Genomic DNA, 125,475 nt, shown 5'->3' on the forward strand with positions numbered 1-125,475 from the left:
GTCAGGAGTGAAGCACACACACCACTCTGAAGCCAGCACTATATGGGATTACATTATATTAGAGAGTTATACTGTATGTCTTGGGGTCATGGTTTTCTTATACCAGATAACCCTATTAGATATGGTCAGCTAAAGGAACTGCTTCATGCTGCTGTGGCATATTGCACGACTTATCGGTAATGGCCGTGTAAAGGAGCCAGCAATCAGCTGATGAGCGAGCAAATGCTTTATCATTGGCTGATAGAATTTTTATTTTTTTTGCACTGAACCTGGAAGCACTACAATACCAAGTCAATACCTGGAGAGGACAGAGCGAGCTGTCCTAACATCTTCCTGTTCTAAAAATCCATTTATTCTATGGTTCCCAGATATTAGGGTCGGCTCACACTACGAAATCCGCGCCGATAATTTCCATCAGATTCCGTCGCTAGTATGTGCTCACGGCCGCACTCCTTTCCGTCGGCCCCATAGACACCATTCTTAGCAAAAAGGCAAAGAAGGGATCTGATAGAGTTTTTCCTCCTGTCTAAGCATAGGATGTGCAGCCATTAGCAATGCATTCACACGAGTGTACAATTCATCGAGCTCTAAAAACAAATGCCGGACTCACCGATTGGCACTCTTTGCCAGTTCCGTGTAAAAGGGCCCATATACACCGGACCCACTGGTGACGTGCTGTCCCTGCTCTGCTGATTACATTTTGAATAGTGATGAGTGAACTTGCCGAAGGTTAAAGGGGTTATCCAGCGCTACAAAAACATGGCCACTTTCCCCCTACTGTTATCTCCAGTTTAGGTGGGGTTTTGAAACTCAGTTCCATTAAAGTAAATGGAGCTTAATTGCAAACTGCACCTGACCTGGAGACTACAGTAGGGAGAAAAATGGCCATGTTTTTGTAGCACTGGATAACCCCTTTAAAGGGGTACTGTGGAAAGTGGGGTTTTTTTTCAATAAGTTTTTATTGAATTTACATATCAACGAAGGTGTTACAATCATATATTCTGTCAATACCTTACGGTTAAAGGGGTTATCCAGTGCTACAAAAACATGGCCACTTTCTTTCAGAGACAACACGACTCTTGTCTCCAGTTAAGATGCGATTTGGAATAAGGCTCCATTCACTTCAATGGAACTGAGCAGCAAAACCCCGCCCAAGCTGGAGACAAGAGAGTTGGCTGTCTCTGGAAGAAAGTGGTCATGTTTTAGTAGCGCTGGATAGCCCCTTTAAGCTTCTGGATTCTGCTCAGCTGCTCTAAGCTCAGCAGGGAGTGGAGCTTTCTAGAGCAGCAGCAAATCCCCACCTGCTCTGGACAGTTCCTGACAGAGGAGGCAGCAAAGAGCAGTGTCAGACTGGGAAAATGCACCACTTCCTGCAGGACATACAGCAGCTGATAAGTACTGGAATGCTTTTTTTTTTTCCATTTTTTTACAAATTATTTACAAATCGGCATAACTTTCTAATACAAGTTGATTTGGGGGAAAAAAATAAAGGGGTACTGCCAAAATTACATTTATCAGCATCTTAACTGAATATCATGTGAATATAATAATATTTTTTTAAAACGTTGAGTTTCTGAGAACCCATCCCCCTGAATAACGAAAGCCGAGGCATTGTATATCCCTGGACGCTACAGAACACATCCTCCTGCTGACAAAGCCAGCACTGCTCCTCTCTGCTTGTTTCCTATGCAATGATTCGGGTCTCCCTGTGCCCACACATGTATGTGCAGAGCAGATCACTGTGTCACCTTATGCTGCTTTTTATCCTAGTGTGTTAAAGGGGTTATCCACCACTACAAAACAGACGAATCTAACCTGCCGATATGTCCTTATAGCACAGGAGACGGCGAGGAGGAAGATATGTCTCTTACCTTCCTCCTCTGTGCTGTTCCTGTGCTGTTAGCAGTGTAATCCTCGGTCCGGAGCACTGCTTCACCCCCAGAGTGCGAGGTGGCTCCATTGAATATCATTAGAAGGAGCGGGGCGGCTCGTGCTCCAGACCAAGGATTACACTGCTAACTGCACAGGAACAGCGCAAAGGAGGAATACATGTACTTTTCTCCCCAGGGACATATCAGCAGCTTAGATTTGTGTAACCTGCTTATAGTTTCCCCTTTAAAGGGGTTATATAGCGCTACAAAAACATGGCCACTTTTCCCCCTCTCTTGTCTCCAGTTCAGGTGCGGTTTGCAATTAAGCTCCATTTACTTCAATGGAACTGAGTTTCAAACCCCACCCAATCTGGAGACAACAGTAGGGGGAATGTGGCCATGTTTTTGTAGCGTTGGATAATCCCTTTAAAGGGTACGTGCACACTACGGAATCCCAACGGAACACCCGCCACGGACTCCACAGCTCATGGACGCGCGCATCTCCACTGCTCCCATAGGCTTCATTCTATGATTTGCTAGATTGCGTTGTCCACCCGAAAAATGAACCCACGAGCTGTGGAATCTGCGGCCGGTGTTCCATTGGGATTCCGGAGTGTGCACATACCCTCACAGTGCAGAATGTTACTGGTAGCTGAAAGGAGATGGGGGGGGGGGGGGGGGGGGGGGGGGGGAGCAGCATGGACCGGAGGGAAGGAATGAAAATACAAGGAATGAAGCACCTTGTAAATTTAGTTGGTCATAGGCGAGTCTCCTTTAGATGATATGACGGCACTGGCCTTTTAGAATGAAATACTGTTGGAAAAGCGACACTTATTTTACCTTCCCAGTATAAGCCAGGACAATTTATACACTGTGGACCAGGAGTAAGTTTTAGAATATAAGGGGATGTTCACACTGAAGAATAGGTGGGGAATTTCAAGTGGAATTTACGCTTAATTTTATGCATATTCCACTTAAAATTCCGCCCATAACAAAGATACAATGTCCCATTGGGTTCAATGGGATTTCTGCTGCGTTGTTCACATGGTGGAATTTACGCGCAGAATTTTCGGCTGTAGATCTGCTGTGCGCCCCAAAGAATTGACGCGTCTGCTAGAGAAATCCCATAGAAGTCATTGGGGCTTTGACTTTTTGGATTCTGCCATAGTGGAAAATGAGAAAACGTTCCTCTTCAAATCTTTATCAATTCCTCAGTGTGAGTAAGCCTATGTGACGCCCCCACAGTTACAAGTGACCTCTGGCCCACACACAATCCCCAGTGTGAATCAGCTGGTTACACTGGGAAGCTGCGGGGAATGGAAGTGTCACTGTATGAGGCAACCAAAGCTCCTGGTAAGTGGAGGGAACAGAGCAGCAGTTTACCCTTACGCAAGAGTGTCCCTTTAAAATGGGAAGATTTTTCTACTAAGTTTTATTGCTTCATTGATATATAAGAGGCTAAAGTCCCTTTTATTGGAACCTGCAAACAGCTAGTATATTAATCAAGGGACTCTGTACACAACATTCAATACTAAGAAATGAATCAATTAATTCTGTTAGAACAATTTAGTAAAGTTGGCCTGTTAAAAGGGTACTCCAGCGAAAATCATTATTTCAGATCAACAGGTATCAGAAAGTTATATAGATTTATAATTTACTTCTATTTAAAAGTCTCTAGTCTTCCAGCTTTTCTGCAGGAAGTGGTGTATTCTCTGCAGTCTGACACAGTGCTCTCTGCTGCCACCTCTGTCCATGTCAGGAACTGTCCAGAGCAGGAGAGGTTTTCTATGGGGATTTGCTCCTGCTCTGGACAGTTCCCAACATGGACAGAGGTGGCAGCAGAGAGCACTGTGTCAGACTGAAAAGAATACACCACTTCCTGCAGGTCATACAGCAGCTGATAAGTATTAGGAAGACTAGATTTTTAAATCTATATAACTTTTTGATACCAGTTGATCTGAAAGAAAAAGAATTTCGCTGGAGTACCCCTTTAAATGGTGGACAGGCATATATGATATGGTCTGTCCACTATGCAAGTGCAATATAAGTTAACAGATACACTATCTAGAATATAGAATATTAACTTATAGCTTTAAATTACACTATACAATAAAAACAACAACGACAAGTCATGAACTGTCAAGACCCATAGAAACGGAATCCATTTTATTTTCTATAACTGTAAATGAATAACAGTTGAAGGGGCCAAACATTATTACTTCCTGTATACACAGAAATGTCCCTTGGGTAATTGTTTAACAGGATATCTGACTTATTCCACATTGCCTGTGTATATAGATGGAAGGTAAGACACAAGGTATTTAAATAGGACTCTGTATTTGAGAGGGGGGGGGGCTGTTGAGAGTCCAATACAAACCATTTAAAACCATATATAAATCTTAAAACCAGATTAATCCAGTGATGCTCACGGTCTAAATCAGGGGTAGGGAAACTTGGCTCTCCAGCTGTTGCAAAACTACAACTTCCATCATGCCTGGACAGCCAAAGCTTTAGCTTTGGCTGTCCAGGCATGGTGGGAGTTGTAGTTTTGCAACAGCTTTAGCTTTAACTGTCCAGGCATGATGGGAGTTGTTGTTTTGTTGGGTTCCCTACCCCTGGTCTATGTAGATCCACAGATGTGATACAACCACATAAATACCAGTCGCAAAGTAACCATCTGAATTTTTTTTCTTTTTAATTGGGAAGTAAAATCCAACAACAAACTTTTTGCCTGGAATGATTTTTTTTTTTTTATCTTTTGTGAAGACATTATCTGTTGATGGGAGACATTATTAATCCAGAGTGTAGATATGGTTGTGAAATTATTTAATAAGCTTTAGTAACAAAAAGAAAAAAAAAACACAACTAGTCCCGTGATCCCACAATATTCCCTCCCACCATGTTTCTCAAACACTACACATCATAATTTGGGTTCTTTCGTAGGATGACAAATCCCTCAAGAATGGGGGTCACTGGAAGGTACTCTTCTGTAGCCAGTTCTGCCCGCTCACCGTGTGCCAGCAATACGGGCGTTGTGTGCGTCTGGAATCCTGTGATTGTCTTGGGCTTGCCAGCCTGGCCAACAACATCCACAGCCTGTATAAGAAATAATAAATTTTTAAAAAGTCATTTGTATATAATAAAGAACAAAACAGATTTTTACTGTAATTTATACATTGTATGATTGGGGAAAAAGTTTAAAGGGGTACTCCGGAGGCTGTTTGCCAACATACTGCTTTAATAAAGTTCTATTACTTTGTAATATATATATATTAAAAAAAATATATAGCAAGGGGCGACTCGACCCCTCTGCTGCCACCCTTGTATGTGTTGGGAACTGCAGACCTCTAAGCTCTGCAGTTCCTGATCTCCTACTCTGTTCTAGCTTTGCACAATCATGTGCGTAATAAATACGATACAATAAGAGGTGACCCACCTCCTAATCGATGGCACGATGGAACTGGTATTCTTTTGCATTGGCAAATATGACCTGTTTCTTTTAGCGAGATGAAGAACAGAACACTTACCTGTCCAACTCTGACAGAAACTGGAAGAGGCCTGAGCTCCTCATCAAACGTGACCAACATTCGCGGCTGCATTGCAGCTACTAAACCGTACAATATATAATGCGACTTGCCCAAGACAACTATAGAAAAAGAAGAAAAACAAGGTAAACATACACCTAGCATGCAAAAAATAAATAAATAAATAAATAATAAATAATAATAATAATAATAATAATAATAATTCAATAGACAACTACTTACTGTTCCTAACATCCAGGAAGGACACAAGGACAGTTAATAATCCTGCCACCGCCACTTGACTCATGAGCTGACGATCGCTATGATAAGGGCACAGTGTGAGTGTCCCTTTCCCCAAATGAGTGAGTCCCTATGAAATACAGAAGCATTTACAGAAATGACAAAAAAAAATCACTTTCTCTGTATGTGACTAAACCAAGTTAGAGATTAACCAGTACCGAGAAAAGGGTACAACAATGGAAAGTCAAACATTAAAGGGGAACTATTAGCAGGTTAGATGAATCTAACCTGGTCATGGCCCCATACAGCAGCAGGACGCTGAGGAGGAAGGTATGTGAGTTACTATACTCCTCGGCGCCGCTCCCGTTCTGTTAGTTGGGGTAATCTTTGACTGGGAGCACTGATAGGAGCACTGCCCACCCGCACCATTGATTATCATTAGAAGAAGGAGCGGGTCAGCTTGGCGCAATGGGGGTTGGGCAGTGCTGCCAGACAAAGATTACGCTAACAGCACATGACTGGCGCTGCAGAGGAAGGTAAGAGACATACCTTCCTCCCCAGTGTCCCTGGTGCTATAAGGGGATATCAGCAGGTTAGATTCGACAGACATTATAATATTTGTATATATATATATATATATACACATACATATACACACACACACACACGTTCATCATATTTGGAAGGGCAGCAAGCAAAGCAGTGTAAAGATTTCATTTACCTGTGCCAGTCGCACCATAAATAGATTGTTGGGATCCTTTGCATGATACTGGGCTAACTGCCTCAGCATAGCAGCAAGACGAGCATTGTTGGTACCTATAGGAAGAAGAAAAAAAAAAGTCTAAACTTCTCTAGAAATTGAACAAATATATAGACAGAAAATGACATTATGCAAAAAGTCTTACCACTGCCCACCATGCCCATGGCAAAGATAGAGTTATAGGACACTTCAGGGTCTGCATCATGGGAGAACTTGCTCAATGTGTCCAAGATATTCAGCCTTGGATTAGAGACAGAGATGAGGGCCAGGGCCAGAGGTACAGCTCTTCGGAGCGTGGGCTCCCCATATCTTAGCTGCAGTAAAAACCATAATAAAAGGTGAGGGCTTTAAAATTAAAAGAGACAAATAAGAAAAGATTTCTAGATCAGGGCTCCAGACTAAAAAATTTACCTAGGAGCCATTGGCTCCTAACCTGAAAAATTTAGGCGCCAAATAGAATATTTGGTCGCCAACATTTTAAACCATGTAAAATTAATGTTATGTTAAATGGGACTTACTGTGTGCAGAGGCCACGGCAGCAGCCTCCTCCTTTAGATCCTTTCTTTTCTTAGTTTGAAAATGTTCAACATGGAAACTTGCAACTTGACAACCATATACAGTCTGACAACCATATCCAGTCTGACTCAGTACTTCAGCCTCACTTGGCTAGCCTTTTAATGAGGCTTACTCTTCTGAACTTGAACTTAAAGGGAACCTGTCGACCCCCGTGCCGGGGTGACAGGCTCCCAACCCCCCGTTAGAGCCCCCTATATTCACCTCATCGCGCCGGGTCCCGCTTCTGAAGATGGTCGGGTCACGGAGATCTCAGCCGCTGCAACCCGGCGTGCGCTGAGAGATGAGTCCAACGCTCATAGAGAATGATGGGAGAGTCCAGCGCTCCGTCATTCTCTGAGCGTTGGACTCATCTCTCAGTGTGCGCGCCGGGCTGCAGCGGCTGAGATCTCCGTGACCCGACCATCTTCAGAAGCGGGACCCGGCGCGATGAGGTGAGTATAGGGGGTTCTAATGGGGGGTTGGGAGCCTGTCACCCCGTCACGGGGGGTGACAGGTTCCCTTTAAAAGCTTGCAACAGTCTATACATACTGAGCTAGACTTATGACTGCAGCCATAGTGACCCCCACAAGATGTGTATATAGATAGATATATCTCTCACCTAGTGACTAATGCAAGTGACCCCCTACAATACAGACACCTGAGGGGCCCTGATAATAATAATAGTGCATATATCTATCTCCCAGTGTCTGCAGCCAGTCTGCCCTACACTTATAGATGGCCCCCTCCCCTTATAGATGACCCCCTCTACCCCCATTATAGATGCCCCCTCCTCCCCCCCATTATAGATGCCCCCTCTTCTCCCCCCCATTATAGATACCCCCTCTTCTCCCCCCCATTATAGATACCCCCTCTTCTCCCCCCCTTATAGATACCCCCTCTTCTCCCCCCCTTATAGATACCCCCTCTTCTCCCCCCCTTATAGATGCCCCCTCTTCTCCCCCCATTATAGATACCCCCTCTCCCCCCCCCATTATAGATGCCCCCTCCTCCCCCCCATTATAGATACCCCCTCTTCTCCCCCCCATTATAGATACCCCCTCTTCTCCCCCCATTATAGATGCCCCCTCTTCTCCCCCCATTATAGATACCCCCTCTTCTCCCCCCATTATAGATGCCCCCTCTTCTCCCCCCATTATAGATACCCCCTCTTCTCCCCCCATTATAGATGCCCCCTCTTCTCCCCCCCTTATAGATACCCCCTCACCTTATAGATGCCCCCTCTCCCCCCCCCATTATAGATGCCCCCTCTTCTCCCCCCCATTATAGATGCCCCCTCTTCTCCCCCCCTTATAGATACCCCCTCACCTTATAGATGCCCCCTCTCCCCCCCCCATTATAGATGCCCCCTCTTCTCCCCCCCTTATAGATGGCCCCCTCTCCCCCCCTTGAAGATGGCCCCTCTTCTCCCCCCATTATAGATGCCCCCCCCCCTTTCCTCTATGCTAAGCAATATTTAAAAAAAAACAAACACACAAACTCACCTGACAACCCGCTCCCCCGGCGATCCTCTTCTTCTTCGGACGCTGTCCCCGGCTGATGCGCGGCTGCCGGGGGTGTCCCGTCCTATCCCCGGCAGCGCGGCGCATCAGTGAGCTCCTGTACGCCGGGGCTGTGACTTCTGACACAGGAAGCGTCTCTGACGTGCGCTTCCTGTGCCGGAAGTCAGGGCCCCAGGCAGCTCACTGATGCGCCGCGCTGCCGGGGATAGGACGGGACACCCCCGGCAGCCGCGCATCAGCCGCGCATCTTAAAGAGACAGCGCGCCGCCGCCGGGGCCAGTCGCAAATGGCGCCCAGATTAATAAATCTGGGCGCCATTTGCAAAAAGTCAGTCGCATTGGCGACCATTTTGGTCGCCATCTGGAGCCCTGTAGATGTGCTTCTAAAGTCCATTTACACGGCATAGTATGGCCCCTATAAAATATATGTATACACACAGTTATATGTAACATCTGCGTGTGAAAAAGCAATGTTCGTTAAAAAAAAATATATACAAAATGTTTATTGTAATTACGCACTGGTACACTTAAAGGGAATCCATCAACATGAAAATACTAAACCCTATCGGCATCATGTTATAGAGCAGAAGGAGCGGAGAGGATTGATACATATCTCTAATGGTGTGTTTACACAGAGATTTATCTGACAGATTTTGGAAGCCAAAGCCAGGAACAGACTATAAACAGAGAACAGGTCATAAAGGAAAGACTGAGATTTCTTCTCTTCTCACATCCATTCCTGGCTTTGGCTTCCAAAATCTGTCAGATAAATCTCTCTGTGTAAACACACCATAAGGGAAAATATTTAATATAACTTTTTATTTATTGATTGACCTCTTTGATGTTTCCATGTTAAAGAGTCCAGTCCATTGACTGACCCCGCCCACTGGACTCCTTATCACAGAATGAGCAGTGATTTCTATCAACAAGTTACAAGTTATACTGAATATTTCAATCTGTAAAGTTATATATCAATCTGCTCAGCTCCTCCTGCTCCATAACCTGATGTCAATAGATCAGAGAGCACTATCTTTGTGACTGGTTCCCTTTAAATATTTACTGGATAGTATAAACTACTTTGGAATTAAACAGCCTTTTAAAGCAGGGATGTTGTAGCATTGAGATAGAGAGAGGATGTCAAAAATATATAAAACTGTGATATAGGAAAGGATTTTAGGCTGGGTCCACACTGCGTTTTTGCAATCTGTTTTTTTTTCATCTGTTTTATGCAAGAAACTGATGTATTTGTGTGCACCTGTTTTGATCCAATTTTCCATTTACTTTAATTATAAATAGAAAATGAGAGTATCAAAACGCATGTTTTTTTTTCGCGTACACAAAAAAGTGGTCAACTACATTTTTGTGTATGGTTAAAAAAAAAAAAAAATGCGTTTTGATCCTTTTTTTTTTTTTTAACCGTCAACGGAAACACAGATCAAAACAGATGCACACAATTCACCCCAATAAGACGGGTGAAAAAAAAAATGGATTGCAAAAACTGTGTGAACCCAGCCTTAGGCTATGTTCACACTACGTGAAGAGACCGGCCTTTCCGTGACCCCGGCCGGGTCACGGAACGTCTGGTATGTTCACACTACGTGAAGAGACCGGCCGTTCCGTGACCCCGGCCTGGTCACGGAACGTGTGGTCTCTGCACGGATCATACTGCGGTACCGGCCGGATGATCTTTTGGCTGCAGGGTTCTGATGCGGGCGCATCAGCGAGCACCCACATCAGAACCCTGCAGCCAAAAGATCATCCCACAGCTCACAATGAAGCAAGCGGCCGGAGCCGCTCACTTCATTGTGTGAACTGACAGGTCTTTCTGCGGCCTCAATTCACTGAATTGCGGCAGCAGAAAACTGACGGGATCCCGGCTGGAGCGTATATGATGTGTATACACTCCGGTCGGGATCCCATACAAGAAATAGTAGTTCCACACCGTACAAAGTACGGCCGATAGCAACAACGGCTGTACTTTTACGTAGTGTGAACATAGCCTAACAGAGCAAACGCTGTATTCACAGAGACTAGCAAGCTCAATACCAGAACAATCTATATTTCCTAATAGGAGGGAAGGGGGGGGGGGGGGGGGAAATCCAAATCTCATATTACCAAATGTCCAAAGGTGCGGAGCGCCATCTCCGATCCAATTTCTTCACCCATTGCAATGAGAGCGATGCCAAGTACTGCCACACCCTGTAAGAAAATACTGTTAGACAAGGAAAGACCAGACTGATTTCCAGTTTACATATTTGATCTGAAATAATGTAGATTTGTGCCAATGTCTATGGCTAGCTTTAAGAGTTCAGTGTACATATACAGCTAGTGATACTATAAGCTTCCATACATAGGTGAATTCATTATTATGATCAAGTAATGTAGAAAATTCGGAATAATGATTCTGTGTAAATGTTAGATTCTGAGAAAAGTCAACTTAGATGTCAAAGTAAAATGGTAGTAACAAGAGAAGTATAGGGCCCCCACCTGGTGCGAACCCATGTCTGCGGCACTCTCTTTCTTCTCTTTTTTGTCTTTCTTCTCCTCTTCCTTCTCCTTGGAGTCATAGTGTTCACTGCAGATATGAAGAAGCTGCTGGACCTTCAGTACATTTCCAGAACCTAGTAAAGAAAAGTTGATATATAGTCACTTATGCTTTTAAAGCAATTAAAGTATCAGAAGATTTTAGAGTTCCTATAGGTCCTTAAAGAGAATCTGTCACTAGTTGTATACCGCCTTAAATGAGGACAGCATAAACTAGTGACAGAAATGCTGAACAGATCGGTGTATTACTTACATTATTCTTTTCAGCCGTTCTCCTAATGTGCAGGAGAGTAGGATTCTTGCCACACCCCTCCTCCGCCCTCCAGCTGCTGATTGACAGTTAACTGCCTGTACACAGCATGGATAGATAACTGCCAATCAGCAGCTGGTGGACGGAGTTAGGATTCATTTAGGACCCAACTTTTATTATTGGACATCGGTTACTTGATAAACCTCGGAAAAAGTTAGTTTACTCTACCATACCATGTGAACCTACCTGCATATGCACAAATATCTACAAGAGTATTGGCAAAGCTGCGGAAAGGCTCAGAAACAACCTCTAAAGCGGCAAGGATTGCTTCAATAGCTTCACCTTTTCCTGAATGAGAAGAAAGAGTAGAATGGCACTCAGAAACAAGAAGTAGTCACACTGCCAGAAATATTCCTGCATTCACAAAGTAGTCTATGAACACAATGTAACACTCACCCAGATGGTTCAGTCCCAAACCAAGTGGAAGCCAACGGGCAAAGGTGTCCTTTAGTTCCTGCTCTGATTTCTCCATTATTGTCTGAAGGATTGTGGAGGTCACATCCCCATTACATGATCCCACAGCGATCATCCCACAAGCTAGGGCTGTTACTCCAACCACCTAGGACACAAAAAAATAGAATACAACAACTGTTAGGGACCGAAGTGAATCAGGAACCTTGATCGAATTGTAACCATCTCCAGATGTTCGTATTACAAGGATAATCCAAAGCTACAAAAACATGGCCACTTTCTTCCAGAGACAGCCCCACTCTAGTCTTCAGTTTGGGTGCAGGTTTTGTAACTCATTTGCCTTGAAGCGAATGGAGCTTAATTGCAAACCACACCTGAACTGGAAACAAGAGCGGTGCTGTCTCAGGAAGAAAGTGGCCATGTTTTTGTTGTGCTGGATAACCCCTTTAAGTAGTGCTGAGAAGCGGATGGGCAGTGTGAGCCATGTGGATGTTCGTAGTGTGAGCCATGTGGATGTCTGTTTTTCATCCTCCATGGAATGACGACGGTGTATATTCAGACTGTAACAAGACTGGCTGAGACTAGATTGCTGACAACTCAATGATACAATTATTTTGTAGAGACGGGGACTTTACATGACATAATATAGTCATACCTCCATGCTGGACTTTGAATCCCCCATTACTGGAAGCAGTAGTGTCAGCACATCCTCACGATTGGAACCAGCATATGCAAGTCCCAGTCTGCAAATAGGAAATAAGGAGGTTTTAGAAATAGGGGGAAAAAAAAGACACAGAAATCAAAAACTATTAAAGACAACAACTTTTCTGAAGCCCCCAGTCTCCTCTGAGAAAACCACTGGCCAACCATGTAAAATATGGAAGTGTGGCAGTGATAACCCACTAAGCCGATGGGACAGCGCCGTAGTGATTGGCTGAGTGGGCTGTCACTGCCGAGACAAGTTTGCTGTCAGCAGGGGGCGCTGGGACTCTGCAGGAGGACACCGTGGGACTGCAGAGAGGTAAGGATAGGCTATTACTTTCCCTATAACCGCAGCACAACATCCAAAGTTTTTAAGAGCCAGATAACTAGACGTGTCATGCACCAACATGGGACAAATTCTGGGAGTGGTTCTGGAGGGAGAGTACGGGTTTATTGCCAGCTGTTCAACCTATTCTACTAACACCATGCTTTGAAAAAGCAAGTAATGAGCAATTTAATATCCAGTTACCAACCACCATTGCTCTTTCCATCTTCATAACCATGATGCCTTCTGACACTACATACATTCTTACATACACACACTTACTATATTCAACTAGAACTCAACCTAAGGGGACAAACACACTTGCCGGATCCGCAGTGAGTCCTCTCGCTGCATATTTGCAGCGAGACTCGCTGCGGATCCCGGCCCTATTTTTTCAATGGCAAGACAAAATCGCAGCAGAGATGTACATCCCTGCTGCGATTTTGTCTGCAGCCCGTCCCATTAACCCCCCGGCCGCCGGAGATTATACATTACCGGGTCCCCGCTCCTGCTTGCTTCGGGGCAGGAGCGGGGACCCAGTAATGTACAGCCTCGCCACCCCGATCGCCCCCTCAGCAGCACTGATGGGCCCCCCCCCCCCCCGCACGATCGCCCCCCCGCAGCCCCCGGCCGCATGATTGCCCCCCGCAGCCCCCGGCCGCACGATCGCCCCCCCGCAGCCCCCGGCCGCACGATCGCCCCCCCGCAGCCCCCGGCCGCACGATCGCCCCCCCGCAGCCCCCGGCCGCACGATCGCCCCCCCGCAGCCCCCGGCCGCACGATCGCCCCCCCGCAGCCCCCGGCCGCACGATCGCCAACGTTTGTAGCCTTAAGGAAATATGATCTCAAAGCGATCTGTGTCACTCACCCAAAAATGGCACCAAGACGCATGGTGTTGCTATTATGCAGAACATAGTCGGAGAGAAGAGCCAAAGCCGGGTCACATTCATTTCTCACCCCAGAGTTGACGATACCACAGGCCAAGAGAGCGCCAGACTGTAGAGAAAGAAAGAGCGCCTGAGCAGATGACAGCCCCTTGTAAACCTATATGACATCTCATGGTGTTAAACCTAAAGTAGAGTAGTGGTCAGGAAGAGGAGCGTGGGACGCACTGGAACACACGTTGTTATTTTGCCCAGCCCTAACTAAAACCATCTCCTGTTTGGAGTGTTACAGGTGGAGCCCCCAACCCCATGACACATTACATGGTCCTCAGCCTTGCCACCTATTTTCTTTTGCATCATACTAAAAGCCCATCATAAAGAGGCAGAAAACAGGAGAAGAACCATTGTTATCATGAGAGCACCCACTAATATCTCTTAGCTTATTGCTGCCTTGACACTTAACTGTCTTGCACAAAGACCAATACTTTACACATTTTCAGTGTAAAATATATTTTGTGTAACTATGAAGAAATGTTTACCTTAATATAGTCCTCAGAAGAATACAAGTACTTGTCTATCTGGGTAAGACCTCCATCCACATCCCAAAGAAGGATCATGCCCAAAGAGGCAGCTGCACTTAACATTCCTATGAACACAAAGACAAGTGAGATACTACTACATAGTACAGGGGTGGGGAACCTTCCGCTCTCCAGTGGTTGCAAGACTACAATTCCCATCAGGCCTGGACAGCCGTTGCAACCACTGGAGAGCTGAAGGTTCCCCATCCCTGGCATAGTGGATTGAATGAAAAAGCACTGAACTGCCCTCCAGTTCGGTTCTTACCATGATCCTTGTTTTTATACAGCCACTTGTTCCCATCATCTGTCAGCAGTTTGTCTTGACCAAAGGCTGCGTTAACAAACCCATTCACAAAGGAGGAAGCCAAATTCATCCTTGCTGAATCCACTTGAGATCCACTACCTCCGAATCCTTATAAGAAATATACATATATTATGAAGGGATACAAATAGGACTTACACTTTCTACATTTTAAATGAACACAGTCATTACCAATAAATAATTATTAACGGGTTGTTCACCAGAAAATTCTGTAAGATTTTTACCTTTATTTAAAAAAATAAAATATAAATCTCCACTCTTCTATTACTTATCAGCTGCTGCATGTCCTGTAGGAAGTGGTGTAATCTCTGGCACCAGTTAATTTGAAAGAAATTTTTTTTTTGTGAGCAACCCCTTTAAAGGAGAAGTTCGTTGAAAATTTTTAATAAAGTATTGTATTGCCCCCCAAAAAGTTATACAAATCCCCAATATACACTTATTATGGGAAATGCTTATAAAGTGCTTTTTTCCCTGCACTTACTACTGCATCAAGGCTTCACTTCCTGGATAATATGGTGATGTCACTTCCTGGATAACATGGTGATGTCACTTCCTGGATAAAATGGTGATGTCACGACCAGACTCCCCAAGCTGTGCGGGCTGTGGCTGCTGGAGAGGATGATGGCAGAGGGATGCGCAGTGTCCCTCTAGTGCCCTGTGTCCCTCAGTGTCCCCTGCCATCATCCTCTCCAGCAGCCACAGCCCACACAGCTCTGGGAGTCGGGTCGTGACATCACCATGTTATCCAGGAAGTGACATCACCATGTTATCTGGGAAGTGAAGCCTTGATGCAGTAGTAAGTGCAGGGAAAAAAGAACTTTATAAGCATTTCCCGTAATAAGTGTATAGTGGGGATTTATATAACTTTTGGGGAGAAATAACATACTTTATTAAAAAATTTTGCCGGACTTCTCCTTTAAGGCATATGTCATTTATGAAAAAAAAAGGCATGCCAACCATCTCAAAATAAAATGCAGCACCATATAAATCAAAATGGACAGAGCAGATTAGGCAAGCATTAACTGTATATTTATATATTAACTATATAAGTACACTTTAAATCACTTAATGCAACTTACGGTTATTCTCCAAGTGGGTTTTGTAAATGTCATCTGGCACTTTAGGCTCCATGATATCAAGCTAAAGAAGAAAAGAAGAACAGGAGGGTTATATATGATAGATAGACAGACAGACAGAGAGGAGAAAACATTAGGTAAATCCCATTACTCACCTCGCGGGCCAGAGCAAGGAAGTTGCTATTAAGTTGGACATTAGACATGATCTCTGTTAAGTCCTCATACTCTTCCACATCTTCATTCAGACTGAGGTAGACGCCATGTCGGCCAAGCATGAATGCCATCTGTTTCTGAATAACCCTGAAACATTTTAAAGTATCACTAGATAAAATATATGAAGATTTAGGAACAAAATGTAATTTATTCACAGTGAGAAACCTGTTGATTTGAAAGAATTTTTTTCTCTTGCTAGAATACCCCTTTAATTTAATTTTTTCCTCAAAAATATTCTCCCAAATCATATAAACTTCTATATTGTGGATTTCTGCATCACTTGTCATTATGCTGTCAGAACAACATATTTCACCAGAAAGGATGGCTTTACGTTACATGGGGAGTCCTAATTGTGCTTTGCTTGGGCTGGTAAGACCCTTCGTCTGTGACTGGCATAGGGTAACTGGTGATCACATGATCTCATACTATCAGGTAGTAAAATAGTATCATACTAAAAGATATTCCTTTGAAAGGTTTCTAGGTATGTTGTTGTGTTAGGGCAAGTTCACACGGAGTAAAACTGGTGGAATTCCGCGGCGGAACTCTCCAGCCTCCGTGTCATACTGGCAGTCTATAGGAGACATGTCAATTCTTTTGCATCAAGAGAGGAGTCACGAGGCCTCCCAAAGACTGCCAGTATGACACGGAAATTTTCGTTTTCACACTTTTGTTTTTTCCTCCTCGTGTTAGCGCTTGCACTTTTTTCTTTACAATTTTTTTTTTTTAGCGTTTACGCCGTTTACCTGCGAGATCAGGAATGCGATTATTTAAAAATTTGGGCGATTGCGCGCGCGGCAATATGGTTATTTATAAAATGGGAAAAGGGGGGCAATTCAAACTTAATATGGGAAGGGGAATTTTATACACTAGGGGGCAACATTATACACTACACTGATTCCTCATAGCGATCAATGGACTGAATATACATTACATTGAATCCATTTTTCTGCAGATCGATTGTGAGGGACGATGCAGCCATTACCAATCGATCTGCGAGCCAGCATCAGCTTCATTCAGACAGGTAACTGTGATCAGGCTTCCCAGATTGCATACGGGGGAAGCCTGATCACCGCCACTGACCCACCAATTACTTTTTACGGACATTTAAATGCAGCTGTTTTTTTTGACAGCTGCATTTAAATGTCGCAAAGGTCCCCGGGAGTGGCAGGATACAGAATGGGGTCGTGGCGCGACCACTCTCTGAATCCCGGTAGCGGACACATGCTGTACGGGTAAGGTATGTGTCCCTTAAGGGGTTAAATACCAACAGGACTCCTTGGAGAGATAGTGAGGGTCTTGATTATACCAGCCATGCAAGCCGATTTGGTGTCTAACAAGAGACCATTGATATAAAATGTAAAATGAACCGATTAAATAAATGAAGCTTACACATCCTTGCAAGAGGTGAAGATGTCTTCCACCAGCTCCATGTCATTGAGGATAAGTGCAAGGCGCAGCGCCTCTGGGTAACGATTAAACTTTCTGAAGATGGACAGCGCACAGCGCAGGAGGGAGGAGTTCTCTGGTTCAGGGACGTAACTCACGCAACTAAAATGGAGGATAGAGAAATTGTTAACCCAAGAAAGAAGCAGAGGAAACTGCTAAAAGAAACAAAAGGGCTTATATCTCAGTGCTGGAAAGGATAGATGGTATATTGTGAATCACGATGACCCCCTCCCCCCATCTAGCCATGTGCTTCTTTACACCCCAGTTTCTTGCGGACACATCCACTTTCAGCCACTGACAGCAATGGTGGTGTTGGAAGAAATTACATGAACTTATTGGGAACTAACAAACAACATATGATTATTTTCTGGGAACTGGTGTCAGTCGCACTTCCCAAAGCAATGGTAAATGTGACAGGCACTCACCTGGTGAGGTAGAGACACACTTTAGCATATGCGTTATCATCAATGTACTTTTCCAGCATGTCCATTTGTTCGATTTCCATGAGCAGGTCACAGGCTTCATGTTCGGCATTGTGAGCCATGTTGTATGGTACAATCTCCTTCACCAACGTCAGCAGGGTATCCCGCTGGGATTTATCAGACTCCTCCACTTCTTGCCATTCTTTGGCAACCTCCCCGGCCAAGTGCCTGACAGGAACAAAGGTTGAAGCTAAGTTACCACTTACAGAACTCATTGTATTTTCACGCCAAAGCAACCAGATATGGTCTATCGGGAATCTGGGTAATGGAGAGGAAGGTGTATTTGTTCTCCATAACTAATGCCCACGTTCACAATCAAGTTTTTTTTTTTTAATTGTCGCAATAAGGGTGGTTCACGCTGTGTAAAGCCCATACGGCTTAACTAGGTATTGCTCCCACCTAGCCAGAATCCTGCTCCACACTGATGAGGGGCAACAACCTGAAACAGCTGTCTGCGGATGGATACCTGGCCTTGGTTTTTCCCTTGACATTTTTTACACCCCCATTCCCATAAGAAAATACACACCTAATACCAATGCACAATTCTATATTGTATCCATTTTTGTTCCATATTTAGTTCATTCCCACTCATAGAAGAAGTCAGTAAAGACATGTGGTATAACCCAAACCCGTTTTGTCCCTTACCTTACATACTCGTGCCCCCATGATGCCAGTTCTTCCTGTGAACCTAAGAGTCTGTACTTAAGGCATTCTCTCTCGCCACTCATGGTCATGGCAAGAACGGAAATGATATCAGCAGCAAAACGCTGAGGAAAGAACAAAGGGTCAGAATTACAATTTATCAGTCGTGTAGCCACGAATGGCCCGGCTGTGTACTGTGAGAATCCTATTCATATTATGCAGGTTTATACATGGACTCCAAATAATCTCAACCACACAGACACACCAAGGCCTTCTCCACAGTCATATAATTCACAGATATGGACAAAAAGAGGCCCATATGGTAGCATCAATAGCCCTGCCATATGTTTTAAGAAAATGGGGCTGAGGTTACAGACCGCCGTATGGGCATAACTTACGTTTAAAGGAAGCCTGTCACCCCAGCTGCCGGGGTGAAGTCCGCCCGACCCACTTATACTTACCCCTTCCTCGAAGTCCCAGTCCCCGTTGCGCCGCCAAGAAATCCCCATTGGAAGCCTTGCACGCCCCCACCAGAGACGAGTCCGGCGCCCATAGAGAATGACTGGAGCAGTCATTCTCTATGGGCGTCGGACTAGTCTCTGGTGAGCACACGCACTGCTTCCAATGGGGATTTCTTGGCGTCAGGTCAGGGACTGGGACTTCGAGAGGGGGATAAGTATAAGGGGCTCCAACAGGGGGGTCGAGCGGGCTTCACCCCGGCAGCCGGGGTGACAGGTCCCCTTTAAGGATAGAAGCTAAGCATAAAATAAATTTAAAGGGCTATTCCCCTCAGGTAAAACACATGTTGAATCTTTCCACCTCCTGAAGACTAACAATTCATCCTATACTCATTATCTAGTCAGTCTCCTTCCCCCAGTTCTGAGCTGCTGCTTTCTGCTGTAAACACAGACAACTGTGTGTGAGCTTTTCTCTCGTCTCCCCCATACTCCCTTACGAGATGGTTCATGAAAACAGGGTCTCTGGCTGGCTGCGATAAACCCTCCTGACCAGAGTGTGCAAAAACAGCCGGTCAGGGACCCCGTTTACATCAGCTGTCTCAGAAGGAAGGGGAGACGCAGAGAACAGCTCACACAGAGTTTTCTGTGTCTTCAGCATAAAGTAGCAGATGAGAACTGGGAGAGGTATGGAATGAACTGTTAGTCTGCAGGAGAGGGAATGATTCAACATGTATTTCACCTGAGCGGAATACTCCTTTGATATAATCCTCAGTACAGTGTCCAATGTGCTCATCACTAGACGGGCAACCCCTCACATTCCTAGGCAACCATCCTTACACTCACCTTATTTTCTCCAGGTGCCATATTTTCATAGATTTCTTTAAGTTTCCCATAGTGAGGTCTCAAGAACTTCAACGGTTTAGGAACAGAAGTCATAGAGGTGGTGGAGGAGCGGATCTGTCTCCGTAGCTCCTCCAGAGCTGGTTTGTAAAGTGAGCTGTCCTTCTCCTAAAGGGACAAAGACACCGATGGTAATGCCAACCCAAAGCACTGCCAGAGGTGCTCCAGTAAATACAAGACGGCAGGACACTCACCCCCAGTCTCTCCACAAGCATTTCCAGCTCATCTTGCAGTTGCTTGTCTTCCTCAGACTGTGGAGATATAAAGTACAGAGTAATAGTGAGCAGAGCCTCTCATTGTACACACACAGTAATTGTGAGCAGCACTCTCATTGCTGGTCGCGTGATCTGTGTTTTTTCTTTTTGTTTGTCTTTTTTATTTTTCTTGTATGTCACATGTGATATATTGTTCTAATTTTCATTGTTACTTATTTCTTCTTATATACAGCACACTTTCCGTACAATTCTTGCCATATTTCGCTACAGACAATGGTCCTACATTGGTCATCACAAGTGGACTCTTATATTGGACTCAATCTTATTTAGGTCTTCAGATACTGAAATTCCGTTAATTCTTTTATGATTAATTTGTATGTTTTCATTATTAACTATGGTACTGTAAGTATTTTTGTACTTTATACTCATCTTTGTCAAAATGCCAAAAATTTCAATAAAATGTTTGGAAGAAAAAAAAAAAAATAGTGAGCAGCGTTCTCATTGTACACACAGTAATAGTAAGCTGTGCCCTCATTATACACAGTATGGCCATGTACAGACGATGTAAGAGACTGTCCGTTTCATGACCAGACCGGTTGCTGAAAAGATTATCCCGGCCGGTACTGCAGATCTTTGGCTTGCAGAGTTCTTATGCGGCGCATCCATGCGCGCCCGCATCAGAACTCCCCACAGCACACTATGGAGCGAGAGGCCAGAGCTCAGACTGTGCACCGACTGAATAGCGGCCGCAGAAAACTGACATGTCAGTTGTTTGCGGCGCCACTAGGGATCCTGGCTTGGAGTGTATACTATGTGTAAACGCTCCGGCCAGGATCCCATAGACGGTAAGCTAAGGTATATTTTCATAATAATCACGGCCGTTGTACAACGGCCGTGGTTTTACAAAAATATACGTTGTGTGAACATAGCCTAATAGTGAGCAGTGCTCTCATTGCACACACACAGTAAGGCTGCATTCACACGTTCCGGGAAGTTGTCCGTGCTCACGGACAATTTTACAGCCCATTGCTTTCTATGGGGCTATTCAGATGTTCCGTGATTTCACGGATCCGTGATCCGTTCCGTTAAAAAATAGGACATGTCATTACTCGGAACGGATGCACGGAAAGGATTCCCCATAGAAATCAATGAGATCCGTGTTTTTCACGGATGTACACGGATGTGACATCCGTGTTCATCCGTGAAAAACATGGATGTGATGGAATCAATGTCATTTAAAATGCTGTATGACAGAACCGTGAAAAAAACGGACACGGATACAAAACGGACTGTTTTGCACGGATCACGGAGGTTGCTGCCGGACCACAATCACAGACCGGGAAAATCACTGAACGTGTGAATGCAGCCTAATAGTAAGCGGTGCCCTCATTGCGCGCACACACACACACATACATTAAGTGAGCAATGCCCTCATTGCACACACACACACACAGTGTAATAGTGAGCAGTGCCCTCATTACACACACAGTAATAGTGAGCAGTGCCCTCATTGCACACACACACACACACACACACACACAGTGTAATAGTGAGCAGTGCCCTCATTACACACACAGTAATAGTGAGCAGTGCCCTCATTACACACACAGTAATAGTGAGCAGTGCCCTCATTGCATACACACACAGTAATAGTGAGCAGTGCCCTCATTGCACGCACACACAGTAATAGTGAGCAGTGCCCTCATTGCACGCACACACAGTAATAGTGAGTAGTGCTCTCATTGTACACATACACACACAGTAATAGTGAGCAGTGCCCTCATTGTACACACACACAGTAATAGTGAGCAGTGCCCTCATTGCACGCACACACAGTAATAGTGAGTAGTGCTCTCATTGTACACATACACACACAGTAATAGTGAGCAGTGCCCTCATTGCACACACACACACACACACACAGTAATAGTGAGCAGTGCCCTCATTGCACACATAAATATGCAAAAGAAAAGCCTGTGGAGCCTCATCAAAGAGTCTAGAAACACAGGACTAGCCAGATATCCCTCCGGGAAGGACCCAGCCAAGCAGTGGCTCCTGTAGGGAAACCACCAAAACCACAATATTAAGTGGCCCTATAAGTCAGTGTAAGGACAAGGGAAAAGCCAAGGCCGGGTAGCCATCCACATACAGCTGTTTTGGGGTGTTGCCCCTCATCAGTGTGGAGCAGGATTCTGGCTAGGTGGGAGCAATGTATAGTAGAGCCATAAGAGAAACAGATCGCTGATCTCAGGGAGACCAGCGATCTGTTTCTCTCATTGCACACACACACAGTAATAGTGAGCAGTGCACTCATTGCGCACACACACAGTAATAGTGAGCTGCACTCTCATTGTACACACACAGTAATAATGAGCAGCGTTTTCATTGTACACACACACAGTAATAGTGAGCAGTGCCCTCATTGTACACACACAGTAATAGTGAGCAGTGCTCTCACTGTACACACACAGTAATAGTGAGCAGTGCTCTCATTGTACACACACACAGTAATAGTGAGCAGTGCTCTCATTGTACACACACACACAGTAATAGTGAGCAGTGCCCTCATTGTACACACACACAGTAATAGTGAGCAGTTCCCTCATTGTACACACACACACACAGTAATAGTGAGCAGTTCCCTCATTGTACACACACAGTAATAGTGAGCAGTGCCCTCATTGTACACACACACACAGTAATAGTGAGCAGTGCCCTCATTGTACACACACAGTAATAGTGAGCAGTGCCCTCATTGTACACACACAGTAATAGTGAGCAGTGCTCTCATTGTACACACACAGTAATAGTGAGCAGTGCCCTCATTGTACACACACACACAGTAATAGTGAGCAGTGCCCTCATTGTACACACACACACAGTAATAGTGAGCAGTGCCCTCATTGTACACACACACAGTAATAGTGAGCAGTGCCCTCATTGTACACACACACAGTAATAGTGAGCAGTGCCCTCATTGTACACACACACAGTAATAGTGAGCAGTGCTCTCATTGTACACACACACAGTAATAGTGAGCAGTGCCCTCATTGTACACACACACAGTAATAGTGAGCAGTGCCCTCATTGTACACACACAGTAATAGTGAGCAGTGCCCTCATTGTACACACACAGTAATAGTGAGCAGTGCCCTCATTGTACACACCGACACACACACAGTAATAGTGAGCAGTGCTCTCATTGTACACACACACAGTAATAGTGAGCAGTGCCCTCATTGTACACACACACAGTAATAGTGAGCAGTGCCCTCATTGTACACACACACAGTAATAGTGAGCAGTGCTCTCATTGTACACACACACAGTAATAGTGAGCAGTGCCCTCATTGTACACACACACACAGTAATAGTGAGCAGTGCCCTCATTACACACACAGTAATAGTGAGCAGTGCCCTCATTACACACACAGTAATAGTGAGCAGTGCCCTCATTGTACACACACAGTAATAGTGAGCAGTGCTCTCATTGTACACACACAGTAATAGTGAGCAGTGCCCTCATTGTACACACACACACACAGTAATAGTGAGCAGTGCCCTCATTGTACACACACACACAGTAATAGTGAGCAGTGCCCTCGTTGTACACACACACACACAGTAATAGTGAGCAGTGCCCTCATTGTACACACACACACAGTAATAGTGAGCAGTGCCCTCATTGTACACACACACAGTAATAGTGAGCAGTGCCCTCATTGTACACACACACAGTAATAGTGAGCAGTGCCCTCATTGTACACACACACAGTAATAGTGAGCAGTGCTCTCATTGTACACACACAGTAATAGTGAGCAGTGCTCTCATTGTACACACACAGTAATAGTGAGCAGTGCCCTCATTGTACACACACACAGTAATAGTGAGCAGTGCCCTCATTGTACACACACAGTAATAGTGAGCAGTGCCCTCATTGTACACACCGACACACACACAGTAATAGTGAGCAGTGCCCTCATTGTACACACACACAGTAATAGTGAGCAGTGCCCTCATTGTACACACACACAGTAATAGTGAGCAGTGCTCTCATTGTACACACACACAGTAATAGTGAGCATTGCCCTCATTGTACACACACACAGTAATAGTGAGCAGTGCCCTCATTACACACACAGTAATAGTGAGCAGTGCCCTCATTACACACACAGTAATAGTGAGCAGTGCCCTCATTACACACACAGTAATAGTGAGCAGTGCCCTCATTACACACACAGTAATAGTGAGCAGTGCCCTCATTACACACACACACAGTAATAGTGAGCAGTGCCCTCATTGTACACACACACAGTAATAGTGAGCAGTGCCCTCATTGTACACACACACACACAGTAATAGTGAGCAGTGCCCTCATTGTACACACACACAGTAATAGTGAGCAGTGCCCTCATTGTACACACACAGTAATAGTGAGCAGTGCCCTCATTGTACACACCGACACACACACAGTAATAGTGAGCAGTGCTCTCATTGTACACACACACAGTAATAGTGAGCAGTGCCCTCATTGTACACACAGTAATAGTGAGCAGTGCCCTCATTGTACACACACAGTAATAGTGAGCAGTGCTCTCATTGTACACACACACAGTGATAGTGAGCAGTGCCCTCATTGTACACACACAGTAATAGTGAGCAGTGCCCTCATTGTACACACAGTAATAGTGAGCAGTGCCCTCATTGTACACACACACACAGTAATAGTGAGCAGTGCTCTCATTGTACACACACACACACAGTAATAGTGAGCAGTGCCCTCATTGTACACACACACACACACAGTAATAGTGAGCAGTGCCCTCATTGTACACACACAGTAATAGTGAGCAGTGCCCTCATTGTACACACACACAGTAATAGTGAGCAGTGCCCTCATTGTACACACAGTAATAGTGAGCAGTGCCCTCATTGTACACACAGTAATAGTGAGCAGTGCCCTCATTGTACACACACACAGTAATAGTGAGCAGTGCCCTCATTTTACACACACACACACACAGTAATAGTGAGCAGTGCCCTCATTGTACACACACAGTAATAGTGAGCAGTGCTCTCATTGTACACACACACACACACACAGTAATAGTGAGCAGTGCCCTCATTGTACACACACACAGTAATAGTGAGCAGTGCCCTCATACACACACAGTAATAGTGAGCAGTGCCCTCATTGTACACACAGTAATAGTGAGCAGTGCTCTCATTGTACACACACACACAGTAATAGTGAGCAGTGCCCTCATTGTACACACACACACAGTAATAGTGAGCAGTGCCCTCATTGTACACACACACACACACACACAGTAATAGTGAGCAGTGCTCTCATTGTACACACACACACAGTAATAGTGAGCAGTGCCCTCATTGTACACACACACACACAGTAATAGTGAGCAGTGCCCTCATTGTACACACAGTAATAGTGAGCAGTGCCCTCAATGTACACACACACACACACACACAGTAATAGTGAGCAGTGCCCTCATTGTACACACACACACAGTAATAGTGAGCAGTGCCCTCATTGTACACACACACACAGTAATAGTGAGCAGTGCCCTCATTGTACACACACACACACACAGTAATAGTGAGCAGTGCCCTCATTATACACACACACACACAGTAATAGTGAGCAGTGCCCTCATTGTACACACAGTAATAGTGAGCAGTGCCCTCATTGTACACACACACAGTAATAGTGAGCAGTGCCCTCATTATACACACACACACACAGTAATAGTGAGCAGTGCCCTCATTGTACACACAGTAATAGTGAGCAGTGCCCTCATTGTACACACAAACACACACACAGTAATAGTGAGCAGTGCCCTCATTGTACACACACACACAGTAATAGTGAGCAGTGCCCTCATTGTACACACACACAGTAATAGTGAGCAGTGCCCTCATTGTACACACACACAGTAATAGTGAGCAGTGCCCTCATTGTACACACACACAGTAATAGTGAGCAGTGCCCTCATTGTACACACACACACAGTAATAGTGAGCAGTGCCCTCATTGTACACACACACACACAGTAATAGTGAGCAGTGCCCTCATTGTACACACACACACACACACAGTAATAGTGAGCAGTGCCCTCATTGTACACACAGTAATAGTGAGCAGTGCCCTCATTGTACACACACACAGTAATAGTGAGCAGTGCCCTCATTGTACACACACAGTAATAGTGAGCAGTGCCCTCATTGTACACACACAGTAATAGTGAGCAGTGCTCTCATTGTACACACACACAGTAATAGTGAGCAGTGCCCTCATTGTACACACACACACACAGTAATAGTGAGCAGTGCCCTCATTGTACACACACACACACAGTAATAGTGAGCAGTGCCCTCATTGTACACACACACACAGTAATAGTGAGCAGTGCCCTCATTGTACACACACACAGTAATAGTGAGCAGTGCCCTCATTGTACACACACACAGTAATAGTGAGCAGTGCCCTCATTGTACACACACACAGTAATAGTGAGCAGTGCCCTCATTGTACACACACACAGTAATAGTGAGCAATGCCCTCATTGTACACACACACAGTAATAGTGAGCAGTGCTCTCATTGTACACACACACAGTAATAGTGAGCAGTGCCCTCATTGTACACACACACAGTAATAGTGAGCAGTGCCCTCATTGTACACACACACAGTAATAGTGAGCAGTGCCCTCATTACACACACAGTAATAGTGAGCAGTGCCCTCATTACACACACAGTAATAGTGAGCAGCGCCCTCATTACACACACAGTAATAGTGAGCAGTGCCCTCATTACACACACAGTAATAGTGAGCAGTGCCCTCATTGTACACACACACACAGTAATAGTGAGCAGTGCTCTCATTGTACACACACACAGTGATAGTGAGCAGTGCTCTCATTGTACACACACACAGTGATAGTGAGCAGTGCCCTCATTGTACACACACACAGTAATAGTGAGCAGTGCCCTCATTGTACACACACACAGTAATAGTGAGCAGTGCCCTCATTGTACACACACACACAGTAATAGTGAGCAGTGCCCTCATTGTACACACACACACACAGTAATAGTGAGCAGTGCCCTCATTGTACACACACAGTAATAGTGAGCAGTGCCCTCATTGTACACACACAGTAATAGTGAGCAGTGCCCTCATTGTACACACACAGTAATAGTGAGCAGTGCCCTCATTGTACACACACAGTAATAGTGAGCAGTGCCCTCATTGTACACACACAGTAATAGTGAGCAGTGCCCTCATTGTACACACCGACACACACACAGTAATAGTGAGCAGTGCTCTCATTGTACACACACACACAGTGATAGTGAACAGTGCCCTCATTGTACACACACACAGTAATAGTGAGCAGTGCCCTCATTGTACACACAGTAATAGTGAGCAGTGCCCTCATTGTACACACACACAGTGATAGTGAGCAGTGCCCTCATTGTACACACACAGTAATAGTGAGCAGTGCCCTCATTGTACACACAGTAATAGTGAGCAGTGCCCTCATTGTACACACACACACAGTAATAGTGAGCAGTGCTCTCATTGTACACACACACAGTAATAGTGAGCAGTGCCCTCATTGTGTGTGTGTGTGTGTGTGTACACAGTAATAGTGAGCAGTGCCCTCATTGTACACACACAGTAATAGTGAGCAGTGCCCTCATTGTACACACACACAGTAATAGTGAGCAGTGCCCTCATTGTACACACACACACACACACACACAGTAATAGTGAGCAGTGCCCTCATTGTACACACACACACACACACAGTAATAGTGAGCAGTGCCCTCATTGTACACACAGTAATAGTGAGCAGTGCCCTCATTGTACACACACACACAGTAATAGTGAGCAGTGCCCTCATTGTACACACACACAGTAATAGTGAGCAGTGCCCTCATTGTACACACACAGTAATAGTGAGCAGTGCCCTCATTGTACACACACAGTAATAGTGAGCAGTGCTCTCATTGTACACACACAGTAATAGTGAGCAGTGCCCTCATTGTACACACACACACACAGTAATAGTGAGCAGTGCCCTCATTGTACACACACACAGTAATAGTGAGCAGTGCCCTCATTGTACACACACACACAGTAATAGTGAGCAGTGCTCTCATTGTACACACACACAGTAATAGTGAGCAGTGCTCTCATTGTACACACACACAGTAATAGTGAGCAGTGCCCTCATTGTACACACACACAGTAATAGTGAGCAGTGCCCTCATTACACACACAGTAATAGTGAGCAGTGCCCTCATTACACACACAGTAATAGTGAGCAGTGCCCTCATTACACACACAGTAATAGTGAGCAGTGCCCTCATTACACACACAGTAATAGTGAGCAGTGCCCTCATTGTACACACACACAGTAATAGTGAGCAGTGCCCTCATTGTACACACACACAGTAATAGTGAGCAGTGCTCTCATTGTACACACACACACACACAGTAATAGTGAGCAGTGCCCTCATTGTACACACACAGTAATAGTGAGCAGTGCCCTCATTGTACACACACACAGTAATAGTGAGCAGTGCCCTCATTGTACACACAGTAATAGTGAGCAGTGCCCTCATTGTACACACACACACAGTAATAGTGAGCAGTGCCCTCATTGTACACACACACACAGTAATAGTGAGCAGTGCCCTCATTTTACACACACACACACACACAGTAATAGTGAGCAGTGCCCTCATTGTACACACACAGTAATAGTGAGCAGTGCTCTCATTGTACACACACAGTAATAGTGAGCAGTGCTCTCATTGTACACACACAGTAATAGTGAGCAGTGCCCTCATTTTACACACACACACACACAGTAATAGTGAGCAGTGCCCTCATTGTACACACACACAGTAATAGTGAGCAGTGCCCTCATTGTACACACACACAGTAATAGTGAGCAGTGCCCTCATTGTACACACACACAGTAATAGTGAGCAGTGCCCTTATTACACACACACACACACACACACACACACACACACACACACACACACACAGTAATAGTGAGCAGTGCTCCGGGCACACCAGCTATGACCTCCCCGCCTGCACACACTCGTACATACACCCGGTGCACACTCGGTATTGGTGTAGACATGTGATGTACCGGTGTGCCCGGCAGAGCCCGCTGCCTCACGTGAAGCGGCTATGTACGGGCCCGGTGACTCAGCTCTCCCCGGCCTAGGCCGCTGCCTCCCCCGGACCGTGACACAGCTCATTCGCTCCACTCTCTCACCAGTTCCTGCTCCTCCTTCTTCTCTTTCACCGGATCGGTCTGCTCGCTCCCGGCCTCCTTGCCCTTCCCGCTCGGGGTTGTCTGCTGACTCCGGCTCTGTTCCTCCATGTCCGCCGATGAGTCTCACTATAGAAGCACTTAGACCGGCTGCTCTGCGCATGCGCATACACTACGTAACTAGACGTCAAGCGTGAAGCGATGCGCCTCGGGAGTGCCATTGTCCGGGTGCGGCGCATGCGCAGTGGGTACCACGTGATTCCCATCATTTTGCTGCCCTTTTGGCGGCTGCCATATTGGTGCTCCTAAAACGTCTGTAATTAAACCATTGTCTCTCTGTGATATTGTGCGTTTCCTGGGACCAGGCACAGAAAGTGCTGTCACTTAGGGTATGTTCCTATGGTCAAAACACAGGTCTGAGAAAAACACCTCAAATTAGCCTGGAAGCCCCTTTAAGGTTTGTGATGCTAAGGCCTCATTCACACAATCAGTGATTATTCAGGTCAGCCATTTTTACTGTGAAAAAAGTCCATAACTGCACCCGTAGTGCATCCACATCCACACTGGTAAAAAAAAAAATTAAAGGGAATCTGTCACTAGGTCACTGGAAACATGGGGAAGGGGGACCATTCACCTAAATAACACACATTACAATGTTGTATAACTTTGTAATGTGTGTTATTTAGTGAGAAAAACTTTTACACTGCACTACCAATGTTCCCTCTAAGCTTCAGCCACAGCTGAGTGGAATGGCAAGGGAGCTGGGCAATGGTCAGGCAAAGTTGGGCAAATCAAAAACTTGACACAGGAACATCGGTACCATAGGCTCCATACACCATATACATTACAGTGCAGTTATATCAAATGACTCACAGGGGACGTCTTCTCTGATTGGAGTTCTTCTCTTTTCATCTTCTTCTCCATCTGCCCTGGGCCATTATGAGAACTTCTCCGAGCCACAAATCCACAGAATCTGCCAGACAGACATATTAGGCTCCTCACTCTGTCACCATCCTCATCTCTCTACAAACTGCACATCTGTATTGGCCCCTTTACACCCTCATTTAGTGGGTAGGCTGACTCTATGTGATCCCCCTTATAGTATATACTCCCTCTGCCTCCTTATAGATGGTCCCTCTGTGTATTCCCTCTTATAGATGCCCCCTTTGTGTATTCCCTCTTATAGTTGTCTCCTGTATTGCCTCCCTTATAGATGGCCCCCTGTATTGTCCCCCTTATAGATGTCCCCCTTATAGATGGTCCCCTTTGTGTTCTCCCTTATAGATGGTCCCCTTTGTATTCTCCCTCAAAGATGTCCCCTTATGTTGTCCCCCTTATAGATGGCCCATGTATTATTCCTCTTATAGATGGCTCCTGTATTGTCCCCCTTATAAATGTCCCCCTGTATTGTCCCCCTTATAGATGTCCCCTGTATTGTCCCCCTTATAGATGCCCCCCCTGTATTGTCCCCCTTATAGATGTCCCCCTGTATTGTCCCCCTTATAGATGTCCCCTGTATTGTCCCCCTTATAGATGCCCCCCTGTATTGTCCCCCTTATAGATGTCCCCCTGTATTGTCCCCCTTATAGATGCCCCCTGTATTGCCCCCCTTATAGATGGCCTCCTTTGTATTCTCCCTTATAGATGGCCCCCTTTGTGTTCTCCCTTATAGATGTCCCCCTGTATTGTCCCCCTTATAGATGTCCCCTGTATTGTCCCCCTTATAGATGTCCCCTGTATTGTCCCCCTTATAGATGTCCCCCTGTATTGTCCCCCTTATAGATGCCCCCCTGTATTGTCCCCCTTATAGATGGCCCCCTTTGTATTCTCCCTTATAGATGGCCCCCTGTCTATTCTCCCTTATAGATGGCCCCGTTTGTAGTCTCCCTCATAGATGTCCCCTTATGTTGTCCCCCTTATAGATGGCCCATGTATTATTCCCCTTATAAATGTCCCCCTGTATTGTCCCCCTTATAGATGTCCCCTGTATTGTCCCCCTTATAGATGTCCCCCTGTATTGTCCCCCTTATAGATGTCCCCTGTATTGTCCCCCTTATAGATGCCCCCCTGTATTGTCCCCCTTATAGATGTCCCCCTGTATTGTCCCCCTTATAGATGCCCCCTGTATTGCCCCCCTTATAGATGGCCTCCTTTGTATTCTCCCTTATAGATGGCCCCCTTTGTGTTCTCCCTTATAGATGTCCCCCTGTATTGTCCCCCTTATAGATGTCCCCTGTATTGTCCCCCTTATAGATGACCCCCCCTGTATTGTCCCCCTTATAGATGTCCCCCTGTATTGTCCCCCTTATAGATGCCCCCCTGTATTGTCCCCCTTATAGATGGCCCCCTTTGTATTCTCCCTTATAGATGGCCCCCTGTCTATTCTCCCTTATAGATGGCCCCGTTTGTAGTCTCCCTCATAGATGTCCCCTTATGTTGTCCCCCTTATAGATGGCCCATGTATTATTCCCCTTATAGATGGCTCCTGTATTGTCTCCCTAATAAATGCCACCTTATGTTGTCCCATGTATAGATGCCCCCCTCCCTGTGTTGTCCCCCTTATAGGTGCCCCTTGTGTTGGCCCCCGCTTATGTCCCCCCCCCGTGTTATCCCCCATATAGATGGCCCCCCTGTTATCCCCTTATTGATTCCCCCCTAATACCACTCTCATAGATGCCCAATAATATCCCCCTTATAGATGCCCCCATAAAATCCCCCTTATAGATGCCTCCCTAATATGCCGCTTATAGATGCCCCCCTAATATCCCCCTTATAGAAGATTCCCCTAATATCCCCCTATACATGCCCCCCCTGTTATCCACCTTATAGATGGTCCCCCTAAAATTCCCCTTATACATGCCCCCCTGTTTTCCCCTTATAGATGGTCCCCCTTAAAATCCCCCTTATACATGCCCCTCTGTTATCCCCCTAATATTCCCCTAATAAATGCCCCCCTATTATCCCCCTTATACATGCCCCCCCTAATATCCCCCATATAGATGGTCCATCTAATAATCCGCCTTATACATCCCCCCCACGACCCCTGTTATCCCCCTTATAGATGGCCCCTGTGCAGATAAAAAAAAACAACTCACCTAACAAATCGTTGCCTCGTCGCTGCTCTCTTCTCCTCTTCTCCCCCTCTGCTGCTCTGCTCCCTGGGGGTGTCGCGGCGCACACATCAGGAAGCTCAGTGTGCGGCAGGACTAGTACTTCTGGTACAGGGAGCGTGTACACACTCCCTGTACCGGAAGTCTCGGCCGATGCACACTGAGCTTTCTAATGTGTGCGCCGGCTGGGACACCCCCAGGGAGAGGAGCAGCAGCTGGGGGCCGGATTGCCTCTTTTGACCGCAAGCAGAATACTGCTTGTGGTCACAAGAGGGATTGGGAGACCTCGGGCTGAGCGGGCGGCCGGAGGCAGTGAGCGAAGCCTCCCTGTCAGCTGAGCAGCACTGCGCCACCCAGTTTACAGAGAACGTTGTGCACTACGCCTTTAACCCTTTGAGGACCAGGCCCAAAATGACCCAGTGGACCGCGCAAATTTTGATCTTAGTGCTTTCGTTTTTCCCTCCTCCCCTTCTAAGAGCTCTAGCACTCTCAGTTTTCTATCTACAGGCCATGTAAGTGCTTGTTTTTTACAGGAATAGTTGTACTGTGTAATGGCGTCATTCATTTTACCATAACATGTATGATGGAATCCCAAATATATTATTTATGAAGATATAAATAGGTGAAATCGTAAGAAAGAATGCAATATGGTAACGTTTGGGGGGTTCCTGTGTCTACGTAATGCACTATATGGTAACAGTGACATGACACTATTATTCTATAGGTCAGTCCGAACACAACCATATGCAGGTTACACAGATTCTCTAATGTTATATATATTTTTTTTTATGAAATCCTTTTTTTTGGCAATTAAATATTAATAAAATGGGCCTATTGTGACGCTTATAACGGTTTTATTTTTTCACCTACGGGGCTGTATGGGGTGTCATTTTTTCCGCCATGATCTCTAGTTTTTATTAATACCATATTTGTGAAGATCGGACGTTTTGATCACTTTTTATTGATTTTTTTTAATATATAATGTAACATAAAATCGGTAATCTGCGCACTTTTTCCCCTCTTTTCGTGTACGCCGTTCACCGATCACAATGACGCTTATTATATTTTAATAGATCGGACAATTACGCACGCTACGGTATATTATATGTTTATCTATTTATTCATTTTTATATGTTTTATTTATATAATGGGAAAGGGGGGTGATTTAGACTTTTATTGGGGGAGGGGTTTTGGGGTAGTGTAATAGTGTTTTGAACTTTTTTTTTTTACACATTTGAAGTCCCTTTGGGGGACTTGTACATACACTACTTTGATTTATACACTGATGAATGCTATGCCATAGGCATAGCATTGATCAGTGTTATCGGCGCTCTGCTCATTGAGCCTGCCTGTGCAGGCTCAGTGTAGCAGATCGCCGATCGGACCGCATGGAGGCAGGTAAGAGACCTCCAGCAGTCCGTTTCAACGATCGGGACCCCCGCAGTCACACTGCGGGGGTCCCGATCGGTAAGTGACAGGGGACTCCCCCTGTCACTTACACTTAAACGCTGCGGTCGCGGCGCGATCGCGGCGTTTAAGGAGTTAATGACACGCGGCAGCGCGATCGCTGCAGCGTGTCATTGCCGGTGAGGTCCTGGCTGCTCACTGCAGCCGGCCCCCACCTCCTATGAAGCGCGCTCCGCTCCGGAGCGCGCTTCATAGCGGGAATAACACTCATGACGTAAGGTTACGTCATGGGTCGTCTGGGGACAGACTTCCATGACGTAACCCTACGTCCAGGGTCGTCTAGGGGTTAAGCTCCATTTACTTTAACTGAGCAGCAAAACCCTGCCCAAGCTGGAGACAAGAGAGGGGCTGTCTGTGGAAGAAAGTGGCCATGTTTTTGTAGCGCTGGATAACCCCTTTAATTGCAAACCGCACCTGACCTGGAGACAAGAGTGGGGCAAAAGTGGCCATGTTTTTGTAGCGCTGGATAACCCTTTTAAAGGAGAAGTCCAGCGAAAATTTTTATTAAAGTATTGTATTGTCCCCCATAAGTTATACAAATCCCCAATATACACTTATTACGGGAAATGCACATGAAGTGCTTTTTTCCCTGCACTTACTGCTGCATCAAGGCTTCACTTCCTGAATAACATGGTGATGTCACTTCCTGGATAACATGGTGATGTCACTTCCTGGATAACATGGTGATGTCACGACCCGACTCCCAGAGCTATGCGGGCTGTGGCTGGAGAGGATGATGGCAGAGGGATGCTCTAGTGCCTCGTGTCCCTCAGTGTCCCCCTGCCATCATCCTCTCCTGCAGCCACAGCCCACACAGCACGCACATCACCATTTTATCCAGGAAGTGACATCACCATGTTATCCAGGAAGTGACATCACCATGTTATCCAGGAAGTGACATCACCACGTTATCCAGGAAGTGACATCACCATGTTATCCAGGAAGTGAAGCCTTGATGCAGTAGTAAGTGCAGGGAAAAAAGCACTTTATAAGCATTTCCAGTAATAAGTGTACATTTGTGGTTTGTATAATTTTTGGGGGGCAATACAATACTTTAATAAAAATTTTTGCCAGACTTCTCCTTTAAGGCAAGAAGCCTTATGGTGGTTTTACACGGAGCGATAATTTGCCCGATCGCGCGATTAACAATTTTGAATGAACAGTGTTTTTTCTTATAACGATCAGCATTTAGACGGAACGATACATCGTACGGAAAAATCGTTATGCGATTGTATTGCAATTGCTTAAAGGGGTTGTCCGGCGATAAAAAATTATTCACAGAATAACACACATTACAAAGTTATACAACTTTGTAATGTATGTTATGTCTGTGAATGGCCCCCTTCCCCGTGTCCCACCACCCCCACCCGTGTACCCGGAAGTGTGGTGCGCTATACATTACCTCTCACGTGCCGACCACGGTCTCCGATCGTCAGCAGTGACGTCTTCTTCGTGAGTCCGGCGGATCTTCCCGAGTGCCGGCCGCCCTCTGCAGCGTCATCCGAAGCTCAGCCGCGATTGGCTGAGCATAACTGTGCTCAGCCAATCGCGGCTGAGCAGCTGATGACGCTGCAGAGGGTTGCCGGCACTCGGGAAGATCCGCCGGACTCACGAAGAAGACGTCACTGCTGACGATCGGAGACCGTGGACGACACGACATGCGGTGAGTATAATGCACCACACTTCCGGGTCTAGCGTGGGTGGGGGGAAACACGGGGAAGGGGGCCATTCACAGACATAACATACATTACAAAGTTGTATAACTTTGTAATGTGTGTTATTCTGTGAATAATTTTTTATCGCCGGACAACCCCTTTAAGCCTATCTCACACATAGGTGAAATCGTTGAAAGACTGTTTACACGGAACAATCTGTGAATTTTTTGCGAACGATCAACGACGATTTGAGAACATGTTGAAAGATCAAAGTGAATGATTTCTCGCTCGTCGCTTGATCGTTCGCAGCGTTTACACGGAATGATTATCGCTCAAATGCGATCGTTATCGTGCAAAAACGAACGATAATTGTTTCGTGTAAAAGGACCATTACATAAAGGTGTGGGCCAGAAGTACCAGCCACACAACAGTGTTCCCTTACCAGTGTCAGCCACACAAGGACCACCAAGGATGTATGTAAATGATGACAATTTATGTATGTCGCTGCAGATTATGTTGGGGCTATATAAATAACAGGAAATAAATGAACAACCCAATGTTATGACATCACAAGAAGAAAGTGAAAGGACAGATAGGGCCACTAGATGGCGATGTGAAACTAAAAATGGCTAATCTTTTAAGAAATGTCAGTGGTGCAGAACTGATTAAATTATGACTTGTGTTTATTCCAAAGAACATTATGTAACATTTACGCACACACGCGCACACACACACACACACACACACACACACACATATATACACACACTCATATATATATCTATATATATATTTATTTATAAACACACATTCACACACACACACACACACACACACATATATATATATTTATATACACACACACACAGATATATACACACACACACACACACACATATGTATATACACACACACATATGTATATACACACACACTCACTTACTATTAAACTTTCCTCTCCCTGTGCCTGCGGTGAGCGGCAGGACCGGCCCTAGGACCCCCGCCGGAAGGCATTTTCTTGTCCTGCCCCAGTCACTGACTTGCTGAGCGGCCGGGTCATGATGTCTCAGCGCCAGAGATCCTGGAGCCTGGCGGGGGTCCCGGGGCCGGTCCTGCCGCTTACTGTGGGCACAGGGAGAGGTAACTTAGTACTTGTAATCTGGATTTTATAAATCACCGTTTGCGATCGTTTGTCGTAAACGTTAAAAAACGCTCCGTCTAGCACTGTCTCAAAACACCTTCTAAATCTCTGGTTTTTATAGTTTTAGTTCTAACAAGGGCTTTTCAGGGTCCCTTCCTACCTAACTTCACCTAAAACCTTTCTCTCCCTGGTGTACAGTCTCTCCCTCTCTAGCTCCAACCAGCAAGTGACACAAAGCTGAAATCACTATTCTTTTATTCAGAAGGTCACATAGTTTAGCCAGCCAATCACAGTTAGAGGTTGTTTTTTAAAAAGTCCTGCCTATTCCTAGTGCCTGTCCCCCCCCCCTGCATGATTATTGGCTGGAAAGAAGCACCAGGGGGGTGGGAGGGCAAATCGAATCTTTGTTCGAACGAAAACGAATACCTCGAATAGCATAGTATTCGGTCAAATAGCTATTTGATCGAATAGTATTCGCTCATCACTATTCCCCACACCTGTGTTATAGGTATCCATCAGATATATACACTGGGGAATAAACCTCAACAGACTCTGCAAGGTGCATTGTGAAAAGAACTTTAAGGGTATGTTACCACAATGTAAAAAGAAGGGCAAATAACGGCCATTGTTAAGCAACGAGTGGACGCACTCATCACTTCATGACTATTCTGTGTGTGAATAAGTAGATAATATATAGTTACATTTCAGCCCCTGTATGTGTAGAACAAGTTTATGTTCAGCGTTACACAAGCAGATTACTGGCTGATGCCAGCACCAAAGTAGATTGATGCTCCTTTAAGGAGCTTATTATATGGCTCAACTATAATTTCAGCTGGGCGACTGGAACAATCACTAGATCATTTACCTGTCGCTGATTAGATTTAGATACTGTATGTTCTTTTTTCCTAATCTGTTTTTATGTTCTATTTCTAGTACATTATTAAAGGAGTTGTTCATAAAAACAAAATGAAAAAAAAAAAAAAAAAAAAATTCTTTCAGATCAACTGGTGCCAGAGATTTGTAATTTACTTCTATTAAAAATGTCAAGTCTTCCAGTACTTATCAACTGCTAAATGTCCTACAGGAAGTGGTGTAATCCCGTGTGACACAGTGCTCTTTACTGCCACCTCTGTCCATGTCAGGAACTGTCCAGATCAGTAGCAAATCCTAATAGAAGACCTCTCCTGCTCTCCAGACTGGAAAAAATACCACTCCATGCAGGACATACAGCAGCTGACAAGTACTGGAAGACTCAAGATTTTTTTTTTAATAGAAGTAAACTACAAATGTCTGTCACCGGATTTGAAAGAAATAAAAATTGGTGAACTACCCCTTTAATCTATTGCCTCTTACTGGTGCCCTCTTTTGCTGTAATGCTGTAGATCCCTTTCCAGGAGCCTCCTGCTAATCAACACAGACAGAACAGGAAGTCTAGACGATAAAGAGCAAGATTTCAGGATTAAGATATAAATATCTCTCCGGCTGACAATCACCCCCTGCAATAAGGACGTAAGTTTCCTCATCTTGGCTAAAGATCTAAGGTTATTACAGAGATTATGAAGAAAATATTAAAACTATATGCAGTAAAGCTATGTGAAATAGAAAAAAAAATATTTTTTCAGGTCAGATCCTATTATCCATAACAGTATGTTAATGGTGACATCATGCCCAGCTAACACATCATGTGACCCATAACGCCTTAAATAAGAGCAGCATAAACTAGTAATAGAATAATAGAAACAGAAATGTTAAACAGATGTATGTTAAACAGTGTATTACTTACATCATTGTTCAGCCGTTCTCCTAATATGCAGGAGAATAGGATTCTTGCCACACCCCTCCCCCCGCCCTCCAGCTGCTGATTGACAGGTGACTGCCTATATGCTGCAGTGAAATGATAGAATCAGGGATTTGATCAGATCCCGGGAAATGATTAAATGAACGCGCCGTTCCATCATTTCCCTAGGGAATCAAATCCCTGACCCCTTTCAGGTGTGCCGCTCTGCTCCCCCATCCGCCACACCGCCATATGCCTGCCGGGGAGGTGTGCCGCTCTGCTCCCCCATCCGCCTCCGCCGCAATGCCTGCTGTGAGTTCCCATCCACCGCCATACGCCTGCCGGGAGGTGTGCCACTCTGCTCCCCAGTCCGCCTCCGCCGCGTAGCGTAGAGGCGGGTGACTGCTCGATCGTTTATTCCATCATTTCCCTGAAAGGGGTCAGTGATTTGATCAAATCCCAAGGGAAATGATGGAACAGCGTGTTCATTTCATCATTTCCCGGGATTTGATCAAATCCCTGGATTCTATCATTTCACTGCAGCATAAACACAGCATGGATAGATAGCTAGCAATCAGCAGCTGGTGGGCGGAGTTTTCTGCTTCTCATGAATATCCAGGACTACTGGGCTCATGCACATAATGGAGAGGACTACTTATTGTCCATGTTATTCAGGAGGAGATCTCTGGATCAGCTGCACAGAACAATGTGAGTGATACATCATTCTGTTCAGCTTCTCTGTCACTAATTTATGCTACTCTGAGATAGGACACCATAATCCTACTGACAGAGTCTCACAGCAACATTCCCTATAAGCTGCGCAGCCGTTCAGCTGACCCCGCTCACTGCCTCCAGCCGCCCGCTCAGCTCGAGATCTCTGGGCGGCGGCTCGCAACGAACACTGTATCTTCGTCCTTTTCTGGACACAGATACAGATAGAATGGCGGTGCTTGTACCAGCCCTGCCATTCCTTCTCATAGACTGCAGGAACCTTTGACCCACAGAAGAATGAATGCTCCGTCTCTGCTGACATCTTTGGCCGAGACAGGAAATTTTCTATGGGGATTCATAGATAACCGAGACGGAGTTCCTGTCTCGGCCAGAGATGTCAGCAGAGAGCACTGTGAATATAAAACATTTCATGCATGACATACAGCAGCTAATAAGTATGGGAAGACTTGAGATTTTTTAATAGAAGTAAATTACAAATCTATATAACTTTCTGATATCAGTTGATTTGAAAGAAATAGATTTTCGCTGGACAACCCCTTTAAGGCAACGGACGTTGTTTTTGAGCGCAGTAAGATTTAAAAAACAGCGGTTCGTACATTTATAGGTTCATAATGCGGGTGGAATACATTTTCTTTATCTTGTAGAAACCAAAAGCTCCAACAAGTAGTAACCCTGGCACCACCAGCCATAGCGGCTGCTCTGATCCTTTTGTAAACTGTTTCACTCCAGGAACTATTGTTCAGGATTTTGTGTTAAGAAGCATTAATTACAGTGGAAGGAAAAGCTTACACCCTTCCTGCTGTGCTGGAGCCCTAACCCCAACCTATGCCAGCGACTAGCACTGTACAAGGACATTACAGAGCATGTAGATGTGTGTATGGCTGACAAGGTAGGTGACAAGGGTCTGGGTAACGTCATGGCGAAATAACACCATCTCAGTCTTGATGAAAAAAAAAAATCTTCTTTCTTACAGATTAAAGAACAAGAATATATACATCAGAGTGACCTGGGAAATCAGACGTGAGAACATTACAGTGCGGACTTACAAATACTCGTAGGTATCGGCTCATTCAGAATGTATGCTCTGTTCCATGCTTTGTATGCTTAGGTGCTTAATTGTGACTTAAAGGGGTTGTTCACCAAATCAATTTTTCTTTCAGATCAACTAGTGCCAAATAGTGCCAGAGATTTGTAATTTACTTCTAATAAAAAAAAATAATCCCTTACTTATCAGCTGCTGTATGTCCTACAGGAAGTGGTGTATTCTTTCCAGTCTGGAGAGCAGGAGAGGTTTTCTATGGGGATTTGCTACTGATCTGGACAGTTCCTGACATGGACAGAGGTGGCAGCAGAGAGCACTGGGTCAGACTGGAGAGAATATGCCACTTCCTGCACGATATACAGCCGCTGATAAGTATGGGACATTTTTTAATAGAAGTAAATTACAAATCTCTGGCACTTGCTGGGAAAAGTTGATTTTAAAGTATTTTTTTTAACCACCCCTTTAAAACTAATACAACATAAGAACACAAGTAAAAAATGTTGACTCAGTATTGATATTAAGCAAAAAGTATTATAGGAGTATTGTTATATCTACATAGAATTCCAGATTTAGGGTCCATTTACACAGAAAGATTATCTGACAGATTATTTGCCAAAGATTTAAGCCAAATCCAGAAACAGACTATAAACAGAGATCAGCTCATAAAGGAAAGCCTGAGATTTCTCCTCTTTTCAAATCCATTCCTGGCTTTGGCTTCAAATCTTTGGCAGATAATCTGTCAGATAATCTTTCTGTGTAAATGAACCCTAAAGTTCTACACTAGAGAGGAGCCCAGCTCCAGTATGCTCATACGGCATTTGATACAGCTATAGGCTATGTTCACACAATGTAAATTTGTCGATTGTTGCCGATTTACAACAATGGCCGTGAATAATATGAAACTTATATTGTGCTGCCGTCTATGGAATCACGTCCGGAGTGTATACACATAGGGGGAGATTTATCAAACATGGTGTAAAGTAAAACTGTCTCAGTTGCCCCTAGCAACCAATCAGATTCCACCTTTCATTTTCCAAAGAGTCTGTGAGGAATGAAAGGTGGAATCTGATTGGTTGCTAGGGGCAACTGAGCCAGTCTCACTTTACACCATGTTTGATAAATCTCCCCCATAGTATACACTCCAGTATACAATGTCAGTTTTCTGCGGCTGCTATTCATTGAACCTGTCAGTTCACACAGGTTGATCTTTATTTCTGATGTGGGTGCACCCGTATCTGAATTTCCCACTGCACACAATGGAGCGTGCGGCCAGAGCCGCACGCTCCATTGTGTGCAGTGGGAAATTCGGATGCGGTCGCACACCATCCGAATTCTTCAGAAATGAAGATCATCGGCAGAACCGGCCGGGATGACCTTCTCTGACACCGACCCTTCTCCGACCCGTTCTGCGTCAACATGGCCATAAGCTGTATCCATGTTTTCCACGGCTCCCTAGCGCTGCGTCCAACTTCTTCAGCCACCGGTAATCAAATGCCGAACGATCGGACTTGAGCTGGACTCCATTCCACACCAGCCACAGGTAGGGCCGTAAATGAGATGGACGTTCTAGCCATACGGTAGTATAGTGAGTCACAATGGTAAGTGTTTCCACTTATTATTACTATTATTCTATGTTTTTTGTTACTACGTCAGCTTTTCAGCATCTTTTTCCGCGTCATCCGCCTCTCTACCCTCTCCATCTCGCCGCTCTCTCTTTTCTTCTTTAGAGATGATGCTCGGTGTGTTTTCCTTCTGCCCCCTCCCTGTAACATCTGATGCTCTCCTGTCCTTCCTGTTGAAGGATACAATAGGGTTTTGTCATGGTAACCAGAGCGTTCCCAGTTAGCAGCCCCAGCTTCCCTCCCTCCCTCCATCGCCCTGCCTCTCCCTCCCCCTCTCTCAGGCCTTATCTCCCTGCAGTTTGCCAAGGCTAGCTGGGATCTGTGGGGCGATCCGGGGATGGGCAGCGGGCACTCTATCCCTTGGCTCCTGCGCATGGCTCGGCATTTCTTGGATTGGCTCATGTAGATGCTGCTCCATCATCACCAGGATGAACGTTGCGCTTCAGAATCTCAGCAACAGCGTGAGTGCCGGGGAGATCTATATACACCGGGTGCACGTTCATTTATTTCTCATCACCCATAGAGACTGACGGACTAAAGGAGGTGTATACAAGGCGTATACAAGGCTGCATGTAACGCGCACTGATGGAGGTGTATACAGGGCTGTATGTACTGTGCACTGATGGAGGTGTATACAAGCCTGTATGTAATGTGCACTGATGGAGGTGTATACAGGGCTGCATGTAACGTGCACTGATGGAGGTGTATACAGAGCTGTATGTACTGTGCACTGATGGAGGTGTATACAGGGCTGTATGTACTGTGCACTGATGGAGGTGTATACAGGGCTGCATGTAACGTGCACTGATGGAGGTGTATACAGAGCTGTATATAATGTGCACTGATGGAGGTGTATACAGAGCTGTATATAATGTGCACTGATGGAGGCGTATACAGAGCTGTATGTACTGTGCACTGATGGAGGTGTATACAGAGCTGTATATAATGTGCACTGATGGAGGCGTATACAAGGCTGTATGTACTGTGCACTGTTTGAGGTGTATACAGGGCTGTATGTACTGTGCACTAATGGAGGTGTATACAGGGCTGTATGTACTGTGCCCTGATGGAGGTGTATACAGGGCTGCATGTAACGTGCACTGATGGAGGTGTATACAGAGCTGTATATAATGTGCACTGATGGAGGTGTATACAAGGCTGTATGTACTGTGCACTGTTTGAGGTGTATACAAGGCTGTATGTACTGTGCACTGATGGAGGTGTATACAGGGCTGTATGTACTGTGCACTGATGGAGGTGTATACAGGGCTGTATGTACTGTGCACTGATGGAGGTGTATACAGGGCTGTATGTACTGTGCACTGATGGAGGCGTATACTAGGCTGTATGTACTGTGCACTGATGGAGGTGTATACAGGGCTGTATGTAGTGTGCACTGATGGAGGTGTATACAGGGCTGTATGTACTGTGCACTGATGGAGGTGTATACAGGGCTGTATGTACTGTGCACTGATGGAGGTGTATACAGGGCTGTATGTACTGTGCACTGATGGAGGTGTATACAGGGCTGTATGTACTGTGCACTGATGGAGGTGTATACAGGGCTGTATGTACTGTGCACTGATGGAGGTGTATACAGGGCTGTATGTACTGTGCACTGATGGAGGTGTATACAGGGCTGTATGTACTGTGCACTGATGGAGGTGTATACAAGCACTTTGCACTTTACTTCTATTTAAAAATCTCCAGTCTTCCCATACTTATCAGGAGCTGTATATCCTGCAGGAAGTTGTGTTTTCTTTCCAATCTAGGGAGAGAGGAGAGGGAGAAAACAGGGGCGCCTCCTGGTGTAGTAAATAAGGGTAAAGAGTGTCGAACACAAAGAGGGTGTTGCACTCACCTGGGAGAGTTGTGCGAAATTATAGGCACAACTCTACAGTAGACATAGGGAGTAGGACACCGCAGCTCCTGCCGGGGTACGTCCAAGGGAGGCGTACAATGGAAAGTGCAGATTGCCAGCCGATGCAGGCTTCAGGACCGTGTGAGATCCCGGCTTGTAGTAGGGCGCTGGTGTCCAGAAGTACCACAGACTGGAGTGGTTATTGCATGAAAAGAATATTTATTTAAAACGACGCGTTTCGGCCGCCAAATATAAGGTGGCCTTTCTCAAGTTCAAGTTCTTTCCAATCTGACACAGTATTCTCTGCTGCCACCTCTGTCCATGTCAGGAACTGTCCAGAGCAGCAGCAAATCCCCATAGAAAACCTCTCCTGCTTTGGACAGTTCCTGACATGGACAGAGGTGGCAGCAGAGAGCACTGTGTCAGATTGGAAAGAAAACACAACTTCCTGCAGGACATACAGCAGCTGATAAGTACTGAAAGACTTGAGATTTTTTTAAAAGAAATAAGTTATAAATCTTCAGCACTTTCTGACACCAGTTGATTTAAACGATTTTTTTTGCTGGAGGTCCCCTTTAACTTCGGAAGTGAAAGATTCAATTCTACTAATCTGGTAGCGTGTGTCACAATACATACATATATTAATCACATCTTACTGCTTCCTTATGTAAAGATATTCACGTAAACCTGATGTTATTTTGTTAAATGTTTACAGACCCCCTATAGTACATTACTGCTGTAGGTGTTTCAGCTAGGTAACATTGTATCATAAATGTGGGCTAAGTGACGTTATATCATATACTCACTATTGCCCCCGCTGTGCCCTACATTGCTCTTAGGGTCCATTTACACAGAAAGATTATCTGACAGATTATCTGCCAAAGACTTGAAGCCAAAGCCAGAAACAGACTATAAACAGAGATCAGGTCATAAAGGAAAGACTGAGATTTCTCCTCTTTTCAGATCCATTCCTGGCTTTGGCTTCAAATCTTTGGCAGATAATCTGTCAGATAATCTTTATGTGTAAATGCACCATTAGAAGTAGCCTAATGCTGCGTTTACACGGAACGATAATTCGCCCGGGTCCGGGTCTTCTCTCTGGGTCCTGCGTCAGCTCAGACAGGCTGCTCAGCCAATCACTGGCAGGGTCCACCGTGGCCAGTGATTGGCTGAGCAGCCTGTAAGCTGAAACAGGCCGCTCTGGAGCTGCAGTGTGCGGGACCCGATGAGAAGCAGAGCGCAAGATGAGCCCTGGACCATGGATAGGTAATGTATAGAGTTTAAGCAAGGGCGGCAAGGACGTCGGTAACAATGTCCATGCAGCCCTTGTTAAACGATTATCGGGCCGTGTAATAGGCCCAGTAAACGAAGGCCGAACTAGCAAATTGGCGCTGGTTTACAGTTATTATTGGGCCCCCATCGGCCGTGTAATACCACCCTTACACACAAGGTGCCTATAGCGCTCGTTGTGAGTGTCAAACAACGGTCATTGTTCCATTAAAAATTGCATCGAAACCGATACACTATGTGAGCAACGGCCATTGTTTGCATTGACTTAAATGCAAAACATTTGTCTATGACAAGAACAGACATTGTTTTAATTAAAATGCAAATATCTTGTCATAAAAAAATATGTTGTGTGAACATAGCCTATGGCGGTATCCATGTTTCCCAGGACTCCCTAGGGCTGCATCCAACTTCCCCAAGTTGGAGAAAGTTTTTGGTCGGATTTTAGAGGCACCAATGGTACTTTGCCATGACGCACTTAAAATATGCTGCAAAATTGAAATTAAATTATTTGTGCAGTGAAATAGAAAAAACAAAATAAAAATTTTTATTTGGCTTTACACCATTTGCCATGTAGTAAAACCGATGTGTTATTTATGTTACCCAGGTCAGTACAATTACAACGATATCCAATTTATATTATAGCTTTTATATTATTTTACTACTTTTAAAAATTCAAACTTTAAAACAAGTAACTGTGTTTAAAACTGCTGTATTCTGATCCCTATTATGCTTTTATTTTTTGGTTTATGGGGCTGTTTGACTGCTTATTTTTACTGCCATGATCTCTACTTTTTATCAGTACCTAACTTGTGTGTGTGCAACTTTTTGATCATTTTTCTTAACATTTTTCTGGATGTGACCAAAAATCCTGAAATTTTGTACTTTGGTGAGTTTTGTGCTTATGCCATTTACCGTGTGAGATCAGGAATATGATAATAGATATAGAGAGGGGTCACACATAGTGATATACAGGGGGTCACACATAGTGATATAGAGAGGGGTAACACATAGTGATATACAGGGGGTCACACATAGTGATATAGAGGGGTCACACATAGTGATATACAGGGGGTCACACATAGTGATATACAGGGGGTCACACATAGTGATATAGAGGGGTCACACATAGTGATATACAGGGGGTCACACATAGTGATATAGAGAGAGGTCACACATAGTGATATAGAGAGGGGTCACACATAGTGATATAGAGAGGTCACACACAGTGATATAGAGAGGTCACACATAGTGATATAGAGAGGGGTCACACATAGTGATATAGAGAGGGGTCACACATAGTGATATAGAGAGGGGTCACACATAGTGATATACAGGGGGTCACACATAGGGATATACAGGGGGTCACACATAGTGATATAGAGAGGGGTCACACATAGTGATATACAGGGGGTCACACATAGTGATATAGAGGGGGTCACACATAGTGATATAGAGAGGGGTCACACATAGTGATATAGAGGGGTCACACATAGTGATATACAGGGGGTCACACATAGTGATATAGAGGGGTCACACATAGTGATATAGAGAGGTCACACATAGTGATACAGAGAGGTCACACATAGTGATATAGAGAGGGGTCACACAGAGTGATATAGAGAGGGGTCACACAGTGATATAGAGAGGGGTCACACATAGTGATATAGAGAGGGGTCACATATAGTGATATAGAGGGGTCACAACTGGTGATATAGAGAGGGGTCACACACAGTGATATAGAGAGGGGTCACACATAGTGATATAGAGAGGGGTCACACATAGTGATATAGAGAGGGGTCACACAGTGATATAGAGAGGGGTCACACATAGTGATATAGAGGGGTCACACATAGTGATATAGAGAGGGGTCACACATAGTGATATAGAGAGGGGTCACACATAGTGATATAGAGAGGGGTCACACAGTGATATAGAGAGGGGTCACACATAGTGATATAGAGGGGTCACACATAGTGATATAGAGAGGGGTCACACATAGTGATATAGAGAGGGGTCACACATAGTGATATAGAGAGGGGGGTCACACATAGTAATATAGAGAGGGGTCACACATAGTGATATAGAGAGGGGTCACACATCGTGATATAGAGAGGGGTCACACATAGTGATATAGAGGGGTCACACATAGTGATATAGAGAGGGGTCACACATAGTGATATAGAGGGGGGTCACACATAGTGATATAGAGGGGGGTCACACATAGTGATATAGAGAGGGGTCATAGTGATATAGAGGTCACACAGTGATATAGAAGGTCACTGTGTGGGGATGCAATAGCACACACACACACAGCTTGCTGCAGCCATAGCACACATACACACACACACACTCGGCTTGCTGCGGCCATAGCACACATACACACAGCCTACTGCAGCCATAGCGCGCACACACACACACACACACACACACACACACACACACACACACACACAGCCTGCACAGACAACAGCACAGATCTCCCCCACACAATGGACTCTTCCAGCTCAGAAACAAACTGCCAAATAGTGACCGTCAACTTTTCCCCGACCCCCTTATGTAATAGGGCCAGTGTCCTATTAGAATGGTTTTTTTAATTTAAATAAAGTTTTTTATTATAAATTTCTGAGATATAACAGTGAAAAACCACACTTCCAGTATATCAACAACAAATTATTACAATATCAAAAGTAACAACACACCCAAAAGAGACCCCCTCTACTCCTACTCCAGGACCCTCCCCCAACCCCAGCGCGCAAAAACAAAAAAAAAAAAAAAAGGGGGGAAAGAAAAAGAAAGGAAAAAAAAAAAATAATAAAAAACCAACCCTTACAAGCCAAAACCTGCTTCTTATACCCTTATGTCCTATTAGAATGTTGCTCATAATATATATTCATGAGCAAAACTTGTAAAATTCATATGAAAATTCAATTCTACATTTTTTAAAGATTTTTTTAAAGCTGGAGTCTGAGTCGGTACATTTCCGACTTCACCTTTCATTTTCCAAAGAGTCTGTGAGGAATGAAAGGTGGAATCTGATTGGTTGCTAGGGGCAACTGAGCCAGTCTCACTTTACTCCGTGTTTGATTAATCTCCCCCTAGGTGTCTCCCTTCACTGTGCATGTAGACTGCTGCTATATATCCACATTCAGTAGCAGACAATCCTGAGGGTGCTCGCATTGTACGGTCAGCTCTTCTGCCACACAGCACAACAACCTCTGTAACCACACAGCGATATTATACTGACTGAATTGTTGTATAACACAGAGCATTGTCTCCTGGTAAGCACGCATGGGTGATAGTATAATTAGCAAACGTTAATAATATAATTAGACAAAGTTAATTGCCCTCAGTTGATATACAACCTGCATGATGAACAGGTGTCTTTCCTTGCGTAAGCGCACAAAGGATGGGGACTATTTTTTTGAACAGACAAAAGACCAAATATCAGCGCAGAGGCAGCATGGAGCACAGTTTGGTCGTGTCTATAACAATGATTGTAAAATACAAGTATATTGTAAAACTGCTTGCCATTTACACTTTGTACCAGCTTGATTGAAGGGGGTTATTCAGTGAACTTCTCTTTACTTCAAATCAACTGGTTTCAGAAAGTTCTATAAATTTGTAATTTACTTCTATTTAAAAATCGCCATTCTTCCCATACTTATCAGCCGCTGTATGTCCTGCAGGAAGTGGTGTATTCTTTCCAGTCTGACACAGTGCTCTCTGCTGCCACCTCTGTTCATGTCAGGGACTGTCCAGAGCAGTAGCAAATCACCATGGAAAACCTCTCCTGCTCTGGACAGTTCCTGTCTCGGACAGAGGTGGCAGCAGAGAGCACTGTGTCAGATTGAAAACAAAATGTTTTCTGCAGGACATACAGTAGCAGATAAGTATTGGAAGCCTGGAGATTTTTAAATAGAAGTAAATTACAAATCTGTATAACTTTCTGAAACCAGTTGATTTGAAAGAAAAATATTTTCGCTGGAGTACCCCTTTATTTTGTGTTCTTGTGGCTGTTTTACTAAATACCTTACAGCCAATTGTCTTGTTGTGTCACTGCCACATTGTACCACACCTTACTATCGTTGGTTCTCCTTTAACTTTTATAGCCAAGTCTGATTTGATCAAAAATATTTAAATGTCTTAATTTTGACAATCTATTTCAAACCAGCTCCTCTTTTATCCAGTTATCTATATGAGACATGTGCATAATCAGCTAGTACTGATGCTGTAATATGTAGTATATAATCATATTTTATATCTAAGGCTTCTTTATGGTGTTGAATTTGTGCTTGATATTTTTGTCATGCTTTTATGTATGCCAGGATTAGTAAAATAGTTGAATTAAAGGGGTACACCGGCGAAAATATTTTTTCTTTGAAATCAACTGGTTTCAAAAAGTTATATAGATTTGTAACTTACTTCTATTTAAAAATCTCAATTCTTCCCTTACTTATCAGCTGCTGCATGTCCTGCAGGAAGTGATGTGTTTTTTTCAGTCTGACACAGTGCTCTCTGCTGCCACAACTGTCCAGAGCAGGAGAGGTTTTCTATGGGGATTTGCTGCAGAGGTGGCAGCAGAGAGCATTGCGTCAGATTGGGATACACCACTTCCTGCAGGACATACAGCAGCTGATAAGTACTGGAAGACGGTAGATTTTTAAATAGAAATAAATTACAAGTCTATATAACTTTCTGACACCAGTTGATTTAAAAGAAAGAGATTCTTGCTGGAGTGTGCCTTTAATCTTCAAAGGAACCTATAAAATTATCTGATATGTCTGTTTTGGGAGCCACATTATTGGGTAGCTATTATTTAGATTACTCAGTTATAGAATAAGTGACATAGATAATTTCCCTGAATGGGTCACAAGAAACCGCCTGCATACTAGGACCAGATAGTCCTCACCAAGTTTGTTACAATTCCAATGTTCTATCTGACTGTGTTAGTTCTAGATATCTTGTTGTCGGTGTTGCTTTCTTTCACAATGCTTTTGCGTTTTCTTTTCTTATATTTTGTAAATTAAAGGAGAAGTCTGGCGAAAAGTTTTATTAAAGTATTGTACTGCCCCCCAAAAGTTATACAAATCACCAATATACACTTGTTTTGGGAAATGCTTATAAAGTGCTTTTTTCCCTGCACTTACTATTGCATCAAGGCTTCACTTCCTGGATACCATGGTGATGTCACTTCCTGGATACCATGGTGATGTCACTTCCTGGATAACATGGTGATGTCACTTCCTGGATAACATGGTGATGTCATTTTCTGGATAACATGGTGATGTCACTTCCTGAAAAACATGGTGATGTCACTTCCTGGATAACATGGTGATGTTACTTCCTGACTCCCAACCCGACTCCCAGAGCTGTGCGGGCTGTGGCTGCTGGATAGGATGATGGCAGAGGGATGCTCAGTGTCCCTCCAGTGCCCTGTGTCCCCCTGCCATCATCCTCTCCAGCAGCCACAGCCCGCACAGCTCTGGGAGTCGGGTTGTGACATCACCATGTTATCTTAGAAGTGACATCACCATGTTATCCAGGAAGTGACATCACCGTGTTATCCAGAAAGTGACATCACCATGTTATCCAGGAAGTGACATCACCATGTTATCCAGGAAATGACATCACCATGTTATCCAGGAAGTGACATCACCATATTATCCAGGAAGTGAAGCCTTGATGCAGTAGTAAGTGCAGGGAAAAAAGCACTTTATAAGCATTTCCCGTAATAAGTGTATATTGGTGATTTGTATAACTTTTGGGGGGCAATACAATACTTTAATAAAAATTTTCTCCGGTCTTCTCCTTTAATATTTGCCCTCCGATTATTTGCTCACACTTCACCATGTTATAGTATAGAATATATTTTCTTTTTTCACCTGCCTTTTCCAGATGTCTGACTACAAACGTGCCACATTTCATGATGAAGATGTTCCTGACCCTACACAGGAGACAGCTTCATCTCCTGATACTGTAGAGGTATGAGACAATCTGTACAACATCTGTTTTTACCTGTTTATATATATATTCCATGATATGAATCAGGAAGAAACGCAAAATCGGCACTTAGGGCCGGCCTTAGGGTAGATGGCGGCCTGTACGGAAATTGCTTTCAGCGCCCTCCCCCATCAGGCACAATGCTTTCAGAGACACAACTACATGAGATTAGAATATATACAGCTCATATACTGTGGAGAAAGTGCATCACTCATTGTTCTTATTGTCCACATAGACCCCTTTAAAGGGGTTGTCCGGCGAAAAAAATTATTCACAGAATAACACACATTAAAAAGTTATACAACTTTGTAATGTATGTTATGTCTGTGAATGGCCCCCTTCCCCGTGTTTCCCCCCACCCACGCTAGACCCGGAAGTGTGGTGCATTATACTCACCGCATGTCGTGTCGTCCACGGTCTCCGATCGTCAGCAGTGACGTCTTCTTCGTAAGTTCGGCGGATCTTCCCGAGTGCCGGCCGCCCTCTGCAGCGTCATCCGAAGCTCAGCCGCGATTGGCTGAGCATAACTGTGCTCAGCCAATCGCGGCTGAGCAGCTGATGACGTGGCCGCGTCATCAGCCGCTCAGCCGCGATTGGCTGAGCACAGTTATGCTCAGCCAATCGCGGCTGAGCTTCGGATGACGCTGCAGAGGGCGGCCAGCACTCGGGAAGATCCGCTGGCCTCCCGAAGAAGACGTCACTGCTGAGGATCGGAGACCGTGGTCGGCACGTGACAGGTAATGTATAGCGCACCACACTTCCGGGTACACGGGTGGGGGTGGTGGGACACGGGGAAGGGGGCCATTCACAGACATAACATACATTACAAAGTTGTATAACTTTGTAATGTGTGTTATTCTGTGAATAATTTTTTTCGCCGGACAACCCCTTTAAGGACACACTAATGGTGTGTTTACACAGACAGATTTTCTACAGATTATTGAAGCAAAAGCCAGGAATGGATTTGAAAAGAGGAGAACTCTTAGGGTGGTATTACACGAAGCGATTTTTTTCAATTAACGATTAACGATAAACGATCTCCAACGATCGCAATACCGGTTGCCTAATAATCGTTCGTTTTACTACACGGAAAGATTATCGGTTATATTGGAGCAACAAAATTCAAGAACACTCCCCTTTCAATTTGCGAATGAACAGGGAACGGCTAACGACATCTTATTCAAACGAACGATGTGCGAACGATGTGTAAAAGACAAACGATAAAAATAGATTCAAAACCTATTAAACGACCAGCGACCAATCGTTCGTCGTTTAATCGTTGTCTACTATTACACTTAAAGATAATCGTTCAAATACGACCGATTGAACGATTATTCGAACGATAATTGCTTCGTGTAATACCACCCTTAGTCTATTAGTCTTTCCTCTATGACCTGTTCTCTGTTTATAGTGTGTTCCTGGCTTTGGCTTTAAAAATCTGTCAGATAAATCTGTCTGTGTAAACGACCCCCTAGTCTCCCCGGACAGTATCAAGTATCAATAAATATTACCACCATACAGTGATTAAATATTTTCTCCATTCTACAGCTGCTGATATCACTACATTATACCGCCACACCATGACCACTATCACTACCACAAAATACCCTATAAGAGAGTGCAGTTACATCCAGTGACTCACAGGAGGCGTTCACTTCTCTTTTTCGCGCTGGGCATTTCTAATTCCTCTCCTGGCCATAAATCCTCTCTCCAGATTCTACCAGAGAAACAGTTTAAGCTTCTTGCTCCAGAACATATAGTATTTAGGTCCCTTGTGGTTCTTCTGTTGCTTCATATAGTTTTAAGGCTCTCTTGTGCCCCCAAATAGTAGCTAGATATGCTCTCCTATATAGTATAGACTCCTCTGAGCATTCCCCATATAATATATCCCCCCATGTGTACCATGCCCATATAGTAAAGACCCCCCATATGCAGCATAGACTTCCTCTGTGTAGCCCCCACTGTGTGGAATTTCCATATAGTATAGCCTCCCATGTGCAGCATCTTTGACATCCCCATCTAGTAAAGCCCTCCCATGTGCACCATCCCCATATTGTACAGGCCCCTATTTGCAGCATTGTTTTTGGTTTATTACGTTATTTTAATGTATATCCAATAAATTTAACTTTTTAGGCTTATCATTCATTCTTTATGTACTAGCCCATTTGCAGCATCCCAATATATTGTAGCCCTCCCATGTGCAGCATCCCAATATTGTAAAGGCCCCTTCATTGCAGTATCCCCATATAGTGAAGCCCCCTATGTACAGCATCCCCATGTAGTAAAGGCCCCTTCATGTGCATCATCCCAATATAGTAAAGGCCCCACCTGAACCATCCCTATATACAGCATCCCCATATATTATCGTCCCCCCATGTGCGTTATCCCTATATATTATAGCCGCCATGTGCAGCATCCCCATGTAGTGAAGCCCTCCATGTGCAGCATCCCTATACTTTCTAGCCCACTCCATGCGTAGCATCCCTATATAATATAGCCCCCCCCCCCCCCCCCCCCGCGTTTTTGTCACCTTTTGTCGTCCCGCAGCTAGGCCATGTAATGTCAGAGGGAAAGAAAGATCAGCAAACAAAAACGCCTCAACCACAACATAGACCATTCACACATAAAGTCAAAAAAACGCTAGGAAAAAATACCAATGCACAGAAAAAAAAGCATTGTTGTTTTTTCTGGCAGTTTTTTTTAGGTCTGAAAAATGCCAGACAAAAAGTGTATGTAAGGGCACCCTTAGGAATATACAGTATGAGTGTGCCTCTCTGTCTCTATCATATCTGTAGCTCTCTCCCTGGATTGTGATTGACAGCACAGGAGCAGAGCTTTGAATCTCCGTCCCTCACTTCCTAGTCACTGTCTAAATTACTGACAACAAAAAAAACAAAGGGCAACAGCAACCTACAGATGCAAGTGCTTACCATATTTACTCCCCCCGGTGTACACACAGCAAAAACCTGCTCTATAGATATTAAAAGGACCATGTCTCTGAGGACATCTTACCGTGGTGACATGGTACACTTTGTTTCAGGGGTGTAACTAGAAATGGCCCCTTCCCAGCTGACCAATAAGCCGTCAAGCGATCATAACTGCATCAGTAGTGCTTTCAGTTAAAGGGACATTTGCAGATCCTGCACAACCCCCTTGGCTACCTGGTGCTGCAGATGGTGACAGCTTAGGGGTCCCAGTGTATTGCAGGAGTAGGCAATGGGGCTCTCTGATGCGGTGGGCCCCATAGCAGCCTCTATGGCTGCTATAATGGTAGTTACACCCCTGCTCTGTTTGATCAAACAGTTTGCTAAGATCCTCACTTTTTAATATCTATACAGCAGGTTTTTATCCTGTGTACACCAGGGGGAGTATATATGGTAAGCACTTGCACCTGTAGGTTGCTGTTGCCCTTTGAAAATAACCTGACCATTTTACAGATGTTGGCACATGTTATGCATCACACGTCCTTGTATCTTTGATCTTGTCTCTTCAGGTCGGTTTTCGGAAGGGAAGAGGACACATCTTTAGTTCCCTTGGAGGTCGATCTCAGACTGAAATCTTTCTGGGAGCCCTGAGTGCAGTTCTAGGATTGTTGCTCATTGGAAGTCTAATTGCTTTAGGAGTTCAGCAAGTATCAGGTACCAAGGAGATTCATGGTCTTCTTACTTTCATTTCACAAATTCTCCACTTGCTGGATTGTGTATAAGGCTGGGTTCACACTACGAAAAACGGATTGCAAAAACATAGTGTGAACGCAGCCTAATGATACGAACAGATGTCATACTAAAATCTCATTAGGAATTATAAGAAATTATAGTTCATTATGAAGCATTATAATATTATAATAACAGTAGGAAGGCCACTGTAAGGAAGGAGAGGGATGAGTGGGTTATGCTACGTTTACACAAAGTGATAATTCGCCCAATCGATCGTTTAACGATTTTGAAGCAACAATTTAGACGAATAAATAGTTAGAAAAATCGCTAGAAAAAATCGTTAGAAAAATTGTTATTGCGATTGTTTTTAAGAGCGCGTAACACCATTTCACACATTGGCCCTGTTCACACTGAGCAAGAATATCGGAATTCTGCGGCAGATCTCTCCGCTGCGGAATCCCGCCGGGCTCAGTGTCCTGCTTTGAGCTAATGAGAGGGTGCGCGCGTATCAGTTTCCTCGCCTCTCCGTTCAAAGAAATGACATGTCCCTTCTTTGAACAGAGAGCAGCGGCAGCGGAGGAGCTAACGCCCTCTCATTTACTCAAAGCATCAATTTCCGATGTTCTTGCTCAGTGTGAACAGCGCCATAGGGTGAATCTTTGAAAGACTATTTACACAAAGCGATTTGCTAATTTTTTGCGAACAACCAACGATGATTTGAGAACATGTTGAAAGATCACAATGAACGATTTCTCGCTCGTCGCTCGATCGTTCGCTGTGTTTACACGAGCCGATTATCGCTGAAATGCTATTGTTATTGCGAAAATTTGAACGATAATCGTTCCGTGTAAACGCGCCATAAGGCTATGTTCACACTGCGTATGAATCCGTCCGTAGATCGTACGCCGGCGTACATGTGCGGCTCAAACTACGGGCGTGGGAAAAATCGGCATGCGACCGGATGCGTACGCACCGCGAACATACGGCCGTAGTAGAGTTATGCTTCCCTAGCTTGTTTCGAAGCGATCTGAGGCAGGTCATTTACTTGGAAATCTTCGCCCAGCCCAGTAATACACACAGAACCTTTTGGATCGAAAAATCAAGTTCAATTTGGCTGAAATAAGTACTCCGTACGGGACCGCATGGAAATCCACGGCCGTGAGTTAGAACAGTTCCGGCCTCAAACAATGGTCTTGTTCATTTTTCACGGCGCCGTATACGATCCGGCCGTAAGCTCATACGTAGTGTGCACTGTGCGGGTGTATATCGTATACTTTCAAGCGAACGCATCAACCTCAAAACTACGTGCGTATATTCGCTGTTCGCACTACGGACGGATTCATACGCAGTGTGAACATAGCCTAAGGCTGTAACGGACCAGACGGTAGAGGAAATGTTTAGGAAGCGAACCTCCAAATAAAAAAATACAAAAGGCATCCACGTCCGTTATTTCCGATATTTAATTGACTTCAATGCAATGCAATGAAGTCAATGGAATGATGGACGTCCAATGCACACAGTGTATAAAATAATAGACTTTGTCTGTGCGGACATTTAAAGGCTAGGTTCACACAGCATCTTTTTTAGGCCTTTCGATGGCCGTCTTTTTTGGGCCCCCTTCATTTTGAGCCTAAATAACATCCGTTATTTGAAACCACAGACATCATTGCAAAATTACAGTTTTTACATCACATTATTACATTAATATTTAACCTCAAAATGACAGACGTCCATGGAACGGCCAAAAAGAGTCATTGTGAGAACCTAGCCAAATAACGTCCATGACAATTATTTTCGGACGTCTTTTGCAAACATCGGACGTTATTTTTTAGTTATTCACACACACCGTTTTTCTTTTTTCACCGTCCTTTGACCGTTTTTACTATTAAATTCAATGGACTTTTCAATGAAAGACAAAGACGTTCACCCAACGTCCAAAAAAGGAAAAAGGCGCCCGCATTTTGTGTTAAAAAAAGACGTCCTTTATTGCATCATTTTGTCACAGTGTATTAAATGACGGATGTCTTTTGAGGGGGACGTCATTTAATACGCTGTGACAAAGACGTCCGTTATTCCATAGACTTCAATGCAATTTGTTGCCGTCAGTTAATATGATGCAATAACAGACGCCTTTTTCCTCTTTTGGACGTTGTGTGAACATAGCCAAAGAGCGATCAGTCCACCTGACCTAGAATAATGTAACAACAACAGTCACTGCACAAACAGTGAAAAATTTCTCTTTTAAAAAATGGAGAGGAAAAAACATTTGAACATGAATGGAACTGCATCTGGTCATGGTCACTATTTCTATAGTCTTCTAGTTCACATTTTGTTTTCTCCCCCTTCTTTGTTAGTAAACTTCTACACTTGAGGGGAATTTATATATAATTTTTTTCCGTGTACCTTCTTTTAGTTGCAGTTTTTTTTTTTACCATTATGTGCAATAAAAATTTCAAATTCAGTCAGGCACATAAAAAACAAAAAAAACTCACATGCACACTGCTGTTAGCGTACAAATATTACTCCCTAAATACAGTGGAACAGGAAAAACAAAGGCCAACTGGGATTGTTAGTGAAAGAAAATGTAGCAAAGCAATGATACATTTCCCCCATTTTGTGAACCAGTGCCGCCGCTGCTGTAATCATAGGACTAGTTAGTATCAGTTACCAAAGTCTATAGATTCTCTGTTTTGGTAGGGTGTTCAAGTTAAAGGGGTACTCTGGCAAAAATCTTTTTCTTTCAAATCAACTGGTGTCAGAAAGATTTGTAATTTACTTCTATTTAAAAAATCTAAAGTCGTCTAGTACTTATCAGCTGCTGTATGTCCTGCAGGAAGTGGTGTATTCTATCCAGTCTGACACAGTGCTCTCTGCTGCCACCTCTGTCCATGTCAGGAACTGTCCAGAGCAGGAGAGGTTTTCTATGGGGATTTGCTACTGTTTTAGACAGTTCCTGACATGGACAGTGGTGGCAGCAGAGAGCACTGTGTAAGACTGGATAGAATACACCACTTCCTGCAGGACATACAGCAGCTGATAAATATGGGAAGACTTGAGACTTAAGATCTATATAACTTTCTGACACCAGTTGATTTGAAAGAAAAATTTTGGAGTACCCCTTCAATTTAGCTGAAACATTATTCAGCTGAAAGACGGTTCCTAATTCATCATATTCATAAATTCATGAGGGGGGCTAAAATTTACTCCCAAACTTTTCGACAATGAAAAATAGTATCCCTGCCATCGTAAGAAGATCATCTCACAGAGATTTGGAGCATTGTTCTGTGTTCTCACATCTAGTTATCTTCCTCAAGCTCCTATAGGTATTACTGTATACTGTATACCTAGCCAAGCACCTGACTACATACAGTTAACTAGGTCCCAATGTGTCCTTTGATATCTGTAGTTTAGTGGGGACAGCTGCTCAGCACCCCACTGTTACCTGATTCCGTGGAAACTATTTGGTTTCAGAGCCAGAATTGAGTTTGTGTGTCAAGTTGAGGCCCCGGTGGGGCGGTAATGAGAGCAAGAATGTTCTTGACCCTGTGTATTCCAAACAAATCACTTGCTTTACACAGTATTCGCCTGATTTTTTTTTTTGATTTTTTTTTACCCAGCCGATAAGGACTAATTTAACAAACTATTCATAGCTTTGTGGATAGAATATTCTCTGAATATTCACCAAAAATTGCGCAAAAATATTTACCAGGTACTGTCCAGACATAGGCCTGCCCCTGTTTGTGCACATTTTTAAAAAGTTGCAAATGATAAATTTGGCGCAAATATCGGATTATGCAAATTTTTAGGTGAATACTTAAAGGGGTAGTGCGGCGCGGGCGGGGGTCGGGGAACACGGGGAAGGGGGCCATTCACATACATAACATACATTACAAAGTTGTATAACTTTGTAACGTGTGTTATTTTGTGAATAATTTCTTAGCGTCGCACTACCCCTTTAAAACGGGCAGATTAAAAAAAAAAAAAAAAAGTTTCATGTAAATAATTTTAATACTGTTTCATACATAGAACGTTTAGTCATACAAGACAAAAACTTGACGAAAATCCAATTATTCACCTAAAAATAGGTAAAAAGCCCTTGATAAATGTCACCCACTGTGTTAAAAATTTTGGAGATTTTTAAAAAATGTTTTTGATAACTTTTCTCGGTTCTGCCTGTATGCAAAAAATAAAGAAAGCGTACATAAGGAGCTCCATTATCAATGCATGTGATTGCTAATACAACTTTATATTTCCAAGTTTCTTTTTGGGAAAAAAAAAAGAAGAAAAGAAAAGGAAAATATGATTGAAGCTTTATTTGTGGCTCAGTGCCCAGAGTTTGTCCTGCAGTATTGCAGAGACTCGGATGCAAACCCTGCCAGGTCCGCACTTCTATGTAAAATGTATATCTTTCCTGGATGCATGTAATAGTAATGCTGCGTTTTCACGGAACGATTATCGTGCAAATTCGCACGATAACGATCGAAATCAAACGATAATCGTATGTGTAAATGCAGCGAACTCTCAAACGACGAGCGAGAAATCGTTCATTTTGATCTTTGAACATGTTCTCAAATCGTCGTTGATCGTTCGCAAAAAATTTGCAGATCGTTCCGTGTGAACAGTCGTTCGCCGATGTAACCAATGTGTGAGATAGGCTTAAGCGATCGCTGCGATATAGCGTACCGTCTAAACGCTGATCGTTATAAAAAAAAAACGTTACTCTGACATTGTTAATCGTACGATCGGGCTAATTATCGTTTCGTGTAAACGCAGATTTAGCCTTGCTAATATCTCAGCTAAAATGTTAAATCTCTGCAATTTACAATGCAGTTTGTGCAGGTGCATTGTCAATTAGTGTCTATTCCTGCCAGGTGTGTAACCAGTGTTGGACTGGGGTACCTTGGGCCCACCAGGGAATTTAATCCTGGGGGCCCATCCTACATATACTAGATATAAACAGCGTCAAACCTTTCACATTACTATTTCAAATAACTTGTCAGTCACTCTATGCAAACAGCATAGCGTGCCACTTAATTTTCTTGAAAGTAGAAGTGTCATGAAACTGCAGGGGTGCGGGAACATAATAACAAAAGTATACTTACCTGTCTCCGTGCCCTCATAACGCTTCCCTAACGCTATCCGACAGATACAGGCCTCCTTCAAGCTCCTCCAGCTGCAACGTCTTATACTCGGCTGATGGATCATCAGTGACTGGGACGGGACACAGCTGCAGTCACTGACTGGCTGAGCAGGCAATCCATCAGCCGCTTCAGTGACATTGCAGCTGGAGGAGCCAGGGCTTAGATATACACCAAACCCAGGTGAAAAATACTTCTGACAGCTGTGAGAGAGACCCAAGAGCAGCGCTATGGGGCACAGGGACTGGTAAGTATACTTTGTTATCTTCACACACCCTACTGCCTGCCTGTCATTTGTTAGTTTCACAAGACTTCTCCTTTAGGGAATCTGTAAAGCACAGATATAAAGAAATGCACATTACAAATATGCATACATAGTACACAAAAACATGCAGAATAGGTACATCAAATCCTGCAACATATATATGATATATATTTATGGTGGTCTCTATGTTGCCATGATATGCTATGATTGGTGTGACCCTGTCACTTGAAAAAACCTTTTGACAAATCTTGCAGATGTAGGTATAAACCTTGCGATGCACGTTTTTTCTTCAAGATTTGAGTGCCCCTTTAGTCCAGGGATATGCACATACATGCAGAAGTTCTACTAGCCACTGCTCCATCCTACTTGCCCTCATTGTGTAGGTGATAGATCTGTGAAGCAGGCAGATGTCCAGCTGTATGACTCTACAATATGGGATGGACCCCCAACTCCCAAGCATAATAAGTTATATCAAAAAACGCAAAATAAAGACACAACACATTGTAATCAGGTGTCAAAGGGTCCCAGTTTTATTTAAAATTGCATGACACTGAAAATGGCAGACCCTCAACTCATGAAGAGTCAACCTCCAGCACTCAGGCGAAGAAAAACCCCCTGTGGGGGAAAACCTCAAGGGAGCCATGGCTGGAGAGTTGCCCCTCCCCTGGGCTTAGAGGGTAATACCATAATATAAATATTGATGGCTAGGCGGATGTATCTCTTCTCCCTCACAGATCCAGGTCCTCAAAAAGATGGAGACTTGATGAAGGGGTAGTCTAAAGCAGACCATCCCTTTTCACCTGCTAGAACCTCCAAGGGGTAGGGGGCAGTAAAGTAGTCAAGCTCAAGGTCCTCTGGCGCATCCAAGATGGCACTGATCAGGGCGTGGTGCATTGCTTTATGGAACCTTCTTTATGACATAAGCGCTTGTCATCATAGTGCACGGTTGCCATGGTTACTGCAGGCAAACACATCTGAAGCATTAACCCATTAATGACTGGCATTGCACTTTACTGCAGAGGTCACTAAACACACTTGTGACCAAGCAAACAGCTTATGGTTAGGCCACACTAAGAGCATGGTTTGATGTGGCCCATAGCAACCAATCACAGCCCAGCTTTCCTTTCTCAAATTACTCTGGTAAAATAAAAGCTGAACTGTGATTGGTAGCCATGCACAACTTATGGTGCGTTTACACAGACAGATTCATCTGACAGATTTCTAAAGCCAAAACCAGGAATAGACTATAAACAGGGAACAGGTCATGAAGGAAAGACTGATTTCTGCTCTTTTCAGATCCATTCCTGGCTTTGGCTTCAAGAATCTGTTAGATAAATCTGTCTGTGTAAATGCACCACTAGACAGCCTAACATGCCCATAGCAACCAATCAAAGCTCAGCTTTAATTTTATTAGAGCTTGTTAACATATGAAAAGTGAGCTGTGATTGGTTGATATAGGCAAAACCGACTGTGTTTTGTCTCTGGCAGATTGATAAAGCTGCTCCATTGCTGTAAAGTTTATGTTGATGATGATGATGATGATGATGAGAGGCAATAAGTGACCAGGTGAAAGGCATGTGCAGCAGTGTTGGATGATTATATGTCATCCTGGAGCCCACCAAAGGGCCGGGCCCACCAGGGGATTCCCCTGATCCCCTGTGGGCCAGTCCGAGCCTGTGTGTAACTATCACTGTAGCCTTTTATTTTCCAAAGAGTCTGTGAGGAATGAAAGGTGGAATCTGATTGGTTGCTAGGGGCAACTGGGCCAGTCTCACTTTACACCATGTTTGATAAATCTCCCCTAATGTGTAAAGGAACATATTTGGGTATTTATACGTGTCTTATATTCAACATTTATCTATGTAATAATGTTTTATTTTTATTTTTGACCGAACAACATCTTTAAGGCTGCGTTCACACGTAACGGATCCGTAGCGGTTTTCTCGCTGCAAATTCGCAGCGAGACCCGCTGTGGATCCCTGCCCAGTACACCCTATGGGCAGAAAAACTCGCAGCAGAATGCACATCCTGCTGCGAGTTTGTCCGCAGCCCGCCCTGTTAACCCCCCGGCCGCCAGAGCGTATACTACACCTGGTCCCCGCTCCGGCTTCCTTTGGGGCTCCCGGTGTCTTCACGTCCCGCTGAGCCAATCAGTGCGCTGCGGTGTGGCAGCGCACTGATTGGCCGAGTGGGACGTGCCAGGAACCCCCGAAGCAAGCCGGTGCGGGGATCAGGTGAAGTATACGCTCCGGCGGCCAGGGGGTTAACAGGGCGGTCTGCGGACAAACTCGCAGCGGGATGTGCATCCTGGCGCGAGTTTGTCTGCCCATAGGGTGTACTGGGCAGGGATCTGCAGTGGGTCTCACTGCGAATTTGCAGCGAGGAGCCTGCTACGGATCCGCTACGTGTGAACGCAGCCTAGGGCTATGTTCACACTACGTATATTTCCGGCCATAGTGCGAACCGCGAATATACGCCCGTAGTTTAAAGGTTGATGCGTTCGCTTGAAAGTATACGATATACGCCCGCACAGTGCACACTACGTATTAGACTACGGCCGGATCATATAATGTGCCGTGAAAAATGAACAAGACCATTATTTGCGGCCGGAACTGTTCCAACTCACGGCCGTGGATTTCAATGCGGTCCCGTATGGAATACTTTTTTCAGCCAAATCGAACTTGGTTTTTATATTAAAAAGGTTCTGTGTGGTTTACGGGGCTGGGCGAAGATATCCAAGTAAATGACCTGCCTCAGATCGCTTCGAAACAAGCTAGGGAAGCATATTCACGGTTCGCCCATATGTTCACAATTCTATTCATGTCTATTTTTCATACGGCTGTAGTTTCAGCCGCACATGTCCGGCCGCGTACGAACTATGGCCGGACATATACGTAGTGTGAACATAGCCTAAATGTGCAAAATGAATCAACAAAAAATCTTTAATAAAATATCTTAAAAAAAAAAAGAAAGAAAGAAAATCTCTCCTATAGAGATGGGCAAACCTGGAGCATGCTGGAGTCCATCCAAACCCGAACTTTCAGCATTTGATTAGCGGTGGCTGCTGAACTTGGATAAAGCCCTAAGGCTATGTGGAAATCATGGATATAGTCATTGGCTGTATTCATGTTTTCCAGACAACCTTAGAGCTTTATCAAAGTTCAGCAGCCCCCGCTAATCAAATGCCGATCGTTTGGGTTCAGATGGACTCGAACCCGGTTCGCTCACCTCTACTCTCCTACTCCTACTGTAGACTGGAAATAGAGATGAGCGAACCGGGTTTGGGTTCGAGTCCATCCGAACCCGAACGATCGTCATTTGATTAGCGGTGGCTGCTGAACTTGGATAAAGCTCTAAGGTTGTCTGGAAAACATGGATACAGCCAATGACTATATCCATGTTTTCCACATAGCCTTAGGGCTTTATCCAAGTTTAGTAGCCACCGCTAATCAAATGCAGAACGTTCGGGTTCGGGTGGACTCGAACCCGAACCCGGTTCGCTCATCTCTAACTGGAAAGAGTACACCACTTCCTACAGGCCATACTGCAGCTGATACGTATTGGAAGACTTTAGATTTTTTAAAATAAGTAAATTACAAAGCTCTGACACTTTCTGGTTCAATAAGTTTTTATTAGGGTGTTTTCAAAAAGATTACAAATGCTGACATAGGCATATAAAGCAGCACAGAAGTAGCATATACAACGCTGGCAAGTCAAACAAAGGCAGGTACTATGACATAGAAAAAGCTAAATTGTGGCTGATTAGAAATATGGCTATGGATCGAAGCTACTCACACAGCTATAAGTTTGCATCCCAGTAGTCAGATAGAGACTAATAATTTAGCTGACCAGTATTGCAAAAAAAAAAAAAAATGAAGATTACGCTAAACGGTAGGCTAGCCAATGCAGGAGGGCATCTGACCTTGGGACGCAAAACACAGATTAGACAAAACAAACAAAAGAAACTCTAAAGGGTAGCAAGTATAAAGCTATAGGTAAAACAAACAAAAAGAAACTTTAAAGGGTGGCAAATAGAAAGCTACAGAGGAATGTGCCGAGACGCTAAGAGGCATCTACGGCAAAAGAAAGAACATGAGGGGTATACTGTCCAGCCTAACAAGGGACCAGAAGGTGTCCGAGCGGATGAAACTTAATCCAGGTTCCAGGTGTTGAGTAATCTCTGTCCATCTTCTACTGACGTAACATGGTGTTTGGAGTTCCCATAGTCTATCAACAGTTGGGCAGAGTTAATCCACTGATACTTGATGTTCTTGGTTCGCAGAGTCCTAGTAAGGTCAGCATATAACCTGCGTGCGCATAAAGTCTCCGAGGAGAGGTCCGTAAATATTTCAATGTCCCGGTATTGCTCAGGCAGCCTCTTACCCTCTCTAGATGTGTGCAGGAGTGCAGACTTTACATGGAGAAAGTGGAGTCGAACAATGGTGTCTCTGGCCGATGAAGCAGGAAAATGTTGAGGTTTAGGAATTCTCCTCGCCCAGTCCACAATTACTTCCCGGTTAGGTATGTTAGGTAAGGAACGCCTGATTAAGGACTGAATATAGGTGGGCAGCTCCGATGGAGTAACTGTTTCCGGAATATTAAGGAGTTTAAAGGGGTAGTCCACCCAAAAAATTTTTCTTTCAAATCAACTGCTGCCATGAAGTGCCAGAGATTTGTAATTTACTTCTATTAAAAAATCTCAAGCCTTCCAGTACTTATCAGCTGCTGTATGCCCAACAGGAAGTTGTATTATTTCCAGTCTAGAGAGCAGGAGAGGTTTTCTATGGGGATTTGCTCCTGCTCTGGACAGTTCCTGACATGGACAGAGGTGGCAGCAGACAGCACTGCGTCAGACTGGAAAGAAAACACCACTTCCTGCAGGACATACAGCAGCTGATAAGTACTGGAAGACTTAAGATTTTTTAATAGAAGTGAATTACAAATCTCTGGCACTTTATGGCACCAGTTGATTTGAAAGAAATTTTTTTTGGGTGGACTACCCCTTTAAGGTTATTCCTTCTATTAAAGTCGTCTTGTCTCGAGATTTTGGCTCTCAATACGTGAGTTTCCTCCTCCAACCGTCTACACGCTTCCGACAGAGCATTGTGAGCCTCAATAGTTTCACCCAATTTGAGTTCCGCCAACAGAGCCCTATCCTCCACCGCTCTCACCGGAGAGGACAGGGAAGAGAAAAGCCGGTCCATTCCCATCAATAATGAATCCCTGAACGAGATAAGCCAGTCCTTGAGTAGAGGGACAGGTAATGGAGGCATATAGTCAAATTGTTTATCAGTGTCCTTCTTTACCTCTAATAAGATCAAAGAGGTCGGAGTATATGCCCCTGGTTGTGATGGCAGGGAAGGACAAGGGCATAAGTTAGGAGGCGTTGAGAAGGCTGCCGGTAACGGAGGAGAATCAGAAACATTTGTAACAATGACCGGGGGGAGTGTGTGGTGAAATTCAGAAGCCAGCGGGGAAAGGTGCCCAGTCTCAATGGGGGTCCGCGGTGCGGAAAGATCCGGAGCCACAGAAGAGGATATTGTCGGGGACGGTAGATCGGGAGTCAAATCTAGAGTTCCCGGTAAAGTCACATCTTCTGAAAACAATAAGGAAAGGTCCGCGGTAGAAGAGGAGCGGGAGCTCGGGGATTCTCCAGTTGCTGATAGAGAAGCGGGCCGCGGAGACCCTGTCGGTGGACACACTGGATTGCGCTGTGCATCAGGAGCCCCGGCTTGGCCGGTATGAGAGTTCAAAAGTACCTTTCTGTTTGTCCGGGATCGTCGTTTAGCTGCACGAGATGGAACGGGATCACTCTCCCCCGTCCTCCGATGACAGGCTGATATAACAGAAGGAGAAGGAGATCGCAGTGTTTCCAGCATCTCAGTAAGCAAAGCCTCCCGCCAGCAGTCTGTCACAAGATCAGCGCCATCTTGCTTTCTCCCCGCCGTCGGTAAAGAAGATTGAGCTTTCCTCCGGGCTGCCGCCGAAGCTTTTTTCGAAGTAGAGGACATCTAGATTGGTAGAGGGATCCTTCAGGAGTCTCCAAACCGAAATTAGGTAAGGAACAGAGCCGTGAAGTCGCCGGTATAGGCCCGGGAAGCAGGAGCTCAAGCAGGACACGTCTGGTCACCTCGAGCGCAGGCCACGCCCCCCAGCTCTGACACTTTCTGGCGCTAGTTGATATGAAAGAAAAACATTTTTATTTAAGCTGTATTTCCACAAATGTGTTCAGAAGGCATTCCCAAACACAATAGAAACCACATCCTCTCACATCCACCACAATTTATACCTTAAATTGTTTGTCAAGTTGTAGCTGAAATCTGAGGGGTATGGGCAGTCACAAGAAGCAACTCATTTATTAAAGGGGTACTTCGGCGAAAAGCTTATCCTTTCAAATGAACTGGCTTCAGAAAGTTATATAGATTTGTAATTTACTTCTTTTTAAAAATGACAAGTCTTCCAGTACTTATCAGCTGCTGTATGTCCTGCAGGAAGTGATGTATTCTTTCCAGTCTTACACAGTGCGCTCTGCTGCCACCTCTGTCCATGTCAGGAACTGTCCAGAGCAGCAGCAAATCCCCATAGAAAACCTCTCCTGCTCTGGACAGTTCCTGACATGGACAGAGGTGGCAGCAGAGAGCACTGTGTCAGACTGGAAAGAAAACATCACTTCCTACAGGATACACAGCAGCTGATAAGTACTACGAAAGAGAATACCCCTCTAAGGGCAGAGTGCTGCCCCTCAGACAAACTCTGTCCCTCTCGCTTATTCCAGTACGACGCCACAACATTACCATCTACAACATTTAGTAAGTTCCTACTACCCTTTAACTATTACTTTCTGTTGTGCTGTCTAATTCCCAGACAAGTCCCGGTCGCTGTGTCTCTCGGAGGCCTGCGTCTCTGTAGCTGGACGTATACTCGATTCCCTGGACAGAGATGTGGACCCATGTCAAGACTTCTATCAATACTCCTGTGGGGGTTGGATGAAAAGGAACCCATTGCCTGATGGACGGTCCAGATGGAATACATTCAACAGTATATGGGATCAGAATCAGGCTGTGCTGAAACATATACTTGGTGAGAAGAGTGAGAACATTTGTCATTTCCTAATGTGAGGAAAATAAGTCACATGTCCGCTGCTCCCCCGTATTATAATTCTATTGTATAAGATACTGGGGAATTGCTTCATGCTGATTTTTAGTACACAGAGGCAGTGAAAAGTCTAAGGACACCCTCTTACTTCATAAATGAGAGGCAGAATGACATGTCTGAATACCCCAGCAAGTAATGACTATCATTTAGGCTATGTTCTTAAAGGGGTAGTGCGGCGGTAAACAATTATTCACAGAATAACACACATTACAAAGTTATACAACTTTGTAATGTATGTTATGTCTGTGAATCGCCCCCTTCCCCGTGTTCCCCAACCCCCGCCCGTGTACCCGGAAGTGTGGTGCATTATACATACCTGATCCGTGTTGCGCCGTCCGCCATCTTGTGCCAGGACGTCATCTTCGGACAGCCGGCCGAAGAGCTCCGACTGTCCCTAGTGCCGGCCGCCCTCTGCAGCGTCTCCAGATGCTCAGCTGCGATTGGCTGAGCCTAACTGTGCTCAGCGAATCGCGGCTGAGCAACCAATGACGCGTGCCGCATCATCAGCTGCTCAGCCGCGATTGGCTGAGCCTAACTGTGCTCAGCCAATCGCGGCTGAGCATCTGGTGACGCTGCAGAGGGCGTCCGGCACTAGGGACAGTCAGAGCTCTTCGGCCGGCTGTCCGAAGATGACGTCCTGGCACAAGATGGCGGACGGCGCAACACGGATCAGGTATGTATAATGCACCACACTTCCGGGTACACGGGCGGGGGTTGGGGAACACGGGGAAGGGGGCGATTCACAGACATAACATACATTACAAAGTTGTATAACTTTGTAATGTGTGTTATTCTGTGAATAATTGTTTACCTCCGCACTACCCCTTTAAAGGGGTACTCCGGGCAAATTACATAATTTAACACTACACTTACAAAGGAAAGTTATATAACATTGCCATTTACACTCATTAGGACAGCTGTAATGTTACCTGTTTTTTAAAGAATCAAAGTCCCACAGGAAGTTCTGTAGTTCAGGAAGAAGGAAACACATCACGTCTCAATGCTGTTCCACAGGTGCCATATTGAGACGTGATGCATTTCCCCTCTGTCACAGGGAAACCCGCACCTCAACACATCCTCTGCCCGGCCCTCAACGCATCCTCTGCCCGGCCCTCAACACATCCTCTGCCCGCCCCACTCCTCCTCAGCTCGCCAAACTCCTCCTCTGCCCACCCAGTATTACAATACATACTATATTATCTGTCGGGCTCCCTCCTCTGCAGGATCTCAGTCTCCTCTGCTTCTCAGTCATCCTGGAGATCGGCAGCTGCTTGCAGCATCAGATGTCACAGATCTAATAGGAGGCATTTGGCACCCTTTCAATGCCAGATGCCTGCTAGGAGATCACTGGTGTCTGATGCTACAGGATTCTCCTCCAGAATGACTGAGAAGCAGAGGAGACCTCGGACACCAGATTCAGCTATAACTCATAGTCCAGCAGCTGACAGCAAGCAGCAACATCTTTCTGGAGCTGAAAGGGTTTGTTTCAATGCTCCCTGGAAGATCCTGGCCGAGTTCAAGCTCCTGAAAGATGTTGCTGCTTGCTGTCAGCTGCTGGTCTATGTGTTATAGCTGAATCTGGTGTCTCCTCTGCTTCATAAGCACAGTCACCATCATCAAGTATCAGCATGGCATGATGGTGGGGGTTGTATGTGTGCAAGCTGGAGTTGCACAGCTTCCAGAACTACTACCACCATCATTGTCTCTTGGACAAGATGCTGGTAGTAATTTTTCAAGCTGTGCAACTCCAGGTTGCACAACCACAACCCTCAGCATCATGCCATATTAAAAGTAGACAATGGTGGCTGCAGTTTTTATGCACTGGACGGACACCCAAATAAGGGGGCTGGGTTGTCAGTATTTACCATTACTGCTTGTTTAGGGGACTAAGCTGTGCAGTGGGAGGGGAATAGATGGAGGGGGGCGGGGAATAGAGGAGCTAGGGATGGGGGGCGGGGTTGTGGCCATATTTGTGGGTGGGAGGAGGAGGTGGGAGGTATACAGAGGCAGGCCAGGGAAACAAGGCATTGTGGGGACTGTAGGAATATGCAGCAGACAGGCACTGGTCCAAACAGGAAGCTGGAGATGTAATCAGCAGCAACAGAGAACAGTGCAGGGGGCAGCGAGAGCAGCCAGAGTGGGAAGAAATGTGACAGAGAGGAAGCCAGTAACCATCCCCCAGTGTGTGAGGAGTTTAGATTTTACAGGGGGTGCCTGGAGTACTCCTTTAACCCTTTCACGACCTGGGGTCATTGATGCCTCAATGCCCAGGTCGTTTTAGGATATCAGTTTATGGGATCCTAATGATCCCATAAGCTGATGTCCCTGTGTCTGTCCCCTCTCTTCTGTCCCCTGCTGCTGCCTGCTGCTGCCTTCCCTCCCTACCTTACTCCCCCTGGCCTCCGTAGCCAGGAAACCAGAAGCCTCAGGCTTTCCATGGCTACCATCAGGGCTTTGCGATCACTTCCCAGAGCCCCAATGGACACCATCAGAGAATTCTCCCTCTGTAGAGGGAGAATTCTCTGTCAGAAGCCCTATAGATGCTGTGGTCGTGCTGACCACACTAACTCTAACTAAACTCTCAGCCCCGAAGCGCGGCTCCGATGCTGAGAGTTGCGGCGGGTCCCCGACTATCACTGATAGCCGGGACCCGCTGCGGATGACACAGACGCAGCTCCTGTGCCTGTGTCATCCTGGATCATTAACTAACGTTGCTGCAGAATCAGGCATAGGCTGCAGCGATGTTAATTAACTGTGGAGCGGCGGGAGGTGGTTAACATACACACCCCAAAAAAATAGCTGCACCCTCAAAATGTATCACCATTTAGGGTGTTAAGACCCCAAATCAATATATATATATATATATCCTACAAACTAATCAACACCACACTAATGTAATACAGTTATTTATATAAAATCACATTTGTCACTGGTTCCTATACAGACAAAAAAAACAACAACCAGGGGTACAGGGTACTGGTAAAAAAAAAACAGGCCACAATAGTTATGCACTAGTATGCAGTGTGATAACATAAAAGATTATTAGATTACATAGTACTCTGGCTCCATCTGCTGGTTACACACAATAATGCATATAGAGTAATATAGGTGTTTCATGCATATCTGTGACTGCCTTTAGCCTTTACACCAACATCACAGAGAGAAAAAAGCAAATGAAACACTAAAAAAAGGCAGGAAAAAAACAAAGGATAAAGAGAGACCAGAAAATGTATTTTTTGTTTCACACTTCCACCCTGATGAAGCATGGAAGTGTGAAACATGCGTCGGGCAGTCCCAGGGTTGCCAGGGATACTGGTGAAGTAAGGCAACAGTGATAATGTGTTTTCCTGTAATACTTTCTTTTTTTGCAAAAAAATTAAAAGAAATTCTGCTTTTTTTTACCTTGTTTTTTAAGTGCTTCTTTTGCATTTTTTCCCCTCATCATCTTTTCTGTGATGTTGGGGTAAAGGCTATAGGTAGTCACAGATATGCTTGAAGCACCTTTATTACTCTATATGCATTATTGTGTGCAGCCAGCAGATGGAGCCAGAGTACTATGTAATGTAATACTCTTCTCTGTTATTACACATGATGTAACTATTGTGGCCTGGCTTTTTTTTTTACCAGTACATTGTGTAATCATCTGGTTGTTGTTTCTTTGACTATATAGTAACCAGTCATGTATGTGATTTTATATAAAGAAATGTATTACATTTCTGCAATAAAGATGAATTGTTTCTACTTGATTGTGGTGTTGATCAGTTTGTAGGATATAAATGTCCAGAACATGGCTACCACCTTGAAAGCTGCCATATTGGATCAGAGGTTAGTTTTTACAATTGGAAGGTGGTCATGTAGCACATCAGAGAGGACCAGAATTGTCAAAAATTAAGCTGCAATTAGGCTATGTTCACACAGTGTGTTTTTGTAAAGACAAGAACGGCTGTCCCTACCTTAAAATATTGCACTACATTGAACACTATGGGGAACAGCGGCCGTTGTTCATGCACTGTATTGAACAACGGCCGTTGTTCTGCTATAGCCGCACAAATAATTGACATGTCAATTATTTGAGTCCGCTAATACAGGAACAACGGCTGTTGTTTCCACTCTGTCCACACCATGTATGGCCGTTCTGACGGCCATACATTCCATGGACTTCTATGGTTAATTGTACTGCAGACATGTGCCCGCAATCCAAATAAAATAAAATGATGTCCCTGCAGTCGATATGGTAATATTGGCCGCAGGAACATGTCAAGCAGTGACCATTGTTTGACACAGCAAACAATGGCCGTTGTTTATACACTGTGTGAACATAGCCTAAGAGTTGCAATATCACTTGTGGTTATCAACACAGAAAGATGCAACAACTGAGAACATTCTCTGCAATGCACAGCTATATGCTTAATGTGTTGTCCATGGTGCTGAACACAGAGCTGAAGCTGAACACAAAACAACTTTGTTGATAATTTTTGAATTACAAGATATATTGCAAATCTGATTGTGGTACTCTATTTCTGAGCCAGTTTTGGTTTTCTTAAATATGCTACATGACCACTTTCCTATTGGAAAAACTTGATCCAATATGGTGGATTTCAAGATGGCGGCCTTGTTACCGACATAGCCTAAAAGATAGACCCATCTCACCCAACACTTGCAGGGATACTCAGATATGTCATTTTCCTATTCATTTCTGTAATAATAGGGTGTCCTGAGACTTTTGACTCCCTTTCACTCCCTCCCCTTTGACCCTGTATTCTAAAAATTACCTAAAATTATCTAAAAATATGAATTAAAAAAAGTACACGCATTTGGTATCGCCACGTGCATAATGACGCTGGCACTAAAGTTATAATGTAATTTAACCTGCACAGTGTCTGCAGAAAATTCAGTTAGAAAAATCCTAATTTCCCCATTTTTTTCATGTAAGTCTGGGTCCACAATACGTTTTTTTCATCCGTTTTTTTCAACTTTTTTTGGCTAAATCGGATGCAAAAATTGGATGGATGGATTTGTGTGCATCTGTTTTGATCCGTCTTTCTGTTTACGATCGTTTTTTTAAATAATGGAAGTCAATGGAAAAACTGATTTTTCATCCGTTTTTGCAAAAAACATGGATTGCAAAAACATAGTGTGAACCCAGCCTAATGAGGGCATTTTTCTCAAGAAAATTGTAATATCGGCCAAAATTTGCCACTAACCTAAAGTACAATGGCTCAGATTTACTAATGTGTCTCTGACAGAATTTTGACTGAAAAAGTGGCGCACAGGACTTTTCATTACACTTACTATGCATTTTAGAAACATTCCCACCACTTTTTGACACTTTTCTGGCTATTATGTAAAAGAAGAGTGGTTTATGCAAAAAAGAGGTGTGATCTAATTTGCGCCAAAAAAAATTCACCTAAATCAGGCTAAAAACAGAAAAAGCTGGTGCAAACTTTGCACCAAAAATGAGATATTCTTTAATGGTGCGTTCATACCTACAGGATCTGCAGCAGATTTCATTTAAATAAGTGAACACAGCATCAAATCTGCTGCAAATCTGCAGATCCTGTAGATGTGAACGCACCCTAAGGGTGGTATTACATGGGCCGAGCAGGGCCCGATAATACCTGTAAACGAGCAGCGATCTGCTAGATCGCCGCTCGTTTACTGGGCCTATTACACGGCCCGATAATCGTTCAACAAGGGCTGCAAGGACATTGTTACCGATGTCCTTGCAGCCCTTGCATAACTATATACATTACCCATCCACGTTCCAGGGCTGCTGCTGTGGTCTTCTTCTCCCCGGGTCCCGTGCGCTGTAACGTCAGAGTGGCCTGTCAGCTGACAGGCCACTCAGCCAATCACAGGCCGGGACCGCCGCGGCCTGTGATTGGCCGGGCGGCCTGTCAGCTGACAGGCCACTCTGACGTTACAGCGTGCGGGACCCGGGGAGAAGAAGACCACAGCAGCAGCCCTGGAACATGAATGGGTAATGTATATCGTTAGTCGCCGCCCGCGCACCGCTATTACACGTAGCGGTGCGCGGTCGGCGCCCAACAAAAATAGGTCTAAACCTATATCAACGATCAGCCGATGATCGTTGTCATCGGCTGATCGTTGTATTTATTACATGGAGCGATAATCGGCTGAATCGGGCCAATTCGGCCGATTATCGTTCCGTGTAATAGTACCCTACTGGGTTCACACTACGTATATTTCAGTCAGTATTGTGGTCCTCATATTGCAACCAAAACCAGGAGTGGATTAAAAACACAGAAAGGCTCTGTTCACACAATGGTGAAATTGAGTGGATGGCCGCCATTTAATGGCAAATATTTGCTGTTATTTTAAAACAACGGCTGTTATATTGAAATAATGGCCGTTATTTACTGTTATATGGCGGCCATCCACTCAATTTTAACATTGTGTGAACAGATCCTTTCTGTGTTTTCAATCCACTCCTGGTTTTGGTTGCAATATGAGGACCACAATACTGACTGAAATATACGTAGTGTGAACCCAGCCTTATAAGTGTGACAGATTTATCAAGCAGTCTGATATATCTGGCACATTTAGAGGTACGTTCACACGTATTCGCAGTGAAACCCGCTGCGGATCCTGTACTGTGAAGGTGAATGGGCCCCATACTTGCAGCGGATCCGCTGCGTGTATGGGACCCGAACCCTTTAGCCCCCCTGACGCCGGCCGCCTGCAGCCCTGACTCCTTTAACCCCCCGGCAGCCGCCTGCAGCCCTGAGCATACATTACCTGCTCGGTGCCGTGGCTGTGTATGATGCTCCCGGCTCCCCTCGCTCCCTGATTGCCTGATGGGGAGCCAGGGGAGCCAGGAGCGTCACACACAGCCGCAGCGCCGAGCAGGTAATGTATGCTGAGGGCCGAGGCTGTGGGCGGCGGGGGGGTTAAAGGGGCCGGGTCACATACGCTGTGTGTATGGGACCCATTCACCTTCGCAGAACAGGATCCGCAGCGGGACTCTCCAGAAATCTGCTGCGGATCTGGTACATGTGAACGTACACTTAGGCTATGTTTCCACTATGTACAGATGAGCACAAACAACGGCGGTTGTTGTAAAAACCACGGTCAGAATTGATGTTCATGATCGTTAATTCTAGCCGTAGTTTTACAACAACGCCATGGTTTAGAGCTAAACAACGGCCATTCACTAAAGAACAGCTGTTGTTGGTACGTAGTGGGAACATAGGGGGAGATTTATCAAACATGGTGTAAAGTGAATCTGATTGGTTGCTAGGGGCAACTGAGCCAGTTTCACTTTACGCCATGTTTGATAAATTTCCCCCATAGCCTTTCTGTGCTTTCAATCCACTCCTGGTTTTGATTGAAAAATACTGAGCAAAAATACCATGTGGGAACATAGCCTTAAAGGGGAAGTCCAGGCAAAATAATTTTAATATTTAATTTTAATAAAGTTATGAAACTTACTAATAGACACTTATTATGGGAAATGCACCTATATTGCATTTTGCCTGCACTTACCACAACATGGCGTGTTCAGGTCTGTTTAAAGTTGGTGATGTCACGTCACATAAACTGCCGACTCCTGCTGCAGCAGTGGGACAGACTGGAACAGCAGGAGTCAGCAGTTTATGTGATGTGACATCACCAATTTTACACAGACCTGAACACGCCATGCTGTGGTAAGTGCAGGCAAAATGCAATATAGGTGCATCTCCCATAATAAGCGTCTATTAGTAAGTTTCATAACTTTATTAAAATTAAATATTAAAATTATTTTGCCTGGACTTCCCCTTTAAGGCTATGTTCCCACATGGTATTTTTGCTCAGTATTTTTCAATCAAGTTTCATAACTTTTGTTGGGCAATAACATATCTTAAAATTATTTCGCCCGGATTTCCTCTTTAAGGCCAATTTTGGGCCGGTCCTGAAAGAGTTAAGAAATAGCTGAGCCCTTTTAGATGGCTTTATTTATTCCTTCAATGTTTAAAACTTTCTCCTACTCTCCCAAAAAAGTGATTGTGTTTTACATATGAATAGATGAAATGGGGACTGTAGGGGTAGAAGCGGGTGGAAGGCTGCACAGGCTGAATTATGTGCTGTATCTTGGAGGGAAGAAATGAGCGTTCAATGGACGTTCTTCTGCTTGTGCTAATAACAGACATTGCCTAATATCTAATTACTATATTTCTTCCTAATTCAGAGAATGCTACATTTAACTCTAGCAGCGAGGCGGAGATGAAGACACAGCGGTTTTATCTCTCCTGTCTGAAGGAGCAGAAAATTGAGGAGCTGAAAGAAAAACCTCTGACTGACCTCATAAAGAAGGTGACATCCGCGCGTTCCCTCACATAATCTATGGACCTTTTTTCTTCTTACATTCTATAAAATCTAACAATACAGAAGAGGTCTTACAATAGTTGCTGTTTGTACGGTCTTCAGTCTGTGGCCTCAATTCTATTTCGAGCAAGACCTGTTTAAATAGAGATATCCTAAGGCCTAGCCATTTGTTCCCCTCCCTACCTTGTCCTCTCACCACTTACTGGTTGAGCAGTCGCTCTGTACTACAATTACCAGAATGAATTGCTTTCCCTCAGCTCTACATTACATGCATCCCACCCTGCCTACCCCCTCCGCAGCACCTGCTGCATTCAGTACCTGGCAGCTTCTCTGACTAAGGCATGCTGTAAGCACAACTCATTCTTCCCTAAATGTCCCAATAAAGATAGAGGTGTGTGCGTGTATATGTGTGTGTGTGTGTGTGTGTGTGTGTGTGTGTGTATATATATATATATATACAGTGTGTATATATATATATATATATATGTGACCACCAGGTACATCCCTATGATCTTTTTACATTGACAGACCAGCCCTGGAATGGGAATGGCGACGGTATGGTCCTCTTTTTGAACTTCTGCCCGGTTCCCATGCGCATTGTCCGTCTATTCCCGAGCACTGGCCCAGTACAAAGCATTAGGGGAGGGGCCCACTGGCCCCCAGTGTAATGATCTCCCCTCTATGAGGCAGCTCCATTGATTCTAATGGAGCCGAGTCACAGAGGGGAAGGGTTTCATCACACTGGGGGCCCGCCTCTAGTGCTTTGTGCCAGGAAGTGCTCAGGAATTTTTGTTAAATAACTACAAATATTTGCCATTAAATTTCCACTCAATTTCAGCAGTGTGTGAACATATCCTTTCTGTGGTCTCAATCCACTCCTGGTTTTGGATGAAAAATACTGAGCAAAATACTGAGCAAAAATACTGTGTGTGAACACAGCCTAAGGCTAGGTTCACACTATGTAACTGTGCGGCTGTATTTGCGGCTGTAATTGTGCAGCGGTATTTTTGGTGGTTCATGCGTACGCTGGAAAGTATACGATATACGGCTGCACAGTGCACACTATGTATGAATCTACGGCCCTATTGTAAATGGACCCGTAAAAAATGAACAAGACCATTGTTTGCGGCTGGAAATGCGGCCGTGGATTGACAGGCGGTCCGTACGGAGTACTTCAAAAATAGCCGGCAATGATGCCGAATGCCGATGCCTCTAATAGTTAATATATTAAATTAATAAAACACATTTTCTTTGTAATAAAGTCCCTTTCGTTGTTCAATAATTTAATTCTAACGAATCCATCATTGTGCAATTAAATATACTGTTAAAATAAATATATATATAAATAAATGTATATTTATATATATATTTATTTTTTGACAGTATATTTAATTGCACAATGATGGATTCGTTAGAATTAAATTATTGAACAACGAAACTGATTTTATTTAATCGAAAATGTGTTTTATTAATTAAATATTAATTAGTACAGGAAGCTCCATAAGCCGTTAATTCATATTCCCGGCAATAGAGCTTTCTGTACTAATCATCACTTTACTTTAATTAAAACATCAAATGTTTCTTCTAATTATGTTATCACAATAGCTTTATTAGAAGAAACATTTAGAATTATATGTGCGCTCAGCTGATTGGCTGATCGGCTCAGCGCACATATAATTAGCGGGTCCGCAGTACAGTGACTTCATTGTGCTGCGGACCAGCGAAGAGGACACATCGGGGTGAGTATAGAGCTCTCCCCACCCCCTCCCCGGCACTGCACCCCTCCCAGCAAGGAAGGGGGGGTCACTTAACCCCTTCCTTGCTGGGATGGGTGCAGTCTGACATCAGTCTGGCCCCCAAGGGGTTAAGGGGGATACAATACATCCTCCCTTAACCCCTTGGGGGCCAGACTGTAAGCAGCGATCTGTAAAGATGCTGCATACTGTAAGGTGCACAACACCGCTCACAATGATGGGTGTTGTGCTGTTTGTGTGTTTTTTGTGTGTTTCTCCCTTTTTGTTTTTCAGATATCGGTATCCTGGGGATTACGTCGGATTCGGTGGACTAGGTCGATGACCAGCGGTTGTTTGTTGTTTTTTTTTTAATAAAATGGTCAATGAGGGGTGTGGGGGTGTTTTTATTTGAATAAAATTTTTTTTTAACTTTATAGACTTAGTAGTGGAAGCCGTCTAATAGACGGAATCCATTACTAAGTTGGGGCCTAGTGTTAGCCGGTATTAAATGGCTAACACTAACCCCCCCTTATTACCCCAGTACCCAATGCCACCAGGGGTACTGGGAAGAGCCGGATGCCAGTGGTCCCGGAGCGTCAAAATTGGCGCTCCTGGACCGGGCAGCAGCAGGCTGGTAAGATTTAGGCTGGGGAGGGCCTAAACCAATGGCTCTTCCCACCCTGGTGTTACCAGGATGCTGTCGTTTGGTTTTTAACCCGGCTGGTTATAAAAATAGGGGGGACCCTATGCGTTTTTTTAAAATTATTTATTTATTTAAAAAACGCATAGGGTCCCCCCTATTTTTATAACCAGCCGGGTTAAAAACCAAACGACAGCAGCCTGGTAACACCAGGGTGGGAAGGGTTAGGGTTAGGCCATTGGTTTAGGCCCTCCCCAGCCTAAATCTTACCAGCCTGCTGCCGCCCGGTCCAGGAGCGCCAATTTTGACGCTTCGGGACCACTGGCACCCGGCTCTTCCCAGTACCCCTGGTGGCATTGGGTACTGGGGTAATAATAGGGGGTTAGTGTTAGCCATTTTATACCGGCTAACACTAGGCCCCGACTTAGTAATGGATTCTGTCTATTAGACGGCTTCCACTACTAAGTCTATAAAGTAAAGACAAGACACAAGTTAAAAAAATTTTTTATTCAAATAAAAACACCCCCACACCCCTCATTGACCATTTTATTAAAAAAAACAACAACAAACAACCGCTGGTCATCGACGTAGTCCACCGAATCCGACGTAATCCCCAGGATACCGATATCTGAAAAACAAAAAGGGAGAAACACACAAAAAACACACAAACAGGAGCACAACACCCATCATTGTGAGTGATGTTGTGCTCCTTACAGTATGCAGCATCTTTACAGATCGCTGCTTACAGTCTGGCCCCCAAGGGGTTAAGGGAGGATGTATTGTATCCCCCTTAACCCCTTGGGGGCCAGACTGATGTCAGACTGCACCCATCCCAGCAAGGAAGGGGTTAAGTGACCCCCCCTTCCTTGCTGGGAGGGGTGCAGTGCTGGGGAGGGGGTGGGGAGAGCTCTATACTCACCCCGATGTTGTCTCTTCGCTGGTCCGCAGCACAATGAAGTCACTGTGCTGCGGACCGGCTCATTATATGTGCGCTGAGCCGATCAGCCAATCAGCTGAGCGCACATATAATTCTAAATGTTTCTTCTAATAATGCTATTGTGATAACATAATTAGAAGAAACATTTGATGTTTTAATTAAAGTAAAGTGATGATTAGTACAGAAAGCTCTATTGCCGGCATATGAATTAACGGCTTATAGAGCTTCCTGTACTAATTAATATTTAATTAATAAAACACATTTTCGTTGAAATAAAATCATTTTCGTTGTTCAATAATTTAATTCTAACGAATCCATCATTGTGCAATTAAATATACTGTCAAAAAATAATTATATATATAAATATACATTTATTTTTATATATATATATATATATATATATATATATATATATATATATATATATATTTATTTTAACAGTATATTTAATTGCAAAATGATGGATTCGTTAGAATTAAATTATTGAACAATGAAAGGGACTTTATTACAAAGAAAATGTGTTTTATTAATTCAATATATTAACCATGAGAGGCATCGGCATCGGCATACTGCAGAGGATAGCAAACCCCGGTAATAGCAATTCATGTAAACTGTTTCCCTGCTTTCCCAGATGCATCCAGAGGTGTTTGCATCACTTTCTTAAGATTTTATTTGTTATTTTTAGTTGAACCAGATTTCCAAGTAAATTACCGTAATGAGCCGCATGTCTATTTTTTCCCACGGCCGGAGTTTCATCCGCACATTTACAGCCGCATAAAAAATACAGCCGCACAGTTACATAGTGTGAACCTAGCCTAAGGCTATGTTCACACTACGTAAGTTTCCGACCGTAGCGCGTTCCGTGAATAAGCGGCCGGAGACTTACGTAGTTTGCGTATAATGGAAAGTATACGAAGTACGGCCGCACAGTTCACACTACGTACGAACTTACGCCCGGATCATACGCGGCGTAAAAAATTAACCAGACCATTGTTTGCGTACGAAAATGCCGGAACGTAGTGGTGATTTCTTCATTTTTGCAGCTTTTTGTGCCGATCCAAAAGGTTCTGTGGGGTGTCCGGGGCTAGGCGAAGATTTCCAAGTAAAAGACCGCTGTCAGATCGCTACGTAGGGCACTCGGGAAGAGTAAGTAGACTTCGTGCGTAAGTTCGCGGTCCGTACGTAGCCGGCCGCAAGTAGCGTAAATCTCCGGCTGGAATTTAGCGCGTATATGTCCGGGCGCGAAAATATGCGGCCGGACATATACGCAGTGTGAACATAGCCTAATGGTGCGTTTACACAGACAGATTTATCTGACAGATCTTTGAAGCCAAAACCAGGAACAGCCTATAAACAGGGATCAGGTCATAAAGGAAAGACTGGGATCTATCCTCTTTTTAAATCCATTCCTGGCTTTGGCTTCCAAAATCTGTCAGATAAATCTTTTTGTGTAAACGCACCCTAATGCTACGTTTACACGAAACGATTATCGGGCGAACCATAATCGTACGTGTAAACGCGGCGAACAATCGAAAAATCGTTCATTTTGATCTTTTAACATGTTTATAAGTCGTCGTTCGTCGATCGCAAAAAAATCGCAGATCGTTCCGTGTAAACAGTCGTCGCGCGATAGTCCGACCGCCCGCAGCCCAGCCCGCCGCCCGCCCCCCCGCTTGCAGCCCGGCCCCCGGCTCATCCACAGCCCCCTGCATCGTTTCGATCGCCACCCCCGCCGCCGCTCTGATCGCCACCCCCGCCACTCCGATCGCCACCCACGCCGCCACTCCGGGGCGGGGGGCAATCGGAGCGGCGGCGGGGGGGGGGGGGGCGAGCTGAGCGGCGGCCGGGGTGGGGGCGATCGGAGCAGCGGCCGGGGGGCGATCGGAGCGGCGGCCGGGGGGCGATCGGAGCGGCGGCCGGGGGGCGATCGGAGCGGCGGGGGTGGCGATCGGAGCGGCGGAGGTGGCGATCGGGGCGGTGCAGGGGGCTGCTGTTGAGCGGGGGGGGCGGGCTGTGGGTGGGCCGGGTTGTGGGCGCGCGATCGCAAAACTATCGCAAAACGATTTTTCCGTACGATATATCGTACCATCTAAACGCTGATCGTTATAAAAAAAAAATTGTTACTTCGAAATCGTTAATCGTACGATCGGGCCAATAATCGCCTCGTGTAAACTTAGCATAAGGGTCTATTTACACAGAAAGATTATCTGGCAGATTATCTGCCAAAGATTTGAAGCCAAAGCCAGGAATGGATTTGAAAAGAGGAGAAATCTCAGGCTTTCCTTTATGGCCTTATCTCTGTTTATAATCTGTTTCTGGCTTTGGCTTCAAATCTTTGGCATATAATCTGTCAGGTGATCTTTCTGTGTAAATGGAGCCTAAGGGCCCTATTACACAGAACAATTATTGTGCAAAAAATCGTTAAATCGTTCAAATTTAAACAATAATCGTTCTGTGTATTCCGCATTTTTTCACTAATTGGTCAGTGTAATTGCACATTGTCCATTGTTTTGCTGGGATCAGAAGGAATAAACGATCACAGTAACAATTGTAGTAATGATCGTAACTAACGACCATCGTTCTGTGTAATATGGTGAACGATTTAAGGTTAACGATAAATAATCTCGTTTGTGATCGTTTATCGTTAATCGTTAAAAATTGCTCCGTGTAATAGGACCCTTAGGCTATGCTCACACTATGTATATGTCTGGCCGCATATTTTTCGCGGCCGGACATATACGTGTAAAACTCCGGCCGGGATTTACGCAAGTTGCGGCCGGCTACGTGTGGTCCGCGAACTTACGCCCGTAAGCTATGTACGCTTCCCGAGCGGCGTACGTAGCGATCTGACAGTGGTCTTTTACTGGGATATCTTCGGCTAGCCCCGGACACCCCACAGAACCTTTTGGATCGGCGAATCAAAGTGTAAAAATGAAGATATCACCACTCCGTACGGGACCGCATGTTACGCTACGGGCGTAAGTTACAGCATTTCCGTCCCGAAACAATGGTCTGGTTCATTTTTTACGGCGCCACATACGATCCGGGCGTAAGTTCGTACGTAGTGTGAACTGTGCAGCCGTAGATCGTATACTTTCCATTGTACGCAAACTACGTAAATCTCCGGCCGCTTATTCACGGAGCGCGCTACGGCCGGAAACTTATGTAGTGTGAACATAGCCTAAGGCTGTACTTCCAGCCAAAAGCTGGTCACAGCACTGAAATCCCAAGATAGAATTTTCCCTGCCACTCTCTAATAGACCTGGGAAGAGTAATGTAACCATCCAACCTAGGCCGAACCTTTACCTGTGTATTGTTGTATAATAAGTCATACACAGATGTTCACAACTTTTTGCCCCGAGTCCCGGCATCCATGAGACTCAGGCAGACTAAACTAAGATGTAATGAAGGTCCATGAGGAATATTATTTATTGGTAAAATGTGGCAAAGCAAAACCTTTTTACTGCTCTATATGTTATGTTAAAGGGGTATCCCTTGAAAAAGTAATTTTTCCCGTATACACAGGATAGAGGAAAACAAGGAGATCGCAGGGGAACCGACCTCTGAACCCCCAGCAATCTTCGTATCGGACCCCGCTGGCTCTGTTATTCCTATGGAGAGATGGGAAAAGCCGAGTCCACCGGAAGAGCGCTGTTCAGCTCTTTCCGTCTCTCCATAGGAATAACAGAGCTGGCAGGGTCTGATACAGGATCGCCAGGGGTTTTAGAGGTCGGACCCCCCGCGATCTCCTACTTTTTCATAGGGGAAAAGTTACTTTTTCCTGGAATACCCCTTTAAGTGTTATAACATCTTGTATATGTAATTAAAGTGTATGTGATCTCTCTTGTGCATTAGGTTGGTGGATGGAACGTCTCAGGTAACTGGCGGGGCGATAATTTTATGGCTGTGCTGAAGACCGTCTCAGGGACGTATCGGGCGACCCCATTTTTTAGCGTCTTTGTAAGCGCAGATTCAAAGAGCTCAAACAGCAACATAATCCAGGTAAACACAATGGGAGATTTAACACATGGGGGGGATTTATCAAACATGGTGTAAAGTGAACCTGGCTCAGTTGCCCCTAGCAACCAATCAGATTCCACCTTTCATTTTCCAAAGAGTCTGTGAGGAATGAAAGGTGGAATCTGATTGGTTGCTAGGGGCAACTGAGACTGTTTCACTTTACACCATGTTTGATAAATCTCCCCCACTGTCTTAGGCTCCACTCACACAATGAATGAACAAGGGCCGTTGCTTGGCACTCCAAAACAACGGCCACTGTAGTGAGTGTCAAACAACAGACGTTGTTGCACTGACAATTGCATTGACATCACTGCAGAATGGCCGGAAATAATTGACACATCAATTATTTCCACAACCGCAGCGAACAATGCCCATTGTTCAATACTTTGTGTGAACAATGGCCGTTATTTGAATTGACTTTAATGCAACACTTTTTATGACAAGAACGGCCATTGTTTTAATTGAAAACAACGTCCCTTCCTGTCATAAAAAGTATGTTCTGCTAACATAGCCTTATAGTGAGGTTCTCTTTGTTTCCCATAGCAACCAGTCAGAGCACAGCTTCCATTACTTATTTTTCTCAGGTATAAATATCTACTAAAATAAAGCTGCACTCTGATTGGTTGTTACGGGCCATACACCGAATCTTCCTAGCTGTTCAGATAATTTTTGTCACAGAGACATGTTAAGGCCATGTTCACACAACTTAATTTCCGTACTAATGATGGCCGTTGTTGCAACGTCCGTGATTGGTACGGAACCTACTTTGTGCTGAAGGCCGAGGGAATCCCGGCCGGAGTGTATACACAGGGTAAACACTCCGGCCGGGATCCCTAGCGGCATTGTAGAAAACTGACATTTTTAATAGCAGCCGCAGAAAACGCAGTCAGTGCACACAATGGAGCGAGCGGCTCCAGCCGCTCGCTCCATAGTGAGAAGTGGGGAGTTCTGATGCGGGTGCGCACGGATGCACCCGCATCAGAACTCAGCGGCACTAGAGATCATCCGGGCGCGATGATCTTTTCTGAGACCGGACGTTCCGTGAAGACATAGCTTCCTCCTCTGCCTCTCCTGTGCAATAGGGACACATCAGCAGGTTAGAGTCATCTAACCTGCTAAGAGTTCCCCTTTAATGCATGTTTTTTTTTTTGTACATCAGTTTCCTCCATCCACGCAATATGCCGCCCTATTCACCTAAATATCCAAGTACATCAGATAGATGAGAGTGCTGCTGTGCAGGAGGAAAGCCTTTGTTACCTTTGTTCTTAGGAGGGCAGGGTTCCCAAACTTCATACTCCCACCGATTCTAATGTTATCCTAGTAATTCTTGATAGATAGGAATACACCTTTAAGCGCAGACAATCCAGTATTATCTATAGAAGGGAATGTGTTATACATGTAGAGAAGAGGAGAAAAGAATAGATGGATGATATATAGCAGGAGCTGTAGGGTAGTCTGTGATCAGTGTAGAACAGGATAATTGTCACACTAAGATAATTACTGAGTTTATCTCTGCAGATGACTGGAAGTGAAGGTGGGTTCTCAGGAAGGAGAAGAAAGGAAAGGGGGTGGGAGGAGGAATGGAAATGTTGGAAATGTGACAAAGGTTATAAAATCACCTGCTCGATAGGTTGGAGAGGGTGTGTCAAAGCAGAGAATAGGACCAGAAACTGCTCTATAACTTGAGACTCCTGGGCCCAATGCAAAATATGTTAGGTTCTTTAAAGGGGCACTCCGGCAAAAAACTTTTTAATTCAAATCACATGGTTTCAGAAAGTTATATAGATTTGTAATTTGCTTCTATTTAAAAATCTTTTTCCATACTTATCAGCTGCTGTGTGTCCTGCACTCAGCACTGTCAGCAGAGAGCACACTGTGTCTGATTGAAAAGAAAACACCATTTCCTGCAGGACATACAGCAGCTGATAAGTATGGGAAGACTGGATATTTTTAAATAGAAGTAACTTTCTGAAACCAGTTGATTTGAAAGAAAAATATTTTCGCCGGAGTACCCCTTTAAACACCATATCAGTGGTGTCCTTTTTCTTTATGCAAACAGCAAATGCATCCAAAGACCAAAGAAAATATTTGGGGGTAAATACTGGTACACATGGGTATTTTACCTCAAACTTCTCTTTTTCTCCAGGTAGATCAGTCTGGACTTTTTCTTCCATCAAGAGATTATTATCTAAATAAGACGGCTAATGGGAAGGTCAGTCGCCATGGCTTGTATGATTTGTATGTAGTTTTTATATTCTTCACTGATATTACAACTAGTTTTAGCATGTATATTTTCTTTTCTAGCATAGATATATATATATATATATATATATATATATATATATATATATATATATATGTATGGGTATTTCATGTTACACAGGCTTTATTACTTTGTGCTCACTAAGAAGATCATTAATCTAAGTTATCAAAATCTCAAGAAAATTACAAACTGCAGCATGCTGAGGGAGTGGTGTTTTCTCCCATTGACTTCAATGGGATTGTTCTGCTTGTCTCAAAAACCCCATTGGTGTGCGTATATAGCTTTTTTTCCTAGTCTTTTTATCACCTTTTGTGGTCCAGCATCTATATCATGCGATGGCAGAGGGGAAAGAGTTTAGCACACAAAATACCTAAACCTAAACCACAAAACAGACCAGAAAAAACACCAGAGAAACCGCAAACGCATGAAAATAAACACACCTTGTGCCGCAGTGGCGTTTTGTTTTCTGTTTTTTTTTATTTTAATTTTTTTTATTTGTTTTTTACCATTTCTGTGTAAGTCCTGCAATGGGCACAGGTTCCGCCGGCTTTATGGAAAAATGGAGACGGGGGCTTCATTTAAGACTTAGTAAATGTCCCCCTATGTGTTTAATGGAGGAACTAGAAAGTGTAAGCACTATGCACTATGTACTGATTTAGCTGGCACTTTTTTGTTTTTGTGTCCAGGTGCTTGCTGCGTATCAGCAATACATGGTAGATGTGGGGACACTGCTTGGGGGCTATCCTGGCTCTGTGGAAATACAGATGACCCAGATTCTGGAGCTTGAGACCTTGCTAGCCAATCTCACTGTTCCACAAGATGAGCGTCGGGATGAGGAAAAGATTTATAATCGCATGACGGTGGCTGAACTGCAGGTGAGATGATAAAATCTTCACAATGCTTATTACAATATTTACAGTCACAGCAATGATATCTAAAGCCTAAATCCATAGTACAGTAATACCTTGGTGCTCGAACACTTCAGAATTACAACTGTTCAGTATTGAAATGAAAATTTACTCAGAAGTACCATTTGAAATTCAAACTTTGCTCGGTATCCAAACGTTATTGCAAGCATGGATCATGGGTTGTATGTGATGAGTTTAGCACTGGTGAGGCTTCACATACAGCACTGTACTGTGTAAGATTGCTGGAGTGCATATACAGTACAGTAGTAGTACAGTCAGTGCACAACCATCTCCCCTCCTGTACAGTGCTGTATAAGATTGCTGGAGTGCATATACAGTACAGTAGTAGTACAGTCAGTGCACAACCATCTCCCCTCCTGTACAGTGCTGTATAAGATTGCTGGAGTGTATATACAGTACAGTAGTAGTACAGTCAGTGCACCACCATCTCCCATTCTGTACTGTATAAGATTGCTGGAATGCATATACAGTACAGTAGTAGTACAGTCAGTGCACCACCATCTCCCATCCTGTACAGCACTGTATAAGATTGCTGGAGTGCATATACAGTACAGTAGTAGTACAGTCAGTGCACCAGCATCTCCCATCTGTTACAGTACTGTATAAGACTGCTGGAGTGCATATACAGTACAGTAGTAGTACAGTCAGTGCACCACCATCTCCCATACTGTACAGTACTGTATAAGATTGCTGGAGTGCATATACAGTACAGTAGTAGTACAGTCAGTGCACCACCATCTCCCATCCTGTACAGTACTGTATAAGACTGCTGGAGTGCATATACAGTACAGTAGTAGTACAGTCAGTGCACCACCATCTCCCATCCTGTACTGTATAAGACTGCTGGAGTGCATATACAGTACAGTAGTAGTACAGTCAGTGCACCACCATCTCCCATTCTGTACAGCACTGTATAAAATTGCTGAAGTGCATACACAGTACAGTAGTAGTACAGTCAGAGTCCCCCATCTGTTACAATGCTGGGGTGGGGGACTCTATACAGTAAAGGATGAGTGAGGAGTTGGTGACTACTGTACTATAATTGCTGGTTCTGTTGAATGTTTCTTGTGTATAATGTCCTGTACAATATAGTATAGTAGTGTTATGTGCTGTATAGTGCTGTCCTGTACTGCAGGGATTAGACTGGGCCCTATACAATGTAATAAATCATACTGTAGGTAATTATTGGTGGCTGCTGGAAGAAATTATGCATATTCACATTATTCTCTCTGGAAAGACGCTGCTCGGTTCTCAAACTGCCCTTCTGAACCAATTAAGTTCAAGAACAGAGGTATTACTATATATATTTTCTCAGTTTTCTGTGATTTTTCACAAACAGCATTTCCACTTATGTCACATTTCCGCCTAAATACAAACTGCCTCCTTGTAAAACACAATTTCTATGGCTCTAAAAGTTGTATTAAGACTTGTGTAATATTTTCACAGAACCTTTCTCCTGCATTTGACTGGATAGATTATTTGTCCTTTGCGCTGTCACCTTTGGAGATCAATGACACAGAGCCTGTGGTGGTGTACGGCAAGGAATATCTACAGCAAGTGTCCGAACTAGTAAACAACACAGACCCAGTGTAAGAGACGGTTTATTATGTCATATCAAAGCCACTTTTGATTCAGGTTGAAATTGTCCTTAACCCTTTAAGGACAGAGCAAATTTCGATTTTTGCGTTTTCGGTTTTTCCTCCTTGTGCATCAAAGGCCATAGCACTTGCATTTTTCCACCTAGAAACCCACATGAGCCCTTATTTTTTGCGTCACTAATTGTACTTTGCAATGACAGGCTGAATTTTTGCATAAAGTACACTGCGAAACCAGAAAAAAATTCAAAGTGTGGTGAAATTGAAAAAAAAAAAGCATTTTGTTTATTTGGGGGAAATGTGTTTTTACGCCATTCGCCCTGGGGTAAAACTGACATGTTATATATGTTCCTCAAGTCGTTACGATTAAAACGATATATAACATGTATAACTTATATTGTATCGGATGGCCTGTAAAAAATTTAAACCATTGTCAACAAATATACGTCACTTAAAATCGCTCCATTCCCAGGCTTATAGCGCTTTTATCCTTTGGTCTATGGGGCTGTGTGAGGTGTCATTTTTTGCGCCATGATGTGATCTTTCTATCGGTACCTTGATTGCCCATATACGTCTTTTTGATCGCTTTTTATTACAATTTTTCTGGATTTGATGCGACCAAAAATGCGCAATTTTGCACTTTGGGATTTTTTTGCGCTCACGTCGTTTACCGTACGAGATCAGGAATGTGATTAATTAATAGTTTGGGCGATTACGCACGCGGCGATAGCAAACATGTTTGTTTATTTATTTATTTATTTACTTTTATTTATAACCTGGGAAAAGGGGGGTGATTCAGACTTTTATTAGGGGAGGGGCCTTTTTACTATTAACAACTCTTTTTTTTTTACTTTAACACTTATACTAGAAGCCCCCCTAGGGGACTTCTAGTATAAGTGCTTTGATCTCTCATTGAGATCTCTGTAGCATAGATATGCTGCAGAGATCCATGAGATAGGCACTCGTTTACTTCCGGCTGCTGCAGCCGGAAGTAAACGAGTGCCGAGCCGGGGACGGCGCCATCTTGGAGCGGTCCCCGGCCGGCTTCAGAAACGGAGATCGCTCCTCCGGGATAACATCCCGGAGGAGCGATCTCCTCCACTAGACACCAGGGAGACGCTGGATCCGGTAATCGGATGCAGCTGTCATGTTTGACAGCTGCATCTGATTACTGTATTAGCGGGCACGGCGATCGGACCGTGCCCGCTAATACCTACGGTCCCGGGCTACACGCGGCACCCGGGACCGCCGCGGTTCAGAGCGGGGCCGCCGCGCGGCCCCGCTCTGAACTCCCTTACCGGCATCAGGGCGTAAATTTACGCCCGATGTCGTTAAGGGGTTAAAGGGAATCTGTCACCAAGACAATGCTATCTAATCTATCGCCATCATGTTATAGAGCAGGAAGAGCTGAGCAGATTGATATATATCTTTGTGGGAAAAGATTCAGTATAACATGTAACATGTTGATTGAAATTCCTGATCATTCTGTGATAAGGAGTCCAGTGGGCGGGGTCACTCAATGGACTTGGCTCGTTAGCCTGGAAATATCAGAGATTTCAATCAATAAATTACAAATTATACAGATTTTTCCCCATAAAGATATATATCAATCTGCTCAGCTCCTTCTGCTCTGTAACATGATGCCCATAGCTTAGGTAGTATTTTCATGGTGTCGGGTTTCCTTTAAATTTATTACCATTATTTAATCTACTACATCTATTTATTATTTAATAATTATTTATTATCAATTATTATTATTATTATTATTATTATTATTATTATCTATTCAATCATTATTAAATCTATTACATCTATTTATTATTATTACTATTATTATTTTTTACTATTCTCTATTCAATCATTAATAAATCTATTTTGTATTATTAATAACTTGCTAAAAGTATAATAATAATAATAAAAGTTTTATATATCAAATTATTGGCAACTGTGGTTCAAAAGTGGTTATTTTAATAATATAAAAAAGGCTTTTCAAATCTCATGAAGTGATGTCGTCCGCAAGATATGCCCTCAATTATTTATTGGTGGAATTAAATGGCTGGAAATCCCACCGATCCTGAGAATGAATGGTACACTGCTCCAGCATATCGCAGCCATTCCATCAGTATTTACTGTTTCATAGTAGAGCAGCATCCCAGGCACCCACTGTACAGGGGGCTACAGCACAGATCTATTCAAGAGCTGCACGTCCCAGGGGCAGGGCTGCAGTTTTCTACACGGCACCTTAGTTCCCATGAACAGTGAGAAAAAATCAGACCATTACAGATTAGAAAGTGATGGTGTATAACAGGGGTGGGGAACCTTTTCCATGTCGAGGGCCGGTCGGGCATTTATAAAATCATTCGAGGGCCGCATACCGTGCGCGGCAGTTAGTAGCGGGGGTTTGCAGCACCCAGGGCAAGGCAAAGTATTGTTCGCCTAGTGCCCCTGCTATTGTAGTTAACCCCCAGCCATGTCCCTGGTAGCCTAGTTAACCCCCCCAGCCATGTCCCTGGTAGCCTAGTTAACCCCCATCAGTCATGTCCCTGGTGGACTAGTTAACCCCCATCAGTCATGTCCCTGGTAGCCTAGTTAACCCCCATCAGGCATGTCCCTGGTAGCCTAATTAACCCCCATTAGTCATGTCCCTGGTGGCCTAGTTAACCCCCAACAGTCATGTCCCTGGTGGCCTAGTTATCCCCCCCCATCAGTCATGTCCCTGGTAGCCTAGTTATCCCCCCCCCCCATCAGTCATGTCCCTGGTAGCCTAGTTATCCCCCCCCCCCCCATCAGTCATGTCCCTGGTAGCCTAGTTATCCCCCCCCCATCAGTCATGTCCCTGGTAGCCTAGTTATCCCCCCCCCCATCAGTCATGTCCCTGGTAGCCTAGTTATCCCCCCCCCCATCAGTCATGTCCCTGGTAGCCTAGTTATCCCCCCCCCCCCCATCAGTCATGTCCCTGGTAGCCTAGTTATCCCCCCCCCATCAGTCATGTCCCTGGTAGCCTAGTTATCCCCCCCCCATCAGTCATGTCCCTGGTAGCCTAGTTATCCCCCCCCATCAGTCATGTCCCTGGTAGCCTAGTTATCCCCCCCCCCATCAGGCATGTCCCTGGTAGCCTAGTTATCCCCCCCCCCCCCCATCAGGCATGTCCCTGGTAGCCTAGTTATCCCCCCCCCCCCCCCCATCAGGCATGTCCCTGGTAGCCTAGTTATCCCCCCCCCCCCCCATCAGGCATGTCCCTGGTAGCCTAGTTAACCCCCCCCCCCATCAGGCATGTCCCTGGTAGCCTAGTTATCCCCCCCCCCCCAATCAGGCATGTCCCTGGTAGCCTATTTAACCCCCAAATAAAAAAAAAATAAACATCCCTCTCACCTTACCTCCGTTCCCACGCTGTCCAGGTCCTCTTCTCTCCCAGGTCCTCTGTGCCGGTCTTCTCCTGCAGGCGGCGCGCGATGAAATGACGTCATCGCGCGCGGCCCGCAGGAGACTGAAGACACGCGCCGCTTTGGAGGAGGAAGGAGCCGACACAGACAGCACGGCAGCTGTCACAGAGGATGCTGTGTGCGCCGGCTCCTTCCTCCTCCAAAGCAGCGCGTGTCACAGGGGAGCCGCGGGCCGCGGGCCGCATCGGGAGGTCTCAGGGGCCGGATGCGGCCCGCGGGCCGGAGGTTCCCCACCCCTGGTGTATAATAATAGAAAATTGATGGAATACAATAAACACTTGTATTTCCTTAGAATAGAAAACATAAGATTTTAATGCTATTTTTAAAGGGAATCTGTCACTAGGTTTATGGTGCATTAAATGAGGGCAGCATAAACTAGTGACAGAAATGCTGAATTACTGACATCATTTTGTTCAGCCGCTCTCCTAATATGCAGGAGAATAGGATTCTTGCCACACCCCTCCCCCCGCCCTCCAGTTGCTGATTGACAGTTGGCTGCCTATACACAGCATGGATAGATAACTGCCAATCAGCAGCTGGAGTTTTCTGCTTCTCATGAATATCCAGGACTACTGGGCTCATGCACATAATGGAGAGGACTACTTATTGTCCATGTTATTCCGGAGGAGATCTCTGGATCAGCTGCACAGAACAATGTAAGTGATACATCTGTCACTAGTTTCTACTACACTGAGATAGAGTCTCTTAAATTTTAAACCATTGTTGCTATATAATATATATATATATATATATATATATATATATATATATATATCTTGACTGTCCACTGGTCTCAGTATCTAGGTAAAACAAAGGATCGACATGTTAGATTTCAGAATATCTCTTTATTTTGAGGCTTGTTACTTCTTCCCATAGGGAGGTTGGAGAACTCAGCTGACAGATCCTCTGCTATCTGTTTTTGCACTGTACAATGGGCGATGATGAATTTTATTACCGTCATATTATTATTTGTTGAGTACTTTTTTCTCTTTCACTTTCTTTTCATAAATCTTCCTTCTTAGCATTAAGACTACTTCTCTTTGTCTTCCAGTATACTAAACAATTACTTGATTTGGAACCTTGTTCAAAAGATGTCCCCCAGCCTTGATTCTCGTTTTGAAAAAGCCCAGGACAAACTCCTTGAGTCACTCTATGGGGCAAAAAAGGTGCAAGTCCTGCTTTCCTTATCTTTTCGTGTAGTCTATTACTTTGTACATATCTGATTTACCATATCCATGAAACAATATTGCCGATACTACCGGTTTACAATCGGCACAATATCCAGCCATACCATGACCACAAACCTTACCACAAGATAGTGGCTGAATAATATCACTATACTGTTATTAAAGAGAATACAACATATAAAGACCAGAAGTTTCCCCATACAGTAACTATACACAGGTAGATAAGACCTGAAATTAGGTTCTCCAGCACATACAGTATAAGTGATTAAAGTACAGTTACATCCAGTGACTTATGGGTGACATCTTGATGGTGTCTCCTATCCATAAGTTTCACAGAATCTTTCGGAGACACATGTTAGTCTCTGCAATTTTCCATATCCATAAGTCCTCAAATCATAATAATACCCCTACTGTTGGATAGGTGCCTCCAAGTAGGCAGTTACCTCCAGTAGGTAGATAAGTGCCCATAGTGGGCAGTTGCCACTAAGTAGGTAGGGAGGTTCTTTCAATAGGTTGATAGTTTCCGAACTGTATAAAATAAAGATGTTCCTTATGATATTGATAGTTGCCCCCCAGTACTGATAGGTGCCCCCAAGAAGATAGATAAATGCCATCAGTATGTAGACTGGTGTCCCCCAGTAGGCAGATGAGTGCCCCCATAAGGTAGGTAGGTGCTCCCGAATATACATGACAAATATGTTGTGTGAACATAGTCTGAAAGTGATTAACGTTTTCCTGTGTTTTTATTATCATTGTTGGACAGTGTTAGTAAGGTGGGGCTTAGCATCTGGCGAGCCCCCTCCCCCTGCCTCAATCCATTGCTTTTATCCTTGCTATCCCTGTGATAAGAAAGGGAGAGGAGGCTTTAACGGACGCTCCCTAAGCCCCGCCTTAGTGGCACTGTCCAACAATGTTAAAAGCACAAAGGAAAATTAGGGTGACAGTACCACTTTAAGGCTATGTTTATGTTCATATAACACACTTTTTTTTTTTAAGAACGGTCGTTGTTCAATGCATTGTGTGAAAACAACGTCCGTTGTTCCATCGACTTCAATGCATATCATTGCAGTATGAAATGAACCGCCTTTGTTTTAATGGAAAACAACAGTCGTTCTTTTAAAAAATAGTAGGTGGTGTGAACATAGCCTAAAGTAGTTAGTAGTAGTTAGGATGAGCCTGACAATGGGCAATTAATATGTGGAACCAGAGATGCTAAAATGATTATGTTAATTTGTTTTCCCTTAGACCCATTGGCATCACAAGACGCATATGTTGTGATGCTAATGGGATGTAAGGGAAACCCTGTAACATATGAATACAGTCTAAAATAAAAAATGTAATCTTAAATTTAAAATTGTAATTTAAAATTTATTCAGCTTTTTCCTAAACGTAGTGGCTGCTCTTTATTTGTCATCTTAATTTACATTTTTTGGTTCCCCCATGCCCCACTGCATGGGATAGTACCTTCCCTCCTTTTAACCATTCATTCCCTTTGTATTCCAGTCCTGCACTCCCCGATGGCAGACCTGTCTATCCAATACAGATGATACACTCGGTTTTGCCCTGGGATCTCTGTTTGTTAAATCTACTTTTGATAAGAACAGTAAAACCATTGTGAGTAACATATAATCAACTAGAAAGGCCAAAGTCAAGTTTTAAAAATTGTAAAAAAGCTGATCCTAAATTTTACCCATTTCAGGCAGAACAGATGATCACTGAGATACGAGCTGCATTTGAGTTTACATTGAGAAGTCTCACATGGATGGATGAAAAGACAAGGAGAGCAGCAAAGGAGAAGGTGATTTAAAAATAAAAATTACATATAAAGAACTTTATTTTATATTGTACAACAAAGGAACATTTAAAGGGATAGTTTGTTGATTTTTTTTCTTTCAAATCAACTGGTATCAGAAAGTGCCAGATATTTGTAATTTACTTCTATTAAAAAAAATATCCAGTCTTCCAGTACGTATCAGCCGCTGTATGTCCTGCAGGAAGTGGTGAATTTTCTCCAGTCTGACACAGTGCTCTCTGCTGCCACCTCTGTCCATGTCAGGAACTGTCCAGAGCTGATGAAATCCCCAAAGAAAACCTCTCCTGCTTTCCAGACTGGAAATAAAACAACACTTCCTGCAGGACAAACAGCAGCTGATAAGTACTGGAAGACTGGAGATTTTTTTTAATAGCAGTAAATTACATTACAATTACATTACATTATTCAAAATTATTCCAAGGTCAAGAGTGTAAAATTAGAGGTATCATATTTTCCGGCATATAAAAAACTTTTTAACCCCGAAAAATCTTCACGAGGTTGGTGATTGTCTTAAACGCCGGGTATAGTTAATACGGTGGGGGAACTCCCTACCTTATGCGGAGACCCCTTTAAAAAAACCAAACAATTGAACTCGTGACCCGTTCCCAGCAGCCGTGCTGCACACTGCCTGCACCAGAGGTCCTTGAAGCTCCGCCAGCAGCTGAGCGTCTCATTAGAGAAGCTCAGGCTGCCAGAAGAGCTTCGAGAAAATGACAGAGGCTTCAGGGACTTCCGGCGCAGGCAGTGTGCATCAAACTGCCTGCGCCGGGAATGTGACGGGAGACGCGCAGCTGCCGGGAATGGGTGACAGGTGGGTTGAATTGTTTGTTTTTTTTATTGTTCAACTTCAGTTAACCCCTGCCTGACCGCAGCAGGGCTCCAGCTAGTAAACCAGCATCGGGCTTACCAGGGCAAGTGCAAGGGCCCACATCACCTCTAGTGGCCCTGAGAGGGAGAGGGGCCCAGTGTTCTAATGTTCAGCCCACTCACTGTAGTGCAGGGTGACCGGGCTGAACATCAGAAGACAAAGGAGACAAAGCAGGAACTGCACAGAGAGAAAAGGGTGAAAGACCTGATCACGTGACCTGCAGGTCCTCTACCTTCCAGTGTGGAGATAGGCCCAGCAGAAAGGAAGAAGGAGAAGACTGAGCTGTAACTGCTGTGTGTGTTAGTCAGTCAGTGTGTGTGTCACTGTGTCTGTGTAAGGGTATGTTCACACTGAGTAAAACAGGCGGAATCCCACCTGTCTAAGTGTGTCATAGCCGGTCTATGGGAGAGCATGCGCTCCTCCGCTGCAGCGACATGTCACTTCTTTAAGCGGAGAGTGGCGGCAGTGGAGGAGCGTGCGCTCTCCCGTAGAGAAGCAGTGTCACACTGAGGCAGGCGGGATTCCAAGACGGAGAGTTCCGCAGCAGAGATGTACCTGTATGTGTGAACATACCCTTAGTGTTTATGTCATTAGGGGTGTGTAAGTCAGTGTGTGTGTCAGTCAGTGTCTGTGTCAGCAATGTGTGTTTGTGTATGTTAGTGGTGTTTCAAGTAATTGTGCATAGTGTATGGTTGATGGCTGTTTGCAGAGTGTTTGCCTAATGGGTGTACAGTGGATGGATGGATGAGGGGCCCGCCGAGGCTCTGCCGCCCAAGGGCCCGCAAAAACCTGGAGAAACTGAACACATACTTATATTTGCAAGAATATATATAAAAAAACATTGGATGGAGAAGTTCATCCAGGAGTCACAAGTATTAGGATATATGACGTTTGTTTTCACAAGGTAACTGGTTGCTGTACTAAACTTACTTACTCCGACACTTGTGATAGAACAACATGTCCTATTATGATATCATTAGCAGGCCTTATATATTCTCTACAAATTAGAGCCGTGTAGGATGAAAGATTTTGCTTAAATTCCCCTGGATAGTTATGTCCCTAGAGTAAAACATGTGAGGCGAGGGAATGAGGCCGGGAGCATCTGTGCAGATGATTATGGATATAACCACAGGGATTTTATTTTCTTTTTTTCAGGCAGATGCTATATATGACATGATAGGATTTCCTGACTTTATCCTGGACACAAAGGAACTGGATGAAGTGTATGATGGGGTGAGTGACCACGTAATATATATTGGGTGTCATAATGAATGAAGTTGACATCTGCAGGGGAAATCTAGTGTAAGGGTGGTATTACACGGGCCGATGGGGGCCCGATAATACCTGTAAACGAGCGCCGCACGCTCTAGCTTCAGAGCGGCCTATCAGCTGACAGGCCACTCAGCCAATCACAGGCTGGGACCGCTGCGGCCTGTGATTGGCTGAGCGGCCTGTCAGCTGACCCGGGGAGAAGCGAACCGCAGGAGCCTGAATAGGTAATGGTATATCGTCAGTCGCCGGCCGCGCAACGCTATTACAGGTAGCGATGCGCGGTCTGCGCCCGACAAATATAGGTTCTAACCTATATCATTGATCAGCAGATGATCGTTGTCATCAGCTGATCGTTGTATTTATTACACAGAGCGATAATCGTCCGAATCAGGCCGATTCGGCCAATTATCGTTCCGTGCAATAGTACCCTAAGGCTGAGTTCACACTAAGTTTTTGCAATTCATTTTGTTGCAAGAAAAACAAAAAACGGATGCATTTGTGTGCATCCGTTTTCATCCATTTTTCCATTGACTTCCATTTTTAAAAAATGGATCAAAACATATCCATTTTTATTTTACATACTCAAAAATAAGGTCAATTACGTTTTTGAGTATGTTAAAAAAAAAAACCTTTTTTTTTTTTTATAAGGGAAAAGGGGCAGATTGTTGCGCAAACTGGGTGGTTTGCACAAAAATCTGTGCTTTTTACCTGGTGTAAACCAGGCGTATTATTGGTAAAAATCCCCCACAGTGTTAGGGTTTTATTACACAGAGCGATTTTTAACGATAAACGACTAACAATAAATGATCGCAAACTAAATTGTTTATCGGTAACCTGAAATCGTTCCCCATATTACACAGAACGATGGTGGTTAGTTACGATCGTTACTATGATCGTTACTGCGATCGTTACTATGATGGTTTATTCCTTCTGATTCCAGCAAAACAATGGGCAATGTGCAATTACACTGAACAATTAGCGAACAAATGCGGAACTTGAGCAAATGAATGTGGGATTACAGCGAATGATTAACGATAATTTTAGATTCAGATCTAAATCAACGATCAACGACATATGAACGGTTCTTTGATTGTTGCCTGAAATTATACAGAACGATTAACGTTTAAATTTAAACGAGATAACGATTTTTCGCACAATAATCGTCCCGTGTAATAGGGCCCTTGCAGCTTAGGCCACTCCCCTTTTAGACCCCACCGGATGAGTGTATCTGAAATATCTAGAACACAACACAAACTCTGTGTGCCAGATTTTAAACAGAATTCATATGCAAACTCATTATTATATCTGGGCCATTGTAACTTCTTCTCTGTTCATCAATAAAGGCTTTAATATGTTGTATTTCCTTTAGTTTGAGGTTTCCGAGGATTCCTTCTTTCAGAATATGTTGAATTTCTACAATTTTTCTGCTAAACTTATGGCCGAGCAACTAAGAAAACCTCCAAACAGAGAGCAGTAAGTCTATCAACGTCCCATCCAACAGCAACATGTATAAGTCTCAGTACAGTATATACTGTGTGACAATATGTTGTTATATACCTAGTGATCAGGGGTTTAACCAAAGCCAGACAGGCATATATCCTTATAGCTGTAATCAGCTATGGCTTTGTCAGCATTAGGAGAGCAATTTTGCCACGCTTGTCAATTATAATTTGGTTAGGCTAGGTTCACACTACGTTTTTTCCATCCGTTTTTGTCATCTGATTTAAAAAAAAAAACTGGATGAAAAAAAGATGCATTTGTGTGCATCCGCTTTTCCATTGACTTCCATTATAATTAAAAATCAAAATCCATCCGTTTTTTTTAACGTACACAAACGTGGTTGACCGTGTTTTTATGTGCGTTTAAAAAAAATAAATGTGTGTTTTAAACCTGGAAGTCAATAGAAAAACGGATGCACACAAATGCATCCGTTTTTCCATCCATTTTTTTAATCCATTTTTTGCAAAAGGATGAAAAAAAAACTTAGTGTAAACCCAACCTTATGGAGAAATAATCTTTTATGCGCCAAGCAGTGGAACTGGCCTCGGGACCCCCGCCGGAAGTCATTTTCCCCCCCAGTTGTATTGATGTCACGACTCGGAGGGGAAAATGCCTGTCCTGGCTAATGGACTGACTGCTCAGCCAATCAGTGACTGTAGCAGCGGATTTTACGCTGCGCGTTTGCAGCGAAATCCGCTGCAGATCCTGGTAGTGTGAAGGTCAATGGGGTTACACATCCGCAGCGGATTTTCATTCCACTGCGGATATGTAAGCCAGCCCCTTTAACCCCCTGCAGCCCTGGCCCGGAGCATACATTACCTGCTCGGCAACGCGGCTGTGTGTGAGGCTCCCGCCTCCCATCTGTCCCCATCAGCCAATTAGTGCACGGCAGCACTAATTGGCTGATGGGAAGCGAGGGGAGCCGGGAGCCTCCCACACAGCCACGTCGCCGAGCAGGTAATGTATGCTTCGGGCCGGGGGCTACGGGCTGCGGGGGGGTTAAAAGGGCCGGGTCACATACTGGCAGCCTAATGAAAATTCTGCTGCGGGTATGTGACCTATTCGACTTCACACTACCAGGATCCGCACAAACTCGCAGCGGAAATCCGCTGTGGATCCAGTACGTGTGAAGCTACCCTTAGGATGAAACATTGATTCATTGATAGAAATTAAAGGACATCTTCTGTGTTCCTAAAAAAAAAAACAACAACTATCACATGAATACATTTCATACTCACCATCCCTCCGTTGAGGATCACCGCTTTAATTTCCCGACGGCCTCAGTCCCCTTCAACTCAGGTCGCCGTCTTTGGATCTTCCTCACTTCCGGGTTCCAGTGAAGTGAATGGGAGAGAAAAGGCTACTGGTGCACATGTGGGGCCAGATAGCTAATTAACATACATTATAAAGATATATAACTTTGTAATGTGTGTTAATTAAGCATAAAATGTAAAACACTAGAGTTCTCCTTTAAAAGCATTAGCAGTTGTCTGGTACATCAGTGACCTGTATGAAGCCATCATTATGAGATACATAAAGAGCTAAGGAGAATTTTCCGTAAGTCTAATTTTCTCTGCAGATGGAGTATGACACCACAGACAGTCAACGCTTATTATTTGCCAAACAAGAATGAAATTGTCTTCCCAGCAGGAATCCTCCAGGCTCCGTTCTATGCTCCCACACACCCAAAGTATGTATGCTCAGCTTTCATACTCATCCTAGCCAGAATACAGAAACGGTCCACAAATGTTTGCTTGCAAGCAGTTCAAATATGTGAAAAGAAACAAAGATATATAAAACAAAGGCAGCGCATGTAGTACATTGAGTAGGCTAAGTACATACTTTGAAGGATTGTTCAGTTTCACTACTTAAAGGGGTTATCCAGCGCTACAAAAACATGGCTACTTTTCCCCCTCTCTTCTCTCCAGTTCAGGTGTGGTTTGCAATTAAGCTCCATTTACTTCAATGGAACTGAGTTCCAAACCCCACCCAATCTGGAGACAAGAGAGGGGGAAAAGTGTTTTTGTAGCGCTGGATAACCACTTTAAAGGGAATCTGTCAGCTCCCGGGCCCTACCTAAGGTGCTGACAGTGTACTGTAGCTGGCAGTCTCTAGTGAGCATGGTGCCTTTCGGTAATTTGTCCGTGCAGTGGATTATGCACAGCCTCAGGTCTCCTACTGTGATGAAGAGTCAAAGAGGATTTGTTTGTGCCGCACTCTGGCACACCTCACTACTCATTCTCCTCCCTTTTCTTCATGAATAATCTATGCTGCCCAGCCTCCTGCTCGCTCAGTTGTCAGCCAGTGTCTCTGATTGCAGATCAGTCCTTTGTAGGCTGTTTATGTCTGAAAGAAACACTCAGATATAGTTGAATCTCTGACCTTAAATTGGAGCTGGGGTCTAGTGGTAACTCACCTGTCTAGAGACCTGCCAGCACACATAGCACAGCTCCAATACATTTGATTCAGCTATATCTGAGTGTTTTTTTTTCAGACATAATACAGAGGACTCATCTGCAATCAGAGACACTGGCTGACAGCTGAGCGAGCAGGAGGCCTGGCAGCAGTGATTATTCATGAAGAGGAGGAACGAGTGGTGAGGCGGCCAGAGTGGTGCACAAACAATACTTTGACACCTCATTACAGTAGGATTGTGCATAATCCACTGCATGGACAAATTACTTAAATGTACCATGCTTTCTATTGACTTTGCTGTGTGGCGGGTATACTGGACGATAAGTGCATTAGCAACAGCTAACATCTAACATTTTGGGATCAATAATGCAATATCTTGTACCTCAGATAATGCTTTGACTTCTCTACACAGCAAAAGGCAACATCCACGGGTTGTGGGTAAATGTGGTAACTTAAAGAGGTAGTCCGGGAAAAATTAACTTAAAGTAAGATACCTTCAAACCCCCCGCTGATCTCCGTATCGGCTCCGTCTTCTTTGTTCTGAATAGAGCCATGAGGCTATTCATTCCTATGGAGTCAGCCGGAAGAGTGCTGCGCTCAGCTCTCTCCGGCACCTCCATAGGAATGTATAGAGCCACGGGCTATACCCACAGCTCTATTCATAACAAAGTGTCACTGTTGTTTCATTTTTTCCAGAAATTAAAGTACAGGCAATTATAAGAAACTTTGTAAATGGGTTTATTAGGCAAATATGCCATTATCTGCATTCAAAAAGACTTTCCCCAGGCCTCCCCCCCTCCTCTCTCTCATTCACTGCTCATTATCAGGAAATCTCGACTCTTTTACATCAGTCGGGCCCTGTGTAACCTATGAAGAGGGGAGGTGGAGGAGGGAGATTAGTCGCCAGCAGAGAACAAAGGATTACACAGCAGGACCTGTGTGAAAGCCGTATTCAGAGGTCAGAGAGGTCAGTGCTGACTTCAGAGGAGATAGCCCGGTGATGTAGCTGTAAATTAACTCTTTGTTGTCCTGTTTTGGTGCCTCATCTCCCTCCACCCCTCCTCTCTCCATAAAGAACAATGAAGACGTCAAACTGCTTTTTCATGCTAAAAATGCATTTTTCGGCTAATAAACCCAATTACAATGTTTCTTACAATCGCCTGTACTATTGATTCCTGCAAAAAAAAAATGAGTGACACTTTAAGTGACTTTTCAGGCAAATTGTTGGGGCTTGTAGGTGTAATGCCAGTATTTATGAAACAGTCGCACTGCTCCAAGAGTGTACCAAGACTTAACCCTTTGAGGACCAGGCCCAAAATGACCCAGTGGACCGCGCAAATTTTGATCTTAGTGTTTTCGTTTTTCCCTCCTCCCCTTCTAAGAGCTCTAGCACTCTCAGTTTTCTATCTACAAGCCATGTAAGTGCTTATTTTTTACAGGAATAGTTGTACTTTGTAATGGCGTCTTTCATTTTACCATAACATGTATGATGGAATTCCAAATATATTATTTATGAAGATATAAATAGGTGAAATCGTAAATAAGAATGCAATATGGTAACGTTTGGGGGGTTCCTGTGTCTACGTAATGCACTATATGGTAACAGCAACATGATACTATTACTCTATAGGTCAGTCTGAACACAACCATATGCAGGTTACACAGATTCTCTAATGTTATATATGTATTTTTTTATGAAATCCTTTTTATTGGCAATTAAATATTAATAAAATGGGCCTATTGTGACGCTTATAACGGTTTTATTTTTACACCTACGGGGCTGTATGGGGTGTCATTTTTTCCGCCATGATCTCTAGTTTTTATTAATACCATATTTGTGAAGATCGGACGCTTTGATCACTTTTTATTGATTTTTTTTAATGTATAATGTAACATAAAATCGGTAATCTGCGCACTTTTTCCCCTCTTTTCGTCTACGCCGTTCACCGATCACAATGACGCTTGTTATATTTTAATAGATCGGACAATTACGCATGCTACGGTATATTATATGTTTATCCATTTATTTATTTTTATATGTTTTATTTATATAATGGGAAAGGGGGGTGATTTAGACTTTTATTGGGGGAGGGGTTTTGGGGTAGTGTAATAGTGTTTTGAACTTTTTTTTTTCTACACTTTTGAAGTCCCTTTGGGGGACTTCTACATACATTACTTTGATTTATACACTGATCATTGCTATGCCATAGGCATAGCATTGATCAGTGTTATCGGCGATCTGCTCATTGAGCCTGCCTGTGCAGGCTCAGTGTAGCAGATCGCCGATCGGACCGCACGGAGGCAGGTGAGAGACCTCCGGCGGTCCGTTTCATTGATCGGGACCCGATCGGTAAGTGACAGGGGACTCCCCCTGTCACTTACACTTAAACGCCGCGGTCGCGCCGCGGTCGCGGCGTTTAAGGGGTTAATGACACGCGTGTCATTACCGGTGAGGTCCCGGCTGCTGTTTGCAGCCGGCCCCCACCTGCTATGAAGCACGCTCCGCTCCGGAGCGCGCTTCATAGCGGGAGAAACACCCAGGACGTAAGGTTACGTCATGGGTCGTCTGGGGGTTAAAGGGGTTATCCAGCACTACAAAAACATGGCCACTTTCCCCCTACTGTTGTCTCCAGTTTGGGTGGAGTTTTAAAACTCAGTTCCATTGAAGTAAATGGAGCTTAATTGCAAACTCCACCTGAACTGGAGACAACAGTAGGGAGAAAAGTGGCCATGTTTTTGTAGCACTGGATAACCCCTTTAATGAACCATAGAGAGACATAAGTCATGGACCTGATATAGACCTGCTGGAAGCTCCATAGGCTGCACTGTAATACACTTTTCATACTGCAATGATATGCATTGAAGTCAAAGCAACAACGGCCGTTGTTTTCACACACCTGCATATCTTATTGGCAATTGAACCCAGATTGCGGATCCATTGATTCCTCTAGCCCCATACACACACCTGTAGTTGTTACAGAAGTCTATCATGGTTGTGATGTCATGGCCTGTCATTGTATTTGTGGCATGGATACACACCTGTCCGTAGTCGCGGATCCGCAGTTACGGACGTGTGAATGGCCTATAGAGTCAGACTTTGATGTATATGAAGGCATATACATATATGAAGAGTTCTTCCCTCTGTTAGGGCGTTTTGCATATTTTCGCTAAGAATATATCATGTAGGAAGTAAATTATAAGAAAATGTGGGAAGATGAAATAACACGGCCAATGATATTCTCTGCATTTTGTTTTGTTCTGTTACCGAGCTCCATATCCCCTACATAGCCGTAGCCTACAGGTTTAAAATAGAAACTTTTGTCATCACTAGTGGGAGTGGGAGAAGCTCACTACATAGTTTATACATTACACTCAATAATAACACAGTGTGCAGCAAACTCTTAAGCTTTTCCTAGTACCAAGAGCTGTGTGGCTACGCAGGGGATTAAAGGGGGTTTTCTTTCAGATTAACTGGTGCAGGAAATTTGTAATTTAATTCTATTAAAAAAAATCTCCAGTCTTCCAGTACTTATCAACTGTTGTATGCACTGCAGGAAGTGTATTCCTTCCAGTCTGACACAGTGCTCTCTGCTGCCACCACTGTTCATGTCAGGAACTGTCCAGAGCAGCAGCAATTCCCCATAAAAAAGCATCCCCTTCTTTCCAGACTGATAAGAATACAACATCCTGCAGGACGTACAGCAGCTGATAAGTAATGAAAGACTGGAGATTTTTTTTTAAAGAGAAGTAATTTACAAATCTCTCACACTTTCTAGCAGCAGATAATTTAAAAGAAAACATTTTTTGGTGAACTACCCGTTTAAGAGCTCTGTATCAGAAAAAAGGGGCACTTGACCAGTTTTGAACCTAAAATGACATGGATTAAAGGGGTGATCATTTCTGTAGGGTCATATATGCAAAGCATGACTTCTGCCCAGTTACTGTCTGCATTTTTAGTTAATACCAGGGTTGGATAACAAAACAAGAAAACATCATATCCTTTATATTATACACTCACCGGCCACTTTATTAGGTACACCTGTCCAACTGCACGTTACCACTTAATTTCTAATCAGCCAATCACATGGCGGCTACTCAGTGCATTTAGGCATGTAGACATGGTCAAGACAATCTCCTGCAGTTCAAACCGAGCATCAGTATGGGGAAGAAAGGTGATTTGAGGGCCTTTGAACGTGGCATGGTTGTTGGTGCCAGAAGGGCTGGTCTGAGTATTTCAGAAACTGCTGATCTACTGGGATTTTCACGCACAACCATCTCTAGGGTTTACAGAGAATGGTCCAAAAAAGAAAAAACATCCAGTGAGCGGCAGTTCTGTGGGTGGAAATGCCTTGTTGATGCCAGAGGTCAGAGGAGAATGGGCAGACTGGTTCGAGCTGATAGAAAAGCAACAGTGACTCAAATAGCCAACCGTTACACCCAAGGTAGGCAGAAGAGCATCTCTGAACGCACAGTACGTCCAACTTTGAGGCAGATGGGCTACAGCAGCAGAAGACCACTTGTTACTAGCATGGTGTACCTAATAAAGTGGCCGGTGAGTGTACATATTCTGTGTATACTACAACCACACTGTGTGAACCTGGCCTTTTAACTATTAAAGTGATAGTTTGCAAAAAAAAAAAAAAATCTTTCGAATCAACTGGCGCCAGAGATTGGTAATTTACTTCTATTAAAAAAAATCTCACGTCTTCCAGTACTTATCAGCTACTATATATCCTGCAGAAAGTGGTGTATTCTCTCCAGTCTGACACAGTGCTCTCTGCTGCCACCTCTGTCCATGTGAGGAACTGTCCAGAGCAGTAGAAAATCCCCATAGGAAACCTCTCCTGCTCTCCAGAATGGAAAGAATACACCACTTCCATTAGGACATACAGCAGCTGATAAGTACTGGAGGACTTTTTTTTTTTTTTTTTTATAGAAGTGAATTACAAATCTCTGGCACTTTCTGACACCAGTTGATTTAAAAGAAATTTGTTTTTTGGTGAAGAACCTCTTTATTCTTTCAGAACCCATTGCAATGTATAACGCTCAGTCCTTTAATAAAACATATACAGTATATGACAAAAAGCCTTATTTTTACAGGTCCTAGTTCAAGTTGTACGCACATATAAACTGGTATAGCAGCAATCTTCATGGCTGTCTCTTGCAATCATTATTTGTGGGTTCCTAATTCATCATAGTTATTCTTCGGATAACTTCTCCATTCTCTTCCCTCTGTAGCATGTCTACTCTCACTAATACTTTTCTTGTCCTCTTTCTTCTTCAGGGCTCTAAATTTCGGGGGTATTGGGGTAGTGATGGGACATGAACTGACACATGCATTTGATGATCAAGGTTTGTTACTCGGTTACTTGGTCAGAAGCTTTATTTCTCTTGAGTAGAGTTTAGGTTACATGGTATAAAATGTTAATGTTAATTTATCAAAGTTTTCTAATAACTTACATATTTTTATTAAAAAGATATAAAATTGCATTTTTCATTGTAAGCTGAAGTGCTACAGAAGTGCAGCTGAGCTCATGCACGCCTCTTCTCTCCAACACTTTTTTTTGTTTTGCCTGATTGACGTACAGGGCTGAGGGAAAGGTAAGGGAGGAGGCGTGCATGCTGTGGCTCAGCATCACTTTAGTTGTACTCTGCAAATGGCCATCAGCAAAGACAAAGGCATCATTTGTTGTATCTCCCTATCACCTATCTGCCTGTGTCTGAAGTTCTCTACCTTATACAGGACTGAAGGATTAATCCCTTTCGGTTGCTGAATGACAGCACAACCCCACATACATGTATATGAATGAGTTAAACTGTCACTGTGCGAAACTTTAAGTGTCAGCGCGTAGTGAGCGGTCCTCTGCTGCTGTACTCAATAGTCATCCCTGCCCTCTGTTGCTGTACCTAATAGTCATCTCTGTCCTCTGTTGCTGTACCTAATAGTCATCTCTGTCCTCTGTTGCTGTACCTAATAGTCATCCCTGTCGTCTGTTGCTGTACCTAATAGTCATCCTTGTCCTCTGTTTCTGTACCTTAGTCATCCCTGTCCCTTGTTGCTGTACTTAATAGCCATCCCTGTCTCCTGATGCTGTACCTAATAGTCATCCCTGTCCCCTGTTGTTGTATTTAATAGCCATCCCTGTCTTCTGTTACTGTACGTAATAGCCATCCCTGTCTCTTGTTGTATCTGATAGTCTACCCTGCACCTGTTGCTGTACCTGATAGTTTCCTGTCTCTCATTACTGTACCTATAGTCACCCCTGTTACTGTACATGTCCCCTGTTGCTGTACCTGATCTCAGTTCATGTTATTGTACCTAATCATCCCTCCTGTTTGTGTACTGCTGGGGTATTGAACTATGAAACAGAGCTCGCTCCATAGTGGGTGAGGACTGAATGCGATCACTCAGTTGGGTCTTCACCGTCATTGACGGTCTACCGTGATCACATGGCTGCCTGTCATTAACCCCAGCATTTAAGTATACAGTAAGTGACAGGAGCCGCTTGAAAGGCTAAAAGTGTCACAAGAAAAGTTACTTTGACTGATGAAAATGATTTGTTAGTCATTATTATATGGTCACCTTGTCCTCTCAACCTAGTTCATTCTAGATTTATGTAGATCAAAAGATCACAGTGGCTATTGTTGTGTGCTTAAAATGTAGCCGTCATTTAAATGTCACTTTTAAGAAAACAATAACTATCAATAGTACAAGCAATTTTAAGAAACTCTATAATACGTTTTATTAATCAAAAAATTATCCTTCTGTACTCAAAAAGCTGTTTTCCTACCTCTCCCCTCACTTCAGAAGAAGCAGCTTTTCTGTGCCCAATATGCTCTATGGAGAGGGGAGGGGCCGAGGGGGATGAGTGAGCACGGAGAGGAGAAAAGGCAGCCCTGCAAAACACTACATCCTGCAATCTTATCTCACCAAGATCCCTGATAAACAGTGACCTTTCTGACCTGTGAATCCAGCGTTTTATGTGCCCAAACAGTCTGAAAACTGTACAGCTGCTGGTCTACTAACTCATCCCCCTCAGCCCCTCCCCCCTCCATAAGTTACAATGGACACATCAAATCCGTCTTCACTTTGCTCCTCTCTAATGAAAATAGCTTTGCCTGATAATGCACAGATAAGAACCCAAAAAGATAGAGATAGGTGAAGTGCTGCGGAATCTGTGTGCGCTATACAAATAGATAAATAAAAATAAAGTCAAGGCGGGGGGGGCTGCAAAACACCTTTTGGAGTACAGAAAGTCTTTTTTGCCTAATAAAACCTATTATAGAGTTTCTTACAATCGCTTGTACTATTGTTTTCTGCAAAAATATTTTAAATGACAATTACCCTTTAAATATGCTATTCACATATCATTTCTATTACAGGCCGGGAGTACGATGAGGATGGTAACTTACGTCCTTGGTGGCAAAATGCATCATTGGAGGCATTTAAAAATCGTACTGAGTGCATGGTTAGTCAGTATAACGCGTATAGTGTGAATGGAGAGAAGGTCAATGGACGTCAGACACTTGGGGAAAATATAGCCGACAATGGTGGCTTAAAGGCAGCATATCATGTAAGTGCCAAAATCTGTATAATGTGTGTGATCTGCAGAGCACAGGGATAAGTTTACCGATTTTGTTGCTTGATTTTGAAAGCGAAAAGCTCTGTCCATCTTCCCATTGACAATGAATGCTGACCTACAATGAGCAAAAATACCGCCATACAGTCATTAGAAAATCCTGCCAGTGACTGAAAATACTCACATACCATAGAGTAACCAATTAATTCCAAGATGCTGTGACTTTAAAATGTCACTGTCGTATTATTTTTTTTTTTCTTTTCAGAAATCAATAGTACAGGCAATTTTTAAGAAACTTTGTAATTGGGTTTATTAGGCAAATATGCCATTATCTGCATTCAAAAAGACTTTCCCCAGGTCCCCCCCTCCTCTCTCTAATTCACTGCTCATTATCAGGAAACCGTGTATTGTTGCATCAGATGTGCCTCTGTCTGTTTTATGGAGGGCGGAGGAGGGAGATTCTTCGACAGCAGAGAGCAGAGAACAAAGCATTACACAGCAGGAGCTGTGTGAAAGCCGCTATTCAGAGGTCAGAGAGGTCAGTGCTGACTTCAGAGTAGATAGCCTGGTGATGTAGCTGTAAATTAACTCTTTGTTGTCCTGTTTTGCTGCCTCATCTCCCTCCACCCCTCCCCTCTCCATAGAAAACAATGAAGACGGGGGGGGAGAGCTTTAACTGCTTTTTCATGATAAAAATGCATTTTTTGGCTAATAAACCCAAGTACAAAGTTTCTTAAAATCGCCTGTACTATTGATTTCTGAAAAAAAAAAAAAAATAAATAAAATTAAACAACAAGTACACTTTACACGACTTAATGATCATTTAGCAAGGGCTGTATATACAGTATATATATATATATATATATATATATATATACATACATACTGTATATTGTTAGTGATGTCCGTGCAGCCCTTGCCCTAAGCTGTTATACATTACTTCTCCACACTCCCGGTCTTCTCCTTCCCTCTGCTTTCAATCCCGGTGGTCTTGGCCAGTGATTGGATGAGCGGCCTGTCAGCTCAGACAAACCACTCTAAAACTGAAGCCACGGCACCGGGAAGCAAGCAGAGGGCAGGAGAAGACCGGGAGCATGGAGAGGTAATGTATAACAGTATAATTGTATACTGTATAACTGTATAATCAGTCAATAATTGTTGTCTCTATTACATGGAGCAATAATCGGCCGACGGCTAACGATTGAAAAAACGGTTTACACTGTGTTTCACAATGTCTGTCAGATATCTGTTGGCACCCTGCCAAAAAGGAATGCCAATGTATGTAGTGTACAGCATCTGGTGCCATTCATTTCAATGGCTCAGTTTGAGCCATATATATTAATTCAATGGAACTAAATCGTGCAGCAGATCACTCTCTTGAGTCCCATTAAAGTTTGGGTCATTGAAATGAATGGCACCCATTGACATTTATTTGATGTTTTCTTATATAAGCTTTTTACATGTGCTCATTGTGTTTGGCTTCTCTCTCGTACCCATTATGGATCATACAGATTCCTGCCGAAAGGAAAAGGGAGGAGTGTTTGGCTGTTTCACTTTTTGTGCGTTCTGTCCGATCTGTTTAGGCATACAAATCCTGGTTACAGAAACATGGTGAAGAAAAGCGACTACCTGGAGTGGGACTGACCAACCATCAGCTTTTCTTTGTAGGATTTGCACAGGTGACATCCTCATAAACTAAATCTTTTTTTATAACACTGACAATGTCTTGTCACCCTACTGCCCAGGGGCGTAACTACCACCATAGCAGCCATAGTGACTGATACATAGCGACTGATACAGAGCCTGCTGCATCAGGGGGCCAGTGGCCCACTCCTGCAGTACACCAGTCCCTCTGAGCCATTACCTGCAGCACCCAGTAGCCTAGTGGGCCTTCAGGGTGCTGCATATATTCTTTTAACTGCAAGCGCCCCTGATGAGCACTTGTAGTTAAAGGTTAAAGGGGTATTCCACTTCAACATAACTTTTGATATGTTGCTGCCCATGGTGAGACTAACAATTCCTTCCATACTTATTATTATCTATTCAGTCTCCTTCCCCCAGTTTTCAGCTGCTGCTTTCTGCTGAAGACACAAAAATCTCTGTGTTAGCTTTTCTCTTTGTCTCCCCCTCCCTTCTGAGACGGCTGATGTAAACAAGTCCTTGACTGGCTTCATCTGCAACATTGTAGCTTCTTTGTAATGCTGGGAGGGTTAATCTGAGGTCAAGTTGCTGATGAACTCACTGTGAATAACCCTCCCAGGATTACGAAGAAGCTACAATGTTGCAGATAAAGCCTGCCAGGGGCTTGCTTACATAATCTGTCTCAAAAGGGAGGGGGAAGGAAGGGGAGACAGAGAGAAAGGCTAACACACAGATTTTTGTGTCTTGGGGAAGGAGACTGAATAAATAATAACAAGTATGAAAGGAATTGTTAGTCTCACCATGGGCAGCAACATTTCAAAAGTTATGTTTGAGTGGAAGACCCCTTTAAAGGATATGACTACATTTTATCGGTTTGAGGTCAGACAGGAAGGGGGGGGGTGCACACATTTTAATTACGCCCCTGCTACTGCCCATAGGCTGATATTTTTCTGTAACTAAGCTACTGTACTCTTTCTTTTAGGTTTGGTGTTCGGTGCGGACCCCCGAGAGCAGTCATGAAGGGCTAGTTACAGATCCTCATAGTCCTGCCAAATTTAGAGTTATCGGGACCCTATCAAATTCAAGGGACTTTGCTGAACATTTTAACTGTCCCAAAGGGACCCTGATGAACCCAGGAAAATACTGTGATGTGTGGTGAAAGGGTGTGTGTGCATACTGCTTTGGCGACCTGTTATGGGTGTGAGGAATGATGGGTGCGTGTATGAGTGAACATGAAGGAGAACACTATGTATGTGCTGTATGATTGACAGTCCGTCAATGTATGTGTAAGGCTAGGTTCACACTGTGTTTTTGCAATCCGTTTTTTTCATCCGCTTTTTGCAAAAAACGGATGAACAAAAACGGATTGCAAAAACGCAGTGTGAACCTAGCCTTAGATACATGTTCCTAGCTTATTGTAATAAGGTAGCACAGAATAAATGACACAGCACTGCCAAAGATAGAAGCAGCACTAGGCGGCCAGGAAGAAAACATTTTTTAGCTTTCCATAGTATTAACAGGAAAGAGAATTAACCTTTTATTCCGTTAGATTGTGCCCAAAATTGTAGTAATATGGAATTACAGGGATGTATTGTTAGCCCTACAAACCATCCAGCTTACTGATATATAGGGGCTGATTTACTAACGTCTTCCTGTCAGAACATTCACAGGTTTTTGTCCATTTTCTATGTCAATTTAGTGTTCAAACATATTTACTAAAAGTGTGCAAAATTTTTTTCCAAAACTTCACAAACCCATCATTTTTGTTCAAAAAACGGCCAAGTGGGTGCGTCCTCTAAAACCCGCCAAGTGGGTGTGTCCTCTAAAACCCGCCAAGTGGGTGTGTCCTCTAAAACCCGCTAAGTGGGTGTGTCCTCTTAAACCTGCCACAGCTGACAGATTTACTAAGCAAAGTGTCATATTTTATTGATTGGTTTTCTATTTTAAAAACAGACAACAAAGAGGATAACAGCTTAAAGTGATATTGTCCCCCCCCCTTTTCTTATCAGAACTTCTCAGCACCATTCTTAAAGCGTAACTATAATTTCAGTAGCCAAAAAATGAAATTCCTCAAATAAAAAGCCCTCGTTTTACCCTTTAAAAAGAGCCCTAAACTGCGTTGATAGCGTGTACGCTCGCTGAGATATCCTCAGTTGTTTGGCTCAGAAGAATAAATGAATTTTTCTCCTGGCTGAGAGAAAGTGGGCGTGGCCTATCCCCCATCTCCCTGGCTGCGTCCCTCTATCCACTGAGCAGCACCTTAGCAGATGTAACACGCATAGCAGGATTAGATACAGCCCCAGCATACAGTATCACAATGTAAGATTAAATACAGAGCTCCAGCAGATGGTATCACACACAGTGGGATTAGATACAGTCATCTGCTCTCATTACACTGTAGGATAATGTCAGCCATGGAGGTGGGGGCACCTGCTGCAGACATCTGATAGTGAATGGACTACAGCTGTGTTGTGCTAGGACTTGTAGTCCTCCCCTCAGTGACTCACCCACTCTCCCTCATGCAGTACAGTGGAGTCATGGTGGCATGTGCCTCCTGGGTGAAGCACTGGAAACACTTGTCCCTCCATCCAGCTCTTCCCCTGCGCTGCTCCTCACACACAACACCCTCAGCTCTGCTTAGTCACCTCTGTGAGGGGAGGGGGGAGAACATGCTGCTAGGAGGTGGGGAGGAGGGTTTGTTTATGTCTGTGTCAGGGCTGTTATCTGATCCTCCTGTCACAGTCTGTACACTCAGGAGGGATCTGCAGGGAGGGGGTGTGTCCAGCAGGAATGCAGAAATAAGTCAGAGCCAGAGAGGGCTATAAGGGGATAATCAGCCTTATGTATTTAAAAAACTGTTCATTTTAGGTTATTAATGTATATTGCAAAAATTCTTATCATGACCTAAGCTAACTAAAACTGAAAGGTCAAACAGACAGACTCAGCTATACTCAATGAATGGACTTGGTATCATACATTGATGGCTGCGTGGGGTGCTTAACCGTAGAAGCAGGTATATATAATATGTACGTAGAAACAGACGGAGCACTCACCATTGATAGCAGTCTTTATTTTCTCATATGCGGTACATAGCCTGGGGAGGGAGGACGAGGGTGTGGACTGGAGCGGGTACTATCCGGGACAGCTGTTTCCTGTCTCAATCGACACTTCTTCAGCCGCAATACACGTAACTTCCAGGGGGAGTGTTAAAATAATCAAGAGTGACGTAAAACAAACAATATAGTGAACGTAACAAATTATAAAAACAAGTTACAAGTAGGCATTAAAGTCATTACGCTCGTTTAACCCAGCTGGTCCGGTGGCATTCAGTTTAGAAATCCATGACACTTCACGTCTCAATAACAATCTATGTCTGTCCCCTCCTGACTGCGGTGTATCCACTTTCTCCAGTCCTAGGAACCGCATACATGATGTGTCTCCATGATGCACTGTCTGAATGTGCTCTATAAGGCGGGGAACTCCCTTCCCCGACCTCACAGAGTACATATGCTCTTTGAACCTTATACACATGCTGCGCTTTGTTTTGCCGATGTAAAACCTGGCACAGGGGCAAACAATAGCATAAATAATAAAGGTTCTTTTGTAAGTTATGAAATCTGTAACAAAACAATCCTCCCCATTCAGTTTAATAAATGCTTTATCAAGGAGTTGGTTACAGTAACCGCATTGTTTGCACTTTCTGTTACCTTGTGGCAGCGTTTTTTGCAGCCAGTTAGTTTGGGATTTCTTTCTATTATTCTCTCCTATTCTTAGTTCATCTTGAATGGTTTTATTTTTCCTAAAAGTGATCAGTGGAGGGAGGGCGACGTGTTCTTTTAGATCTGAGTCATTCTGTAATATGTGCCGATTTCTTGTGATGGCTTTGGAGACAACTGAATTAAGGGGTGAATTTTGGAAAGCAAATGTATAACGTTTATTATTGAATTCACTAGTTCTAGATTTGGTGTTGAACAGAAGTTCGCACCTGTTTTTGCTCTGGATCCTACTCCTACCATCTGCGATGACCTGTTCAGGATAGCCCCTTTCACGTAGACGGGATTCTAACTCCTGCATCTGCTTCTCACATAATTTGCTAGATGAGTTAACCCTTTTTGTGCGGACCATCTGTCCGTAGGGGACTGAATTCTAAACCTGTACTGGATGTGAGCTGTGGTAATGGAGCAGAGCATTGCAGGCGGTGGGTTTTCTATATATAGATGTAACGAGTGAGTTGTCAACGGCTTCGACCCACACGTCGAGGAACTCAAGTTGAGTCCCCCCAAATTTATGGGTAAAAGTCATGTTGACATGATTATTGCAGTTCAGGTAGTTAACAAACTCAGCAAACATATTCTCCGGGCCATCCCACACTACGAACATGTCATCTATATAACGGTGAAATGTTTTAATGTATTTACTGAAGGGGTTAGTGATAGAGAAAATCATATTGTATTCCATTTGGGCCAAAAATAAATTAGCGTACGTGCAGGAGACCGGCGTACCCATCACTGTACCGATCTCCTGCACGTACCAATGATCCCCAAACATAAACGTATTATTTGTGAGAATAAACCACAACGCCTCCTTGACAAAGGCGATTAGCTCTGGTGGGTTGTGAGCCCTCTCCAAGATGGAAGCGACAGCCTCCACACCCGCATCATGAGGGATGTGGGTGTAGAGGCTCTCGACATCTATGGAGGCTAAAGCGAAACCCTCCTGCCAATGAAGGAATTCAGTAACCTTAAGAAATTCTGCAGTGTCCTTAAGATATGACGGCGTAGTGTTCAGCAAAGGGCGAAGGAGCCAGTCAAGGTATTGTGACAGTCCTTCGGTCACTGAACCGACCGCCGAGACGATAGGATGCCCCGGCGGCCGGTCCAGAGACTTGTGGACCTTCGGAAGAAAATACCATTTCGGCTTGCGGGGGAAGTCAGGCAGTAATTTCTCTGCAGTCTTGACACTAATAGCCCCGGCCGTGGTATGTTTTCTGAGCAGCGAACGAAGCTGCTCTTTATAGGAAATTAAAAAGCGACCCAACAAGTCACATTAAAGAGCAGCTTCGTTAGCTGCTCAGAAAACATACCACGGCCGGGGCTATTAGTGTCAAGACTGCAGAGAAATTACTGCCTGACTTCCCCCGCAAGCCGAAATGGTATTTTCTTCCGAAGGTCCACAAGTCTCTGGACCGGCCGCCGGGGCATCCTATCGTCTCGGCGGTCGGTTCAGTGACCGAAGGACTGTCACAATACCTTGACTGGCTCCTTCGCCCTTTGCTGAACACTACGCCGTCATATCTTAAGGACACTGCAGAATTTCTTAAGGTTACTGAATTCCTTCATTGGCAGGAGGGTTTCGCTTTAGCCTCCATAGATGTCGAGAGCCTCTACACCCACATCCCTCATGATGCGGGTGTGGAGGCTGTCGCTTCCATCTTGGAGAGGGCTCACAACCCACCAGAGCTAATCGCCTTTGTCAAGGAGGCGTTGTGGTTTATTCTCACAAATAATACGTTTATGTTTGGGGATCATTGGTACGTGCAGGAGATCGGTACAGTGATGGGTACGCCGGTCTCCTGCACGTACGCTAATTTATTTTTGGCCCAAATGGAATACAATATGATTTTCTCTATCACTAACCCCTTCAGTAAATATATTAAAACATTTCACCGTTATATAGATGACATGTTCGTAGTGTGGGATGGCCCGGAGAATATGTTTGCTGAGTTTGTTAACTACCTGAACTGCAATAATCATGTCAACATGACTTTTACCCATAAATTTGGGGGGACTCAACTTGAGTTCCTCGACGTGTGGGTCGAAGCCGTTGACAACTCACTCGTTACATCTATATATAGAAAACCCACCGCCTGCAATGCTCTGCTCCATTACCACAGCTCACATCCAGTACAGGTTTAGAATTCAGTCCCCTACGGACAGATGGTCCGCACAAAAAGGGTTAACTCATCTAGCAAATTATGTGAGAAGCAGATGCAGGAGTTAGAATCCCGTCTACGTGAAAGGGGCTATCCTGAACAGGTCATCGCAGATGGTAGGAGTAGGATCCAGAGCAAAAACAGGTGCGAGCTTCTGTTCAACACCAAATCTAGAACTAGTGAATTCAATAATAAACGTTATACATTTGCTTTCCAAAATTCACCCCTTAATTCAGTTGTCTCCAAAGCCATCACAAGAAATCGGCACATATTACAGAATGACTCAGATCTAAAAGAACACGTCGCCCTCCCTCCACTGATCACTTTTAGGAAAAATAAAACCATTCAAGATGAACTAAGAATAGGAGAGAATAATAGAAAGAAATCCCAAACTAACTGGCTGCAAAAAACGCTGCCACAAGGTAACAGAAAGTGCAAACAATGCGGTTACTCTAACCAACTCCTTGATAAAGCATTTATTAAACTGAATGGGGAGGATTGTTTTGTTACAGATTTCATAACTTGCAAAAGAACCTTTATTATTTATGCTATTGTTTGCCCCTGTGCCAGGTTTTACATCGGCAAAACAAAGCGCAGCATGTGTATAAGGTTCAAAGAGCATATGTACTCTGTGAGGTCGGGGAAGGGAGTTCCCCGCCTCATAGAGCACATTCAGACAGTGCATCATGGAGACACATCATGTATGCGGTTCCTAGGACTGGAGAAAGTGGATACACCGCAGTCAGGAGGGGACAGACATAGATTGTTATTGAGACGTGAAGTGTCATGGATTTCTAAACTGAATGCCACCGGACCAGCTGGGTTAAACGAGCGTAATGACTTTAATGCCTACTTGTAACTTGTTTTTATAATTTGTTACGTTCACTATATTGTTTGTTTTACGTCACTCTTGATTATTTTAACACTCCCCCTGGAAGTTACGTGTATTGCGGCTGAAGAAGTGTCGATTGAGACAGGAAACAGCTGTCCCGGATAGTACCCGCTCCAGTCCACACCCTCGTCCTCCCTCCCCAGGCTATGTACCGCATATGAGAAAATAAAGACTGCTATCAATGGTGAGTGCTCCGTCTGTTTCTACGTACATATTTTATATTTACGCTTTAAGCTTCTGGACATTTCATATCTTACCGTATAAAGGATTTCTTGGTGGTCTCTCCCCTCAAAAATGTATGGTATTGTTGGTGGACAGTGCCGTATAGGCGGGGCTTCACAGCTGTTGTGTCCTAAATCCCCGCCTACATCGGCCCCATCCCTCCATGATAGCATCAGCAGCGTAGGCCCCATTCCCCATGTTGCATTATCAGTGGACTGACCTAGAGGCCTAGGCCTCACCCCCACTAATATGGAACGGGTTCTATGTCCGACCATTCCTATGACACCACGGAGGGGGGTGGGGCCTACGTTACTTATGTGGGCGAAGGTATGGGACACAATGGTCGTAGAGCCCCGCCCTTACAGTACTGTCCACCAACAATAAAATTCATTTTTGAGGGGAGAAATCCTTTATATGGTAAGATATGAAATGTCCACAATATAAGCTTAAGAATGGTGCTGAGAACTCCTGATATGAAAACAGGGGGGACAATAAATATCACTTTAAAATTGAGGACTTGTTAGGAAATGAGGCCCATAATGTAGACATGAAACTCTTTTTAGCAGGTGCCAACAATTTAGGTAAAGGGGTTGGCCACTTTATAGTAAAATAGTTCAGTATATAGTATTAGTAAGTGTGCTCACTGTATATACTGACAGCAGCTCCCTGTATACCTCATACAGCTAAAACCAGACTCCCCTCCTCCAGACTGTGCTGCCCTGATCTGTGGTGTTCCTGACCATAAAATGGATGACATGGAGGAGCATGTGACAGTGCCCCCCCCAGTGTCCACCCCTTAGTCTGTCTATGGAGGATACAGGGGGCGGGGCATGGTCACATGCTCCTCCATGTCGGCCATCTTATGGACAGACTCACCATAGAGCAGGACAGCACAGCCTGGAGGAGAGGAGACTGCGCTTAGCGCTATGAGGTACACAGGGAGCTGCTGTCAGTATATACAGTGAGTACACTTACTTATACTGTACACTGAACTATTTTACTATAAAGTGGCCAACCCCTTTAAGTCTGACATTAATCTAATGTGTATCTAAACTGCCAGACAATCTCTCAAAAAATGCTGTCAGGGAAAGCCTGGGTCAGACAGGGTAGCTTTTACAGCTATTTAATGTGTATGGCCCCCATTAGGCTGCCGTCACACACATCAGTTGTTGTTGTTGTTTTTATGTGCCACTGTGTGATGGTAGCCTTAAAGGGGTTGTTCACCAAAAAAAATGTTATTTCAAATCAACTGGTGCCAGAAAGTGCCAGAGATTTGTAATTTACTTATATTAAAAAATCTCCAGTCTTCCGGTACTCATTAGCTGCTGTATGTCCTGCAGGATGTGGTGGATTCTCTCCAGTCTGACAGAGTGCTCTCTGCTGCCACTTGTGACAGGAACTGTCCAGAGCAGTATCAAACCCCTATACACCACTTCCTGCAGGACATACAGCAGCTGATAAGTACTGGAAGACAAGATATTTTTTTTTTTTTTATAGAAGTAAACTACAAATCTGTGGCATTTACTGGCCCCAGTTGATTTGAAAGAAATTTTTTGGGGGTATACTACCCCTTTAAGTGTGCCAAATTTAAATACTGTCTAGACTAGACCATATCACACCTTAGCCACAAGTAAACGTTCAGTGTTCTATATTTTCAATATAATAAATCAGCAGATCATTTGTACTTTATAATTAGATAATGAACTCCCTACTCTAAGTTATATAAAAATAATAGCCATCCGCTGTGAGCGTCTATTACCAACAAATTATGTGACTGAAATGCTGTATAGTTTAAGGTAATAGTAGGAAACTCCAGCAGCTTGTATAGAGAGCGATCAGCCCGCTGCCCCTGGAGATAATTGCTGGATACTGTAGCACTGGGGCCCGGACTTCCTGATGGCGGCTTTGCAGGCTTGTAATAGAAAGCAATGATTTTTCCAGCCCAAGGAATAAATAAAAAAAAATTCCTTTAAGCCATTATTTTAAAAATGTGGAGGTACAAGAAACGCATATTAAAAACATTGGTTCAAACGCATGCTTAAACCATGGCCATTAAATGTTTTTAAATCAACTGGTGTCAAAAAGTTATGCAGATTTGTAAATTACTTCCAGTACCTATTAGCTGCTGTATGCCCCGCAGGAGGATTCTTTCCAGTCTGACACAGTGATCTCTGCTGCCACCTCTGTCTGTGTCAGGAATTGGTTTTCTGTGTGTGGGTTTGCTACTGCTCTGGACAGTTCCTGACATGGACAGAGGTGGCAGCAGAGAGCACTGTGTCAGACTGGAGAAAATACACCACTTCCTGCAGGACATACAGCAGGTGATAAGTACTGAAAGTATTGAGATTTTTCAATAGAAGTAATTTACAAATCTGTTTAACTTTCTGACACCAGTCTAAAAAAAACATTTTCTTCACTACAATACCCCTGTAGTTATACTCCGGAACACTGCTGTACATAGCATAGTGGAGAACCCCCCTAAGTGCCCTGTATGTGTGACATGTAGTATGCAGTGTGGAAAGTAGTAAGAATATTATTTTCTTGATGAGCGTATGCTGCCTTACTGAAGGTCTAGAAATCATCCATATAATGTAATTAGTATACTAAGACTATGTTCTCACAGTGAACAAACAACGGCCGCTGTTTGACATGTTCCCGCGGCTATTATTATCATATCAGCCGCAGGAACTTCGTTTTATTTTATTTGGAATGCGGGCACATTTGGGTGTGCCTTCAAACCAGTTAACCATTGAAGTCTATACAATGTCAGAACGGCCATACATTGTGTGAACGAAGCGGGGACAACGGCAGTTGTTCCCGTAGATTGCAAAGCAGTGTATTATAAAGAACGGCCATTCTTGCCTTAAAAAAAAAATACACTGTGTGAACATGGCCTAAAGATGGTATGAACCAAAGGGAAAGAAATGAGAAGAAAAAAAATAAAGAATACTTTAACATTTGCATTGAATGTCGGTAAAAAAAAAACAAAAAAAACACAAGCATACATGTAAGCTATTAGCAAAATGGTAAATATATAATAAATAATGTACAAATATTTTAACTGGAAATCGTAACTATGTTAATAACTTTATAAAATATATTTTACAACAGAAAAATATAGGAAATATATTAATTATACTCATTGTACTTTTGTCCAGGCGGTTTTCTCTCCCAACATCTCTATAAATTCACCTGGCAGCGGTGTGGCTCACGTTAACCCCCAAAAAATGTTTCTTTCAAATCAACTGGTCCTAGAAAGTGCCAGAGATTTATAATTTACTTATTTAAAAAAAAATCTCAAGTCTTCCAGTACTTATCTGCTGCTGTATGTCCTAAAGGAAGTGGTATATTCTTTCCAGTCTGGAGAGAAGGAGAGGTTTTCTAGGAGGATTTTCTACTGCTCTAGGCTGTTCCTAACATGGACAGAGGTGGCAGCAGAGAGCACTGTGTCAGACTGGAAAGAATACACCACTTCCTGCAGGACATGCAGCAGTTGATAAGTACTGGAAGACTGGAGATTTTTTAATAGAAGTAAATTACAAATCTCTGGCACTTGCTGGGACCAGTTGATCTGAAAGAAAAAAAAATGGGGTGAACAACCCCTTTAATGGAAAATAACTACCCTGGACAATGGTACAGTAAGATGAGAATCACTTAATGCTGCACGTTGAAAATCAAACCTCCTTGCCTGTATATAGATTCAGATGCACAGAACTGAATAATGTATAAAGGGACTTATAAAGATAGGGTTTCTTTAGTGGACTAATGTGGTCATGACCAACCCCCTCAGTCCCCTCTTTGAAGTACATATACAATATATTCTATATCTATATGTGTGCATATATGTTCTTACTTTCATTTTGCATATACCATCTTTAAGGAATGACAGGATTCGTGGGGCCCCATAGCAAGAAACTGTACAAGGGTCCATGAATCCTGTACAGACCCCCTCCCCATCCTCACATGACCCGGCACAGTCCCGCGGCATTCTGTTCTTCCACTAATCATGTCACTGGCGTGCCCCTGAGAATGGTGCACCGAGGGACTGCGCTGGGTCCGGGTGACACCCAGCAGAGGATGATGCCAGGCCAGATGCACCAAGACACTGTCAGAGGATATGCGGGTGGTAGGTGCAGGCCAGCAGAGGATGGCACAAACATTCTTTTCCCAGAGGTACGGATAGTGTCGGAGGATTGTGTGGGGTGCTGCTGGTGAGCAGTCAGTGAGCTGTCAGTGCCAGTGCTGGAGGGGCTACTCGTTAGTACCACGGAGGCAGGCCAAGTGTTTTGCCGAGGGGGCCCCATAGCAGTTGCGTGGTCTGCCTCCATGATAACTACGCCAGTGAGGAACGATACTGCCTTATATGGATCTCATAATCTTTGGTTGTGCTGCTGCTTTTCATCTCCTTAGCGCATTGATTTCCAACTTTATATGTTGTATGCATGCAGAAAGTTGGAATAGTGTGACTGTGTAAGAGAAAGCTGTATGTGTAAAAACTAATACAAAAGTGTTAGTATCAAGTATGGGCAGATACTTAGAAGAATGTTGATGCTCATAATGTCTTCTTTTTTTTTGCAATTTGATGAAAAGTTGCTGAATGCGTGCCTAGAGCTAAATATATGCTGCATATGTGTAAACTGGTAAACGATATTGTTTGCTGATCTTGCTGATGCTGTAAGTCTACAGTGTCAGCTTTACTGTACAACACACCTGACCGTCTGCTGTCATGGAGGGGGGTCCCTGTATTGGGAGGGGTCTAGATGGCCCAGCAGTCCTCCTCCTTCTTTGCACTGTTTGGACCACATATCATGCTGACATCATTCTCCTGAGATTCTGAAGTGCTAACCTCACACGGTGTTCTGAAATTTTACACCGACAAACACCAGACAGTCATTATGAAACTTACTATCTGTTGTAACAGTGAAAAATACAGAAACAGGGTTTGAATATCAACGTTCGTGCATGAAGTAACCCTTATGGTGACATTATAGATGGTCCAGCTTTGATGTTCCTTAACCTCCCGAGAGACATCAGGCAGAGCAGAGGACGCTGAAGCATAGTGAAATAAAGAATGCCTTAATTGCCAGCACACATAATATATAGATATATAAAATATTTGTTACATAAATATATATATATATATATATATATACACACACATATATATACATAACACACTCACCGGCCACTTTATTAGGTACACCATGCTAGTAACGGGTGGTCTTCTGCTGCTGTAGCCAATCTGCCTCAAAGTTGGAGGTACTGTGCGTTCAGAGATGCTCTTCTGCCTACCTTGGTTGTAACGGTTGGCTATTTGAGTCACTGTTGCCTTTCTATCAGCTCGAACCAGTCTGCCCATTCTCCTCTGACCTCAACAAAGCATTTCCGCCCACAGAACTGCCGCTCACTGGATGTTTTTTCTTTTTCGGACCATTCTCTGTAAACCCTAGAGATGGTTGTGCGTGAAAATCCCAGTAGATCAGCAGTTTCTGAAATACTCAGACCAGCCCTTCTGGCACCAACAACCATGCCACGTTCAAAGGCACTCAAATCACCTTTCTTCCCCATACTGATGCTCGGTTTGAACTGCAGGAGATTGTCTTGACCATCTCTACATGCCTAAATGCACTGAGTTGCCGCCATGTGATTGGCTGATTAGAAATAAAGTGGTAACGTGCAGTTGGACAGGTGTACCTAATAAAGTGGCCAGTGAGTGTATATATATATGATTAGCTACAGGGAACCACAAAGCATGATCTTGAGCATGAGCTTCTTTGGGTCTGTGTTTTTTTATAAAGAGGGGTACTATCAGCAGGTTAGAGGAAACCAACCTGCTGATATGTCCCTATTGCACAGGAGAAGCCGAGGAGGAAGGTATGTCTCTTACCTTCCTCCTCACCGCCGTTCTGGTGCAGTTAGCCGTGTGCTCTACAGTCCGGTGAGACCATTAGGAGCACTGTCCGCTCCCATAGGGCCGATCCATGCTCCAAACTGGTGCCCCAGTCTTCCTAATGGGCTTACTGGGCCATGAAGCAAAAGACTAACTGCACCGCAACGGTGCCGAGGATGAAGGTAAGAGACATATCTTCCTCCTCGCCATCTCCTGTGCAATAAGGACATATCAGCAGGTTAGATTTGTCCAACCTGTTGATAATTTACCTTTAACCTTGAGAAAGGGGACCCTAGTACAGCGATCAGACGCTCCCATAGTATTAGGTATAACACGTGGCCACTTCTCCATTGTGGCAGGAGACTTGGGTCCCCGTTCTCGAGATCCCGGTGGGCAGGGACATCCTCAATCACACACTTATCCCCCTATCTTGTGGATACTAGATAAGTCTTAAACATGGGACAACACCTTAAAATAATTAGTGGGACCATTGATGTGTGTGCCCCCTCCCACTGAACCCTGCTCATTTTTAGGAGGTGAGAAAGGTAACAAACTATTCATGCCAAAAGCCAATAATAGGGGAAACTATCAGCAGGTTGGATGAATCTAGCCTGCTGATATGTCCCTATTGCACAGGAGACACTAAGGGGGATGGTATGTGTCTTACCTTCCTCCTCGGCACCGTTGCGGTGCAGTCAGTAGTTTGCTTCACAGTCCGGTGAGTCTGTTAGGAGCACTGCCCGCCCCCATAGCACCAATCCGCCCCCGACTGGCCTGTCCCTTTCTAATAATAATGAATAGAGGAAGCCGGATCGGCGCCAAGGGGACGGGCAGTGCTCCTAACAGTCTCACCGGACCGTGGAGCACAAAGCTAACTGCACCGAAACGGCGCAGAGGAGGAAGGTAAGAGACGTAGCTTCCTCCTCAGCGTCTCCTGTGCAATAGGGACGTATCAGAGGGTTAGATATGTCTAACCTGCTGATAGTTTCCCTTTAGTGGGAGGGACATGGCAATGTGCTGTTATAGTGGTAAACCTTTTGTCCATTCCCTCCATACCTACCTCACACTGTGACGTTCTGCTGCTTTCCCATTCTGTACAAGCTGTGTGCGGATGTGACAGACACGAGGACCTTACTCAGGAGACAGGTTTATATAAAGTGACTTACTGGGAAATATCATCGGCCAAATTACAGCTACTGAAGGTTGCACATCTGTCTCATACCCTGTCTACCCTTGGTCACCGCCACTTATCCTATACTGCAATGCATTGTGGTAATTGTAGTCTTGTGTTTCTTATTTAAGCATCAATAGCATGAGCTCTTCTGTAAAAAGTCAGATTCCTATCGAGGTCTCAGTGGAGCACATGGGTTACGTTCCTTAGCGGTCTCATTAGAATTACTTGGCTATACTGGGTCTCACATTATTCTACTCAATGTTATGCAGTAGGATAGTTCACAAAGATGTTAAAGTGCATATAAAATCACTGTTACTATTCCGTGACCCAGTGGGTAGATGGAACCGCACTTCATTCTACAATGTTAGTGTTACTGGACGCTTGTGGCTTCTCCATAACTGTGTATTTTGTGAACAGAATGTTTTATTTTTTCATGTCTATTAAACCCAGCAGAATCTTGCTTTGTCTGAAAAATTATTTCATTGTATTATTGTTCTCTACAGTGTACATATATACCGCTCAGAAAGGTTGGCCGTCTTATTCTGCCGTAAATTATAACAAAAGCTGATGCTTTGTAGGGCACCGTGTATAAACATTGGGCTGTCACTGGTTTTAAAGGGGTTATCTGGCAAAAATCTTTTTCTTTCAAACCAACTGGTTTCAGAAAGTTATACAGGTTTGTAATTTACTTCTATTTAAAAATTTTAAGTCTTCCCATACTTATCAGCTGCTGCATGTCCTGCAGGAAATGTTGTTTTCCTTTCAGACTGACATAGTGCTCTCTGTTGCCACCTCTGTCAGTGTCAGGAACTGTCCAGAGCAGCAGCAAATCCTCATAGAAAACCTTTCCTGCTCTGGACAGCTCCTGACTTGGACAGAGGTAGTAGCAGGGAGCACTGTGTCAGACTGGAAAGAATACACCACATCCTGCAGGACATACAGCAGCTGATAAGTATGGGAAGAATTTAGATTTGTAAATAGAAGTAAATTACAAATCTATATAACTTTCTGAAACCAGTTGATTAAAAAGAAAAAGATTTAATGCTATAGCGACACGTGTAGTTTGGACAAGTGATGAATAGGAGAAATCCTAATGATGAGGATGGTGGGAAGGAAGAAAGGAGAGGCGTCGTAGACATGGGGCACAAACACTCTAGGCCACATTTGACTCTCCTGCTACAGACTTAGGCTATGTTCACACAGTGTAAAAGTACAGCCGTTGTTGCAATCGGCAACAACGGCCATACTTTGTACGAAAAGACACGCTGCATGTTCTTCTATGGGATCCCAGCCGGAGCGTATACACATAGTATATGCTCCGGCCGGGATATCAAGCGGCTCAGCAAAAACTTACATGTCAGTTTTCTGCGGCCGCTATTCATTGAATAGCGGCTGTAGAAAACCATGTCAGTGCACACTATGAAGCGAGCCGCTCGTTCCATAGTGTGCTGTGGGGAGTTCTGACGTAGGCGCGCGCTAATGCGCCCGCATCAGAACTCTATGGCCATAAAAATCATCCAGCCAGTACTGCATTACCGGCCAGGATGATCTTTGCAGAGACCCGCTGCTCCGTGACTCGGCTGGGTCACGAAACGGCCGGTACAATACGCTGTGTGAACATGGCCTTAGAGTGTGTGTTTACACATACAGGATCTGCAGCTTATTTAGATCAAATCTGCTGCGGATCCGCACCATCAAAACAGCTGCGTTATGGTACGTGTGAAGCTACCCTAAAAGATCATTTTTTCCTCTAAGCTAGACACCAGGTGCATGTTAAAAAAAATACGACCAGGACGGATTTATTGTCATTAAACCAATGGTACTAGCGGTTTGGGGGGAAGGGGGGGTTGGTGGATACAGACTCGCTTTAAAGGGGAACTATCAGCAGTTTAGACGAAATCTATCCTGCTGATACGTCAGTATTGCACAGGTGACGCCAAGGAGGTAGGTAAGGGCCCTTTTACACAGAAAGATTATCTGACAGATTATCTGCCAA

General features: G+C 44.1%; 2 protein-coding genes and 1 pseudogene across 3 annotated transcripts; 1 reads left to right on the top strand and 2 right to left on the bottom strand.

The window, feature by feature from the left end:
- Positions 1-253: 253 nt before the first annotated feature.
- On the bottom strand, positions 254-504 carry LOC138796098 (U2 spliceosomal RNA; annotated as a pseudogene).
- A 3,501-nt stretch (positions 505-4,005) lies between these two features.
- On the bottom strand, positions 4,006-29,466 carry PSMD2 (proteasome 26S subunit ubiquitin receptor, non-ATPase 2). The gene is made up of 21 exons (XM_069974548.1): positions 29,301-29,466; positions 19,957-20,013; positions 19,706-19,870; positions 18,408-18,529; positions 17,706-17,930; positions 17,224-17,382; positions 15,777-15,921; positions 15,625-15,685; positions 14,489-14,635; positions 14,185-14,291; positions 13,630-13,757; positions 12,390-12,477; positions 11,720-11,882; positions 11,510-11,611; positions 10,957-11,090; positions 10,585-10,668; positions 6,541-6,709; positions 6,357-6,451; positions 5,639-5,765; positions 5,399-5,517; positions 4,006-4,967 (listed from the first exon to the last, which is right to left on the bottom strand). The coding sequence occupies exons 1-21, from the start codon at positions 29,406-29,408 to the stop codon at positions 4,785-4,787; spliced, it is 2,688 nt and encodes an 895-aa protein (XP_069830649.1). The 5' UTR covers positions 29,409-29,466; the 3' UTR covers positions 4,006-4,784.
- Positions 29,467-41,704: 12,238 nt separating this feature from the next.
- ECE2 (endothelin converting enzyme 2) lies at positions 41,705-110,671 on the top strand. Of its 2 annotated transcripts, none has more exons than XM_069973464.1 (19): positions 41,705-41,761; positions 50,890-50,976; positions 54,488-54,632; positions 66,918-67,133; positions 75,397-75,521; positions 82,699-82,845; positions 85,010-85,075; positions 85,813-86,001; positions 87,502-87,644; positions 92,145-92,259; positions 93,784-93,894; positions 93,980-94,078; positions 96,117-96,194; positions 97,603-97,706; positions 99,313-99,423; positions 105,433-105,500; positions 107,532-107,722; positions 109,312-109,407; positions 110,352-110,671. In XM_069973464.1, exons 2-19 carry the CDS (start codon positions 50,890-50,892, stop codon positions 110,526-110,528), a joined length of 2,268 nt encoding a protein of 755 aa, XP_069829565.1. In that variant the 5' UTR covers positions 41,705-41,761; the 3' UTR covers positions 110,529-110,671. The 2 variants fall into 2 exon arrangements, with proteins under 2 accessions (XP_069829565.1, XP_069829564.1); XM_069973463.1 differs by lacking the exon at positions 41,705-41,761 and adding an exon at positions 42,164-42,304.
- The last annotated feature ends 14,804 nt before the right edge of the window (positions 110,672-125,475 follow it).

Source organism: Dendropsophus ebraccatus, chromosome 6 (genome assembly GCF_027789765.1).
Source record: "Dendropsophus ebraccatus isolate aDenEbr1 chromosome 6, aDenEbr1.pat, whole genome shotgun sequence".
NCBI lineage: Eukaryota > Metazoa > Chordata > Amphibia > Anura > Hylidae > Dendropsophus > Dendropsophus ebraccatus.

Coding starts and splice junctions, on each gene's coding strand:
- ECE2 (XM_069973463.1), top strand. CDS start 42,272: ATGAACGTTGCGCTTCAGAATCTCAGCAACAGC. Junction 75,522..82,698: donor TGACTGACCTCATAAAGAAG/GTGACATCCGCG, acceptor CTTGTGCATTAG/GTTGGTGGATGGAACGTCTC. Junction 92,260..93,783: donor CACTCTATGGGGCAAAAAAG/GTGCAAGTCCTG, acceptor TTTGTATTCCAG/TCCTGCACTCCCCGATGGCA.
- PSMD2 (XM_069974548.1), bottom strand. CDS start 29,408: ATGGAGGAACAGAGCCGGAGTCAGCAGACAACCCCGAGCGGGAAGGGC. Junction 14,292..14,488: donor GTATAAAAACAAGGATCATG/GTAAGAACCGAA, acceptor TTGTGTTCATAG/GAATGTTAAGTGCAGCTGCC. Junction 11,883..12,389: donor ATTCAAAGTCCAGCATGGAG/GTATGACTATAT, acceptor TTTGTGTCCTAG/GTGGTTGGAGTAACAGCCCT.